The following is a 144,179-nucleotide window of genomic DNA, read 5'->3' as shown; positions in this document are numbered from 1 at the left end:
ACGACTGTGTTTTAGTGGATGTTTTCAATGATTAGGAAGTACTTTGCTTGCAATTCACATTCCTGGAATTCCTGAGCAAAACCAGGGACCCCATGTTACTGGCTTATGTAGGTACAGAGTACAGCACACAAAATGGCTGGGGTAAATTTACACTTGCCAGAGCAGTAATATGTAGAGTTTAGATGAAACCTGATCCCTGACAGCAAAGCTGTACAGTAAAATTATAAACATATAACAGAAAATCCCATTGACATCTAGTGTTTTGTGATGAGCAGTGTTGTAAAAGTGTTCTGACTGACGGCACAGGAAACAGTGAATTTTTAGAAGAAACAAGCAGATGGTCATATTCCCAGATAGTTGTTGAGTGTATTATTATTATTATTATTATTATTATTATTATTATTATTATTATTATTATTATTATTATTTGGTAGGCCTAATATTGAATCCAACATCCAGGTTGTAGTAGTGACGTATCACTAATGCTGGTCATTAAGAGACAGTAAAGGTTTTTCCTCGGGATATAAATTAAGCTATAGAATTGCTGGTAATCCGATTGAGAAAATATATAATTTGAATGAACCATTATATAATTACTTACACAAACTAATGTTATGATTATCGATATATAGCTATATATATATATATATATATATACTATATATATATATATTATATATATTGTGTTTATAATTTATCACACATGTTGTGTGTGTTGCACACACAATGTATTGGCACCCTACACTTAATATAAGATAATTCAAGAAAACATGTTAAATGCAAGCATTTAATGAACATTGGCCACCAATTAATAGTAAAAAGACCAAATTACCCAATTTCTAGTAGTTTAATAAACAGCCTTTATTAAAAAAAAAAGCACTTTTGTTCATGACAAAAGTATTGACATCTTTACATTAAAAGTATGTAAAAATGTAATAGAACTAATTAAAAAAACATATTCATTGATTGAGAACCAGTTCACAGTAACTAAGCTGCATTATAAAGTCAATAGCCAGAAAAAGGAGGTAATTATTTCCAACATCTGTTGAAGAAGAAAATGTTGGAAACAGAGTAGATGAGGGTCAGGAGAAAGCTATTGGATTTCCGTTTGAGAAATGCACTCATAGCAAACTACAACAAAGGAAGTGGCTGCAGAACAGTATCAAAGAAAATGGAATACCAAAATCAACTGAAACACTTGAAAGAAGTGGACATCCAAAGAAAATTACAGGTGCAGCAGGCAGGGTAATTGTCCCTGAAAAACCCAAGATTAATAGCCATGGACTTAATAGCCATGGACTTAGAAGCATCATGCATAATAGTGCATGAAAGAGCTGTACAAAGGCACCTGAGCTCAGAAGAGTTCTGTACACGTGGACCTCACCGCAAACGACTTTTAACGAAAATGCGTAAAACAAAATAAATAGGAACAGGAATCTGAAGCATTCTTCAAAAAAATTATCTGGTCCAATGAGGTTAGTATAACTTTTCACTAAAAATGGATCACAGTATGTTTAGAAAAAAAAATAAAGGGAAATCCTTCAATGAAGAAAACCTTGTATCTACAGTTAAACATGGAGGTGGTTTGATCATGATATGGGGGTGTTTCAGCATTTCAGGGACTGAAAACATTCATGTGATTGAAAATTGAATGAATGCAGCCATGTATCAAAACATCTACAAAATACAATGATACTATCTGCAGGTAGGCTGCCTGGCACCATTACTCTTCATATAGCTCTAAACTCTGGAATTATTCAAGAAAACAAACATAGAAGTTCTGGATTGACTTTTGCAATCACCAGATCTCAATCCAATAGAAATGCTTTGGACTGGTCTGAAAAATGCTGTAGGCAAGCACTGTGTATCCACTCTGTTTGAGACAGCCATGCAAGACAAAATGGGCCCACCAACAAGATGTAACATACTGGTTATGAATTATCATCAACCTCTGAAAGCTGTAATAAAAGCAAAGGGAGAACACATTAATTACTAAAGCAGGGGTGACAATACTTTTGTCATGAAGAATACTTTAAATAAGTTATTCATTAAATAAATGGGTTGCTTTTTTGATGAATATTATTTGTTAAATTATTAGAAATTGTATTACTACAAAATGCTTGTCTTTAATGTGTTACATTAAATTATCATATAATATGCATAGGGTGCAAATACTCTTGTCTGCAACTATATATATATATATATATATATATATATATATATATATATATATATATATATATATATATATATAGTCTTTTTCTTTCCTGGAACCCTGCTATTCAAGGTGCTACCATTATGCTTGCATCCAGCAATCCTCTTGACCTACTGAAATACCACATTAATAGCTGGTAGGTGAGTTTATATTTATGGGGAAAAGAAAGCTTGCTATTAACATAGAAACCGGTGAAGTTTGCATTTTTAAAATAGTTAAGGAATGAGAGAAAATGTTTCCCTATATTTGAGGATGCACATTTTAAGAAAACAACATCATCATTTGTATGGTTCCTTTTTAATGAAAATGTGTTGTGAATACACTGTAGAATTGAGATGAGCATTTACATATGCAAATCCAGATAAACAAAGTAGACATGTTTGCAATCCCCTCTTAAGTTCGTAATTGAACTCACCCCGTGAAAATTAAATGTTAAGCATATTCTTATGATATTTTAGAGCCATTACCTCAATGGTTGTAAACATATTTTGGTAACAAAACAAAACCAATGATAAAAGTAACCAGTTACTTTTGTGTATAAATCTGAAAGTGAATGCATCAGCAAATGGCCCTCTGTACCTTTAGCCTTTCTCGTATGTTATGAATTTCATAAATCAGCTTACTGTATTCACGTGTGTGCACATTTTCGGGGTGAGAGAAAATCTAGCCTAGTCCTTCTAAATTTGATCTAGTTTAATTGGGATGATAATTTTATGGGGTAGGTTTTTTTCATTGATTCATTTTAACTCTTTATTAATCTCACTCACTTAAAGGTTTAATAAGCAATTTGTCAGCATGCCAGGCTTCAGAAACAGCTTTTAACACCTTGCATCATTTCCTCAAAACAACAAAAGCAAATTGCTCGCAATAAGCGTACTCCCTGACTGCATCTGTGCCGTATTACAGGAAGAAATTGATACAAATGGCAGTTACATCTCTAATTTTAGTTGTCTTTAAAAACTTTGGAGGAACGATACCAATTGTGTGTTAGAATATGAGTATTGTATAAGAATACTATGTAAAGAATTCCTGTTGTGGAATCAGTGTTTTTTTTTTGTTTGTTTGTTTTTTCTCAGCCTTACTGTGCTGAAACAAGAAAATAAAACCTTATTTGCACAGAAAATAATATACTGTTTAGCTTGAATAGAAAAAAAAAAATAATAATTGTGGCCTACTTGAAAAGATTTGTAAACATATCAAATACCTAATGCTGTTAAAGCTGAAAAAATAAAGAATATCTGTATACTGCGTGTTTGGTTGTGGATCGTATAAGAAACCAGTGGAGATCAGAAGGGATAAGAATTCTGCTTATTAAAAATAAGTTGCTAGTACTAGTTCTCTGTGGAGAGACACATTTTTCCTTTGTTAACCACATGAAGGAAGAATCTGTGATGTATGGAGGCAGTGGGGTAGTGGGGGAAGGGAGGTTTGTCTCTACTTGACCTGCAGGGCACGTAACAATCTTTCCTGTTTTCATGAGGCCTGGCTTCGCTGTGCAAGGCAGATTTGCTTAACCATTTCTGCATCACAACCCTAATCATTTCCATTTAAAACTGAATGATTGTAAACAAGTATCTGGATCCTTTTATTATGTGAATACATCTCTTTGTTTCTCAAGAGAGTTATGAGGTAGACCAGATTTCTTTATGCTAACAGAAACAAAGCATGTCGGTTTAAAACAGCATTTTATACTGAAGAAGGTCGTGGGGAGAGGAATATTTTTTTATTAAAGACGTTTAAAGATTTAAAAGTCCCACAGGCCCTAGCAAGTTTTGGCTTTCAAATTTGAATGTGTTTTTCATTTATTTTAGATGGTTACATGAGTAACACTCCAAATACATTGTTATTATGTAGCATCCTTCAACTACTTGAAAATATTTTTCCCGTGGTAAATCTTTAATCTAGAAAAAATAATACTGCTCCCTCATTCCTTAAAAATAAAACTAACAGTAGTCTGTTACTCGATATTGGATTTCATTATTCTGTTCATCCAATGTGTCAGTACAGTATAGGTTATAGTTTTGGAACAGGTATATTTTGACCAGTAGTATGTTTGCTGTGTCCTGATTCTGAGTTGTAAAAAATGGTTATTTATACTTGTTTCAGGAACACAGTCAATTAGATTGAATAATACATGTTTCATTAACATTGTAATTATTCAGGATCACAAGTTTTTTGCAGTTAGCATTACTGGATTATACTGATAAGCAACTTTTTGTGCTTTATTAGTTGTTTCGTGATACATATCATATCACAGCCCATGTATCAAGATACGTATCATAACAAAGGTACACACCCCTAGTACCGTCTCTTAAAATGTTTGATTTGTGACATTTTCATCCATCACTGGTGTTAAAAGAAGGCTTCATTACCCAGTTCACAGTAGGGAACAAAGGAGTAGTCAAGCAGATGACATTCAGTCTGTATGTTGTTACTAATAGCTAGCTATTTCTCTGCTCAAACCTAAATTAATAAATCAATAACAAAACCCAATTTGCTCTGGTATGGCTTCATCTGCCACTTGTGTGTTTAATTAACTAACATACGTTTACCTGTCTGAATTAAGAAGAATGCAGCCATACCAATGTTGTTTATGTACACACCCAGTCTCCTAATGCAGATGGAATTATTTTCAGATTGATCTGTATTTATGTTTGTTGAGATAATTTTGTCAGCCTATACAATACAGTATTGTTGTATCTTTTATTTTATTGTGTGAAGAAACCTAAGAAAAAAGATAACTGCATTATGTTAATTGCAAACTTTGCACTTTTGTGTATGTATGCCTGATGTTCTTCACACTCTACAGCTAAAAATAGATTTACAGAATGTAAATATGCAAATTGTTAATAATAATAATAATAATAATAATAATAATAATAATAATAATAATAATAATAATGCATCATGTACGTCCAACTGTGCATAATAAGGTGTAATTCTATTGAGAGTTCTTGATGATGTATAAATCACATTACAGTCTTATTTTACACCGGTCTCTCACCACTACTCATCATCATCATCATCATCATCATCATCATCATCATCATCATCAAACCAAATAAATAAAGGGCAACTGTATATGTGAATAATCTGCTGAATCAATTGGATTATTTTTTGTTCTTTTTTTATTATTTGCCAGCACTGTCACTTGGCACAATGTAAAGCCTACCTGTGACAAAATAGGCATTAAATGAACATAATAAATAATTATATCGATAAAACATAAAAACAGCAGTGGACATATTTTAAGTATTAAAAGTACTTTTTTGGATGCCGTTCCCATTGAAAGGCGTTTTTTTACAGACTGAGCTTCAGCATTTAAAGGAGTTTGCAGAGAAACTTAAAGGTGTTTTAGTTTTGTGAAGATATGCCACTCCATTTTCAATTCAAGCTTTCTTTCTTGTCGCCACCACGATGCTCCTCTTGTTGATAAACAACCTGAATGCTGCTGGGAATCAGGACAAAAGAATGCCCAGTATGCGAATACAATTTTAATACCACCTGCAGATTTACAGGTGTTTCACGTTTGGTATTGAATCAGTGTTGGATCGTGTATTCCACCCTGCGATTCCACAGCGATTCAGAATTGAGCTCCTGGTTTCTGAATTGCTGATTGCATGCCTGCTATTGGAATTCAGATAGGTATCGGCATGCAAATAAATGTACTCATAGAGCTGCTGGCGGATTCCACGTAACTCACAGTAAAATAATTTATTATTTTACTCGTATGATGTTATTTCTGTTTTTGTTTGTTTTAGAACAGAAAGTTCAGGTTCATAGTATTCACAAGTGCCAAATAGTTTTTAGTATGTCATGTGTTGGGGTCAATTTGTGTCTTTTTATAAAAAGACAGAATATAGACAAAAATATTTAAGGAAACAAATTGTACTTGGGAGCCATGCAAGTTTTTTTCATTATAATAATAATGTGTGGTTGTCCAAAAAGATTGCTTTTTTTATTTTTTTATTTTTAAAAGGGTTGTTGCTTAGCCGTATTCGAAATAAGGATTTTAGGTTTGTTGCACATCAATTCCTATAAATATTATAGCAAAAGAAGGAATGATAGCTTTTTCTGCTGTGAACTAAATAATAAAAAATTGGTCTTTTGGGTGACTCAAAGTTTTTTACAGTCCAATCTTCTAGTGTCAAACAGTGTCAAGTTGTTATTTGAGGGACCTGGTATATGACTATATAGCACTCTATTCCCTTTAACAGATAGAAAGTGGCATATAATTTTACATTAAACATGCTGAGATTGGCTTTGGGCAAGATTCATTCAGATATGCCGAACACAGCATGCATGATACATGCATTTAAAATAAAATGAGCACTATTAGTGCTGTGTGTGCTATTTATTTATTTGTCTGTTTGTTTGTTTGTTTGTTTGTTATCAGCATTTATTTATTTAAATTTTTTCTAAACCAGACACCTTGTTATTTCAGATAACTTGTCTGGTTCCCGAGATGTCCTGTTTAGGGAGGGACTACTGTAATAGTAAGAAAACAGCATGAGTATGAGTTGCATATCTTCAACAATGTGCTGTGGTTTAAATAAACATTTCAATATCTGAAAGAAGAATGTTATCAATAAATACATTGATTAAATGATCATGGCCCAGTAACCAAAGATTCTTATTTGAACCAGTTCAGCCCCCTCGTAAGTGCAGAGGAATTTGATGATGATGATGATGATGATGATGATGGTGGTGGTGGTGGTAAGCAGGCCTTATTACCAAGCTCACTCACTCACAGGACTTGCTACTAAACAAGAACAAGACAGACCAAAACGTTAGGAGCGGACAGCTTCGCCAAGCCAATGCAGAAGAACAAACATGACAAAGTCAAAAGAGAAAACAGCAGCTTGGTCAATTTAAGCATGTATGGTTAATGGAAGGCAAGGAAGGAAGAAGAGAAGCTCAGAGAGAGAGAGAGTGCTCGAGCCACAGGATGTGAAGGGAAGTGTAGAAAAACGGGTAAATGTGGCTTGCGCTTCACAAGTTAAAACCAAGTCATCAGCAAAGCCATCCTCCTGCATCGCTGCTCTTAGTGCAAAGAAAAACAATTACACTACATCTGCATCTGTTATACTGTACGGGATTTTATGATTTTTTATTTTTTATTGCCATTTATTTATCAGATGGTTATTTTAAATGTTCAAATGGTTATTTTGACCCCAGAATATTTGAGAATAATAACACAACATCTTCATTTTAATTATTGGGTTCACTGTATGCAAAAACATGCTTACCAACTCTACGCAAAACAAGGTTTGACTTAGGTAGGAGCACGATAGGTAGGCTATTCACACACTCAACTGCTTTTAAATCTAGGTAAGATAGATTTCTCTAGAATTCTGAAGGCTTTTAAATTTAAAAAAATAAATTGAACAAAATATTATTTTCTGTTTTAAATTTTCTGCATCAGGTTATCATTTGAAAAAAAGGTTTGTATAAAAAGATAGTGAGCATCTCTTTTTCCAATGGCATTATTTTTATTTAATTAATTTATTTCACAGACGGTTTTATCTAAGACGACTTACAGCTTTACAGGGCAGTACAGAGTTACAATGGAAGATTAATATTTAAATACAGTATCATTTACAGTAAGTTCATAATACTAGTAAAATACAATGTGAACTAGGATTACAACAAGTTATATCTACAATTACATATTAGTGTGCAATAGTGCAAGGATAGCGCATTAGCTGGGGATCCAGTAATGTAGTGCTTAAGTCAGGCAAGTCCAGTGCCTAGTATGAGGGGTAGATCAAGAGATCTACAAGTGCAGTGCTAGACAGGCGAGTCTTGAGGAGGTGGGGGAAGGCAGTGAGAGAGGGAGCAGTCCTGACGTTCTCTTGTAGTTGGTTTCACCACAGAGGGGCTAGAGAAGAGAAGGAATGTGCATGGGAAGATGAAGAGTGGAGGTGTGGCAGGGTTCTCCCTGCCTCTGTTCGGATTTTATGATTTGTGTTATATTGTATGGTTTGGGTTATGTAGCACGGGTGATTTAAAATGTATATATGTATTTGGGTACTGTGGTTTTAGGTTAGCAGTGAACAATTAATTGTCTTCCCTGCCAGAAGTAGTTCATGTGCAGACTGTGCCGGGTCCAGATTGAATGATTACACTGTGTAACAATTATTATTTTTTTTTTTGGTTCCTGGGTAGTAAGTGTTATTTCCTAATTGCTTATGCCTCAAAAGAATACAACAAACTTTGCTTTTGTGACCAGGACAGTGATATTTTGAAATGTACCTATTTTCCAGAACATTCCAGATAGATTCAGTGCTGAGTAAACTTGGAGTAACTTCTAGAACTTTCTAGAACTTTCCAGTAATATAAATAGTAGTATAAATACCGGGGCCTTAAGCCCGCCAGTTCAGTTTAGTTCCAGCTGCCTAAGTGGATACATATCTGCATTTTTCTGAGATGGCATCAAGAGGCTGCAAGCATCCGGCAGATGCATTTTGCTATGTCTGCAGCCAATTTATCAAGACAAGAGCGAAAAAGTACTCCGTGGAAGCATCTGCTAAGATATGTGAGGCCTACAAGGCATATTTCGGCATGCCTGTCGGGGATCAAGACAAACCCTGGGCACCTCATTTCACCTGCGAGCACTGCAAAAAAACTCTGGAAGGTAAGATGGACAATTGTTGCTCGGAATTTTATGTTGTAAAATTTGTTAAAATTTTTAAAATTGTAAAAGTTTTTAATTTTAAAATGTTTTACAATTTTCAGTGTTATTGAAAAAATATATCATATATGAAAAATGTTGCGAGACATTACACATTAGTCATGGGTGAAATAAATGTATTTTTGTAGGATGGTACAGAGAGGAAAAGAGCCATGAAGTTTGCTAACCCAAGAATTTGGCGGGAACCCACTGACCACTCAAGCAACTGCTACTTCTGTATGGTGGACCCTTCCAAACGTTGGACTGGCAAGAATGCGCCTGCTATCATGTATCCGGACCTTCCTTCATCCATCGCCCCGGTGCCACACTGCCATGAGCTCCCCGTACCTACTCCTCCGGAGAGAGAGCAGCCGTCTTTAGAAGAGAGCAGCAAGTCAGAGAGCGAGGAAGATGTTGTAGATCCAGATGACAATTTCAGAGGTGGAGCTGAGGAGAGAAACCCATATTACCCCAACCAAAAAGACCTCAACGACTTGATTAGAGATCTTGGTCTCACCAAGTTCAGTGTCGCGCTTTTGACGTCTAGGCTCAAGCATTGGAACTTGTTGGATGAAAGTGTGCAAGTCGCGGATCAGAGGAAGCATCACCAACCTTTTTCCAGCTTCTTCACCCGTCAAGATGGGCTCTGCTTCTGCCACAATGTGACCAGTCTGTTCGAGGCAATCAGAATCGCCTGTAACCAGAATGAGTGGCGCCTCTTCATTGACAGCTCATCCAGGAGCCTCAAAGCCGTGCTGCTCCATAATGGTAACAAGTACCCGTCTCTTCCCCTGGCTCACTCGGTGCACCTCAAAGAGGATTACAGCAGCATCAGGACCTTGCTGGACGCCTTGAAGTATGATGAGTATGGCTGGAAGGTCATAGGAGGCTTCAGAATGGTGGCATTCCTGATGGGTCTCCAAGGCAGTTTTACCAAGTTTCCCTGCTATCTTTGCCTTTGGGACAGCAGGGACACCAAGGCACACTGCGACAGGCGGGACTGGCCACAGCGGACCGAATTCTCTGTGGGGAGGAACAACATCAAGTGGGAGCCACTGGTGGACCCCCGGAAGGTGCTGATGCCACCACTGCACATCAAATTGGGCCTTATGAAACAATTTGTCAGAGCTCTAGATAAGGAGTCGGCAGCCTTCAAGTACCTTCAAGACTTCTTCCCTAAGCTGTTTGAGGCAAAGGCGAAAGCCGGTGTCTTCGTCGGACCACAGATAAAGAAGATCCTGGAGTGCAATGAATTCCCCATGAAGCTCAGTAGTAAGGAGAAAGTGGCTTGGAACAGTTTTGTCGCAGTGGTTCAGGGCTTCTTGGGCAATCACAAGGCCAAAAACTATGTGGAGCTGGTTGAGACTCTGGTGAAGAACTACGGCACAATGGGCTGTAGGATGTCCCTTAAAGTCCATATCCTTGATGCTCATCTTGATAAATTCAAGGAGAACATGGGAGCATACTCGGAGGAGCAAGGCGAGCGCTTCCACCAGGATATACTGGACTTTGAACGCCGCTGTCAAGGACAGTATAACGAGAACATGACGGGAGACTACATTTGGGGGCTGATTCGTGAAAGTGATTTACAGTAGTCATTTATGTATTACTTTAGTATAAATACATGTTAATTTGGATTCATATGTTGTTTTTTTCTGACTTCATGTGAACGAAAAGACACAAATTCACCTGTTTTCTCATTGGAAATAGGTACATTTCAAAATATCACTGTCCTGGTCACAAAAGCAAAGTTTGTGGGGAATAATAGCCATTTTCTATACTTTTGAGGCATAAGCAATTAGGAAATAACACTTACTACCCAGGAACAACAATTGTGTTACATAGTGTTAGCAATCGAGTCCCGGCACAGCTGCATAAGAGAGTCACGGATCTCGCACTCAAGGCTTGGTTTTCAGAGGAGAGAAGGACCAACACGATACTTCTTTTGGGGTGTAGGGAGACACGAGGGATTGGAGCTAGGAGGGGTAGTGTGGTGAAGAGAGCAGTAGGCAAGAACAAGGGTCTTGAATTGAATGCAAGCAGAGATGGGTAGCCAGTAGAGGGTGCAAAGCAGAGGGGTTGCTTGAGAGTAGCGAGGTTGGGAGATGAGCAGCAGGATTTTGAATGAGCTGAAGGGGTCGGATAGCCAAAGCAGAGAGACCAGCAAAGGGAGTTACAGTAGTACAAGAGCTTGCTTCAGGAGTTGGGTGTAATAGTGAGAAAAGGATGGATTTGATAGATGTTGCTAGGAAAGAAGTGTCAAGTGCATGTTAGGGAAAAGATGTATTGAGAGAAGGAGAGGGAGGGGTCAAGAGTAATATATAGGTTTTTTGCAGGAGATCAAGGTTATACGGAGGTGGACAGGTCCAAGGAGGGAGAGGAAGCAGAAGCAGAGGTCAGAGGTCAGATAGAGAGTTTGAGTTTGAGGTGGTGAGAGTGCGTCCAAGTTGAGATAGCCAACAGGCTTTCTGAGTTGGATGCAGGAGGAGATGTGAGAGTCAAACTAGGGAAAGAAGATCTGGCCATTGTCAGTGTAAATATGGTAGCCGATGGGAGCAGGTGTAGAGTGAGAAGAAGCGTCGTCCCAGGACACATTCTTGAGATACACCTGTAGAGAGGGGCTGAGCAGAAGAGAGAGAGCCACGCCAGGAAACCTGGAAGGAACGACTATAGAGATAGGAGGAAAACCAGGCAAGAGCAGTGGCTACAATCCCCAGGTCAGAGAGAGGAGAGCAGAATAGAATGATTAACAGTCAAAGGCAGAGGATAGATTGGAGGACAGGGAGACAGCCTGAGCAGAGAGGAGAGTGCCAGTTACAGACAAAAATGTGGTTCTGTGGAGTGTGCAGGACGGAACCTAGAATGAAGAGGCCCAAGCAGAGAGTGCTCAGTGAGGAAGGATGCCAGCTGGTGGTGGACAGCTCGCTCGAGAGTTATAAAGTGGAACAGGAGGAGAGTGACAGCGATAGTTCTGGGTGGAAGAAGGGTCAAGAGAAGGTTTGTTAAGAATGGGGTTGATCTGAGCAGTTTTGAAGGCTGAGGGAAAGGAGCCAGAGAGCAGAGAGGTGTTAATGAGAGAGGAGATAAAAGGAAGAAGACCTGGGCCAGTGGATTGGATAGAAAGGGAATCCAGGGCACAAGTAGTTGGCCTAAAGTCCAAGAGTAAGGAGCAAATGTCTGTGTCAGGTAGAAGTGTGAAAGTTAGGCAGAATGTGTTGTCTTGAGAATAGCTTCTGAATGTCCTCTAATTTGGAACAGAAGAAGGAGGCAAAGCCATCGGGTGTAAAGGAGAAGGATTGGGGAGGGGGTTGGGATTTGAGGAGAGAGAAAAAGTCAGCGGGAGTGTTGGTGAGGGACAGGATGATCAATTACCCATCTTATATCAGGATCACTAGATGTTTTGGGGTTTGCAATGTCCGAGAAAGGTCTTTTCAATTTTCACACTGCCTGTTCTTCTAAATACCTGACTAATAATACCTGGTGGAAACTGAAACTCCTTCTAGTTTCTAGTTTAACTTGTCCATCAGCTTGATGCAACATGTGGCATTAAGATGACACTTTAGATGGCTTCCAGGCAGAATTAGGCATAGTGAATGTCATTGTCCCAAAAGATTACATATGTTACAATTACAAGTTTACCACTAGTAACAGAAACACTTCAGACAAAAATTTAATTACAATGTGTAGAATAAAGATTATGGTTTAATATAATATAAATTTAACCGAAAATGTATGACATTTGAAAATATGGATAAGAAGTCAGATAACCTGCATGTTTGCCAAAAGGAATGCATTTACAATATCCAGCATTACAGTGGATACTGTGGATATTTGTGTTTTACTATTTTTCTCAGGGGAAAGCTGAGAGAAAGGAGAGAGAATTTTCCATTGATGTCAAACGATGGTTAATTCCAGCACACTACGTCAAAATGCTACATACCAAATCAGTTGTGTTATTGTGTTGCAAATTGAACTTTTTCATTGACATAGAAATACAAACTATACGTTTCTAAGCTTATAAAAATCACATGCTCTAGAGATTGGATATTTGTAGAAACTGCCCCAGCAAGCACGTTTTCCTCTATACTGCTTTGACAATCAGAAGAGGACTTTTGTAACATATTGATCAAGTGGAATTTCCAATTAATGTTGCACAGTATTTTTCAGTTTTCAGTCTTCAGTTTTATACAAGGAGTAAAATAATAATAAAAAAAAGTTTGAGGGTTTATTTCTCCATCAATGAGGATTCTTAGTAGATTTAGTGTAAACACTGCTTTAGGAATGACACTGAATAAAACCATTTAAATTATATTGGTGAATAAGACCATTATATAATCGTATAAAAACCTTTTATTTTATATATAGAGTAGCCTCTAAGCAGTGTCAACATTACTTTGAAATGTGTCAGTGTTGAGGATTGAGGTTTTATCAAGCATGTGACACCTGAAGTTTTATGTTATTTTAATATCTATACAGAATTATGTATATACAATTTGTAATCAAAGTGTTGTGCACAAAAAAGGAGGGATTTTTAAGCTAATTGCACTTTTGATTTCCTTCCCTCTCCCCTCTGTCATACAGATTTGTGCTATACTACGATTAGGATCATGGGGGATATGAAGACCCCAGACTTCGATGACCTGCTTGCAGCCTTTGATATCCCAGACATGGTTGATCCTAAAGCGGCTATTGAGTCTGGGCATGATGACCATGAAGGGCAAATCAAACACAGTGTCCATGTGGAGGAGGATTCCCATGCCCCACCTGTGCCTGATGTTGGAGTCAGTGTCATTGTCAAAAACATCAGAAATATCGATGTGACTGAGCCAGTGGGCACAGAAAAGGAAAATCACTCCACGGGGAATGGACTTAATAATGGTTTCCTGGCCATGTCTTCCATTGATCGCTACACTAAAGATACAGGGAAGTCCCTAAAGGGGGAGGGTCATGGCGTAGTAACCAAAGAGTCTTCTTTCAACCAGTTCAGCCCCATCTCAAGCGCAGAGGAATTTGATGATGATGATGATGATGATGATGATGATGATGATGATAAGATCGAAGTCGATGATCCACCAGACAAGCAGGTAAGAAGGCCTTGTTACCGGGCCAACCCGCTCACAGGATTTGCGAGTAAGCAAGAGCAAGACAGACCAAAAGGGTTAGGAGGGGACAGCTTGGCCAAACCAGTGCAGAACAATGAACACGACAAGGCAAAAACTATGAAAAGGGAAAACAGCAAAAACTTGGACAATTTAAGCATGTACGAACAACCGAAGGCAAGCAAGACTGAAGAGAAACTCAAAGAGAGTGCTCAAAAGCCACAGGATGTGAAAGGAAGTGTAGAAAAAACTGGAGTAAATGTGGCTTACACATCACAGGCTAAAGCCAAATCATCAGCAAAGCTTTCCTCCTGCATCGCTGCTATTGCTGCTCTTAGTGCAAAGAAAGCCACCCTGGATACTGTCCCTCAGCCTCAGCCTAACCCTAGTGATTCACCCAAGGAAATAAAAGAGAGCCTGAAGGTCATCAACAAGACCATGAACCCTCAAAGCCCCATTGAGACATCAAAAAAACAGTTTACCAAGCAGCCTGACAGCCCCAGCAGTGTTTCAAGCGAAGGCAGTAGTAAGGGTTCTCCATCCTCCCTGGCTGGCTCCACACCTGCTATCCCTAAAGTCCGCATTAAAACAATAAAAACTTCCTCGGGACAGATCAAGAGGACAGTCACAAGTGTATTGCCAGACTTGAACCGTGAAGGCTCTAAAAAGGGCCTTAATCAAGCATCCTCCATGGTAGCCTCTTCCATTTTGTCATCGGCAACATCCACAGCTGTCTTTTCATCTCCACCTGGAACTGTGCAGACCACAGTGGTGGCCACCACTGCCAGTTCAATCACCGAAATGACTTCCAAGCAGGTGACCATTAAACCGGTAGCCACCGCTTTCCTTCCTGTCTCGGCAGTTAAGACGGCTGGCTCCCAGGTGATTAATCTGAAACTGTCCAACAATACTATGGTGAAAGCCACAGTGATTCCAGCCACTTCTGTTCAGAGTGCCAGCAGCGCCATCTTGAAAGCTGCCAATGCGATCCAGCAGCAAACGGTGGTTGTACCTGCCTCCAGCCTCGCCAATGCCAAACTTGTGCCAAAGACTGTCCATCTTGCAAATCTCAACCTCCTGCCTCAGACATCTACAACCACCTCAGAACTCCGTCAAGTGCTCTCCAAACCACAGCAGCCAATAAAGCAAGCCATGATTTCTACACCGACAGCTAAGAAAGTGTCCAGGGTCCAGGTGCTGGCAAGCTCCCAGAGCTCAGTGGTGGAGGCATTCAACAAAGTTCTAAGCAGCATTAACCCAGTCCCTGTTTATGTTCCAAACCTAAGCCCTCCCTCTGCTGCTGGTATTGCCATACCCTTCCGCGGTTATAAATGCTTAGAATGTGGTGACTCTTTTGCCTTGGAGAAAAGCCTGACGCAGCACTATGACAGGAGGAGCGTCCGCATAGAAGTGACATGCAACCACTGTGCTAAGAACCTTGTTTTCTACAACAAGTGCAGCCTTCTTTCTCATGCCCGTGGACACAAAGACAAAGGTGTGGTTATGCAGTGCTCCCACTTGATCTTGAAGCCCATACCAGCCGACCAGATGATCGCCTCCCCTTTCCCCACTTCAGTCGTTGCCACAACAGCTATACATAGTCCCACAACAACTGTAAACGCAGTGGCAAAAACTGTAGCCACTGCCCTTAGCACTGTTATATCAGCTCCCTGCAGTGCCCCTGTTGTCCCAGCCATGCCACTCGATGAGGATCCATCCAAACTGTGCAGACATAGCCTTAAGTGTTTAGAATGCAGCGAGGTGTTCCAAGACGAAGCCTCGCTCGCAATGCATTACCAGCAAGCTGTAGAATCAAGTGGACAGGTATGTGTAGCTTGCAGAGATTGTCCAGTGTTTATTCTGATGGTAACTCTTTGCAAATCTTGACAAAGTTAAAGAGCAATTCATTTCATTTTTTTCCCCTTAACTTCTTGATGTTTGCAATCCATTCTGAGTGTTTTATTTTTGTGTGTTTTTTTATTACAAATACTCAAATACTTTGTGTTTATTTTTTGTCCTTGTCATTGTTGAGGTGCTTTTTCTTGTCTTCTCTTCTTGTTGCATGCAGTGTAACTCAGGCTAGATCACCCAAAGTGTCTTTATTGAAGCAAGAGCCAGCGCCATATACTGTAGTCATCTGCTACTTTGGCTCAAGTCTCCCTGATGTTTTTCTGCCATTTATTTATTTTTTTTGCTACAGTGCTGATACTGATGTTTTAAGACTTTTGTCTGATCTCACATTACATATGTCTGTTGCAGACAATATAACTGAAGAGCAGCTCCTGATCTCATAGTGAAAGAACCTTAGCATTGTATCTGAGTAAGGCAATAAGAACTACTCAGAATGATGCACCATCATAAAAATGTAAGGAGATAGAAAAGCTAAAAAAAAAATTGAAGCACAGCTACTTACTCTTTATAGTTTGGTTAAACATAAAACAATCAGAATTTCCTGCTCAGTTTGCTTTTGCATTTAAAGCTAGCGCTTTTGTTTACTATCCTTAAGCTCTTATATACACTGTTGTTTCTTAGTAGTGCAATTCTGTCTAGTTGATTCACAGTTCAGTTATTTCTGAATGGAGCTAAATCACAGTTTTATAACAGTAAATTGGACATGCAATATACTTTACTGTATAAGAGCTGTTCATTACCACACTGTTTTCAGTATTTGACTTTTTTATGTGTCAGTCATGAGTAGAGATGGAGCACAGTGGTAATTGACTCTGTTATTGTTTTAAGAACTTGTGTCCCCAATGCATCCCACCTTATTAAATTTGTAAAATCCAATAGGTTATTTAAACATTTTAGGTTATCGTTGATCAATAGTATATATATATTATATATATTATATATATAAATCTATATATTATATATATATATATATAATCTATATATATATACATACAAATATTTCCATTACAAAGGTCCTGATTTTACTTACAGTTGGCTTTATTGTGTTAGAATTCTTGTTTATTGTTGTTTTATTTTTTAAGCCAGATATATGCTAACATGAATCTAACAATCATACAAAACAAGTCCAAACTGGGGGGAAATTACTATTTGATTTAAATAAGAGATACCCACAGGTGGCCAAATATAGATAACATTTGTAAGGATTCTAAATCTGTAAAAGGTAGTAGATAGACTGATACATCTGACTGATACACAAGCACTGTTAGAGATTTCACTTTGTTGCTGAACAGCATATTGCATTTACATTTTATAGCAGGCATTACATGCAGTACACAGTTTACAAATGTGTTCCTTAACAATAGCATGATACAAAAAGCATGTCAAGTAGGGTTATATATCTTTGGAGAATCACCTGTGTGAGACATGCACACCTCCAGATCTTGCTTTGTCAGGGTTTTTTTTTTATTTTTTATTATTAATTATAGGAAGCTTCAGTATTTGGCTCTAAATATATTGTTTGTGTAAGGTTTAACCGACTATGTTTATTAATTACATCTGACCCCAGCAATATGTGTTCTCCTAAACATAATAATTATTAATAAAGTATAATCATGGTTAAATTTACTTATGATTGGCATACACTTTATTAAAGAGAATTTAGACAAAATATTTAACAGAGTTCCGACAGAATTCATTGGTTCCAAATAATACAGATTAACATACACTTTTCAGACTAATTCTTGGTGAATGAAAGTAGTTAACTAGCTTTTATAAATTGCTAGATAAGTATATTCACCTCTCCATTGGAGGTTAGGTTAGCAGCACTGGAGGTTATGAATGACTATCTGCAGTGTGGGATGTCCCATATTTATGCACAAGATTTCACCTACACCCATTTCACTACCATCCCCTTGGCTCTCAGTTGCTTCAGATTATTACCATTTACCATTTGCTGCTTCCTTAATCAAGATAGTCACACCTTTGATCTAAGTTAAGCTGGTTATTAATTTTCTCCTCACGTGCATGGATTACTCAAAATGTCATATGGGGTGTATGATTCTTCAAGTAAAATGAACCTACATAATCATTTTGAAAATGAAAACAAAGAGGTTCCTGTATAGAGTTGTAGTGGCCAAGGTAAATCAGGTAGACTTTGGCCATACAAAATAGATTACTGCAACTCTAAATTGACTGTCAAGCAGAACATGCAATTACTTAAAATAGGCTTACACCACATGGAAGCTTAATATGTTTTAAAATACCCAATAACAACACAGAATAAAATAGATAAGAAAGACTCACACAGTAAATGTGGAAAATGTAATTTTCTGTTCCGTGTGTGTAGTTTGGTCCCGTATTTTATTTTCTATTACTTAAAACTGCATCATTTTAAAAAATGAGCTTAGAGTAAGTAGTGTGGTTCCGAAAAATATAGCGTTATACATCCCCATGTGTTGCTACAACTGTCTAAATAACGTACCTGTCATTTTTCTTTTTGTTGTTAACATCCTGATAACTTTTTACATTTATAACTTTAAACTGTGTTTCAAAGCACTTTTCAAAATGGTTGCTCTAGTGCACTGAGGTTTGAGAGCTGTTCTCTAAATCACTGCAGGAAGAGAAATTACAGGTATGTTATTTAAACAGTTGTAGCAACACACAAGATGTATAACACTATATTTTTCAGAACCTCGCTATTTACTCTAAGCATAGTGGAGCTCAGTACAGCAATGGCCGCTCATTCATTTTGAGAATGGTGTATGTTTGTGGGTACACTCAGCCTCACACAAAGCGAATTAGTTAGTAATTGCAAATTGCCACATCTCTATATAATTTACAAACGGAATTACTGGAATTCACTTTATGCCAACCTTTAATGCAACTGCTTTTCAAAGCAGCTTTCTTGTTTGGAAAACAGCAACAGTTTTTCATTCCTGACTTACACATGTTTAAGTAACTGATAGCTCCGTCTTCTTAATCCCAGGGAAATTAGTAGAAATTGCATAATATCTAGTTGCTAGTTTCTGGTCCATGACTTGCCTTCTACGTTGTATTCCCCAGGCCCTGTACCTTTTGACATTGAGTTTAGATGTTTTTAGTTTCTTTTATGCAATAATAATGATATTCTGGGGGTCTACATTCGTTCTTGTCCTCTGCACAAAGCATCATCTAATGTGATATGTTGCTGAAAAGAGCGCCCTTGAGTAATTGAAGTCGGAATGGAAACACTAGTTTTGTTCAGTAACTAGGTTAATTTTGGCAGTGTAAACACTTTTCTCCAAAGCCAGAAGAGTGCACAGGTCAAAGATGTAAAACCCCACCTTATTGTAAGTCCAAACTTGCAGATGACCTTCATAGCAGCATGTTGCTTTAGGTGTTAACAGGAGCTTTCCTGTATAGTCCATAGAATTGCAAGGTGGAAAGCAGGCTTCAAAGACTGGGTGATTGTATGTCTCCCTGGTTGTTTTGTTTAACTGATTTTATAATGTATTTTCTCCACAGAAAACTTGTAATATCTGTCAGATGCTGCTTCCAAATCAGTGCAGCTTCGCTTCACACCAGAGAATTCATCAGCACAAATCTCCCTATACTTGTCCTGAGTGTGGAGCAATCTGCAGGTCTGTTCACTTCCAGACTCATGTTACCAAGAGCTGTCTGCACTACACCCGCAGAGTGGGATACCGGTGAGTGTGGTAGTCCTTTTAGAACCACGTGTAACCCCTGAGGAAGGTCACAAATAGAGGTCACTGCCTGGAATCCTGTGTTGTACCATCTTCATGCCATGCATGATGAGGAGTGAGCCAATTACTTGTGTGCAGTGTTTCACTGACCAGGTATTATGTTGAAATGAGGATTATTGTTCTGAAATTAGCACAGTTAACACTGCTATCTGACAGATAGGAAGGGATGACAATGGTGCAGTTGGAGTTGGCCCATACAATGTGCAGTGGTTGTAAGTAGAGGTTGTTCCCTTGGTGTGATCTAAGATTTGCAAAAGGGAGAGTAGGAATGCATTAATAAAACATTAAATTACTTGTGGGTTCTGCTGATCAGGGGAGCTTTGCTTACACCACAAACATGGCTGACTATTTTATTGTTTTCCACGGAGGGATGCCAGTGGTCGGTTACACAAGATAAGGCATAAACTGGACGTTGCCAAATTATATGGGCATTTTATATCAGTGTTAACAGTGTATTCCTGTTGTTTACATACACTTTAAAGTATTTTTGTTTCTGTTTCGGTCATCACATGCTCATTCTGTTACCCATACAGAGCTTAAGTACCATCAGCTCTGTCAGCTCGTGCAGCAGCTGTAGATGGTGTGGTCATTGCAGCCTAACTGTACTGCCACTGTCACGATCCTCAACATAAAATGCCAATAAACCCTCCTTATGTTTTAAGGATGTTATCTTCAAGTATTGCTCATCCTTGTTAGACAGCTTTTTGGGTCTTCCAGTCCTGGGCTTGTCAATTACAGATGATGTTTCTCTGTACTTGTTGTGAATCGAGTGATGCAAGCTATTTCACTCAATGTTTTTCCTTCTTTATGCAAGTCAAGGTTGTTATAATAGTAGAAGCACTAGTCAAGGCTTTGAATAAATTATTGATGCTCATAATGCATCAGAGTAGAAAAATGCAACATGTTCAAGACTTTTACACAGCAGTGTATATTAGAAAATGATCCTCCCAGAAGCATGAGAAGACAATGCAGATTTGAGCTGCAATGATGTGATTCGTAGCAGATATCAATTTAACAGGAGAACAAGTATTCATTTTTGTGGAGAACTAACATGTACTGAAGAGTCAAACTACTATTAATGAAAGTTACAAACTCAGTTTAGGATTCTGATGTTAGCGAGTTTTGCAGGAAAAAAATACTAATTATTTTTTGTTCCTACACTATTGTAGCGATCTCTACTAAGTGTTATGTGTTTGTGGCGAACCGCGGTTCCTGCAGGAAGGGGCTTCTCGCAGGTGGAGGTGGGACGCAAACCCGGGACCTCCCGCTCTGAAGCATAGCGCCTATACTGCTGTACAGAAGAGCAGATTTCCCTTGCAGGAGCTGGTATTGGGCTTATGACTTCATATTTGATTGCGTCACCTACCAGCCCTGACCCCCTACCCCTGTGCATGTTACACTCTCCCTTGGTAACATCAAATCCGGCCTCGGACTTGCTCACCAGGCTACAGGCTTCCGAGTGCATGCCGGAGTGTCCCGCAGTGAGTGCAGCCTTACTAATGGTAAGGTCGTTTGCTGCTGACCCCCGGGGATTTGCTGTGGTGTCTGGTGGTGTATGCCACACTGCTGTCAGCCTTTCTTCTGCCAGCGTTGCCATTGGCAGCATGTCTGCTGCCACAACTGCCTGTGCTGGAGGAGCCAGCCTTGCTGCTGTTCGCATTGCCACTGCTAGGATTGCCCCTGCTGGAGGAGCCAGACTGAGCACTGTCAGCACATCTGCTGACAGCATAACTGCTGACAGCATTTCCGCTGCCGGCTTTGCCACTGCCGACATTGCCCTTAGCAGCATTTCCGCTGCCGGAGTGTGCCACCCCACTGTCAGCCTTTCTGCTGCAAGCGGGGCCACTGGAGGAAGATTTCCACTGACAGCATTGACACTGACAACATTGCCACTAGTGGGTCCAGTGATGCTTCCGTTCTTGACCTAGGACCCTGACCAAAACTTTGGTTTTTTTAAAGGGGAGATAGCCTTTGAGACCATGTGTGATGTGCACAAAGGAGGAAAAGTGTTACTGGCTACATGCCACCCCTGTGTGTATTATATTATTTGTTGTATTATTATTTAAAATGTATTGTTTGTGTTGAAAAACACACAATTTTGTTATTATTGTTTATAGCCTGGGTGGGGTTAAAATGCCCCATCCAGATAAAATCGTGACAATACGTGGTCAACAACGAGTGATTATTGACAAACTGGCTGTTGACCACGCATATGAGAAACCCTGTGCCGAGTGTGGCAAAGAGGTAAACTAAGTAATTAATAGCCATTTAATCCGTCGGCCACAATATAAAAACAACCAGCTTTGGCTGAACGGAGTGGATTGTCCATAGGCGGAAAGAGACAAGTAAGAACGATTAAGAACAATTGCTACTCTGAAAGTAAACAATTGCTGCTCATGCTGGCTTTAAACCACTTGTTTGAGTTAGTGTTTCCTTTGTTTTTTATTTTGTCTGTTTGGTTTGGCTGGCAAGCTGTTTTGTTTTGTAAAGTGTTTCTGTTTTGTTCAATCTTTTTATTTATAATTAAAATGTGCCCCATGCACTTTCATACCCAGCAGTATTGTCTCTGTGTGTGCTGTTCTCTTCCTGGCCTGACATCACCATGAACGCAGCCTGTTCGCAGTGGTGTATCATTTTATGTTGCTGTTCCGTGTTTTTTTCTTTGTCCTTTTCTAGATCTTGCTGCGTTCGCCTGGCTCCTGATTTTCACTGAATATTACAGTATATTCATCACTGCCATGAGCAGAAAGCTAATACTTAAATTTACATACTTAGCATTCCATCTACCGATAGAGTCAGCCCAAGTTATTTTAAAGTAAATTATATTATGTTATGTCCTCCAACACATATGTGTGTAACATTTACAGTTCTGGTCAAAAGTTTTGCATCACCGTGTTAAATTAATAAAGTCAAATGAAACCTGATGAATAATGTTTCGTTAATGTATTGAATTACACACCGCTTTGTAGTTTTCCATATAGTTAATGAAAAACTGACAAAAATTTAAAAACGTGAGATTTTGATCTAACCTGAAACGCTTAACTACTATTATGGCTTTATTATGACTATTGCAATACCATTTTGTGGTATCAGTTTGTCTAAATGATGTTCATATAATTATTTTTTTTTTTTTATTGTCAAATGGGATTGTTCATTTGTTCAAGAAATTGTATTTAGTAACTACAAATACATTGCAAGAAATATGTAACGTTTTCTAATCCAATTTCGCTATGAATCCGAGTAGGATTGTGTGACAGGCAGGATTTTCCAATCTCGATGTATTTGTTTATTTATTTTAGTTTAAAAGAAACTTTTTGTATGATGTACCGATGTACTGTATGGAAACAGATTTGGGATGTATTATTATTGTATGTGTTGTATTCAAATTAATTGCGCAAGTATTTCCAAACTGAAGGAATACAGTAACAAATAAAATCATAAGCTATTTTTCTGCCATTTAACAATTCATTGTATTTTAATGTAACTGTGTGGTGCTGTCTTTCTGCCAGTGTATTCCATTGACCTCTTAAGTAGGGGACACAGCGCAATTGTATACCTCTGACAACTGCTTACATAAAACATCTCGCTAACAATCCGTTACAAGAAATTTCATCTAAACAGTAGTTTTATAAATCTATGTTAAATACTGCCCAGTTTTTTTTTTTTTTTTTTTTTTTTTTTTTTTAATGACCGGAAACTACTGCCATATTTAATGCATATGACCCCATTCATTAACTCCACCAAAAACAACACTGGCAAAGTTGATGTTAAACTAATATTAACTATTTTTAGTAAGAAAAATGGAATACAATAGAAAAATATGGAGTCTCTTTCATATTCAGTATTTCTCAATATTTGCCAACCATCCACCTCATCAGTAACTGAAAACTAGCAATATAGCACAACCTTAAGCATTTTTTATGTGCATTAATACACTATATCTATGTATAACAAGGTTGTTTTAACTTTGCAGTCTCTGTCTGTCACCTAGGTTTTATCAAATAAGCAAACTTATTTTTTATAAATTGCTCAATAAATAAACACTGCATGACAAAAATAATTTTATAATCCTGAAAGCTAGTGATTTTTATTTATTTATTTATTTATTTTAACAAACATTAAATATGGCTCATCAGCCTGTATATTATCTGTTTAACTGTTTAATAAAAACTATAGCTTCACTTTTACAGTATATATTGTACCTGTTTCTGTAGTGCTTTACCTAAGGGGTGGTGCTGTAGATTGTGTTCCTTGACTGATGATGAAAAAGCACTTAAACTTTTTCTATGTTTTTTTCTCTTGTAGCTGTGTACACTGCAGTGTCATCTATTCTGACGTGTCTGTCCTCAAGTCTCACATCCAGGGGTCTCACTGTGAAATATTCTATAAATGTCCTATCTGTCCAATGGCATTTAAGTCAGCACCAGGCACCCACTCACATGCCTACACACAACACCCTGGAATCAAAATAGGAGAACCCAAGTAAGTAATACCGCTGCAAACTCTGAGTTTAATTTGGTGAAACAAAATATAAACTTCTTCCCAGTTCATCGTGAGGTTGCCCAGACAACTTTATGCCATGAATGCAATTCAAGCCAAGGTATAACTTTGGATCAGGAAAAAAAAAAATAAATAAATAAATCTTACCACGTGTACAGATTGTAGAAAAAATCAATCCTCATCAAGAATAGTTTGTTTTGATAGTGACTGCACAGCCTGGAGAAGTTCTTTATATTAAATTTCTTCCCTGGCTGTTTCTGCAGAACTGGGACATATACCATTTTTAAATGAAATCATGTAACAGATCTCAAACTATGGAATTACAAACATGCAATAGGTTTTAAAACAGGCAATGTCTTCTGTAGTACCTAATTTTGTAGATGCAGTCAACTCTCATTAATATGAATTTGAAGGGACCAGCAACTGTAATTATCAGGAGTGTAAGGCAAGTGCATGCTCTCAGTTTTTTAGTAACACTGTAATCAGATTTAAATCACAGTACATTTAAAAGTATTATGCATTTTATTGAAAATACAGTTGTAAATCAATTTTTAAAGTATACATTGCAAATGATCTGCACTTGAAACCTGCTTGTCCTGTTCTGATCACGGGATTGTTAATCCAAAAAGCAAGGAGTCCTCAACATCAGGGTATTGAGCAAATTGGACTCACTGATTACTTGTTCATAGGCCTGTATTATTGTATCCTGGTTTTTCAGAGTGGTTGACAAAGGGTCTGTGTGAATGTTGAAATATGTAGCAACATCTGTCTTTTCCTTGTACAGGGGTGCATTATCCACCACTTTTAACACCTCCACCTTTGTCTACAAGGGTTATGCACGTTTTTTTTTCACTACTTCTTGGAAGTGGCATTAATGCACAAGCACAATGGCAAAATGCATCATAGGATCAGTAGCCCCTAAACAGCCCTAAAATACAGTACAGAGGTGATAATCTGGATGCTAGTTAATACATTTTCCAATATCTTTTACACTCTGCTGTTCAGATTTGGGTTATTCAGATGTTTCTTCCCTGGTGGGGCTCCGCAATAATTTGCACAAACAGGAGATTTGTGTTAAGTGGATTATAAGAAGTAATTTACAGTAAGTGACTGCTAAATTTATCCGGGACAATGAATAAAATTCGTAGTATCAGCACATTTGTTTAATCCAAGTTTGTTTTAATAAGAATTGATTGTATTTTAATTTGGTAAACTGAAATTAAACTACTGTAAAATGAGAAACAAAGTGAGTGACTTGTATTTTTTCAAATACAGGTCAGATTTGACTATTTGGTCTGTTTTAAATTAAAGTAACTGGATAACCATTGAAAACTAATTCTACAGTGCAGTTTCCATTGACATTTTGGCTGTTAGGGTCTTAATTGTATTATCTGTGGTAGGTTTTAAACTGAATGTCATTTCCTTTCTGTGAATGAACCTTTTATCCTCTTTGTTTTGTCATATATTATCTTGTGACTAAGAAACATTTTACATCATTAACATTTTAGCATCTGTTACAGAACTAGCAAGAAACCACTGTGTTGAACACAGGAGCTCCACAAACCATAGTAAAGACTGCTGTAATTAATTGATGCAGAATATGCTATGAGGCATTTGCCATTTGTTTCTGGTTTAGTTCATAAAGCTTTTGTTTTCTACATAGCTGTATAGAGCAGTCTTCTTATTCATTTGTTCCTTATTTTCCATCATTTATAACCCCTGTGTGTTTGTCTGTTCTGCCTACAGGTTAATATACAAGTGCTCAATGTGTGACACCGTGTTTACTCAGCAGACTTTGTTGTATTCCCACTTTGACCAACACATAACTAATCAGAAGGTGTCTGTCTTCAAGTGCCCTGACTGTTCAATGCGATATGCACAGAAGCAGCTTATGCTGGATCATATAAAGGTGTTGTACTTTATTTTGTAATGTTAGTTAAACATCTCAAAAGAATCAACAACTGCCTTCTGGGTCTAATTAAGGAGGAAACAAGAATAATGAGAATCTGCACACTTTAATACAGAATAAAATTAACAAAGACAGGTTGAAGTGCTGGGATAGTATTCACTAAATTGTTGTAATTTACATATATTACAGAAGTGCTTGTTCAATTGTGAAGAAACCTAGTTTGGACATTCCTTAGGGCAAGTGTCTACCCGCCTATCTGCCTATATGTTAAACTTACATTTTCACCTACAGTGGTTCAATGTTATGGTGATGTCTATAATTAAAAATTTGTCCCAAAGCTGCTGACACACCTACTACTGCTAAAATCACACAAACTATTTAAGCTGGCAACTTAGCTTTGGAAACTGAAAAATCTAGATATAGTGGCTTGACTTTGACCTGCAATCTAAGATGGCTGCCATATGACATTTTGGTTTCTGGACAATAAACATAATGCTTTGATATATTAGCTTTATACTCGATAGACACGTGTATTGTGCAATTCTCTCGGTCAGGCTCAGTCGTGGTTGTTTCTTTCTGACAGGGTTTTTAAAAAATGTTTTCTGCAAAGTTGCTGCCACCAAAGAGTCAAAGCCTTGTATCTCAGAACAATTTGAGGTAGTGACTTCAGATTTGCAGGGTTATATTAATGCTTCATGCCAAACGAGTTACTGACGTTGACATTGAAAAAATGTATGTGACTTAGTAGCAACCAAGTAATTTAATGACTTTTAATTACTAAGTGCACAACTAGTGAGCATTAACCAGAAGCACATTTCTAAGTGTACATATCTAGGCAAAATGAATGCCTGTTGTAATTTTCTTTTGAAACTTTTATTAGTATTATTTAAATATTAACCATTGTAAAAATGCACTAATATAAAAATACCTTAATACCTATAATAAATACAATATTTTCAATTCATGTCTTTATCTTTTAAACACAGTCTATGCACGGCACTCTAAAATCAATTGAGGGTCCTCCAAACTTGGGTATAAATTTGCCCCTAACCATCAAGCCAACAAATCCAATTTCCACCAGCCAGATCAACAAGGATGTGAGTCCAGTCAATGGGACTGAAAAGACTGACAAGAAGCCTTCAGCAACTCTAAAGAAAACTGCAACTATACCTACTTCTCCAAAGAAAGCAAATAACCCTGGGTGGATGTGCCGGGAGTGTGACAGATTATTCACGCAGCGAGAAGTCTACATATCTCACATGAGGAGAGAGCATGGAAAGGTGAGGGCATTTTTACAGCACAACACTCAAGATACCTATATTGTATTTTATTATATGCATTAACCTTTTATAGCCACCAACTTCATGCATTTTAGTCAGCTTGACATGGCATATATACTATTATATTAATTTACTACCAGTGCAGAATGACTGGATGGGAAACTCATTGGCATACCAGTAAGCAAGGGAACAGAGTTGGGTAACATGTCCTGTAAATGCCTACACTGTAATTCAGCTTCTTTTATTATTATTATTTTCCAGTGTACTCATTAAAATGTTTTGCACATATTTGAAGAGACCAAGATATTTAGTATCAAGTGGTCTCGGTGGGACAACAAACTGTCCGCATCCTGTCATTCTGCATGTATGCATTGATTACATGATGTGGGTTGTTTGAGTTATAGTTATATATATATATATATATATATATATAATATATATATATATATATATATATATATATATATATATTGTATTTATTATAGATCCCTGTATATTCGTTACAATAGCTGATAAAACTGTATCAACCATGATTATGCATTGATGGATCAAATGGTTTAAACATTTCAAAGTACTTTCAACTGTCTAGAAGCAGTTATTCATGAATGGTCTTGCAGTAATGCATTTCAGTGCTGACTTATATGTTTCAGTACTCAGTATAGTGCTTTCTCTTATAACTCAGCAAATGAAGAAGCACCCCTGCCGTCAGTGTGACAAGTCCTTCAGTTCCTCACACAGCCTCTGTCGACATAATCGCATTAAACACAAAGGCATCCGCAAGGTCTACACATGTCCGTAAGTACACATTGTTGTTTTGATTTCATACACAAGCTTTAGCTTTATATACAATCTTATTTTATATTAGTTTTATACATTCAAGTTATATTCATTTTCAAATGTTAAACAGAATAAATTCATATAAAGCAAAAACATTTCATACAAGTTATCATCGATACAGACTTAAGCTCCCCAGCAAAATGAGCACCACAAATCATTAACCAAGGATTATTAATAAAAAGCATGCGCTGTGTAACTATTCCTATGAAATGAAAATCCTTATATGTTGCAATAAAGCTGGAAACTATAAAAGACGTTTGAAAAAAGAGTAACGCAGGGATTTCTCTGTCATTAATACCGGTTGTCAAAAGGGACTGTTTTTTAGCTTGTTCAGCAACCGTGCCGCAAAGCAAAATTGATTGAAGATAAAACACAAAACTTGAGGATCTGCTGAACTTTTCATGTCTGTTGATTTGTAATAAAAGGTCAATTTTGGATTATTGCATGTTGGATTAAGATTTGGTGGACTTTGAAATGATTCATGTCAGATTGAAACAAACAGGTTCTTGTAATTCCAGTTTTATTCACAATCTCATCTCATTAATTTACTTCCAACAGTTTATCATTCAGTTGGATGTTTCGAGGAAATGTGAAATCTAAAGAGTGCATATAATTTCATTGAGATATCTGCTTAATGCAAATGTCAAGAGCCTGTAAATTTAGGTTTTGATTATACTTTGAGCTCTCTGTTCTAATACCCAGACAGAATAACACTACAAAGTCTCTGAACTTTAATGTGCCTTCGGTAATGATGTTTTGTCAGAATTATAATGTGGGACTTAAGAGACCACTTAATTTAACTCACTGGTGCCGGCTGGCTTAAGATATCAAATCCATCCATCATTGTGTAATATTTCCGCAACACTAGTGTTTTATGAAAACTGAGATTAAATCCCCAGTATAGTCATATTTCTGGTAAACAGCATTCTTTCTTTCCACATATCAAAGAACATGGTACCTGATTTTGAAAATGAAATAACAATTTAGTCTTTATTGCTAGTTTATTAACATTTAACTGTTGTATTCCTTTTAGATACATATCATTTCACAATTTGGCCCAAAAGAAGAAGAAAACAATGTTGTTATTATTGTCATTCTCTTTCCCAAAACCCAATTTACCCCTTTAATTCTTCTTTTTGCATTGTTTTATTATTATTTTATATACATGCTTTGTCTTTGTATTGTTACCATATTCTTGTATTTACATTATCATCTAGGAATTTATTAAGTATTTTAATGGAGTTATATACTGTATAAGCACACTATGTTATGCACAAATATATCTACTATGCAAAACAAAAATAAAAGAGCAACGTTTCAAACTTGAATTTTTCCAGAACACAATGAAAAAGAACAGTCAAATTGGAGTATTTCAAGGGAGCTAGATTTCCTGCCATTTCTTTCCTGGTCCGTAAATAACAATATTTTCTTTAATAAGTCAATTGCATATACTGAACTTGTACTGCTAAATGGCATATAATTTAGTTTTAAGTTCTTCTTATTCCGTCTCATCATCACTGGAACTCCAGTCCGTAATTTTATGGCTAGTTTGGCTGTATTGGTAGGGGCATGATTTACTTTGGAAACCGCCGCTGCGTACCCTGTTGTGTGTCCACCAATATTGCGGTATCGCCCTTCACTGCTCCCTGCTTTTAACAGTGGTGCCGTGCCTCTCATGTGTGTCCCAGGCTTTACTCTACCTCCAACTTGAACGCTGTCATTCCCACTCTCCAGACTCACCTCAGGATCCTCCCAACCACTTAGCCTATCTCTCTGTCTCTCATGGTCTCTCAGCATCTCTTCAGGTTCAAGTCTTGGCGCAGTCTCACGCTGCAGAGGCTTATTCCCCCTGTATATAGACTCGGTGGGGACCAGTCAGATCCATTCCCCGCAACCCTCCGGCTCCGGCCAGTTATGGATAGCAGTGAAGAATGATCTGGCCGATGCATCCCTCGGCAGCAGGCGAGAGTCCCCCCAGCCCCCAACCACAGACACAGACACACACACACACACACACACACTTCCCCTTCCCTACTCTAATGGCATGACCCTTTCCCTCACAATGCATGTAACAGATAGGAAAAGACAGGACAAGACAAACAAACCACAGACAAAGAGTTCTGGGTCGTTACAATATAATAATAGCTGTCTTAATTTTTTTAGACACTGTCCAGATTCAAATCACACTTTCAGCAAACGGTTAATGTTGGAGAAGCATATTCAGCTAATGCATGGCATTAAGGATGCAGATGTGAAGAAAATAACAGGATCCACCAGCACTGAGGAGGTTCCAGAAAAAGAAGATCACAAGGTAACATAGAATTTGTAATGAATCTTCCTACTAGGTTTTTCACTGTTTTGACAGGCATAAATAAACTAAAGTGACTGAAATGCACTATTGGATCTTTGATTTTCAGTGTTCAAATCAATTGAATAAACCCTGTAAACTTTTACATAGGCTGATTCACTTTATAAGTTGTTGATTCATAATGACCAAAAAAAAAATAATAATAATATTGAGTTCCCTATCAAGTATGAAATGTAACCATAACAAGTCGCCCCTTCCTCAGGATCGAATAACCTTAAGTCGGCTACTTGTGTTCTCTCTCAGGCTGCTAGCTTTGTTGAAGTTGAAAATAAAAATGTTTTTTTTTATTACGAAAATTATATGTAATTAACAGTAATCAAAGTGTTTTCTCAGTCTGTATTATTCTGTTTCTTTTCACAGAAATACCAGTGCACCTGTTGAGCCGGGACACTTACCTAAATGCCTCGTTGCCACATTAATTCTGATTGCAGAATTATTGTGAACACTGTTAGGGCTCTAATAGTAGGTTTCCTTAGTTTTCGGACTGTTAGATTAACCAAAAGCGTTGTAGGCGGGCATCCCTATAGATTGCTCCCATGGTAACTGTGGGTCCAGATTTGCTTCAGTTCCCACTGGCACAATGTATATCGAACAAGGTTACCATTCCGATCCACTAACAGTTGCAGGGCTCAGCTCTGCTTCGGGTCTGAGTGCTTGCAATCCTTGCCGCAGTCCGTCATGCCGCCTTGGTCTCTGCTTGCAGTACCATTGTAAATGCTGTCATGGCTCTGACAGCGGGCTTTCCCCAGTCTTAGGGCTGTGTTGGTTTGCCTGAAGCAATATTATTGGGCACCCCTATGTATTGCTTCTACAATAACTGTAGGTTACAGACCTGCTCCATTCCCAACCCGGTATACGTACCGAACAGCGAACAAGGTTACTGCACTGGGGTACCTGAAATGTACCATAACAAGTGTCTGTCTCAGGTCCACCATTCTCCATCGAGTTTCCCGCAAGCTGTTGCTCTGGGCTTATGATCACCTCCTCTCCCTGCAGGGGGAGTTCCTCTCAAGGGGAGTTCCCAGTGCCTCAGAACGGAGGCTTCACTAAGAGGTGGTGAGCTTCATTTGGAAACGGTTCGAGTGAGCAGAGATAGACCTCGTCTCTCAGGAATCGACCCATTGTCCCCACAGGTTCTCCATAACAGGAGCCGGGGACCCACTGGCAATAGATGCCTTGGTACACCAGTGGCCTTCCCACCGCACACCATTCTCCCTCTTTATCTGGAGAAAATCAGACAGGACTGGGTTGTGGGTGCTATTAGTAGCTCCTTACAGGCCCAGGAGACCGTGGTTTCCAGTATTGATGCAGCTTCTAAGCGGTTAGCCTCGAAACCTACCCGAACATTGCGACCTGCTCAGTCAGGTGCGGGGGATATTGTGGCATCCCAGCCCATCAAGACTGTAGCTCTGGGTCTAGCCCCTGAACGGCAACATTTGAGCCGTCCAGGGGCTTTCTGGCAGGGTTATTGGCACCCTGAAGAATGCCAGAGCAGCGTCCACACCTGTCTTCTATGGGTACAATTGGGGCATTTTTAGCCGTGGTGCTTGCATAAGGGCTTTGACCCCATGACCTGTCCCATGGCAGTTATACTGCAGTTTTTGCAAGACCTGTTGATAAGGGGAATCCCCCTCTACTTTAAAGGCCTATTTGGCAGTTATATCAGCTTGCCATATCAAAATGGATTCAGTCTCCCCAAGAACTAAAAGGAACTTGTCGGCTTCTGCCACCTAGAAGGACATTGTCCCTCGTTGAAGGCTTAACGTGGTGCTTGAAGCACTTACAAAGCCTCCCTTTGAGCCCTTACATTCAGCTGAGCTGAAAAATTTATTTTTGAAAGCGGCTTTCTTGCTTGCAATCACATCCGCTAAGCAGGTGGGTGAGAAAGCCTGCTTAATTTTTGCAGAAGCCAGGACAAGGGTTACACTTCATACCAATTCTGTTTTTTTGCCGAAAACTCGACATTCCATATTAACCAAACTGTGGAATTGGAGGCTTTTCATCCGCCTCCTTTCCAGTCTAAAAGGGAGTGGCAGCTCCATACACTTTGTCCGGTGCAGGCAATCGCATATTATGTGGACAGAACACAGAGTTGGAGGCAGTCTGAACAATAACAATTTTTTGTCTGGTATGGGGCTAAGTCCCATCGTAAAGCCCTGTCTAAGCAGAGGCTATCCAAATGGATCACAGACACAGTCAAGACTGAATATGAACACGCCAACTTGCCCCCTCCAAAGAATCTCACTGCCCATTCCACCAGGGGCATGGCAACTTTGTGGGCTTTGTTCCAGGGCGCATTTGTCAAAGAAATATGCAATACAGCAGTGTGTGCCACTCCCCATACCTTTACGAGGTTTTATCGGCCAAATGTCATGGATCACAAAACCCTGGTTTTGGAACAAGAGTGTTGAGGGCGGCTTCCGGGTCGACCCTTCAAACAAAAACATAGAGATGAGTTCTCCCACAATTACTCTATTTTAACCATGCTTACCCCCCCAAGAGTTTATTTATTGCCCCCTTATTAGTGTCTCTCAATTTAATACAAATATGGTGTGGAGATGTTTAGGGCAACTGGTACAAAGATGTGCTGCCACTATTTTGAATATACCAATCATCTAAACAGGTACTTATTTTTTTATACTTTTGGCATAAAAATTATTCTCTTTAATTTTTTTCAGGCCCCTAGCTCCAAGCGCAAACTGGAAGACACTGTTTTGGAATTCCGTCCGAGAGGAGCAATAACGCAGCCCCTGAAAAAGCTTAAAATAAACGTTTTTAAGGTCCACAAGTGTGCTGTGTGCAGTTTTACGACAGAGGACATTGTCAAGTTCCACGAGCACATCCCCCAACACAAATCTGATGGCTCCTCCTTCCAGTGCAGAGAGTGTGGCCTTTGCTATACCTCCCACAACTCCCTCTCCAGGCACCTCTTCATAGTTCATAAATTAAAAGAACCGCAGCCAGTATCCAAACAGAATGGGTCTGGGGAGGACAGCCAGCAGGAGAATAAACTAAACCAAGGGAGCATGGTCTCTGACAGTACCTCGGATAAAAAGTGCAAGGTTTGTGCCAAGACTTTTGAAACAGAAGCTGTCTTGAGCACCCACATGAGAACACATGGCATGGCTTTCATTAAGTCAAAAAGACTGAACTCAGCAGAGAAGTAAGAAATGTTTCATGAAAAGAAGAATACTATCCAAATACTGTTTTCAAGCACTCACAGCAAAGAGTGAAATGTTCACACTTACAGTGTTACCTCGTTATAAGGGTGCCCGTTGTACCTTTGAAACCAGTTATAAGGCGGTACGGTCATGGCTCCAGTTTGCCCTATAATGTCATTTCACAATGTGGAACTTACTTTTTACTAGGGCTTTTTAAGACCGCTTTATAAAGGGCAGCACTGTAGTACATTCTCAGCTGCTACACACTACACTTTAGACCTCTTTTCTCTGATACACCCTTACAGAATTACCCTTAAAACCTTTTCTGTATTTAAAATACAGTTTGTGAATATTTAAATAAAATCTCAAAAAACATTTTGTACACTTTAGTGTGTCTATAGGTGTTGAATGTTTTTATAGGATTTTTTCTTTTAAGGTGTTTTCTGTGTCAGAAATCTTCAAATTCGTGTAACTGTTTGGAATTGTTTGATACTGTGAATAAGTTATAGCTTGAGATTTACTATATAACCTCACAAACTGCAGTATTCCATTTTTCTATTGTTGCCGAATGTCCAAAGACAAATACTTAGAACAAAAAACTACAACTCTAGACATTATTTAATCCATCTAGTTCAACTTTAGGTAATCATGAGTTCCACATTTTATCAAGCTAAATATAAAAAGGAACAGATGGACAATAGATGTTATACATGGGAGGTCAAAATGTTCATGACATCGAGTAGAAATATGCCAGACCCTATTTTAATGACCTAAACCACTGTTGAACCTCCATTTACACAATGCAGTTTGGGGTAATTGTGTATCAAAGTTTTGAACCTCCTTATCCAATATTGTTGACTTTGAAATATTTCCTGCAAGGAAGGAGCTACAGAAACATATCAGTCTCAGGGTAAGCTACACATTAGTAAATCAAATATCTAGATAATGAGGGCCTTACCAATTCCATTGGGAACAGGAGAGCTGGCAAAAATGGACTGATAAAAAGCATACTTGATGAAAGTATATCCAGTGGCACGAATATTTTGACAATTCCTTGTACTTCAGAATAATGCATTACCGCTAATACAGAACGATACATAACATTGGATTTAATACATTTGCATATGCTTTTCTGACATACCGTTTTAAACAATCTGACAATATTGTGTGGGGAAAATGTATCTATTTGGTTAAATTTGCTATAAAAAATAATTCTCTGTGAGAGTTTTTATTTTATTTTATTTTTTGTATTTTTGTTTAGTTTTTGCTTTTATACATTAATGTATTTCTTTATATGACGTTTTGTATTTTTGTTTTTTAAAATAAGTCATTTTAGTGTAGATAGCAAACTGCATGAGAAGCTGTAACAGTTTTGGTCTTAGATTGTGTCTTGCTGCTGTTAGATAGGTGTCAGATGTCAATGTATGAAATGTTTATGTCAATAAAATGTGGAAGATGCCCACTACAACAGAATCTATTATATCTCTAAAAGGTATACTTTTTAATGATCAAGTGTTTAGGTTATGCATGTCCAGTGAGAAACTATCATCACATATGGTTGCTAAGGAACTATTTTTAAACATGTATACTGGTGCCTGAATTTAATTGTGTTGGTGCTATTTGAGGTACATTGGCACTAGAATCTAGCACTAAATGTGCACCTCTGTTAAAGAATGCGCTACAATAGTAAATCTCAAGTATGTGTATTTGTATTAGTGTAATTTCATTAAATAGCCCCGGGTTGCACCAGCTGGTAAATCAGCCCCATAGCTTTTTTTAAATTATTTATTTTGTGATGTGCTGTTGTGCACATGTGTTATTACAGTATTCTTGTCTGATGTGCATGTGTCAATGTATTGTGTGTGTGTGTGTGTGTTTTATTATTTTTTTTGACAAGCCCTGTGTTTTGTATGTGTGACAGTGGTGAGACACTTTCCTTGGTGCCTGCTGAAGTACGTCACTCGCACAATTTGCTTCTCTTTTTGGAGCGGTTCATTTCCAAATGAACTGGAATGTGCTTGGTTTCACATTGAAAAGTTGGAAAAGAGCAAAGTGACAAACTCACTGAGTCCATTTCCAAGCGACCCGAGAAGGCCTTTTCAAGTGATCTCGGTTCACTTGGTTTGATGTCTTTCCTGGTGTGATTTACGTGGTTCTTGGAGGTTTCACAAATAACTTCAATCCGCATCAAAGGGTCAAACTGACTACGTGTGAAAGTGCCCTTGGTATCAACCAGAAGCGCTGGAAAGTTATCGGAGGACCAATACATCATTTACTGATGCTTTGATACCCAGAATTCATCATGGCACAATTTGTACTGTAAAGCTATTGTTTACAACCCTGCTGGATTCAAAAAGATAAAATGTCGGTCTTTACCATGAGAGTAAGGGGAACAAAGATCCCCCAGAAGCAAACAAGTTTTTTTTTGGAGCTTGTGTTCATGCTGTACAATTAACCCTGACTCCAAAGTCAAGAAGCAAATTCAAAGTAACGCTTAAAATATGCCACACTTCTGGCATAAAAGATTTTCTTGACACTTCAATAAATCTGAACTACTCATTTGGAAACTGTGCCTGACTATTACCATATGTAAATACAAACTACCATTGAAGGAGGCCATATTCTCTCCTATTTTAGCTAAAGTGCTGATAAGCCCCAATATACCATTTTAAATTTAGCAACAAGACACAACGGAGTGAGTTGTTTAACAATTGCATGTCTTTCTCATCTGTAGTGAAAATCATGAACCTGTAAGAATAGGTTTTGGAAATAGCAAGGACTGCAGGGGGAGGTAGTGATGTGTCCATTCATCTGTTATACTAAAAGAAAACTACCTTAGACTTCGTTAAAAACAATGACTTATGTTCAAATTAATTAGTGCTGGGACAAATATTTGAATATGTAAACTAAATCATTGTAATGTATTCAGAGACAAATATAACCATGATCTTTCCAAGTATTTCTGAATAATTTTATCAAAAACCTCATGAAATGGCTTCCGAGTGGCGCATCCTGTAAAGGTGCTCCACATGGAGTGCAGGATGCGCACTATAGCCCAGAGATCGCAGGTTTGAATTACTGACCGTGACTGAGGGTTCCCAGGGGGTGGCGCACAATTGGCTGCGCACTGCCCTGTTTGGGAGGGCTTAGGTTGGCAGGGCAATCCGCAGTTCACAGCACACCAATGACCCCTGTGGCTGACAGGGCCATTCAGATCTGTGTTGTTCTCCGGCACTATAGGTCTGGTGGCTTCGCTGTGGATCCGCAGTGTGAAAAATGACGGATTGACAGGAGCACGTTTTGGAGGACGCGTGCTCCAGCCTCCGTTTCCCGAGTCGCTGGTGGGTTGCAGCGGTGAACCAGGATAAAAATAGTAATTGGGCATTCCAAATTGGGGAGAAAACTGGGGTAAAAACCATTGGCAATGACTAAAAATAAAAAAAGAAATAAAAAAAAGAACATGAAAACGAAACCAATGCATAAAAAACATCTGAAATAATAATAAAAAATATATTTTTTTTAATTTGGTTTTATTGGGTTTATTTTGCTTCCAAGAGATTTCAGATAGTATGCTTTTGATTTCCAGCTGATTTAAAACGAAGGATTTTTAAAATAATAGTTAAAATGTTGAAAGAATATTTGGATGTTTATCCCATCAATACAAATAATTATTTATAATCAACATATAGAAACAGGAAGGACATCTTGCTCAAAAAATGGACAGGAGGCAGTCCTATCCCCCAATAAATAACTTTGTTCCGGCTGACTCATGCATGCTAATCTGGATGGCTGGGCTAATGGAAAGTATTAGCCAAAACAAACACAACATAGCAAAATCTAGTCACAACCTTTCACACACAATAAATTGTAATTTCTCCAATTTTCATTGGTATTAGGCTAGAGAGCAGGGGTGAAATTAATTTAGCATACTTCAAACTACATGTGCCCTTCAATCAGTATTTAAACCACAATGATAAGATTGAGACCAGGGACCCAAAATGACTTGGTTTACATGCTTTATCGTTATTCTCTCTGTTGTAAGTTGTATGGCATTTAAAGAAAAAGTGTCAAGAAAATGTATGCAAGACACCAAGAGATTTATTCAGGACCTTAATGAGGACATCCCAAAAGAGTATGCTGCTTTGAGTAAGTACTACAATAATTGATACGTTTTGTGGATGAGTGTCGGTGGTTCATTTGAAACTTTAGTATATAAAATAATTGAAAGCAGTTACAAAGATTTCGATATTTTTAAAGACAGAGAACCCCCACAAGACGCCTGGCTTTAAATGTGTTTATGGTGATTTGAAATTATTAGAATAGTTCTGTCTATTCTTTTGTGTAACAAAAATTGGTTTCTCTGAAATTATAATAACAAAGATGAGGAGAAGGCATGTTGTTTCACTGCACTCGCTCTTGGGCTGCAGACTGAGATATCCCTTGAGATAGTATGAGAATAAAAGCTAGATATATTTATATGAACATTATTGTAGCAGGCATTATTGCAGGTATCTGTATGAGGCATCAGTAAAGGAGTTTAAAGTGAGAGCAATGGTTATAACAGTTGTGCTGTATAACACCTACTGCCCACAGTGAAAACAAAATGTAAGTGGTGTGTTTAACAATTCATATTGAAATAAACATAGTTCAAGTAAAATCCACCTAAAACTTGTGTAACCTAATTTAAAATGTAAAAAAATAAAACAAAAACTATGTTTTTTAACAAAATATCTATACAATATGGTTTACTGCATAAAATTCATAATAAATATCTGTGGGTTGTTGAGCGCAAACCACCCCTGTGTGTCATTATCTTCCAATTAAGAGGGCTGTAATTATTTTGTTGTTGTTGGCAGTGTATGATGCTTTTGGAAAAATGGGCAGCGATTTTGTGGGTGGAAACATGAACAGACCAGGATCGTTCAGCGAATGCATTTTAGCCAATGCAGGTGGTTTCAGTGGGCAATACTGCCAAGTCATGTTAATACAGGTAAATATTCTAAATAAATAAATAAATAAATAAATGATAGTCAGGTATAATTTACTACATGATATAATTAAACACTTTGAGACGCAAACGTACAAATAATGCAGTAAGGGCTGCACACAATTGCATTTTCTTCAACCCCATCCATCTCTCGCTTCATAACGTGTCATAAAAATAAATACAGATTTTTTACAGATTTAATGCACACCATTTCTGGTGTGGCTGACACATTTTTTGGTGTTTATTCAAGCCAAAATTGCCCTGAAGTACCCTCTCAAGGTGTATCTAACCATATATTAAGTCCAATATGAGTACAAAAATATATGTATGCAATTTCTAATCATTTGTTTTGCGAATAGGAACAAACTGGGTACTTAGTGGGCCTGTGTGTTCCAGATTCTTGTGAAGAGGCTGAAATTGAAATATTAGTGGCAAATGGTAAGTACTGTATTGTTACCATATTATGTTTAGAAAACCTGTACTCTTTGTAGAATAATTCCAGTGCAGCATTAACTGTCAGCACTCTGACGGCCATTCTTTAGTGTAATGTGTATCCCTATTAAAGATATTCTGTAAAAGAAGATTCAAATAAACTATGCACGCACCATATTTGAAAACAATTACGAGCGGGCTACATAAATACCTGAACAATACAGTTTCAAATGCTTTGAAACACAATATTATACAATCGTTAAATATTTAAAGAAATCGGAAAAGTATAAAACAAGATAATACCCATTTATTCCATTTACATGCTTGTACCATACAGTTTTTCTTTTGTTTTACATTACAACCTTTTTTTTTTTTTTTTTTTTTTGGCAGATGTATTTAAGTATAAGGATACATCATTAGTGCCTCCCATTCCATCTGTGCTTCTTCACAACTCTACACAACAGATACCAGTATCCACAACAAAATGTCTGAAAAAAAATGGTGCTCCAGATGCATCTGCTATAGTTTGCCTGTAAGTGTTTACATATACCTGGAACTACAAGTATGCATTTTGGGAAATGAATAAACACCATAAGGTTTAATGTGGATCATTAAGCAGTGCTGAAAGGACCTGGTGTTCATATAACAAATCTCACTCAGTAAATTGATATTCTAATTCCTAATACTAATCTCGAAAGTGGATGGTACAGTCTGTGGGTGGCAGATTAAATATCACATTGCTTGTGAACTGGCAGGTCCCACATTATATTTAGGGTACTGTGTAGTATCATCGCTGTGTTTGTCCAACATCAATATGTGAAATCAACTGTGTGTGAAATTAAGATCATGAAAAAAAACGTAATTACTCATACTGTCCTTATTGAGAGACCAAATATCATTATTTTTTTTCTTTCGGAGTTACACAAATCCATTACACTACAGTTTGAAAACAATCAAGCTATAACAAATTCCCGTGACAGGATTTTTTAAAAATATATATTTGATCTGATTCTATTGAAAATCATTAAATAAATTCCTTTAAATTCTGTTTACCTCCTTTATAACCCCTTGCAGGTTTGTTTGCAGTTTCATTGTGGCACTACCCCTAGGTGGAACTATTTATGTAGCCTTAATAAAATGGAAAAAACAAAAATGGACTCTATCCACTGTTGGTTCCAAATTTAAGTCAGACCCAAATATTTATGGTACCTTTCTTCAACATGATGTGCACCAGAAACATGCCAATATCTTCAGTGCAGATGTAGCATCACCAACAGAACACACATTGGCAAAAGAAGTGGAAGAAAACAACAAAAGTCGTGAGTATCCAATTAATCCAATCATAACACAAGAGCTTCCACAATGCTCAGTTATAATAAAGCTTTGTTTGTTGCAGCCAGTCAAATGTGTTGTCAATGGACAGCGTGTGAATCTCTGATTTGCTTAACCTTGTGCAATACCACGTAAATGAGGAATGTGTGCACTGCCATTGCATTTCTTCAAAATTAGGCCTTTAATTGTGTCTTTGGCGGGGAAGGAGAAAAGGAACGAGATTGCTTTAAGGATTTCTTTTTTGCTAATGACTGTTTTGTAAGCCCATTTAAAATGAATTAAAATCAAGTTTGCTGTTCAAAAACCAGTTTTCAAAAACATTTATAACCAAACTTTGTATAAAAATTCTCAAGGATTGCTATCTGGGTGGAGGGGGTTTTGAAGGCCAGTTTTCATTGTAATGCAAACATGATTAAGACTTTTTCGGACCAACATTTTATACATACATCCTTTAAAACCAAAAAAGCATCTAATAACTACACTGTCTTATCAGATGAATGTTTCTTTTCAGGTTTGGTTTACTTTTTGGATAATTTTTTGAAAACATTCTCGTTGCAAAATAATTTTTCATCTCTGTGGGCTACGAAGGACAAAGGACATTATTCTGCACTGAATGGAATTCGAATTTTGAGTCTCCTGTGGATCATTTGTGGACACAATATCCAGTTAAGCGCTTGGGAAAACTTAGGTACTACTTAGGAAATGTTTGAAATTACAGCAGACCAGAAGGAAATGTGTTGAAAAGATTATATTGCCGTGTATTTGTTCTTGTCATAAATAAAAGACTTTCTTCATTTCATCTACAAGGTCAGTTTTTATTGAATGCACAAAAAGGATAAAAACTTTTTTTTAATGGTTAGATTGAAGTTCATTCCCATTGAATATTCAATGGAGCAGAAGTAGGTCACCACCTATAGTATACTGCTTCAGGAGCACTTCCTTAGTTTCTGTTTATAATCAATTACCTATTTTTACAGGAGACTACACTAAAGTGTAATTAAAAGTGGCCTAAATATGTATTGAATTGACTGTCTGAGAGAATTATATTTATATTCATTCTTCACTGTTTTTACCTTGTATTTAACACCTTTGGCATGCTGTTGGTGTACCACAGACCTATAGTCTGCACTACAGCCTAGTGAGTCAGAATTAGTGCTTTAGAGATTGTTGTCCGAGTGGTCAGATGTTTATAAAGCATGTTTGTTGACAGTTGTGTTTGTTTTTACAGACAATGCTAAAAGATGGAAAGACAGTGTAGCAAACAATCCTGCTTACATTGTTGCATTAAGTGGACCCTCCTATTTAGCTGTGGATACCTTCTTGCTTATTGGGTAAGCATCACAGACTTCAGTTTATCCATCATTCCAATAGACAATGTCTACCACTGAAGCCCGCCTTTTTTGATGTTCAGAATATCAGAAATTTTCTTTTTCTTTTGCACACATATAATAAAGTCATTTGTAGAATATTCACACCTGCTGTGCTTTTTCTAGCAGACAAAGAGTACCTGAAATTGGGTATTGGTATATGACAAACCTGCTGCTGGAATGGAACATTTTCATTTTACTGTCTGTTTTGTATTTCTTAGTTACTTAAATGTGTAATATGTGCACATGGGCTTTAACAGCTTCCTCTATCCCTCCATGGCAAATCATTTTTATGCCGGCCCTGTTTATATTGTAGCTTGAACGCATAAATACAAATATAGAGCAGGGATTCGATCCATTGCTTATGTGTGGCTTTTTGTTATACAGTGGTCTCCTGAGTGTAAAATCACTTTTCAGCTTGATTGATGGAGCAGATGATAAGATGACCGTACAGCTTGTGGGGACATTTTTGCTTAACAGAATAAAGAGGTACAATATGCTTGCCTTATTTTATTGAAATCATTTAAGAAAATAGAAATGTATTCAGAGCCACAATATAATTTTCAATTGGGTAATTGTTTTATTGTTTTAGTGAGCCAGGATCAGAATCACTCGACTCTAATTTAATTAAATGGTGGTTGGTGGTGGGGGAGGAGATGGGGTGGTGGGAGAGGGGGTGGTGGTAGGGAGTGGGGAGGGGGGGACCCTTATGAAAAAGTACAATTTAAGACTTGTAAAAGTATCTATGTTTTGGAAACTTGTAAACCGCTTACCTGTCCGGTGATAGTTAGTTTAAAACTGTCAAAGTTTAGTTAATGCTCCTTGCTGGAGTTAGGCTTTTGTTTCATTTGATTTATTTTGTAAACAAATAAATATGCAGGCATTTATATATACAGAATTTAATTTCTGTGGTTCTATTTTTACACAAAAAAGAGTGAAAACGACCCTGCAAACGGCAAACTTACACCAGGTCGTCATAAATATATGCAAATTATTTTCTGCATATCCAGTTGTGTTGCACTAAATGGATTTGTGTTATTGTGTGTTGCAGGATCCAGCCTCTCCACATTTTCATGGTTTGCCTATCGATTGGATTACTTTCCGTTGTCCCTAAGGGTTCCTTCTGGAGTTTTGCAGAAATGCAGATAGATATTTGTAAAAAATATTGGTGGGCAAACATGCTGCTTATAAATAATCTGTTTTTTTACCCTAACTCGGTATGTTTAATTTCACTCTTTTTTCCTTTTACTAGTTGTAGTCATAGCCTTGTAGTATTTGTTTTACATGTAAGCAAATTCTCTATAAACAAATTCAACAGCTCACACTACACATTTCTGTCAAAATATCATAATGAAAAATGTGCTCTCAAAAGTCAGTCATATTATAAAAGAGAAATGCCAATAATACGGGTTATAGGGCAGTGGAATTGTATACAGTAGGCAGCAACAGCAAGTGATAATAATATTGTGAAGTGACATGCATACCTGTCAACCCTTTTGGAGCCCAGTTTGTATACCAGAGTTTTCAAACCCTTAAGGAATGCTTCCAAACCTTACGAAATTCAGTTCTGACTCAAAAATCATAGTATAAAAAAAAGAAAGAAAAAATACAGAAGTTCTCCCAGTTTAGTAATTGAAAAAAAGCTTTTTCATCATTTGCTTTGTTCATTATAACAAAATGTAATATACTTTAACATTATTAACATTTTTAACATTATAACCATCATCCATAATGAACATAAGGTTTTGATTTGCCCGTAAGATTTTCAACTTGCGGCCGTAAGACTTAAAAAGAAAAAAGAAAAACGGGAAACCCGTAAGAGTTGATAGGTATGTACATGGGTTCTGTATTATCGCTTTAATTATCAAGAGTGCAAAGTGCATTTTAATTATGATATCTGTATGGCAGTGGAGCCCCTAGTGCTAATCATTGTGCACTGTGCTGACACTTACATTGAGGAGATCACATTTCATTTCAAGTGAAACAGACAGACTATTGGAAACCTTCCAACATTTTGGTAAATATTTAATACAGTCTTAATACTTTGTAATGATGGGAGGAACATGGGGTTCTCATTGAATATTCCTTGATTTTTAATTAGCTGGACAACAAAAGTATAATTTTTACCGTATTACAGTAAAGACATCTCACCAAAGTAAGAAAACCTACCAAAGAAAGGCAATAAACGCTCTGATCTACAGTAGATAGCGTCATTTCTGTTTAAGATGCCTTTTATGCACTGGTGTCCTTTGCATGATATCGTTTTGATAGTCATGTAAACACTATGATATTGTGTTTAATAAACTCATGTTATATGAATGAACATTGACCATTTTTTACATTACAAGCAGTGTTTGTTTGAATATTCTAATATTTGTCCCAGCATTAATATACTGGGTTGGATTTAGATTCATAAACTTTCATAATATGTTTACTCCCATTACTTTTTCTAATGTAAATGACAAATGATTATTTAATGAGGACATCATTATGTTTTAAGTCATTTTCTTCTTTTTTTTTTTTATTAACAAAACGTCTGTCTGTTAATGAACAGATGTCTGTGGGTCTAACATATGCCAATACAATATCATGGATCTGAGAGGGGTAAAATGTACAATACATTTCTGATAGAAGGAGCGTGGATCATCTGAGTAATAATATTCCATAAAATATCCCAAGTAACATAAAAGAGGAGCATTTTTTAGCTGAATGTATGCAAATATACAAAAAATTCAACCCAAAACAGCTAAGTCATGCACATTATACATATGGCCATTTTATTAGACTTAGAACTCTCAACTAGACTTTTAAATATTAACAGTTCATATTGTAGCTACATTTTGTTAACTGTTGTTTTCCAATATAAATATGTGTTTTCTTATTTTTAGTGCATTCCATGGTCATGGTATCTGGCTATTGACGTCCAGTTCTATTTTACAACACCTTTGCTGGTTTTTCTGCTCCGAAGGCAAGTGCAGGAGTGCTTGTACTGGAAGATAAATGCAATTAAGCTTTAAATTGTGTTGTTGTGTTTTGAATGCTTTAAGAAACATCTGTGTTTGCGAGTTTTCCCATACTTTAGTAAACCTTTAACAGAAAATTCAGTATTAAAAGCCCATGTAGGGTGGGGAATTTGTGAATAATACAGTTCATACCCCTTGGTCGAGTCCTGCAAAGTAGAATTTACTCAAAATCTGAGCACCACTCTTAACATTGGACTGCATCACAATGTGACTAAATAAGGCAGTGCTACTCCTTCACAGGAAGTGTCTCTCAACTTCACATTGTACATTGCATATAATTTAACACAAAAAACATTGTTTTCTATCTTTACAGAAATACATGCACACTGATTGCTGTAGCAACCATCTTCCTTTTAATTCCCTGCATTATCAGTGCCTTGCTAACAGCATATTTCCAATTACCACTGTATCTACCAAGTGAATGGTATGTATTTGTTTTGTATTTTTGTATTTCATAAAACATCATGACGAGCCCTATTATAAAGCAGAGAAAAAGGCAAAGGCAAATAAATGAACGGTTTAATACAAGCAAGAAACAACAAGGTTGTAGATGGGGACGTGACACAGAGGAGCCACGAATTCAAGCCCATATCTTTTAAAATGTATAGATTTATAAAGTGTATAACTTGTTATGAAAAAGGTGCATTAGCCCCTCAAGGCTCTATATGTACATGTTTGCATTTCTAATTGTAATTTACATTATTCAATACATATTTTCAATTATCATACCCAGTATCTGCCAAGGTTTCATCTTCTTAATAACGCAATATAACAGTTATTTCACCTAACGAAGCATTTAAAACATTAACACAGTGTTACCATTGCATATTACTATATACAGTATCAGGAATTATTTGTCTACCAATGACCTTTTTTTCAGGATTTACAAGGCATACTTTGAATATTATTATAATAAGCCATATTCCAGATATGGTCCATATTTGATTGGAATCCTTCTGGGCATGTTCATGAATGCCAAGAAAGATCGTCTTTTAAAGAAACAGGTAATTTAATTTAATAGTTCTCATTTCCATTTATTTCACTGGTGTTGTTTTTTATGCCTATGGTAGACTTGTTTCCAGTGCTCATTATCTAAAATTTGTTTAGTATTTAATCCAGTAAATGCTAATTATTTATATAAATCTAACCATAATACAGGGCAAAGATTAAGTTGCATGACAAGAAAATACTGAATACTGGTAATAGTGGGTTCCATATTAATTAGAGTAACCTATGAAATCATTTTTTTTTTTAAAAGCCTTGGTTCTCTTTCAGTGGCAGGCTGCAGTTGGCTGGATTTCCTCGTTGACCTCCATGGCTTTGTTGGTAGCCCTAGCGTATGTTTTACATGAGGTTCCCAATTATCCGTCTGCACCTCACGCTATATACCAGGGGCTGCACAGGACTCTCTGGGCTGTTGCTGTTGCCTGGATAATATTTGCTTGTGACGAAGGTTTCGGAGGTACTTGGTTAATTTACAGTGTTACTGTTATTGTCAGTGCTGAATATCAATAAGCTGTATCTTTGCTGTTACTGCAGTTCAACAGAATTGCTTTGTAACCCAGTTTGTAGTGAGAAGAGCATTTGAACTTTTTTTTTTTTTTATCTTACTAGATTCATTTAGTGTAGACGATTAATTTAACTTGCAGTGTGGAAACATGACTGTTTTTTTTTTTTTTAATCTTAGCCACCTATTTAACAAACTTTAAATCGCTTGAACCAGCAAGACCAGCAGAAAAACAGCATATTACTAGCTCTGGACATACCAGTTCTGGTCATTGCTTGAATTTCTAACAGGGCAACACAGATTTATTGAAAATACTACTTCAGCTGAAGGAAAATGTTACATATTAATTCTTGGCCCTTTAGCCATCAGAACTGTTAAATTCTCAAGCCTTTTTTTAGCTTACGTAGATAGAGTAGGAATCAACATTTTAGACACACTATTAAATTGTAAATAGCTTTAAATTACATTTCTTACTGTCTTGTGTGTATTTTTATAGTAAATAAAAGCAGATCCATCTATTGAACACATACCCTGTATTGCTAGCAATACAAAAGTAAACTAAATCCACAGCAGCTGTCCATTAGATGGCACTGACACTTATTAATTGACACAAAATAGACACTTTGGCCGACAAATGTCTATCTGGTAATTAGAATTTAAGAGTGGCTTTTGAGCTCAAACCAAAGCACCTTAGACTACAGTATATCAAAAAAGAATCAAATGATTTGTTTCAAACACTGTAAAAAGGTAAAGTAGAAATTATCATTAAAAGCACATATCCTAATTACTCAATCTTACAAACGTGGGAGGGTGGTGCACTCTAGTTAGAAGGGATTCAGTTAACAATCTTTTTTATATGATTTTTTAAAAAATATATGTCACCTTTAATACATACTGGTAGTTAAACATCAGTTTGAACTTAAATTACAATTCTGTTGCTGTTATTACTATATTGAATTCTACTGCATTTGTAACACTTTTTTTTTTCTTTTTTTAAGGATATATAAATACATTTCTTTCCCTAAATGTGTGGATCCCATTTTCAAGCATCAGTTTTGCATGCTTCATGATACACCCTCTTCTTATTATTATATTCAATGGAGTTCAGGAAACGTTATTCCATTATACAGACATTAACTTTGTGAGTATCAAAACCGTTACAATACATTTAATTCCATTTAAGTATACATATCATGTTCCCAATAAAGGTGTAATTGCTAACTTTTGATTCAAATGTGAATCAGTCACTGATAAAAATAAACAAAAAGATTCTAGTGTGGTTTTAGTGTTTTTATGTTTAGTTTACAAAAGTGGAAGTGATAATACCTATGGCTACATATTATGTTTTCTCTCATAGAATTTGTAACACACTAAGCACAAAAAGATGTAGACTAAAATGGATTACTAAAATAAAATCTATCAAAGCAATAACACAGAAGAAACCAAGTGCCAAATGTTTTATTTATTTATGTATTTATTTTTTGCAGTTCTACCTTTACATGGGGCACATTGTTCTGACAGTCGCTTTGGGATATGTACTAACTGTGCTGGTTGAAAAACCATACTTATTTCTAAAGCGCCACATTAAATAATTATGGACTATGCAAGCTGTGGAAGGCACTCAAGTTTTATACTTGCAATAAAAAAGGCACATGAATTTTAAACAAAAGAGAATGTTTTGTGGATTTTAAGAACCAGTCGCAAATTGATGCCATTAATTGATTTTTTACTATAAAAATACATCAAAGTGATAAATCAAAATTGTATATTTATAATGTTTCATTTTATGTTATTTTGTTCCACAATTGAGTCATAAAAACTGTTAATTTGTCAGCATCTTGAAGTCTCTGATTTTATATTTGCTTGTTTTACACAAACCTTTGTTAAACTAACACTGTGTTGTTCAGTTGGCTAGTAAACATCTAAGATATGTTCTTACAAAGAGCCTGGTTCACTTCCCTGATTCAAGCTGTCCTAGTATCCTCACACTTTTTACCTGTAAATACATAGAATGAACTGCAAGCTCCATTCTCGTGTGTCCTTCATTCCATTCACAAAAATGAGCACTGTTGGCAGATGACTAGACAAATAGATAAATTTGGGTGGAGGGTTCATTTTGAAGGATGACAGTGCCAAGATGTGAAGATCAGGCCCTATTATATATTGAAGATAATATTTATGTATTTTTCATTTTTTGGATGTTGACAATCATCCTGAGTGATTCCATGCCTGTACAATTCTAGTTGATTCCAATGAAATATCTTCTAGTGACCTTTCAACAGATGGATTCTGATACAAGGCAAAATGTGTAGTACTGGAGCAACAGATGTCAGAGCCACTCGGAACGGTTGTAAACATTGTGAAGGGTCAATGGAAAGAAAGGAAATTAAACGATACTTGAAGCTTTTGAACCTTGAATGATATGTTGGCAGTATTTCTCTAGCGTCACTTTTCAAATTTTAATTTTCAAATGCAAAGTTTAATATAGAATATACCTAATAAAACTATGAGTTAGTTGTATTGTAATGTAGTTAAATGTATGGCTGAAAAGAGACACACAGCTAAAAATACCATCTATGACAAGCAACTTGAGAGTTCATTGCTTCATGTGATAAAAATAAACCACAATTTAAAACTGCATTTTAATCAATATACCTTTAGTGCTACTTTTAATTATATTTGTTGGTGGGTAGATATGGTCTGCAGTTAACAAATGTATTTCAAAAAGGTTCATTTCAGACCCACAGATATTCGATGCCATATTTACAATAATTCCTCTATAAATGTGCTCTCATTGTAACTTTTCTAAATGATTTTAATAAATTTGATGCACACTACCAGCCCCTTTTTAATGAAAGCACTGTATAAACTGTAAATACACACACACACACACACATTCAAACATTACACAAATAATCCACAGAAGCACTCTGTTACTGTATGTGTATGCATTTGCTTCATGTCACATCGAATAACTTGCGTGTCAGGCTGTGATCAAGGTCAATAGCACAGCCATCAATTGGCCACATCAGTAGCATATTGTAAATGATATTGATGGCACTGTCTGCATCTTTATATACTATGTTGATTTGCAGTTTACTGTATTGAAGTAAATTGCCCTTTTATGCAATACATCTTAGAAATGCATTATTGCCTACAGAGACATGTTGTGAGTGACTGATTAGGAGAAGTAAAATGTTTTCTTTGCTATATCCTATTTATATGTTACTGATTTTCCTGTTGAAACCAACGTCAGTCTGGTTGGATAAACAATAAAATACTAAATCAAAACTGACTTTATACAAAACAGTCAGGTAATAGTTATAGTGTGAACATTTTCAAACAGCTGGTGGAGGGACTGCCGCCATGAATCTGAACCTGATGATGAGTGTTTTGTAATTCACACCTCTTTTTATCTCCAAGATAATGACATACAATGTGCTCTAAACAGATAATAACGTGCAGAATAGGGCAGTGTTTTATGTAAGTAATGACTGTTTGATATTAAAACACCAGATTCTGTCACCAGTAAGAGTCCCCTCGGATCACCACCTAGTGAGTGGTGAAAAACATTGTTTATGTCACTGATCACCTATTAATGTCAGGCTAACTAAACTCAGAGAGCTTGGAGTGTGTGGGAGAATTGAATTCAACTCTTTTAGCCTTTCTAAATCTGACCCCCATTGAAGGGTAAATGAAGACAATACAAGTTAAGAGCTGTTTAAATAGCTGATTGTTTTATAATTATAGGGTAATTCCATGGTAAAAATCACCACCTACAATAAATCTCTCTTATCCTCTTTTGCAAGAAACTCCATATGCTGACAACACATTAGAAAGGCAGGCAGATGGCTTCTTTGTTTATATTAGACATGCTACATCTCCTGTAACTAAAATAACCTGAAAAAGACGTGTGAGTGACGTCTGTGACATTGTTATAGGCTCATCTGCCCAAATAGATGGGTGCTAAATTGATGTACACAGATCTACTTAATCCCCTTGTTTATAAGCTCTGGAGCCTGTATCTCTGACCAATGACAAAAGGATAATATAAATGCAATATTATTATATTTTATTTTTCTTAAACTTTAGACCATGATACCACAAAACCAGGATCTAAAAACCAAGTAGCTTCAAATGTATTTTTATATATATATATTTGGTTCATTTCCCTACTATTTTATTATACTTTAATATCGATGTATTATATATTTCTCAAAATCTACCTTGATTGAAGCTTACATTGAGTACGGCTTTAGATACTATGGACCTCATTCACTAAACCACGTTAATGTGTTTTACATGCAGTATACCTGTCCATATTAGGATGTCAAGCAAAAAATAGTCATTATGTGCTCCCTCCTCTGAATCTCCCTCCTCCCTGCTGTGAAACTCCCTCCTACCTCCTCTGAAACTTCCTCCTTCTTCCTCTGAATCTCCCTCCTTCCTCCTCTGAAACTCCTTCCTTCCTCCTCTGAATCTCCCTCCTCCCTCCTCTGAAACTCCCTCCTCCCTCCGTCATGCTCCATTCTCCCTCCTACCTCCCACGTCATTTTTGCTGGTCTGAAGAGATCAGCCAATAAAGAACTGTTTCCAACTTTTATGCATTTTCATTGGTTAGATTAAATGCCAGTCATATTATCCGGGAGATCAGCTATGTAATTGAATGGGGTGTAGCTAACTAAATATATTCAATGTTTGAGAGCTGAAAAAAGTAATAATAATAATAATTATTATAATAATAATAATACATCTCAAGCCGAATAATTATGATTTTTGTGAGGTAATGATTGGAATCGTACATTTCAATGCAAGCAAAGCAAGTCCAAAAAAGCATGTTAAAAAAACACAAACTCGTTTAAAAAATATGTTCCTTAAAAGTACACATTCTTGTAAGATTACTTTGCACAAAAGCATATACAGTGCCTTGCAAAAGTACTCAGACCCCTGACCAATCCTCTCATATTACTGAATTACAAATGGTACATTGAAATTTCATTCTGTTCGATATTTTATTTTAAAACACTTAAACTCAAAATCAGTTATTGTAAGGTGACATTGGTTTTATGTTGGGAAATATTTTTAAGAAAAATAAAAAACTGAAATATCTTGCTTGCATAAGTATTCAACCCAAACAAATTAATATTTGGTAGAGCAACCTTTCGCTGCAATAACAGCTTTAAGTCTTTTGGGGTAAGTATGTACCAGCTTTGCACACAGTGTCGGAGTGATTTTGGCCCATTCTTCTTGGCAGATTTTCTCCAGGTTGTTCAGATTGGTTGGATGACGCTTGTGGACCGCAATTTTCAAATAGTGCCACAGATTCTCAATGGGATTGAGATCTTTGACTGGGCCACTGTAGGACGTAAACCCAACATAAAACCATTGTCACCTTACAATAATTGATTCTGAGTTTCAGTGTTTAAAAATAAAATATCAAACAGAACGAAATTTCAATGTACCATTTGTAATTTGGTAATATGAGAGAATTGGTCAGGGGTCTGAATACTTTTGCAAGGCACTGTATATATATATATATATATACACTGATTCTTTTACTTACTTTAAAGTCAAGACTAGCAGTTCCTTCTACCATTGACAGATTTTATAGAAATTGTGAGGCTAATGATATTTGAGTTAAATATGTTGTGGTTGCATACTTAGTTACTGATTCCTACAGAAATGTTTCAAGGCATGAGTGGCATCTACCTTTAAATCATTAGAATCATCTGAAAAAAAGAAAACAGTGGTATATGTTCATGATAGCATTTGTGAGAAGGTCCCGGGTCCTTAGCAATGCCATTCCAATGTCACCTCTTCCAAGATAACAGACATGGCAATCTTGAACCAAGCTAAATGGGAATTGCCAGGACATGCAGTCTGTGAAATGACCACACACTTGTTGATTGGTGTTTGTGTATTGTTGGTGAGGGAATATTGTTATTGCATTTTTGCTGTGCCTGGGTTGTATTGTCTGTTCTAGAAAACTAACTTTTATTGTATCCTTATATTTATAATTATATCAAAAGTTATAATATTAATGTATCAAATGTTATATACCAGCCATCATGAGAATATAAAAATGGTCAAATAAAATAAAAAAAAATCATGCATTTACATTAGAGATGTGAATTATACCCCTGAGAAACACAGCATTTACTTTTCACGGTTTAATTAATGAAGATTAACTTCAAAGGTTGGATTCTTTTTTAACATACAGACAATAGTAAGTAACAGGTGTTAGTGATTGGGCATGGGTGCTGGGAAACCAATCAACATTTGTTAAAGGAACAAACACAAATCAATTTGCTGTAGCTTCAATACAAGTGCGTCATAAACAGTACTTCTTTCCAAGGTCACTGCTGTCAGAAATATGTGTAATACTGTTAGCTGTAATGATTCATATACTTGCCATTTATCAAGAGCAACATGTTCTTGAAGGAAGGTGTTTTACTGTAAGTATGCATTATATACATTATATTATCTACAGTAAAGGTCACAAATGAAGAGTTAACTTTAAGAAATTGTAATAATACATAGAAGTATTCACAACCGTCTTTAGTAGAGTAATTCTACTGTATTTCTTGTGTTTGTTTGTATGTTTGTTTTAATCAGTCATTTAGTTAGTCTTACATTTTTGCTGGTTTTGATAAGTTACATTTCTTTTGCTCTATAGTGCAGGAGAATAAACAGGGGTGTGCACAAATACAGAACCAAGTCATACCGAATTTAGAAAGAATGCAGGTATAACTGCAAAATTATTATTTTCAAAATACTTTGACCCAGTGCAGCCATTTTAAATCTCTATAGGTGGCAGCATTGATGTGAGGGGGGGGGGCATTTTTTGTACATTGTTTAGCTTGTTTGTGTCCAGTGGAGACAAGTATATTGCTTGTCCTTAAACCAACATTTTCTTTCACTTGCTTGCTGGTGGAAACCTGTCTTAGTTGTTTAAGGTTGATTGCTGGTAAATTGGAGTTCATGCATTTCTGTCTCCTAGCAAAACAAGTTGGAATTCTGAAAAATAAGAGTGTGTCTGTAGGCTTGTGGGCAAATTATCTATATATCATTGAGCTCTTTCAGTATTTGAGAAACATTTCTCCAACAAATAAAATCAACAGATTTCATATTTATTCGACAGATTCACATTCAATTATGAATCTGTAAATTAATTCTTCCTTTGCACTAAATGTAACCTCCAATCTGTCATCTTCCTTGCAATGTGTTTAGAAATTTATACTGACCTGAAACTAAATAATAGCCCCATACTGATCCTGCACCACTGTTGACCTTCTCAGTGCCAAGTTGGATCAAGTTAACTAGACAATAATAGCAACTCACATTCACAGATGCTGAGTTGCCATAAATACTGCAAGATAATTCTAGTATGGTTGCCAGATTGTGTTTAGTAGTTTAGATGACACAGATGTTGAGCTAAAAGATATGTCTGTTTGAGATGTATTGCAATTCTCAAAGACTACGAGCAACCATTTCACTCAGCCTGTCTCTTTTTGCTGCTTAATATCAGGGATATCTCAGGGGATATTAAGCATCAATGAAAAGAGAAACACAAGTTTAGATTTAAACACAACAAATACCTGCTAATGAATAAAAAAAACTTTGGATCAACATAGAGGTACACTGTACACTGTAGCAAGCAGCTGTAAAGCATGTTGATAATGTACTCCATCCTCAATCGCAGAATAATGCATGTTGAAAAATATTAGTAAATAGTGCCTACAGTGTAACTACCTGTAGTTAATGGGCCTGTGTTTTAAAATGTATCCAAAAAGAAATGTACTACAACTTTTTCAATATAGTTTTCAGTAGAATTTTACATAAGGTAAATTGGTGTCCCTCAGCCCCTTTATATATAAAAATAAAACAGAAACTGAAGAATCTATTAGTTGGTTTATGATAATGATTCCATGAAGTATTTCACCACCAATAGGAAGCAATGGGATACAATTATGCTCTGAAGAAAACAACTGACAGAATCACTTATAATTGTGTAAGAGTATAATTTAATAGTTTTCATTATAAAAAGTTTTATTTCTGTTATTTGAAACATTTTTGCCCCCACTCCCATCATATCTGTATATTTTGGTCTAAGTCAGTAAGATTTTGTTATTAGAAACACTATGGGGGTGGTGTAAGTATAGGCGCAGTGCAAATAATTGTGAATACAAAATTCAAATTGCATCGCAGTCAGGCAATTATTTTGCACTGCACCCTATGTAAGCTTAAGAGCAATGCAAATTACTCAACACAAACAAATAATGATCCGCAATTATGATAATGAGGGTGTCAATGAGACCCTCAATGAGCAGAGCTAGGAGTACAGACAGCAGTAGTGGCTGTGTGACATTTGTGGAGCACGAAAATACAAACCAAAAAAAAAACGTTAGACTAGGGGCAGCAAAGTCCTCTTGGAGCATGGAACAGAAAATAAACGTTTTCTGAAAGGAACTGAGAGTCCTTACGGCTGAGGTCACTCAGCATGAGTTGTTCGAAAAAGTCTCAGCCAACATCAGGTATGCTAGTATCCTTAGAAAATGATATGTTTTGGCCTCCCCTTTTCAGCATGACATCCAGAAATTTGCCTAGCTCTCTGGAAAAGGTGGATTGGGCTATCCCTCCAGACATTCCAACTGTAATCTGAAAGGATCCAGAGGCTAAGTTGTGCAGAGAACACAGCACTTTCACATGTGCAGGGATGGCGGTCCCTAGATTGATGATGGGGTCTAGCTCATCCCTCAATTCAGCTATTAGGTCTAGGATGACCTGCGGAGTGAGACGATAACCCTTTAGCACCGCATCCTCCAGCATCCTAAACAAAGTGACCCTGGGATTGAATACGCAGGGTCTTCTTTGTCTTGCCCTTCTCTTCCGAACATGTCGCTGCATCAGGAAGTGAACCACAGCAGCCATCCTGAAGCCAGTGACAGGTGCAGGTGTGTGCTTTTATACAGCTCTTAGTTACTCGCTTCTACAATGGTTTGCACCTTGTAAGAAGAAGTGTAAAGTTTTTGGAGGGTCGGCAATTGCCAGGCAAAATCCTTACATAACATTATAATGTTTGAACCGGCTTGGTATCCAGAGCCCAATTCCATGCTCTTTTCTTCATTTGAATACATTTCAACATAATTTTAATGGATTAATGATGGCAAAGTGAAAATTTGATAGCGGGTGCAGAACGCCAGGTGAACACCATTCTTTACATGTGCCACATTTTTAGCAGCTGGTAAAATCAGACCTTACGGCTGCTAAAAACGATTTATGGCAGCATTAGGGAGGTTTTGCACCCACAAATCACTTTGTGCATATCCTTACATCACACTGTTTATCAAGGTCATCAAAGTTAAAAACAAATATTTAAGTTATGTTATGTATTCATTGCTTCAAGGATTGTGTTGTATTAAACAAAATCTGTTATATCAAACATAAACTTTCTCTGCAATGTTATTGCAATATCTTGTTTAATATAAGACTACCGTTGACATCCAGGTGGATTTACTGAAATATTGAACAAAAGCATATTCTTTTCTGTAAAATATAGACCACAGAAAGGTGGCAGTGACAGTATAAAGAAACTGATGAAGTGAATCAGCAGTGTGAAGCGCTGCCAAGTGAGGGTTTGTGCTGGAGGAACAATATCCTTAGTGACACATTTATGAAAAAGCTTGACATTTGAAACAAATTACTGCTCTTCTCCCTCTTAAGTTGTAGAGTAAACCACTGATGAATATATATATATATATATTATATATATATATATATATAATATATATATATATATATATATATATTATATATATATATGTGTGTGTGTGTGTGTGTGTGTGTGTGTGTGTGTGTGTGTGTGTGTGTGTGTGTGTGTGTGTATTAGGGTATCCGAAAACCTGGATACCCATTGGGTTTTAAATTGCTTGCCACTACCCGGGTTTTGATTTATTAATTTGAGAATTTAAAGAAAATGTAGAAAATATGACAATACAGTTGTAAGCGCAGGTCTCTGGCCATGTAATAAAGACGATGTTACAACAAGCTTTGCATTAAGCCTTTTCTTACTTGACAGGATATCAGTGTTTTACAGAAAACAGTAACACACAGCGAGCGGCATGTACACCTCAATAATAATAATAACTGCAGCGATTATTCTTGTCAGGAGCTAATTCGGAAAGAAAGCAACATAATATCCTGCTGGGTTTCAGTGATAACTCTGTGATCCATTAATAATAACCATGTGGCTTCCAATACGGAATGGATTATCTACAGTTATTGCACAGATACAGTTTCTTACCAAAGACATCAAATAAGTAGATTTTATTTCAAAATAAATAAGCAAATAAATAAAATAAAAATAAAATAATGTTTCACACTGTGGCAGGCTGGCGATTGGACAGAGGCCCAGAGACAGACTGCAGTTCAAAAAAATAACTAATTTTATTATAAACACAAAAATAAAGTGCACAAGGGCAAAACAAAGATATTTAAACACAAATAGAAAGACAACAAAACAAAACTTACAAAAAAATAAGGTTTCCAGGCTGGGCAATGCCTTCACTGGATTTACAAATCACAAAAACCCAACAACCACCAACCACCAACCTGCTTCCTCAGCTCCCTCCTCTTAATGGGAAGCAGAGGCCTCCTTTTATGTCAGGAGGCTGGGCGCTGATTGATCATTAATTAAGTTAATCATTTAATCAACTAATCAACCCCAGCCACCTAAACATAATAAACCCAGGGAGGTAGGGGAAATTAACCCCATCCCTGCCAATTTCTAAACGGTAGAGCTTTGCTCTGCCACACACACATTAAGTAAGTGCTTCCTCCTTTGAATGAAATATTTCCTTGGCAGAGTTTGCAAATTCCATTTTCTCCTGCTTGGTAAAGAAATTCCATCAAATGCTTTGCTTGGGTGCCATTGTTGTGTATTCACAAGACAGAATCTAGTGATCAGGAACAGCACTTTATTGTTATAACCAAACAGACACAGGTGTGTCTTTTGCGACTACCGTCAAAACCCAGCTGGCTCAATTTATGGTTGCTATTGCAACAGTCCATAACGTGATAGCGGTGCTGTACTACTGCATTAGTTATAAAACTGAACATAACAGCCATGTTAACAACAACAACAACAGCGGAATATGGCCAATATATAGGAAATGGACATGGAGAGGACCCAACAGAGTGAACAATTAAATTGACTCCATACTCACCAACAAGAAGCGCACCGTACAAGATGTCTCAGTACTAAACTATTTTAACACAGGAAGTGACCACAAACTTATAATATGCAAACATACACCTAAACACAGCACTGAACAGAGCAAAACTCATGATGACGAAATCCAACACAATCAACATAGAAATGCTCCTGAAGCAAAGTCTGGTGTTTCAACTGGAACTGAAGAACTGATTCAGCACTCTTGAAGATCTGCAAAAAGATGATGCAATCGAGTTAAACTAAATCTATGAGGAAGTGATACAAGTAATTGCAGAAACAGCAAAAAACATTGCTGGAACACAGAGTACTTAGACCAGAAGATCATGCAAGAGACAAAAGACCTCATGGAGAAAATGGAAATCAAACAAACAGCAGCTCTGAAGTCAAAGATTGAATGCATTGAGCTCTGCAAGGATATGTGGTCATTTAACTGTAGGTTGGTAGAGAAAACTATTGAAAACAACCAAAGCATGAAGATCGTCAGGAAAAAACTGACTTTAGCAATCAAATAAGAGGGCAGGACTGTCATCAAGAACCGTGAATTGATTTTGAAGATAGTCAAAGAATTTTACAGAAAATTATATCAAGATGAAAACAGCAACGTAGCAGATGACGAAGACAAGATGGAAAAAATGCAACCCTACAAAGAAATTCCAGATGTCCGGAAGAAATGAAACATGCAAACTATGAAGACAGGAAAGGTACCTGGAGAAGATGGCATAATGACTGACCTCGTGAAAGAAGGAGGTGACGAACTGACAAATATACTGTCGTGTATTTTTACAGATTGTATTAAGCAAAAGAAAGTGTCAGACGATTGTAACGCATCAGTGATACTTTACATAAGAGAGGAGATAAAGAAGACCTCAAGAACTACACACCTATTACCTTCCTATAATCTACAACATGTTTACCAAGATACTCACCAACAGACTTCAAGATCAATTTGTCTCGGCACAATCAACTGAGCAAGCAGGATTCAGGAGTGGATTTAGCACAATGCATCATCTTTAAATTGTACGGCAAGTGATTCGAACTACCACTTTGCTTGGGATTCATCGACTATGAAAAAGCCTTTGATTCTGTCTCCACAAGACCTGCATTAAGCTCTCTGAAAAAATAAAGAATTGAGAAATGTAGAGACTTGATCGGCACTATATACAAGAATGCAGCATCAACAGTAAGACTCCATAAAAACAGTGACAAAATCAAAGAGTTAAAAAAGGAGTTTGTCAAGGAGACAGAATGGGATTTTCCCAAAGCTGTTCATGGCCACCCTAGAAGACATTTTCTAAACACTGGATTGGGAAAATAAAGGGCTGAAGATCAATGGAGCCTACTTGAATCACCTACAATTTGTTGATGACATCCTCATATTTACAACCTGCCCAGAAGAATTACAAACAAGAACAAGAACTACATGAGGCTAACATCAAAGCTGGTTTGAAAATGAACTTGAACAGGACTCAAGTGATGTTCAATAAATATACCACTCCACAGGCAATTGATGTCAAGGGAACAAGCTTAAAGAAGTCAATAACTGCATATACTTAGGACAGTTAGTTTCAGAACCAAAAGTGTGCAAAATCAACAGAAGAGCAAAAATGGGCTGGAGTGCCTTTGGAAGATTAAGCATGGTTCTGAAATGGAAATTACCCTTATGTCTCAAGAGGAAAGTCTTCGACCAATGGGTGCTGACAGTGCTAATTTATGGATGCGAAACCTGGACCCTCAATGCAAAAGTGACTCAAAAATGACAAACCACTCAACGGAGTATGGAATGATGCATGCTGGGAACAACAAGAAAATAAACAAAATGATAAGAGCACAAACAAAAGTATGCAATGTTATTATAAAAAAAGTGAAATGGCAATGGGTAGCATGAAGAACAGACCATCACTGGACCAAAGAGATACTAGATTGGATCCCAAGAGATACAAAGAGACCAAGAAGAAGACCTCCAGGAAGATGGCAAGATGAAATTAGAAAACACATGGATGAGGGATGCAGCAGACAGGCTTTTGTGGAAGAATCTTGGGGAGGCCTGAAGATGAGGATGATGATGATGATGGTGTATATATATATATATATATATATATTTGAGGTTGGGTGGTTGTGTTTTAGGGGGGGAGGTGGCCTTGGAACGGCCGATCAGTTTTGCGCACTTAAGGGGGAGATGTGTAACATGGCAGGGAGGGGGTTAATACCCTCCCTGCCAAAAACATGTGCAAATGCATGTTTTGTTTAGGTATTTAATTTATTTGATTTTTAATTTTCCCCTGCACCAGGGAGTAAGTATAAATAAGAAACAGGTGGAGGGTATAAAAGAGGTGCAGTTAGTCTGCACTGGGCTGCTGCTGTGAGACGGAGCCCAATTGAAGGTGTGCTCAATTGTTATAAAAAAAAGGTACTGTGTGAAAGCCTTTTTTGTGTTCAACTTTTAAAAACCTGTGTTTTTCTTTTTATGCCAGGTAAAAGGCTTAGCCATCCTGCGAGCTAGTCAGGGACCTGCATAAATGTTTAGTAAGAGCTCCCAAGGAGCTAGGTGTTTGTTTTGTTTTTGTTTATTTTTTTATAATTAAAAGTGCACGTCAGCACTGTTTCTTTAAAATCCTGTGTGTTGGGTCATGATTTTAGAAGGGAAAAGAACCTGAGCGAGCCTGTGTGATAAGCGGTCTTTTAAAATATATCACACCACTTGTTGAAAGAGTAAAAAAAGAACACATCCATAAGAGAATATGAAACAAAACAACACTTAAACAAAGGAATGTATGCTAAAAATGATATGAAAAAGAATTAATGTAACTCACAATCGTACCTTTATATTAAGGAAAATGTAGCTGCATCCCTATGCGTGATAGCACTGTTAAGGTCTTTGATGAACAATGCCTCCTGATGCAGTGCCTTCTGTGGGGTATTATGGCGTAGTACAGATCAAAGGGGTTCATTCCTGTAATTCACATATTATGGAATTTGAATGAGACTTCCAAGAGATACATGGTCCAATTATAGAGAGATCATCTGGTTCAACCAAAGGAACAGAGGGGCTCGGGTTCAAAAGCTGAAAACTGTGCCTCGTGCAGGTATCTTTTTACATGTCTTAATTCTGCTGAAAAAAGGGCACATGCTGCTTGGCTTCCCCTGTGAAAACGTGTATCTGCTCTGTCACCTTCTGGGAATCTGAAAGAGCTTATGAAGAAAGTAATCTTTTCAGCAACATGCACCCTACAACAAAGACAGAAAAGATAACTTTTTAATAACTTTTGGTAAAATGTAGTTGAGGGTTTTAATGAGATATATCAACAAATTCTAGTCCGACTTTACCTTATAAATGCTACAGTATTGCATTCCCTTTCTGTTTTTCTTCAGTTGCAATATGTCTTTGTTAGACATGGTGCAATAATTATAGCTGGGTTTGGTGTGTTCAAACGGTGGCAACCCTAAGCTGGTACTGCCCACAGTTGCATGTATGACTTTCTAGATGGCCCTCTGTGGCAGTGTGGCAGGATTAAAGCCCTGCCGGTGAACATGTGTGTGAGGAATATTGGGTGGCAGCGAAGGGTTTAAATTCCTCCCTGCAAAAACATGTGGGAATGTAGTTTAAAATAGTAATGGTGAAGGTACAGCGTTGTGCTGTGCTGTGCTTGTTTGATTAAAATGCACATGAGCACTTAAAACTACAGCTTTCTGGTCTTTGAGTCTAACTGCTAACGCTACCCGATCGCACCCACCTATGATGTTTCTCATTCCTTTGGGCTGATGGGAAGAACAATGATTTTGAGCTACACTCTTGCCAGTATTTTACCCTGAACCAAGTGCCTCACAAAGAAGTAGGACCAAATGGCAAATTAAGTCAAGTCTCTATGTATCTTGTACTATATCCTATTTTACTGTAGTCTGTTAAAAAAAATTCCATTGTCACAAAATTGCCCTGACTAATGACCAGAAAAGAACAGAAAGGCCTCCAGCAATCTGACATATAGTTTGTGACAATCCCCCTTGTGCTGTTATTTTTCCTGTACAATTCAGTGATGGCCATGAAAAAAAACAATATGTTTTGTAAATTCCTTTTTATTGAATGCACTGGCAGCAGGTATCCCTGTGATTCATAAGTGGTCAAACTTCAAAATGAGAAACTGTCAGTTTCATACACCATCTGCCTACTGTACATTAGGAACTGTGTTGGGGTATAGGAAAACCTTCTCATATCTGTATGTTTAGAATTCTGCTATGCTTCAATGCAGTCTTAGTAACACCCATCATGCACATCTAGTAAGATGAGTAACGTGTTGTTTTAAAGTATACTTCACAATAGACTGTTTAAAGTGGATATAATGGCATTGTATGACACAGAATCCTAATTAAAAACGTCATTCTTTAGAATTCTGTGTTTTCTAATGAAATGTTGTTTTACTGCAGAGCAAAAATTGTAAAAATGATACTAAAAAGGCTTTAAAAGTCTGATTTAAAAACTGACACCTGTGGTAAATAAAAAGAACAACTTAAATTGACACAAAAAAAAGCCTGCCATCCTGGCACAGACAGGTATAAACTTTATTTATTTTTTTTCTCATTAACGATAAGACACTCTAGCAACTTGATGACATACAGTATTACCTTACTGGAAGTATAGATTGTGTTTGAGTACACACAGTGTAATGTCTATAAAATGCTTTAAAAATATGCAATAAAAATGTTTTGTATATTTATTTTGGTTTTCATATTGTGGCAATACTTCTTTTGCAAATGTCCCTGGACTTATCTAAATTTGACATTTAATCGTAGGTCATTACCTGCTGACAATGTGTAGGGGCTTTTTTTTTTTTATTTATAGACAACATTTTTGCAGCAATCTGTCTATATTTTGTGGTTTTTCAGAAAAGTATTAAATGTACCTTAAAGTCCTTTATAAATAATTTAATTTTTTTCTGTATACACCAATTTTCAAGGACGTGTTCAAGACAACACAGTTTTAAAATAGTAAATAATTGCTGCTGTGGATTTTTAGTTTCATCTACCGTGTATCTATCTTACAAAGAAAAGTATTAACTACAACACCAGGCTTAAATATGTTCGCCACTGCATTTCCAGTGTTACCTGCCCCCTTGTGGAATGTCTGGGAGGTCACATCTAAAGACTTCTTTGCTTTGCTTCCAGCAAAAACAAATAGAACAACGTTTCAGCAGTTTGCTGTTTGCTGCATCAATTTGATTAATTTTTTCAATAATGGTGCAGAAATGGACAACAACATTTTTAGTTCTGCATTGCTTCTAATGATGGGAGAAAAAGATAGCTTTTCAGTGGTGTAAAAGGAGTATAGGACCATTTTGGTTATTTCCTCCTGTGTAAAGCTAGCAATAAAAAAAATAATCGAAAGTGCTTTTAAATGGTTACTTGCTAGTTAGCATTACCTGGCGTAAAACACCACTGTATTTTTTTTTCTTATTGAAATACCCAATCTAAAGCATCGCAGTGTTCTAAAATTCTAAAAACTGCTACCAAAATTAACTAAATATTTAATGGATTTGTTTATGAAATATGAATTTGTTGAATCAATAACAAATAAAACAGTTTACAAAGCAGTACTATGAAAAAAGAAAAAAAAGTCAACAGTTGAATGGCAGTTGTTTGACCAATGAAAAACAAGCAGACAAACTTTGTTTCCACTTACAGGAGACACATTTGAAGAAACAATAAACAACGTTGCTCAGCAGACTCATGAAAGCTGACCTTTAGCCAGCACGAAATCAAAACCCATGACAAAGTACTTGTCACTGTGTCTATCTACAGGTATTTGAATTAGGATTGATTTGTACAGATACTTATTGCTGTTTAATATAGCTGTACACAGGATACTACTAAAGATCAATCTTCCTTTCCGTAGTTACAAAAGGAAGTTATCTAAAGTCATATTTCAACCTTTAGCAGACACTTAACCCTCAGTGGTATACTGTACTAGCTGAAGAACCCGGTGTTGCCTTGGGAAATTCAATATTTCAATATTTCATGGATGACAAATTGGGGAATGGTAGCCTTATGGTTTCCTATAAGCTACCAAGCTTGGGTGTCGCACATTGCTCTTTGACCCTTCTCTTTTTTTTTAGCTTTTTTTTTTTTGCCTTTTTTTTAAATTAGGGTTTTTTTTTTAATTTTTTTTTTTATTGGCTTTGTGGGTTTCTTTAATTTGAGATACATGGTTAGTGTAGTGATCCAGCAATGGGGCTACTAAATAAAGTACCCCGGGGGTCAAAATTTTGGATCCAAATGCAGCCCTCAACCTTCCTCTGGATGAAAGAGGAAGCCATGCAAAGTTTGGTTGCTCTGGCTCCTGCGGGGTCCGAATGCATAAAGGAACAGACAGACAGACAAACTTTCTTCTTTATACATTAAGATTACTGTCAGAAACTATTATTTCAAAATACTTGTCTTCAAGTTAGGTGCCAGGCAACCAGCACTATTTGCTACTGAAGTTCTGTCTTAGTGTGATAGATGTTTAAACACATTTGACTGGGTTCACAGTGGACATAACGACAGTACCTGTAAGATAACTGACATAATGTGGTCTATTTTAATGGACTATATTAATACAGCTGCCCTGAAAGATTTTGTATTTTTATTACAGATTCAAATGTTAGAGAGTGGATAAATCACCAGCAGGGTTTTCCACTGGAAATAAAAATAGACCCCAATGTCTGTTGCTTTGAATATCAGTTCTTAAAGAGTAATTCACTTCAAAATTATTATTATTTAGTTATCATTCTGGGTGGTTCAAATTGTAATTACTTAATCATCCATCCATTATCCTTTACAGGGTTGTGGTGAGCCAGACCCTAACCTGGCATACACAGGGAACAAGGCAGAACTACACCCTGCACAGGTCAATTTAGAGTGATGTCTTTGGACTGTGGGAGGAAACTGGAGCACCTGGAGAAAACCAACACAAACATGGGTAGAACATGCAAACTTCACGCACACACAGACTCCCTAGCTCAGATTTGACTCTGGTTGTGGAAAGCAGCAGCGCTAACCACTACACCACCATGCTTTCCTATTACTTAATCCACTCAACTGTAAATCTGTGTTAAGGTGCTTTCGCCAGTGTTCAAGAAATCCTCTAGTTCGTTGCTGTGTTTAGAAAAAATCAATGCATACAATTTATTACAGTGTTTTTCTGTCAACTGGAGCAAACCAATGCACAAACGTTAAATTGTGTTGGCAAAAATGTTTTTTTTAAAAATGTGACTGAAGAAAATTTAACATCCCACTTACAACCCAATGATTACAAATCATACATACATAACTCCCAATTTGCTAGTACTTTACTATAATTGCCATCTGAACAACCATTGTTTATACTTCCCTTTCAGTTGATACAAGTAAAAGGAAATTAGCCAAAAGTTCCTGAAAAAAATACTCCCTTCTATTACCTATCATAAATAATTAAGGAACAAGCAAATGCAAAACAAGACATTAGTCAGTAACATATGGGATGTACAGTGCATTGCACTGCATGCTTTAACCATGCTCTCAGTTGTGGAACGTTTATTAGTATCTGTTATTAATTTCAAGGCTGTCAATAAAGCTAGTCTGCAGCTCGTTTATGTCAGCAGTAGTCTCGATGGGAATGTTAACTCTGCTAGCAGAAACTGCGTGAGGCTCTCCCTCTTGGTTGTAAGAAGACAAATTGGAATACATGCAGCATTCGTTATCCACAGGCATGGCACCACCCATGGTCATGAGAGGGTGGTTGTGGTGGTAGACCCCCAGGTAGGAATTCTGATAGTGCTGGGGATAGTGCTGGTGACAGTGGCTCTCCACCCCCGGGCTGTGGGAGGGGCTGTGGGCGGGGCTATGGGAAGGGCTATGTGGTATGTGACAGGTTTGAAGGCAGCTGTTTCTTCTGACCATGCGGTGAATGTCTAACTTGGCAATGAGGGGCTTCCCAATGTTGACCTCTGTTCTCCACTCCACCAGATCATCCATGGAGTTGAACTTGCCCTGTAGGCACACCGTAAAGGAAAGCTGCCCCTTAAAAAAAAAAAAAGAGTCCGTGTGAGTGCTTTCCTAATGTGCTTTACAACACAAAACCAATACGGTAAAACCATGGAAAAACACAGATGCATAGTAAAATCATGGAAAATCATGGTGTACTTACAAGCCTTGAAAACACATTTCTATGACATTTCTGGTTTTTCCACACTTGTGCCACTAACCCCTTCAGCTCACTCTGAGCATCTGTATAGGACCATGATCTACTATGTGTTAACTGTCTAGGCTACTAAGTAGGCCAAGTTAAAAATAATAATAATTAAAAAAAAAAAAAAAAAAAAGAAGACGGAACAGAATGCATTGTACAGATGACATTCACATTTAACAAAAACAATGTTATTTTGATTCTTGCACCCTTGCATGTATAGACGTTATGCTACGGGCACCCTGCAGCAAACCACAATTCAATTCCCGCTATTTATTTGAATAATGTCGCACGACTCTTGCAATGCTAGAGATGTCGCTACGAAGATGCAACAAATATTTAAATTAGTATATTGCTGCTCTTTTCACTAGCATATTTTCTCTTAGTACATACAACAAAATGTATACTTTGTGAACTGTCACAATGAAAATGCAAATTGCGGTATGTTTGCACAGTGACTGACCCATCTTAGTACATCTACCCCTAAGTGCTATAGAAACCTCAAATAAAGACCCTGTGCTACAGAAAATGAGGTTGGAAAACATGCTGAAAATGTAAGTGCACAGTGTACAAACAAAAATGTATGTATTGACATACACCCATCCATCCATACATACATACATACATGTACATCTACAACATTACTATATTATCTGCAACTTGTGTTAGAGAATGTCCTTTGCAAGCTTCATCACAATTATATTGTTCTGTTCCAGTAAAATGCACAAGTGTTTATTGTTTCATCAGCTGTTTGTTCCTTTCTGTTATGCAACCCTTGCTTATGTGCCCCTTTAAATGTTAAAGAAACTTTCTGTAAACATTGTGTGATTTTCCTGTGTTTAATATAAGCTCAGAATCAATCCAGGATTAACAAACTCTTAAATTACGCTGTACATACAGTGCCGTGAAAAAGTATTTTACACACAAGCAAGTCTACATCAGAATGGTTGAAGAACAAGAAATTTTAAGTTTTGGAATGGCCTAGTGAAAGTCCAGACCTAAAACCCATTGAGATGTTGTGGTAGGATCTGAAACGAGCAGTTTATGCATGAAAGCCCACAAATGTCACTGAGTTGAAGCAGTTCTGCATGAAGGAGTGGGCCAAAATTTCTCCACGGCATTATGAGAGATCAATAACTACAGGAAGCTTCTGGTTGCAGTTATTGCTGCTAAAGGTGTTGTAACCAGTTATTGAGTCTAAGGGGGCAATTACTTTTTCACACGGGGGAATTTGGTGTTGCATAACTTTTTTAAATAAATAAATAAGTCTCAAAAGGTGTTGTGTTATTTGTTCACTCAGGGTCCCTTTTATCTAATATTAGATTTTGGTTGAAGATCTGACAACATTCAGTGTCAAAAATATGCAAAAATTTAGAAAATCAGACAGGGGGCAAATACTTTTTTCACAGCACTGTAGCTGGTGTACATCAGCAGTTTGCAAACACCAGCCTTGTCATTCAACCTTGCGATGCGTGGGTATAGCACTTTGCCGCCTGTGAAAATTGAACAAAAGTTGTTCTTAAGTGTAAGTTCTTGTTATCTGGGTTTCTGCTGACCTTGGTGAAATGAAGAAGAACTGCAGATGTTACTGTGCTTTGTCTCACACCATGCACGTACTCTTGGGAAATAAGACCAAATCTGGTCAAGGAAATTACGTAAGCTAGCTGTACATCTGTGCTGTACAAAGTCAATTCTTAGCTCAGAATAGAAATATCTACACTGATACCAGCTCAGACATACGATCTCTGTACCAGGGCGGCTCAGGATACCATCAGATGAGAGCTGTGATCACTGCTGTATTATCTTTGATTTGCTTTCTTCCTGAATAAACTCTTTTGATTGAAAATACCTGAAGAAGACTGGCTTATTATTTTTAAGAATAAATCGAACCTTTACATGAGCTTCCTGCTCAGCCCATACACAGTGTGACAGGTTTGAACTCACTGCCGTCTTTTTTCGTTACCGGTGAGATTTAGATAAGATTTTACCAGAGCCAAGTCAAATTTGGATTTCTCTTGGATATATTTACATGTTCTTATTGACCAATAAAAGTTTTTCGAACACCGGAGTTGGCTGGGTGTTAAAAACGGGACAACGTGTTGAGTTTGAGACAAACGGCTTTTGCTCGAGCTAATCTTGATTGACTGTGCAATATTACTTTTTGTCATCACAAAAGTGCAATACGACTTTTTTGTTAGCATAGGCCAAAAGTTAAATATAGCTACTATCCATATATATATATATATAATATATATATATATATATATATATATATATATATATATATATATATATATATATATATGTGTGTGTGTGCCAACTAATAATCTGTACTGTATATTAACTTGTATTTGTAAACCTCTGGTGTCACGAAAAATACATTGTTGATAGTTTGGAAAAGGTTAAGACAAACTTTATATTTGAACATTTCGACCCCTACTAAGTCTGCCCTTGACAAACATGTGTTTGACATGGTTGGCGAGCCAAGTGACATGCCATGTCTTTTTATATCTTCCATAATGAATTTCATTTTCATTCATTAAAGGGGCAGTCAAATTGAAATACATACAGGTATCTGTTTAAAGAAAAGATCCCTTACTGGCAGGCAGGAACAGCCCACAGCCTTGCTAAATAAAACTACAAATAAATCAAACTATGACAAGCAGATGATTTGTTCAGCTGATGTCTTCATCTGTGACTGACGATGATTGTGTATTTAACTATATGGATAAATTACTTTTCTGTATCATGTTCTGTATCAAAATGATCTAGACAAAATTCAGAATTTGGCAGACACATGGCAAATGACATTTAATAGAGAAAAGTGTAAGGTACTGCACGCAGGAAATAAAAATGTGCATTATAAATATCATATGGGAGATACTGAAATTGAAGAAGGAATCTATGAAAAAGACCTATGAGTTTTTGTTGACTCAGAAATGTCTTCATCTAGACAAAGTGGGGAAGCTATAAAAAAAGGCCAACAAGATACTTGGATATATTGTGAAAAGAATTTAAATTAAGGGAAGTAATGTTAAAACTGTACAATGCATTAGTAAGACTTCATCTTGAATATTGTGTTCAGTTCTGGTCAGCTCGCTACAAAAAGGATATTGCTGCTCTAGAAAGAATGTAAAGAACAGCGACCAGAATTATTCCGGGTTTAAAAGGCATATCATATGCAGGCAGTCTAAAATAACTGAATCTATTCAGTCTTGAACAAAGAAGACTATGTGGCGACCTGATTCAAGCATTCAAAATTCTAAAAGGTAATGATAATGTCAACCCAAGGGACTTTTTCGACCTGAAAAAAGAAACAAGGACCAAGGGTCACAAATGGAGATTAGACAAAGGGGCATTCAAAACAGAAAATAGGAGGCGCTTTTTTTACACAGAGAATTGTGAGGGTCTGGAACCTACTCCCTGATAATGTTGTTGAAGCTGACACCCTAGGATCCTTCAAGAAGCTGCATGAGATTATGGTATCAATAAGCTACTAACAACCAAACAAGCAAGATAGGTCAAATGGCCTCCTCTCGTTTGTAAAGTTTCTTATGTTCTTATGTTCTTATGTGTAATTTAAGTTATTTATAAATGGTCTCAGTTTTAAAAGGACGTACGGGCTACGGGTTTCTTTTTTTCAGTATTACACTCAAAATGTAATTAGTCCCAATACGTGGACATGTACCATTTGGAAATTAAAATGTTTGTGGACTTTTCTTTGGGTGCTACTCAACTGATCCAATCATTGGAGGATGTTAATACTATCACGCTTTAACACACTAATTAGGACCCTCTCCGGCATTGTGCATTATTTTGCCCTACATGCAGTTAAATATTGGATTTTCATAACCATGGTTCTCAAATTATAAATAACTTACAGGCGGTACTTGGATCAATTGAATAGCCCCCTATATCTCAAATGGTTTCTGAGATGTATGTTGTTGCAGCAGTCAAATTACTAAAATATAAAATGTTTTTGCATAGAACATAGAACACAGAACATCAGTACCACATTTAACAAAGCCCAACGATGCCGTACACATACTTTGAGTTTCTGCAGAGAGCTCAACCTGGTGTACAGACAGTGTTCTGGGAGGCTCTTGGACAACAAATAGCTGCCTGTTTCTTCTGGGGTTACTTTGTTAGTCTCCTTAGGGTCCACATCCAGGTCCTGTAAATATAAAAAGGCAGCTCTTAAGAACAAGCAGAATCAATAGCTATATATATATATATATAGTATATATATCTATATATATATTATATATATAATATATATATATTATATATAATATATATTAACATTTGCTGCAGCTTTACATTGAGCAATTAATATTTTCTCACCACTTCAATGAATAAAACTAAAGTTTTATAACAGCTCAAGTTTAGCATATCTAGTGAAAGAGAAAAGCTCCTGTGCATTAATTACTCACATCTAGTGGCTTAATAAAATGTGGATCGGAAATAAGAAAGTGGGTGACTTATGATATATTAAAGGCAACATTTTTACATTTTCTGCAATTTTACATTGACCCCAATTACAATGTACACCACCCCTTACCAATAACCAGATTCTTGAGTTCACTGCTTTGCTTTGCAGAAGCAGTCATATCAGTTTCATTTTTGCATAATTCAATTTTACATTTCTTTGAATTGTATAAATCGAGTTGTAGTTCTTAGACACTGACAGACATCTGAAACCACTGAAAAACTCTTACCGGTGTGAAATTTGTAACGTACGCCTCACAGGATGTCATGTCGTCTGGCTTTTTCACAAGGCTAGTGTAGATCACCATGACGTTAGAAAACTCTGCAGCAAATCCCAGTTTAATCTGGACTCCGCAGTCAAACTCCAGGCACATACTTTCGGGAAGTTCTGCAAGAGTAAAATTGAAGAGTCACTAATAATGTTGGGGTTTAAATTTGAACCATGCTGCTGCAGTTTTTAATTATGCATTATCTGCGATAAAGAGATATTTTAGCATAATATAATTGAAATCCTTGCTATTTGGTACAAAATGTAATCCAAGCTAAATATTGAGAGTCTCGCTCTGACACGGGCTTGGTTTTCACAGGGATTTGTGGGATTTTTTTTTTTTTTTAATACTTCGCAGTCCAAAGCCATTTTCATTAATCTTGAATTATAGACAATATTATTGGTTCATCTCCCCAAACAATTTAAAAATAGAAAAAAAATATATCTAGAAGGTCTATTTCACTCTAAATAAATCTAACAATGAAAAAGTTAGATCTATACATTCTTACTGGTGTAAAGTTTGTTATAAACTCCTATCTTGGTTAATAAGAAGGGTCATGTTTTGTTGAAAGGCACGATTGACAAGCATGTCATATTTTTATGCGATTATTGTATAGGTTGCACTGTTTTTTCTTTTTTTTTTTTTTTTTATTCATTTCAAGCAGACATCAAAAATGTAGTCCTGAATGATTCCAGAACCCAACCTTATAAGATTGTCTAGAATATTTGATTATTTTAGTTTGTTCTTTTTCGCAAAACAAATGGGCAAAGAAGGAATATGTACATCAAAAAGTTATGCCATCCCCAGTATCATTTAAATTCAAGTTGCTTGCACCCGTGCTTCATGATATGGTACTAGTGAAATAAGAAGTAATATACAAGGATAATGTGATCATTGTTCTCTAATAAGTTTTAAAAGCTGTTGACATAGGCACAATGAGCTCCCAGGATCCTTACCCATACATTGTTGTCTATTAGATGCATGGCTGTGAGGTGGGATCTCAATTTGAAAGGAGTAAGACGATCATTTGTGTCATGTTTTAATAGTAGATTATAAAACATTCTTCCCTAAATGTAAAGGCACATTTTTAGAGAGTAATAAATACAACAATGGTATACAAATAAGAACTACCATACAGTATAATTAAAGAATACTTTAACTGCTACTTCCTGCAAAGTTGTTTTTCTGTTACTTATCACTACAACAAACAGCTGGGGTGGTCAGAGAAATCAGTTGTGTTTTTTTTTAAAGTCTTAACAGGCGTCTCTCAGATTAACTAGTCACTCATTTTAAAAAGTATCCTCCCACATGTGGGTGTTAGCAGGGTCTAAGGTATGGTTTATAATGTTGTTTTGACATCTCCTGCCATGTAATGGAAATGAGCTGATGATCATTTCCAGACATTACAGTTTCACAATCTTGAATCCAGGTTTCATTTATATCCATACCATGTTTTGTCAGAATATTGAACCACACTACAAAAGTATTATCTGGCCTGAGATGTAAATAAAATTGCTTGATTTAATTGAAACTGGTTGATGGTGTACATGTGCAAGGAGTATGTATGTGTAAACTGCTTCGCAAATTTATTATTCTTTTTTTACTAGCTACTTTGTTTTTACAAAACTGAACCATGGCTTTCAAACTAACTGAACTTCAGTATACAGACCTGGCTCACTTGAAGGACGTCCAAGAGTAGAGGGAAACGTAATCCTACAGAATTAACCACTGAGTTTGACAGTTCCCTGTCAGCTACTAACAATATGGCGACCGCGGATGATGAATCGGCTCTGGCTTCGATCAGAGAGCTCCTTACCAGTATTCGAGCCGAGGTTTCGGTGCTTCGGACTCAGTTCCTCACGGAGCTTCAGTGTCTGCACTACAAACCACAGTTTCAACTCAGGGGCATAAGCTTAAGGATAGGGAGCACTTGTTAACGGGTGTTGATGATCGGTTCACATCTGTTGAGTCATTATGCTTTTCCTTGTCTGCTGAAAATACAAAAATTAAGCTGAAACTGAATGATCTGGAAAATTGCTCACGCAGGCAGAATGTCAGGGTGATTGGAATCCTGGATGTGGCTGAGGGTTTAGGCTAACTACCTTTATAGCACCTTTCTTCACAGAGGTACTTAGTGAGGAGAGCTTTGATAAGCCACTGGTGACTGACCGAACACACCACTCGTCGGCCCTAAAGCCACGGCAGGGTGATCCGCCAAGACCCATGTTCATACGACTGCATCATTATCAAACCAAAGAGCCGATCATCCGTCTCTCTCCTGTGAATGAGGCCAGCTTTATTTTCAGTGGTCCGAGGTTTTTCTGTTCCCCAATCTAGTGCTGTGCTGGCACGGGCATAGGGCAACCTTCAATGAAGTCAAATCACAGTTGTGTGCTGCTGGAATCAAGTATGGCATGTTGCATCCTGCCCATCTTCGCATTACATTCAATGGAGCTAGCCGAGTGTTTGAATCGCTGCAAGACGCTGCTACTTTATACAAGGACCAGATTTCTCCCTCTTTGGATGCATGTACCAACCACTGAACGAGCCACCATCGACTCCACTGAGGTGCTCTGTGACAGAGATATAATGAGTTATGGCTGGAAATCTTGCTCCCGACCTGTGAGGGCACGATATAGCGAAAAGGAAAGTCTTTGGATGGGCTACCTGACAGTTCATTTCCAGGGTTGGGAAGTTGGTCAGGCTGGATGAAAGCGAGACTCCATTGCAGGAACGTATTGGCCTGGAAGGTAAACGAGGTAGCAGCTGCAAGCAATAAAAGCAGCTGCAATCGTTTACCAAGGGGTCATGTGTGATAGCATAAAGGGGCTGGGGAATCATTAATCTTTTCCTTTCCTGTCCTGGACCTGTCCTGCATCCAACCACTAGATGGAGTTGTTTTAACATATTTTTGTTTGGTTTATTACTTTAATTGACTTGCTCCTTATCTGTTATTATATGTGCTCAATGGTTGAGTATGTTCTCTACATTCCTTCTATTATGATGGCACACTCAAGCAGTAGGGCCTGCAGAGCAGGTTGTAATGTTAACTTTGTAAGCTGGAATGTCAGGGGACTTGATCATCCAGTGAATCGCAAAAAAAGTCCTATCCCATCTCCAACAACTTAAGTTGAACACTGCGCTTCTCCAAGAGACCAATCTTTGCACATCCAATCATTTCTGCATAAGTAAGGCATGGGTGGGGCAGTTGTTTAATTCTGGCCAGGGGTACTGCTATTCTTATCCATAAGGACACTCCTTTTGTTGCCTCTAAGGTGACCACAGACCCAAATGGTCGCTATGTCATTGTATCAGGTAAACTTTTCAATATCCCACTGATATTTATCAATGTGTATTCTCCCAACTGGGATCAATTTATAACTAACTTCCTAGCCAGGGCCAGTGGCAGGTTTTTGTGGGCCTCGGGCAATGGAACTCAATGGGTCCCCCCACATTCACCCTCAAATCAAAAATATTTTTCTATCAAAAAGGTTTTCATAATCAGTGGTCCTTCGCTAAACCGGACATATCTGGAGGGAGACATGAATTGCCTGATTTGAAAATGAATAAACAAATCATTTGTAATAAATACAGCACTAAAATCTAATTAATACCTGTAGCGCACTTTTCTTTTTATCTTAGCCTACCAGTAACACAAAACAAGTCAGAAATTCACACATTACTGTACAGTGTGAAATAGTGTAATGAAGACGCTAGCCAGGAATGCAGTTTAACACACAAACACCGATAGAACCCAAAACCAGGACACCTCGCTGCCTAAATAAAGTCTGATGGGCCTGGTTGGAGACAAGCCTACATAAAAAATAATAAACATTTTGACACATATATTTAAATAAGGCACTGAAGATAACCAATAAAAACACAAACAGAAAACAACCAATAAACAATGCAGCTCAGAGAGTTCTATTTTAGCGCATTTTCTTTTTTTACTGTAGCCCACTTGGTACACAGAAAACTGAACACACACTTTACAGAAATAATAATTTTTTAATTTACATAGAAAATTTGACTGTGTGCTACTGCAGGTTTTTTTTTTAGATTTTTTGTTGTAGTCTTTTCCTTCTGTTTTTGACATCTAGATTTGTGTTTCTTTTTATTTGGCGGTTCCAGAAGTTAGGCAGGTTTCATTTTTTATGGTGTAAAATTGTAAAATTATAATAGGAGTTATGATAATAATAGACGTTATGATAACAAAACGCTTGTCAAATGAAAGCACATTTGTATAATTTTATGTCGAGATCAGCCAATAGCTTCCAGCTTTACAAAGAACTGGGGAGGAATGAAGCCAATAGGGTGTGAGAAGAGGCGGGACTAAGGGAACAGGATGCAAGCAGGAAAAGAAAAAAGGGGAGATCTGAAAAGTTTCACTGCATTGCATGCACACAGTTTAGTTTAGTTAAGTGAAAACTTAAAGTTTCTAGCCTTAAAGGCTGCTTGAGTAGGATAGCTGGCACAGAAATAGTCCATTTACTGATATTTGCAATTTAATTTCTGTATTTGTGTGGGCCCCTCTGGCGTAGGGGCCCTGGGTGGGGGTGTTAATTGTATATTAAGCCCAACCTTAGACCGCTCTTCTTCAAAACCTCTCACCTTCAAGACCTCTCAAGCTATTCACTTTTTCCTTGAGCAGTATGGGATCTCTGACACTTCAAGACAGTACTCTTTCTTTTCTCCTGTCCATCATACTTTCTGCCATATTGATATTTTTAGTGCATAACAAATTACTCCTTTCTATTTGTTCATGTGCTTATAGCAGCATTGTCATATATGACCACGCCCCCTTCGTTTTGGAAATTGCCTTTTCCTGATAGGAATTTCCCATGGAACAATTGGCGCTTCAACCCCCTGTTACTTTCTGATCAGAGTTTTATCCAGTTTATTTCCTCACAAATATCTTTCTTTTTGGATACTAACTCAACTCCTGAGATTTTTTCCTCTACTCTGATGGAGACTTTGAAGGCCTACAAGGCAAATAATCTATTATACTGCCCAATCCAATAAACAGCATACAGGGAGACTTTCTGAGATACCTGATCTCATCTCAAAGTTTGATCAGAAATATACCAACTCTCCTACCCCTGAACTCTCTAAGGAAAGACTGGCCTTGCAAACGTTCGATTTTTTTGTCAAATACAGGCCGAGCAATTACTATAAAATCACGTCATGCTATTTTTGAACATGGCGACAAGGCCAGTAAACTCGTAGTCTGGCATGATTCGGTTGATCAACAAGACATCAACAACTAATTCAAATTATTTTATTCCACTCTCTATTCATTTTTTCAGGACCTTGTTATTCCTACCATCGACCCCCACTCTAAAGCTCACCTGGAAGAGCCCTTTGCCATTGAGGAAATTAATCAGGCCATTAAATCGATGCAGAGAAGCAAGTCATCTGGTCATGATGGGTTTCCCACAGATTGTTTAAATTAATTCTCCCCTCAACTCTCCCCTCTGCTATCTTCTGTATTTTCTGAATCTTTTCTTTCTCAGTCCTTGCTACCAAGCTGCAATATCATTGTTATTAAAAAAGAAGGACCCCCTTGATTGCAACTCATACAGCCTGATCTCCCTCCTTATTACTGATATTAAGATTTTAGCAAAAGTGCTGGCCCATCGTCTTGAGTCAGTTTAACCTTCCATAATCTCCTTAGACCAGATGGGCTTTATACAAAACAGGCACTCTTTTTTAATCTTCGGTGCCTGCTCAATATTATTTACTGCCCGTCAACTTCACCCACCCCAGAAGTTCTTGTCTCACTTGATACTGAGAAGGCCTTTGATCTATTTTCTACCCTCTACAGGTTTGGTTTTGGCCGTAACTTTATCTCCTGGATGTAGTTACTTTACATCTCTGACCTCTGTCTGTACTAACAACACTTCCTCTAAATATTTTCCCCTCCACTGCAACACAAAACAGGGCTGTCCTCTTTCAACCTTTCTCTTTACTATTACCATTGAAACTCTCTCTATCTTTCTGCATGGCAGATGGGATGTGCATCGTGTGGTCGGGGGGGTGGTTGTGGGCCCAAGCAGAACTCAGCTACTATAAATTATTCTCGCTCCACCTTTCCTTTCAAAATTACTTCCAACATATTCCAGTGTTCATCCCCAAATCCTATTTCAACTCACTTGATCAAAGTATTTCCAAGAACTAAATTGTTGTGGGAAGCAGATTTACGTTTCAATTTCTCAGATGAGCATTGAGAGCGGATCATGTCTCGGGTTCAATCGTCTAGACATGGACTCATACAATTTAGACTAAATTGGCTAAGATCTTCCCAGGTTTGTATTCAACCTGTGACAGATGTAAACAGATGCCCACCTCCCTTAAACATATGTTTTGGTTATGTCTCGGGTTGGTTCCTTTCTGAACCTTCATTTTTTAAAATTTTTCTCGAATTACTGAAATAAACATTGACCCCTCTCCACTTACCGCCCTTTCTAGTGTAGTGCCCAATGACATCCCTCTGACCAAGTTGGGGTCAGATACCCTAGCCTTTGTGACCTTGCTTGCCAGATGCCTAATTCTATTTAACTGGAAGAAACCTGCCCCACCCACTCACATTCACTGGATAAGGGATGTCATGCAATTCCTTATTCTTGAAAAAGTTTAATTCACACTTAAAAAGAGAAAAATTCTACATAGCATGGCAGCCACTATTAACATGCTTTGAACAACTCCAGCTTCCCCTCGCTCCTTTAACCAGTTGAAGACCTGCTAAAAACTTTCTTCCACCCACTGTTCTTTGCACCCACTGAATGCGACTCTCAGTTTTCAGTTAAACGTTTTTCTTTTTTCTCCTTTCCCAATTTTTTCTCTTTCGTTTCTCTATTTCCTCTTTATTTTCCATTAATTGCAGTGTGCATTTAAGCTTCTTTTATTGTGTAATTTTTTTCCCCCCACTGCAGATTGCTTTCTGTAAATTTACTTCTGTTGATAACAAAGTTATAAAATAACCTAAAAAAAAAAACTGAAAAGATGTCAAGTAGACAAACATTTCAGCAAGCGCCCTCTTCAGTGTACAGTTTTGGCTAGTCACGGCTGATTTTATAAACATTTTTTTTTTTTTAAATAAATACAGTTTAGCATTTTTTTTTTCCGTTTCTTTAGTCAGAACGATTTATTAAAATCTAAATATTTGCTTTTCCTTCTGGAATTTTTCTTCTTTGAAACAAGATTTGTGTATGCATCAAGATAATATTATTTAGTTCTTCACAATAATTAAAAAACTAGGTTTTCTTAAGATTACTTTTTTTAAAGAAAGTTATTTTGTGGCAATACTGTTTGAACATTACTTACTGTTGTTATAGAAGTCTAGAACAGAATATTGGACATGACTATAAAAAAATTGAATCTTTCTTATGCTCATTGTGTGAATTAAGTTTATCAGGCATTGTTACCATGCCCTCTGATAGATCCATTTCATTTGTATTGGATTCCTAAAAGTGTGGTGAAACCAGATAATTCCACAGGAACAGCAAACCTTGCCAAGTGTTTGAATGAACATTGTGAACCATACCATGAGCCTTTTCCCATTGCAGATTGCGTGCCATGGTCTCCTCCGAGCAGCCTGAAGACTGTATGGGGTCAGTTAAAGCCCTCTTCTCTGACAAGCTGCTGCGGATCTCCAAAGCCTGCTTCCCTTTGGTTGGATCAAACGTGCCCATATCTACAAAAAAAACAAACATCTGTTTCTTGCATTACAGTAGAACCTGTCATACACAATACCCTTTATTAACTGACAGACCTCTGGTGGCATGCATCATTTACACATGCTGCTACCAATGGAATGATACTGATGGAAACTGATCAATGCACATATTATTATGGATCTAAAATTCTACTCTTAGGTGGACAGAATTAATTCAGTTGCAGATAAGGGAATTTGTTTAGGAATTCAGTTTCGTTTTTTACATACTGTCACGTAGAAGTAAACAAGAAAGCAGGGGATTAAAATAATTGTTAATTTACAATGCTCCGATGTTAATAAAGCCTCCACAATGTAATATAGTGACTCCCTCTGAGATACGATATGTTTACTTATCTGATGACCCTTGGAGCCAATTCAATTGTATTTGTAGCCAATTCTATCGTATTCAGGTTCTACTGTATTCATTTTCTGAAGCACATGTTGAACTATATCACAAATTATATACAACATCTGGTATGTATGGATTTCTGTGCTTAAAAATGTAAAATATTTAAACAGGATGCAGAGCCTACACATACACGGGTGTTTAAGTGACCATTTTAGAATTCAGTTTCTCAGATTTACTGTTTGAGAAGGGGGTCACCCAAGCATTCATTAAAAACGCTTTTCCACCACTCCACTTACAGAAGTCCAATTAAAAAGGGGTGTGCACATAATGGAATGTCTTTTCTTCTGAGTTTAGGTTTCTGGCTTCCCATATGTACCATTCACAATTTCTGTGATCATTTATATTTTACAGTTAGTCTGGTTAAAAGTAAAATGGTTTGACTTCAGCAAACCCTGGGGCCTCACATACCTTCAGCGACTTTGTCCAGAAGAACAGTAATCTTTTCATCTTCCAGCAAGCGTTTTTTGAGGAATTTGATAAAAACACCATTTGTGAATCCTGTTGAATTGAGCTCAAAAGCTTCAGCATCTTGACACCTTTTAAAGTAAAACAGTGGTGCGCTTTCATAAATATACTGAAATAGAACTGACTCTATAATTTGAACAGGCCCATTCATTTCTAAAAGACAAATGGTATTTTCCATGTTAAAAATGTATGGTTTGTTTATTTTACAAAACACATATGATGTAGCATGTAGATACCATGTACAACATTTGCGCTACAGACAGTGAGTGGTAAAATAATACTTAAAAGGGTGGGTAATTACAGTTCTTAAATAGCATGGCAAATAGGAGAGGCCTTTTTATTTAAACCCTTGCATGTAAACCAAGCCAGTGTTTAGCCTGAGTATACTGTTACTCTTTCTAGATATAGTGACTATTTGGTAACAGCTCATTGGTATTATTCCCAAGGCATAGATTTAACGCTACAATATGACCCCCCCCCCCCCAAAAAAAAAAAAAAAACACAAAAAAACAAAAACAAAACAGTTTACATTGGCATGGACAACCCTCTACAGAGCATGAGTACCAATAATGTATGCGGTAACTGGAAGGGTAACTGCACCATTTATAAAAAAAAAATAATATGCACAAATGGGAACTTACGTTGCATATCCAAAGACAATATTGGCGGTCACCCTTAAGGCCTCTACATTTGGTATAATGTCATCATAAACATTCCTGCAAAAAAAAGAAGAATAAGATCGTAGGATTTGGTTCCTTTAGGCACACTGTCATTCAAGATGGAACTCTGGCTAAACTAACTGTCATAAATTTTGGGGCCTTTAGAGAACAGGCTTATGACTGATGTCCTGTAAAGTACAGGTTTGTGGATTTAATATTTAGGTAATTAGGTGGAATTAAGGGCAGATGCTTTACCTTTTCCTGCACATATCCAACAAGAAGACATTTAGGCCAGTCTCCTTCTCCTGCATCAGTTTCAAAATACTCTGGACACACAGACAGTTTGCAGATCTGTAGGGGTTGGGGGCATCAACAGGAACCATGAAACTGTTACCATAGTTCTCATACCCATGACCAGCATAATACAGGAGACCTGAGGAAAACAACGACAAAATAAGAAGGCTGGGTTATCCATCTCCGTTTATTAAGCCGCGTTAAACATTCCTCTTTGTTTAGCTACAAGGGGAATTTTTGCAGTACACGGAATGATTATACAGTATGTGTCATCAGTAAAAGGAGATTCTAGTATTGTAGTATCTATTTTTGACTCTAAATGAAATAAAAGTTTAAGCATGTATGGCAAAGTACCAAAATCAATGTTGGCTTCACAAATACAATGGCTCTCTTTCTTCTATGTTTATAGGTAGGCTTGCTACTTTTCAATATTAACCGGTAAAGCTCGTTAAATGTCGAATTGCCTAAAAAGTTTGACTGAAATAAATTTATATACGATAAACGTCGGTAAAACCACTCGTTATTTATTTATTTATTTTTTTACCAAAAATAATCATTTAGAAATCCTCTCTAGTTTGTGTAGTTTTTATACTTGCTGTCTGTCCCGTCTCCATTCCGCTCTGAATGGCTGGGAGTCGCCGTCAGTCATCTCAGTGGTCCGTTAGTAATGTAGTTTCACCCTGTTCTGACAGATCTCATTGACTGAAGCAGTGCTAGAATGCTCATTTGCCAGCTACAACGCCTGTCACTCAAAGCGCCTACTTTGAAATTAGCAGGTTAAGGTGTACATAAACGGTGACAGTTTAATTTGAAAATGGGGCGCAAGAGAAAATTACTTAATGACAAAATGACACTTAATACACTTTTATATGCTGCGTTTACTACGGTTTATTTGAGACAATTTTAAAATGATGTTGCTTAACATGCCATTCACAGATGAGAGAACATGGGGTATCTTGTCTTCAATTAAATCAATTGAAATTGTCTAGATTGGGGTTTAAATTAATGTTATGTTTTGTTTCTGTCACTAGATAAACCAGACACTCAAATCAAGCAAGTACATGTATAAGGTGTAAAACCAACTTGGTTGTGTAATATTTTTGTAGTGAATGCAATGCAGCTTTCAAATTGTGCAGCTTTGAGGCAGGAAGCAATGCTGTTGAGAAGACAAACAAAATAGAGCTACATGTGTAAAACCATCTGAAAATGTTCACAGCCACATAATAAACTATCTTTCTCTATTGAGATCAAGCACTTAATGATAAAAAGCTACAGGTGCAATTTTGTATTTTGTGGATATCTACATCTTCAGATATATCCCAGTATATTGTGGAATATCAATTAAAAATGGTCAGCTCTAAGTTTCTTGTTGGAAATATGCAGTGTCTCATTTGTTTCTGCAATAGTGGTTTTAGGATAACCATTTGAGACATATGCAGTAGCATATTTAAATGAGATTAAAAAAAGATTCTCAAGCATTTCTCAGAGAAGTGAAACAGACATAGATGAGATACACAGTTTCTCTCTGGGGAACCCTGCTACATTCTGCACTACTTGTCATGATACCTGTTCTTTTGAATGGGGTAAATGGGGACTTGTGGTGTGTATCTTTCTGTTTCTCTCTTACAATATACTAGTTATCCTCTATAGTGGACTAGCCTTAACAGAACAAATAAAAATGTCCCTTAGATGATTTGCAACACAGGAAAAACAGTCTAAAGCCCCTTACACACCAGCATGCTCTACCCGGGATGGATCCTACCCAGGTCAGGACCTGGTGTCACGCGGGTCGGCTTCGCGAATTCACACTGCTTTTAATAAAGCAGGGTTGACCTGGGTGCCAGATGCAAATACACATACACAATGCACGTATCAATCCCACAGAAGCAGCTTGTTACGGTCACTTCCATTCAAGCTTCTCTGGATTGAACCGTCGGTCCAAATGTTGATTAGAGCAAATGTTTCTTCATCTCTGCTGCAATCTGGCTCATAGTGTGTCTCAATCAACATGAATATGGATTAATAGAATAAAGAGAAACATTCATTGCAGAAGTGAAACCTTCACACAGGTGTGGCTGTTTGTTATTTCATTGTCTTATGAATGGCCATCATGCATTTGTCTCGCTCAACCCATGTCAAAAAGTATCAACCCACTTCCTGAGATGGGTCACTAGGTAGGAGCGCCAGTGTGAAATGGGTTTAATTGGATTTTATACAACAAATATCAGAGGTTTTCAAATTAGGGTGTGTGAAAAGGTTATCAGGATGGCACAGGTAAATATTTGTTTCTGACATCTTGGCGATTGTAAAACAAGGTACATCGTACCAAAGCTGCATTGAACAATATTCCGACATATGTCATCGGCCCTTGAAGCATTGTATGCTGTCTCCTACCAAACAACAAGTGGAAAACCTCATATGACTGATGAAGATCAAATAGAACGTTTTATTTTGTTACTACTTCTGAGAAGCTGTTCAAAACTTTAGACAGATACATGACAGATAAAAACATCAAGTGGAATTGTTGTGTTGAGATTTGTACGAATGGGGCAAAAGCCATCAGTGGACGCAAAAGTGGACTTGCAGCTCACATAAAGGCTGTCTCACCATGCTGTGCATGGCATCATTGTTGCATGCGAAACTGATGCTAAAAGAGCTGTCAGATGTATTAACCGCTGCAGTAAAAATAGTTTCAATTTCATAAAAGCTCAACCACTTCACTCATGACTTCTCAGTGCTATGTGAAGAGATGGGATGTTTGCACAAGCAACTTCTGCTTCATACAGAAGTTCAACAGCTATAGGTAAAGTTTTGGCAAGTCTGCAAACTCAGGGAGGAGTGTTGTATGCTTTTGATGAAATCTCACTCCTCAATTCACCAACACTTACTCGACCAGCGCTTTTACGTTTTACTGGGCTACTTGGTTGACATATTTAGCTCAATTAACTTAACCTTTCTTTGCAAGGTAAGCACTGTAACATTTTCATCGCACAGGAAAAAGTACAGAGCATTTCCCAAAAACTTTTGCTTTGGAGTAGCTGTGTGGTGCAAGATGATGTAACTATGTCCCGGACACTGTCTTCTGTCATTATGGATATTGGAATGTTGCTCCTGGAAGTTAAAGATGTGATAGTGGAGCATTTGTCTCAGCTTTGCACGCAATTCAGAGTATATTTTCCTGAAGGTGAGGCAAATGAATTGCAGAATTTTATCTGGGTTCAAAATCCATTTTCAGAGAACTTTGTAGCAAAAACCAAGATTGTTAAAAGTCTAAAAGAGAATCTGATTGACATTGCTGGTGACTCTGTTTTGGGAGATAATTTCAAACTTATGCCTATTTATCAGTTGCGGCTCTCAATTCCACTGAATTGTCACAAACAGATGTTGAAATACTTGTTCACTTTGCCTCAACATATCTGTATGAAACAGGGTTTTCTTCACTTATTTATATCTAGAACAAGTACAGAAACTGCTTGACTGTAGAGACAGATCTAAGGTTGAAACTCTCCGAAATCAAGCCAAGATACCACAAACTGTGCTAGCAGGCAGGCTCATCCTACTCACTGAGATAAATATGACTCATAAGTTGTTCTTTTATATTGTTCTTCAGAACAATTAGTTATTATATGTTGATTATCATCTTTTTCTAAATACAGAATAAACAAATACTGCTGTTTAAATGTCACCTTTAATGTCAAGATAATATTGAACCCAACTGAACTGGAATGTCCAACTCAAAGATTTCTGTACATCACCTTCCTCCATATGTGACTCAAAGAAATTGACTCCCCCTATGACTATTTCAGCAATTTGCACTGAAGTGATGTGATACTTTTCTTGGCTGCTTACTCAATCAACCAGCCACACTCTACATTGGAACACAGTCACAGCCATTAAGGACTGTAAGGACATACCTTACCCATGTTCTTTATATAAAAAGGTTAGAATTAAAAGTTAAGCCTAATTAGTGAGATCACGTCACTCCTTTATGTCATTACTCTACTGTAAATAACAGCAAACTCACATTTCTTAAATTGTATCCAAACCTTTCAATATTTATTCTAATTGACAGATCTAAGGGACAGAATACAAACAACCTGCCTCAATACTTGCTGAAGTGCGTTAACAAATGATGTAGCTTTTTCTCCCTTTAGTAAAAAGTTAAAGGGATACATTTAGTGAAGTGAAAGAAAAACAGCTTTAATATTTAATAATTGTAAAATGATGATTACAACTCCACAAATCCTAATAACAGAATGGGATTCTTTATAAATATAATCTAATTGGTCTTAATAAAGGATTAATCTTAGATATATAAATCATTGTCTTCTTATTTAACCAGTGTTGGATTGGGTGTGACTAGTTGGTCACCATCTTATCTTATTTTAATTGCTTTTATAAGACTCCCTGTTCAACAAAACAAGTTCCAAATTCTGTCTGCATTTTCCTGTGCTAGCTGATCAGATGGAGTTCATGTTTTACTACCCTGTCTACAAAGATATAAAGAGGCTGACTTGCATCATTCATGGGGTTTCCATGCAAGTTTTTTTTTTTTTTGAGACATTTACACAAGAATAATGTCTTGTGTAAAATGCTTTTTGGGTTTTCTTTCGCTCAGTTTATTTTACTCAAGTAAACCAGGCTTTTCACCAGACGTCATGCAATGAAAGGGAAAGGTGGGGGTTGATATGTAAATTAGCTATGCATAAAGTACTCGTGCTGTTTTTGTAGATTACCAGTGAACTTTTGTGAAAATGTGGTTTCCATGTGCAGAGAACTGCTACACAAGTAAATCTAAGCTCCTGTAATTTGTTTTACTACTCTTGCCTCAAATGTAATTAATAGTGAATACTGTTTCAACTAATGCATCTTATGACTCATTAATTAAAAATAAACTCAGAGGTATACAATGAAACTGACCCACAGGTATTGCAGATCACCATGGCTGACGTCTCTGCATGTATATTATATAACGTCTCCGCAGGTTTTCCGCCACGGTGATCTGCAATACCTGTTGTGTGTGTGTGTGTGTGTGTGTGTATATATATCCCTTTCATTCAGGCAATACAACATATAGGGGATCAGGTGATGCTGGTAATACTATGCTGGCTTAGAAACCCTACCTGTCCAGGCGGCTGACAGCTGCTGATAAAGCATTCAACACCACGCTTGTGCACATACAGGTAGTGGGCACTTAAAGGGAGGTGGCAGATACTGATGAAACAGACTGAAGTGCAACATTAGTTCATTCCTAAAATAGGCACTGCTAGCTGCGAGACAGACAGAGAAGGTTACCAGTGTTGCCAAATCTCACGAGAAAAAAAAAAAGCGACACTGCCTTTCAAAACAAGCTCAAAAGAAGCAAACCCATGTTAGAGTGGGTGTTTATGTAAGTTCCAACCAGCGACTCTCAAAAACAATCCCAATTCTGCTTATTATAAGCGGACTTGGCAACTATGAAGGGTACCTCAGCCGCCAGTTTCAATTGGACAGAAGAGATCTGAGGAGTCTCGTGCTGACATAGATTGTCGCCTTTCTTTTAAGTTGTGTTGGATTTAATGCTGTGTCAAATATTAATGATGCAAACAAATAAAACACAATCAATACATTCATTTGCAACTTTATTTCTGAGAAAGCATCAACAACTTGTTGGATATTGTTGTGTTGTTTTGGGCGATCGAGCTGGCTAATGACACCCAGTTCACCAACTATATTTACTAACATGGAGGGCAGACATGCTTTATGTTTGAACATAGCTGGGATCAAAAAGAAGGACGGGAATTAATTCAGTTAGACATCTATGCAGCAAATGTATTCTCAAAAAGCTGCATTAATACTAAACCTGCTCACTTGCAATATTTATAGTTAAGAATAAACACGCTCTTTAACATTTACACGTGAAATGCGGGTTTCCATGCAAAACTGGGCGTGGATTCCCGTGTGTTTCGTCATTTACACGAGTAAATGAGATCTACCCTATCCCTCTCTTTGGCCGTTTTTTTGGCCACAAACCTGATTTACCTGAGTAATTTTCCCAAACGTGAACGCGCGTCACCATTTCATGTGTAAATTGACCCGCATGGAAACCCCATGATTGAAGGGGAGTTCTACAATTGAAGAGTCCAATTCACTAACAATATTTAGAACGTCAAATTTACTTTACTAAACAACAATATGCATTTCGATATAATACTTTAGATTCAGTCAGTCCACGATGGCAGGAGATTTGTTTGCAGGGAAACTGAAAATAAGAAATGGGGGATGTTGATTAGACTGTTATGTCTGAAACTCTGAAACTTGTATTATTTTAATTTATGTGAACAGCAAATTTATGTGAATTAATTAAAAGGTCAATCTTAATATATGGAATTTACTTCAAACTCCAACAAACCTAACCTGATTTTGGTCTATACATTATATATACGTTTACCAAAGTAAACTTTTACCCATCCTTACTATGGTTAATAATGTTTTTTTGTTTGTTTGTTTTTACCACTGTTTTGCCATGCTTAACTGTGGTTTAACTTTCTTACCTGTGGTTTCCAAAGCTTTTATTATGCTTTACTACAATTTGTCATGGTAAACCACAATAAGAATTATGATCTGTAAACATAAGTCACATGACCACTGCCAAATAGTACATTTTTAAGAAAATACCAAATAAACCAGGAGAGCTATGTAAGCTTGGTAAAAATCTAATTGAATCTTCACATATTTTACAGAAGACCTGTTTCTGAAGTGATGTTTTTAGTAACCGATAAGTGTGGGGTTTGTAACTTTTGAGGCTCTACTTTAAGGTAAAACGCAGTTTTTTCATGACATCTTTGATATGTAACCAAAATTAGAGAAGCTTGGGTCCCCGAATGGCTCACCTGGTAAAAGCATTGCCGCTCGGCATGCAGGGTGAGTCATACAACCAGAGATCGAAAGTTCGAATCGTGGTTGTGCGAAGCAGTCGGTCTTCGCTGGGAACTCCAGTGGGGCGCCACATCGACTTTGGAGCTCCGAGGTTTGGGGAGGTGAGATCTGGTTTAGACTGTTTCTCCTCATCGCTTTGCACCGACCCCCTACAGGCCAGGCGCTGAGTGAACTTGGGGGCAGAGATTTACTGGGCTGGTCTTTGTTCTCCATAGGCCAGTAGCTTGCAGACATCCACCCTCAAGTTCCTGGGCTTAAAAATACGCCAAATTGACTCGTGGGATCGGAGGAAACCCACTGAGCCTTGGGTCTCTGAGCTGTGTGGGTAAATACCGCAATGAAGGAGAAAATTAATAGTAATAATTGGGCATTCCAAATTGGGAGAAAATCGGGTGTAAAAGTAACTGGAGATTTTAAATTTATTAAAAAAAAAAACAAAAAAAAACATATGTACAGTTCAAGTTCAATATATTTCCCTTGATTCTGAAATGCTTTGGTATGCATACAACTGAAATGTGTAATAAGTACATCTGTTCAATCGAAGAGCGGTAAGCCCCTTGACCCTGAAAAGTCAATAATAGATGTGTCTTCTTACATAAAACTACTCCCTAAATATAACTTATCTTGAAAGTCGATGCCTCAGTTAGATCCACCATGAGTAACTGTTTGCATATTCCAGCACATGCACTGGAAATGCATTATTAAAACAAACAAGTTATTACTGTGAGACTACTCAACTGGTGAGGTCTTTATTTTAACGTGGCTTTTTTGCTGAGACTATTAAAGGAAAGATGTGCTCATCTGTGACATTGTATGTACTGAATTTATTTCAAGCTACAGCAAACGTAATAAAGGTTTTTTGTTGCGTTCATTGTTTTTGGTCAATACTTTATATACGTTTACCAAAGACATGGCCACTGCCAAATAGTACATCTTTATTGGAGAATACTCATAATCAAACCTAAAGTAAATGTTTGGTCTGCATCATTCACAAAACAAGACACCCCAATGAAAGCAGTTCATTTGAATAGATAGCAGGAAACAACGGTATATTTTGGATCTGTAGTGTTGTACTTCAAATAAATAAATAAATAAATAAATAAATAAATAAAATAGAGTATATTTATGTCCCAGGTCACCTGCACTATGTGAATAACATAAAAGCACAAAAAATACACCTCTCCACCTCTGTTGTCTCAAGGACTTGTAAAATGCTGTTGACTCCAGTCAATATATCGCTGAGCAGTAAGGTTTCCCTCAATCTGCAACAAAGGTGTTCTTGTGTTAAAGGAGATTCCTACTCCCACATCATCACACTTCCACCACCCCACCGATTAGCCTGAACAATGCAACAGTCAGCATAACAGTCCTGGGCCGGTGTGGTGACCCTCTGCCTTCCAGGATGTGACCTGTCTCTCACATAGCCGGTTTCTTGGTTTCTCTGGACTAGTCTGCTGATTGTTGAAGCAGAACATCTCATTCTCCGGGCAACTTCTCGCACAGACATGCCTCCTTTAATCATGCCGAGAGCAAACAGGCAATCTTCGTTACTCAAGCTGGGCGTGGTCGTATCTTTCACTGTTCTTGTGTTAATTAAAACCTTTTCGAATGGCTATTTACATAGATTTTTTATCATCTCATTTTGGCAATTTTAACTCAACTCAAATACCAAACACTGAGCACTTCACATTTTTATGAAATCACATGACTTGAGCTCAGTATTTTGTTATCCCAAGGAACAATACTACTCAAACAATCAGCAAATCTATCTGCTCACTATTTAAAATGTAAATTGCGTTTTCATTGTGCATCCGTATATATGTAAGCAATAACACCCGACACAGAGGGCATTGCCAGGCATTATACGACCATTTGGTTGTAATAGTGCCTCGACTTCGTCTTGGGCCCCATTACCCAAACGGCTGTATAATGTCTGGTAATGCCCGATGTGGAGGGTCTTATTGCTTATATACTTCAATGTTATAGCACAATTAACTATAATTTGTATTGATTTTAACTGATTTTTTAGGTTTTCCTTTTTTTCCACGTATCCTGCCACAAAGGACTCTAAAATGAACGTTCTATAAATATAGTCCTCCATAACAACGATCTTCTCTATAAAATGAGTACCAAACAGTGTTTTTTAAAACTGTATACTTTTATTTGAAAACAGAGAACAAAATATTGTGAAAAAAAAAAGATTTATTATTTTTTTTTTTAGTGCGGTTATTAAAAATGCTTCCGTGAAAATAAACTGAGGACAAAGATCGGGAAAAAAATTGTGCAACTGTAAATAATAATAATAATAATAATAATATAATAATAATAATAATAATAATAATAGTCTTTTCCTTGGTAATTGATTTGAATATTTCCAGATATCAAGCAGTTATTAAAAATGCCTAGTACTTGGACAGCAGAAGCAGTGTGACCTTCAGAAGAGCTTGATGAAGAAACAGGTTCAGTTTATCCGACAGTACTTCTTTCTGTACTACTTACAGTGACTGTAGACATCTCAGAGGTGCTTATGTTTTCCGGGACATTTTGATTTAGCCATTCTTCAATTGACATCTTATTAAAAAGTTTGAAATTTACTTTAAAATGACATTTTGTTAATAGCTGATGGAGTGATTTGAGAAAGGAGAGGAAGACTCATGAAATTAATTGCAGATTTAAATTGATGCGAAGCAATTACCCTCCGCAATACGAATTAAAAACGTGTGCTGCTTTTTATAAAAAAAATGAGAAAAAGCGGGTTCCATAGAGGATTTATACTGGACCCTGATGCCCCTGATAAAACGAGGGAGCGGTTTGTTAGCCTATTTGTTTTTCTACGGGTCTCTCGTATATCGATACCCTCGATATATAGCAGATTTATATCGGACCCTAACACCCAAGATATATTCAGTGGGTGGTGGTGGTGGTGGTGGTGGTGATGTGTGTGTGTGTGTGTGTGTGTGTGTGTGTGTGTGTGTGTGTGTGTGTGTGTGTGTGGTTGTAAATTCTGGCCTGTGATTGATTGGTTAAAACCTCATCATAGGAGGAAAAATAGATTGAACTATTGCCTTAACAGCTACAGGTAACAGTCTCTATCTATCATTTCATTGGTTCATATCATTGTCAGTCCTGCCCCTTTTCAAAGGAGTTCCCTCCACCTCCACTCAAACAAGAAGATGAAACGGTTGTATGAAAAAACTGCTGAACGGATTGACTTAAAAGAAATGAATTACAAAACACACTACAAAAGAAAGAAAAAAGCCTGCGGTATGAACTTCAAAAACATTTTTTGTTATTTATTTATGTTGTTTAGTTATTTACTTGTGTTGTATCAGATATATTTAAACAAAATACTGTAAAGCCATAAATATTTGTAGCCAAAATATTTGGCGGATCAACCCATAAAACCTATTTTGCTCCAAAAATGTTGGCGACCTGCCGCTCTGGAAGTAGTATATTACTTCACTATACATTGAGTGTACAAAACATTAGGAAGACCTTCCTAATATTGAGTTGCACCCCCTTTTGTCCTCAGAACAGCCTCAATTCGTCAGGGCATGGACTCTACAAGGTGTCGAAAGCGTTCCACAGGGATGCTGGCCCATGTTGACTCCAATGCTTCCCACAGTTGTGTCAAGTTGGCTGGTAGTGGATCTCTACTCCAAATAGCTTGTTCCATCTCATCCCATAGATGCTCAACTGGATTAAGATCTGGTGACTGGGCAAGCCACTGCAGTAAGCTGAATTCACTGTCATGTTCATGGAGCCATTCCTGGACAATCCTAGCCTTGTGGCATGGGGCATTATCCTGCTGAAAAAATCCATTAGCAGATGGATACACTGCTACCATGAAGGGATGCACCTGATTGGCAATGATGTTCAGACATCCTGTGGCATTCAAATGTTGCTCCACTTTTATCAAGGGGCCCAATGTCTGCCATGAAAACACTCCCCACACCATCACACCACCACCACCAGGCTGCAATTTTGACACGTGGCATGATGGATGCATGTACTCGTGGTTTTCTCCATACCCTAGTCCTCCCATCAGCGTGAAACAGCAGGAACCGGGATTCATCAGACCAGGCAATGTTTTTCCAATCCTCCAGTGTCCAGTGTTTTTGTTCCTTAGCCCATTGCAACCGCAGTTTCTTGTGTTTTGCTGAAAGAAGTGGAACTCTGTTAGGTCATCGGCTGCCATACCCCATTCGTGTCAAGGTACAACGAGTTGTGCATTCTTTTATGGGTCTTTCGGCACCAATGTTGTACTGGACTGTCAGTTGACTAACTGTAGCCCGTCTGTTACTGTGCACAATTCGTGTCAGCCTCCTTTGGCCTCTTTCATCAGTGAGCCGTTTTTGACCACTGGCCTGCTGTTGGCTGGATGTCCTTTGGGTGGTGGACAATTCTTGATACACACGGGAAACTGTTGAGCGTCAAAAACCCAGCAGCATTGCAGTTCTTGACACACTCAAACCGGTGCGCCTGGCACCTACTACCATACCCTGTTCAAGGCACTTAAATCTTTTGTCTTGCCCATTTACCCTCTGAATGGCACACATACACAATCCGTGTCTCTATTGTGCCAAGGCTTAAAAATCCTTCTTTAACCTGTCTCCCCTTCATCTACACTGATTGAAGTGGATTTAAAGGGTTACATCAATAAGGGATCATAGCTTTCACCTGGATTCACCTCGTCAGTCTATTTCATGGAAAGAGCAGGTGTTCCTAATGTTTTGTACACTTGGTGTATGTACAGCACTAAGATATTCATGCCAAAAAATGTTTACGTTTTTTGCATATGCAAAAAACACATAATATTTATGGCTTTACAGTATATAAAGTCATATTTACTATCCAAACTTGCCTCTCATTATTTTGACTGACACATATTAAATATGTACTGCAGGCTCAGCTCACAGTGGAAAATTAAATGCCCCTCGGGAAGACTATTGTTACCTCCAGGGTGCAATGGGACTTGGCATTATAGCACCCTGTTGGTAACAATAGTCTTCCCTCAGGTCAATAGTTTTCCACTATAGCCCTCTTCTCCTATATATATATATATATATATATATATATATATATATATATATATATATATATATATATATATATATATATATATATATATATATTTGAAAAAGGAAAACTGATGTGTACCAAAAGGAGCAAAATCAAAGGTAATGTAGGAATACAAAAATATGAATAATTGATCAAAGTTTTTATGTAAGGATGTTTTGGACTACGTCCTTCTTCAGCTGGATGGAAAAAATTCATTATGAATGTGTCTGCAACATGCAGCCTATATTATATTCTCCCTCACTTAGAACCACGTGGACTGCTGGAGCCAAAAAAAGACTTCTGGTTTGTGTGCAGTTATTTGCAAACCTACTCATCTTTAAAAACTATAAAAATAAGGTAGAACTATCCTTTTACTGCTATTGTTGTTTGTTCAGAACTTGCAGTAAAGTTAGCAGATGTTATGAGGATTAGATCTGATACAGGAAGAGCCACAGGAAGCGTTGGCGTGTATCATAAACCTCAGGCCCACGCAGTGTAGAGGCTGCATGCATTACGACTCAATAAAAAGTATAAGCCAGTGACAAAGCCACTGCCACCCAACATTTTTGTGGTCTGAGTAAAATGTGATAGCCTAAACACTGCAGTCCATCTCTAGCTGTATATGTATCCATAACTATGTAGCACAGTTCAGTACTAAGCATACTGCTTGTATTAAACTCTCACTTTTACTCGTCTGGTGGCTCCAGCAATGACTTGTTCGCTACAGTTTTGAGGAGGTCTTTCCTTCATTTGTGACTGATAATACATAAATCACATGTGATGGAGAAAGAGCGAATGCAAAAGCAGAGCTGTGTAACTCATGCGCCAGATGATGAAAATGTTTCCCATTTTAATTTTAAAAATTCACATTTTGATAACCTTTGACCCTTGCAACATAAAATCAGTAGCTGGCACAACACATGTATACAAGGGGCTGTGTAACCTCCACTCGTCCATAATCTTGACTACCCTCAATGTTTTAGGGGTTTTTATGTATGCTTACCATAGACTCCTTTATCCAGGAGTAGTAGAAACTCATCCACAGCATTGCGCATCTCAGACTCAGTCAGATCGAGGAGAGACACCACTTTAAAATTGAGCTGCCGAAGCAAGTTTGTCAGGTCATACACATCAACCATTGGGGCCTTCAGCTTGGGGTGGTTCCTATACGACATGTTACCAATCAGCAGGGCCACTTTATCTGTAGCTGTAGGAAAAATACAATTGCAAACAGCACTTACAGCATTTTAAGTGTTTACAAACAGTTTACAGTACTCACACATTTTTCCTTATGTGTCTCAGGTACTTAGCTTTAATGTAGCAGTGGTTCAAGTTTAGGCAGGGTAAAAAAGCACCTTGGTAGCTCCACCCATTGCCTTGAACCTAATTTGACTGTTCCTGGGTAATTTAGGACTTTAGTTAGTTTTCACTGAAGACAGGAATCAATTATGAAAGTTGTCCAGCAGGAGCACTTTGTTTTATTTGCAATGAGGGAAGAGCTCAGAAAAACAAAATCAAATATCCATCCAAATATCCATTAGGGGAAAAAAGGTCTCAATATTTACATTTGTATTCCATTTGTTCTCGATTCCTACATTCTACTGTAGTATTCAGATTTACATTGTCCGAATGACACGTGAACGTGAATGCTTCAGAATGTGGTAACAAAGATTTAAACATTTATCATTTTATATGAATTCTTACAGACTTTTTAACTACCAGTACCTCACTGTATTATTACACAGACAGAAAGGAATATCGCTGTGTTACTCATCAAACGTTTAGAAAAACAGCAAACACAAACATAAAACTACATTAAAATAGGGTTCAAACCTTTACAAGAACCTCAAAAAGGTGTCTTTGCATTTGTGTAAAGAAATAAAGAAGTAATGGGCTTTATTTACCATCAATTCTTTCGGGACATCCAGATTTCACACCGTCAAAATCACCTAAAAACATATTTAAAGTTATAAAGCAAAACTACAAAAAAATGTAATACAATCCTTTGACAAACATTTGGAATATAAGTCTCTCAGTGTCTATTCAGAACCTTACTAAAGCATAGTAAATGCTGAATCCCTTTCATTGAGGCAGTTGCTATAGTTAGAATACAATAGAAGGATAACTTTTCAGTAAAATAACATTGATGTTGCCTAGCCCTTCGTTGCTGGTTCCATTTTAAAAATAGTGCCTTTTGAAAAGATGCCTGAATCTCAGGATTCATGCCAGTAATATTAACCAGTCAAATCCATGTTAACATTTCTTTGCTTTATCACAATCTTTTACGCTACAACTTAGGCAAATGTTTTTTTTTTTTATAATGTTGAACAGCTAAGCCTGGTCCAGCTTTAACAAATGAACATGTTTTCTAATACTAGAATATATTAATTAATTCAATAGTATATGTCACATTGAGTTTTCTATGAAGAGGCATAAATGGTAGACACAAGACTGTTTGTGTCAAGGTATCAAACACTTCCACCATGCCTTTTACCATGCCTTTACCAGGTGAGCCAAAAAACATATTATCCTTATTTGAAAGTTGTAAACTAAAGTTAGTTGAAAAATGCAATCTAAACTCTCATTATTATTTGCAGTAATTTTACATGTAGTGAGATGAGACAATTCCTCTTTGATGTTGTGAAAAACATTAACCTAACTAATTGTTTAGAACTTTAAAAACATGCAACTTTTTGCCCTTATCGGACTACAGGTAAAGTAGCAAAAGTACAAGCTTAACCAAAGTGAATTCCCCTTCAGCAACTATATCTTTTGTGGCTTAACTTGTTAACCTTTTCAAGGCCAAAAGCTTTTTGCAGGGTTTAGATCTAAGACTGTAGCAGCCTTCTCACACTTTTACAATTTGAGTCTATAAATTAACAAATAAACAAAAACATATATATGGACTCGGAAGTTTGGCTGAAGTAAAAAACAACATGAATAAACTATTATTTCACCTGCTAAATGCATACTGCAGTTTGCATTAATGTTACTAAATATGCATAATACACAATACATAGTTGTACACTCTTTTTTTATGAATATTCTGGAGGAAACCAAAAGCTGGTGGGTCTTCTTGTCTTATTTAGAAAAGTCAAACTTACTACACAGGATTAAACATGCATGTAAATATAGATGTATAATATTGATTTAAAATACGGCAACTGACTTACCAGAACAGGGACATGTTGACAGAATGAGATTTAGGGTGTCACCTATCTGCTGCTGTCTATATTTCCCTCAAATAATAATAATTAATTGTCAGTTAATTTCAATTAAACAAAAATATGATGTTAGGGCCAATAAACGTATTGATTTAAATAAACCAATGCACATCACAGTCCAACGAGCAACGCAAAATCTTACTTCTGTATATACTATAAGCTTCAATTGTTTTCCGTTCAGTTCACGTCCGGTGTGTATTTGGCCCTTAATTGTCTTACTCAAAAAATTCTTAAGTTAATTGTTGTGCATTTGATTGAACGACCAACCAAATTCAATCATAATATATACATACCTGCCAAGTCTCCCGATAGAGAGGTGCATAGGTCTCCTGATGACACTCAAGAAACTACCGATATTGTAGGATTGCCAATTGCAATGCAATATTATGTTCAGACTTTTTTTTTTTAAACGCACCTCAACGATTATTTCGTTGGACTGTGTTTTAAAATAAGTAGGCTTCCTTTTAGATGTACTGTAGTTGGTTTTGTTGGTACAGTACTATATTTTCAAAGTATTTTAATTTACAACAATATGATTCTGAAAATATCACTTGCCAAAACAGAAGACTGTGGACACGTGGACTATAAGACAGTACATACCTTTAAATCCGTTATGTATTGTAGCAGTAGGTAAAATTTCCCATTAATGACCCAACAGTAAAATGAAATCAAAATGTTCTCGTTTGCTTTGTTTTTGCTGCATTTTCATCATGTCAAATTGGAGGAAGCTCTGTGTAACTGCACAATAAAGACACACTGATTTGGCATGCAAGAAAAAAATGAAATAAAAAAAAAAAACGGCTGTGACAGACTGCAACATTGAAGAGATGGGCTTTATATCAGAAAACCGGTGACTGAGTCAGAATCGCATGTGACAGGTAAGTGCATTCCTTTGTTACATATATACAATGGCGATTGATTTTATTCTTACCACAAGGGCAGTAAAACACAACTGACGTGTATCTGGGTAAAGGATATCCGAGTTCTGACTGCGTAACATAAACATGTTATTTTTTAAATTAATATTTATTGATAATAACATTCGTCATAATGCAGCCCTGTAACATTTCAACAACGGTTACTGGACTGACTGAAGACGAGGGGTAACTCACTCCTAGACTCCAGCCCCCCCCCCCACAAGCTTTTTTATGCATTTTAAAAAACCACTGTTTTAATGGTAAAATTAAGGGCACTGCCAGAATCTTGTTTTTGAGCTGCACACAATGTGGAAGTGGAGGAATAACAGATAGAATTGAAATCTATTTTAGTAACGCTGTGTCACAAAATAACTAACAGTTGCTTACATCTGTACATATGCAATCTTCACAAAATGTATAAAGCAGGGGAAATTTAATTCCCCTAGCAATCATTCTTCTGAGCTTAACCCTTTGCTGCACAGTGGCCAATATATTTGACATTGAGAAAATAGGCATTACATAGATATGGGAACATATCTAGGGCAGTAAAGGGCTAAACCCTCTAGCACCTGTTTTCAGTCATGAAACAGGAAAGCTGATACATGGACTTTTTTTACATACCATAGTTGACAAGGTTTATTGCATGTTTGATTGGCCATGGAAAAATACTTTTTAAATCTGTTATTTTGTTACAAATAAACACAAAACAAAATATATGTCGATAATACTTAATTTGTTTAATTGTGTATAAGAAAAAATCCTTTTTGACTTGTAATATAATATTTTAAGATGAATGGGGAGAGCATGTAGCATTAATTTGAATAAGGTTGGACAGTAGAGACTGGGCACTATATTGAGCATATACGGTAATACTTTCATTAAAACACATTTCATTAAAGTAATAAACAGTAGATTTCCACTTACTATCCCCGAAGATGTTAATATCGTCTGAAAAACATATAATGGGAAACAGATCATTACAAATCATTATCAACAGCACACAGTAATAGAACTACAGCCAATGCCTACAAACTTTGAAAGTATGATTTCACTAAGTTTTCTGTGGTTGTAGCACAGTTTATTGTTACTACCTGTACAAACTATAGAGCAGGAGTCCAATCACAATCCTGGAGGGTGAATGGTTTAATTGGTTCAATTATACAATTTAGAACAGAGTTGGAATAAAGACCATAATCTAAAGGTCCAGGCTTGGACAACCTGCTGTAGTTCTTCTGTTAACATATTCATTTTGTGAGAAAAAAAAATCACAAACACTATTCTTGATTTTATATTATAAATCATAGATAAGGGACCTGGAAACCATCTCTGCAAACCAGACAGATTTTATTAAAGGTATATATTTTTATTATTACACCAATATTTTATTAATCACATAAATAAATTATTGAAAACACTTGTAAGGTGCTTCCAAGAGTGACCCCAGAGACCCATGATTTCAGTACAAAGGAAACCGCTGAACAATATAAAAGTAATAATAAAACATGCAGAGCACACACAACTTCAAGCATTCATCCACATCCTCTGAGATAACATGACTCGATGAAAATGACACTCAAGTTCCACTTAATTTATAATTACAATGAATTTGATAACCTGGCATGCATTGAAACTGTTAAACCAAATGATTCCACGTGCATTAAATACACTTGGGGCTGTATTCCTAAAACTTATGTGCAATGTGTTTTTTTTTTTTTTTTTATCTCAATGAGTCCCTACAGTTTCTAACAATTGCATTGCAAAATTTGCTTAAGTGCATTGCTAAAACCCACAATAAGTTTTACGAAAGCAGCACCAAGTGTTTCCCACCAACCAATCACCAAGGAACGGATTTCTACTCATACTCTACCTTCAGAACATTCCATTGCTCCTGCAAACCCCCAACAGGGTCTTGGCCCTTCCAGTTAAAAATAACAAGTTTTTGTTTTTGGTAATCTGCATTTGCCTTGCATCACAACATCAACTAGAAATGGCAGTTTAGTGACAATAAATCACTGGGGGCATTATCAGAGGGTAATGTCATAGTGGACTGAATGATTTGTAAACATGAAGTACAATATATGGTTAATTTCTACTTGAGTGAGTACAGCAGTGTACCAACTATACAAATATAATGTAAAAATGTTTTACTTTACAACACTAGTAAGGAAAACAAAGAATACAGCTGTGTACCAAATATTAGGAAAACAAAGTGAACTGTCTCTTTATAGAATTACCTCAATGTGGAGGTCAATCATACAATAAGTTACAATCACAACCAATTCACGGAACAGGAGTAAGGGCTGCGAGGAATAAGCCCTGAGACTTGAAATAGGAACTATGTGCTTGAGACTTTAAATTTCCCCTTGGTTCATGGACAGTGGCCCTCACAGAGGTGAGACCGAACCGATCGGCCTCCAAGGCTGGGAAGCAAGCATTACTTCCTCAAAGGGGAAAATGAAGAGAAGGATAGAGGATACATCTGAGAAGACTAGAAGCCACCTCGACTAACAAGGAATGATTATGCTTCGGGAGATCGGCATGGTCGACCTCCAAGACAGAGCCATGCGGGGCGACAGGAATTCTGAAAGAGAAGGAAATAAACATGCAAAGGGGCCAGAGAGGAACACTAGCATAGATGAAAGTAAGTTGTTAGTAAAGAATACAGGGTTTCCTCCTGGCTCAGGGAGAGCTGCCCTCTCAGAGGAGAGACCCCTCTCAGAGGTGAGTGAACCGATCGGGTTCCAAGGCTGGACAGCATGTATGCTGACCCCAAGGGGAATAAGAAATAGAAAACGGAGATTTAAGAAAAGTGTAGGGTTTCCCCCTGGCTCAGGGAGAACAGCCCTCGCAGAGGTGAGACCGAACCAATCGGCCTCCAAGGCTGGGGAGCATGTATGCTGCCCCCAGGAGGAACTGGAATGATAGAAAGATATTAAGATTTGGTCAGGAGTCCTCTCTGGCCCTCAGAGAACCTTCCTCTCGGAGGTCGAGGCCAGCTTGGCTGGGCCTAAGATTGGGAAGCGACGTCACTTGCCGCCAGAGGGAGACCGTTGCAGAGGTGGCACTGCGTTTTTGGAGGAGGAGCGGAGGAAGGTGGAAAACGCAAAAACCATACAGATAATGAGTGTTCGACCCAGGGCTCAAATAGGGAGGGTAATTGATAGATTGGCTTGATTAACTAGAGAAGAGTCCCTGCACCTGCTCCCCAAACAACACCCAAAGGTTACAATACAAAATCCAGGCAAAGTGTTCATATCCGATATCAAATACATACTACAGTAACTAATACAGTATCTTCCTTACATTTGGAACCAATACAAGCTACAGATAACTTTGTAAAAAAAAAAAAAACTATCCCCATATTTACTCACTGGTTCCATGTATTCAGTGTCTGAACGGAAATATTAATCCAGAACATCTTTCCTCCCGGTTATCAAACCCAACCCCCTAAATTACAGTTTTGTTCAAAGATCAAAGACATGGGACTTGAAAGTAAGGAGGTTAATGTCTCCAAGTAGGGCTCTCTGAGAGTTGATCTCTCTTGATAATGGATAGGACAGCTGCTCTCTGTGGCAAGGAGCAACAGCCTTTGATATAATGCACAGTATTGCACTCAGGTTTAGGCTTCTGTCATGAGAGAGGGCAAAGACGGAAGGCAGCTGTTAGTTAACTCATATCGGCTCCAACCCAGACTCTTCAAGCAGGTGGCACCATTAGGTTTTTGGCTTGGTGTTTTTGGTCTAACGTGTTGTTAAAGGAGTTAAAAATGCAAGGCAGAGAAAACATATAATAACAAGCAGCACTCACAGATTTGCTCTTTGATGTTAAAAACCAAGAATATATTTACCAATGACAATTTCAACCTCCCGGCTCCATAGGTGCTCAAGATCATTGGATACTCGGCAGCAGTACTTTCCCTGATGACCCAAGGTGACATCAGGTATCTGTTTCCAATAAATAAATGAGAAGGAATTTGCATTATATAATACGTTCAACAGTTTCAGTCATCACTTTACTTACTGTATGCTGGGAAAAAACTGAAGTAAGATAGAATACACTATTTCTACAGCAGCCAAAACTGGCAACAAAATCTTAAACAGATTTTACAAAGGATTTTTTAATAAGTTTTATTTCTATGTAATATACAGTGTCTAGGTCAACATAAATGTAACATACCGTGTATCTCTTCTTGGTTGCATCTTTCAGTGGGGCCCTATTTTTATACCATTGGTATTTGGGAAGGGGCTTCCCCACTGCACCACACTCCAGGTCTAGAGTGTCTCCGATCATCAGCTTCTGAGTTTGAGGTTGGATAGCAATCTTTAGCCGGCCTTCAGTGGAAGTAAACATTGAGCCTAACAGAAAAAAAAGAAAACAAAGTGAAATCTGATATACAGCTATGGCCAAAGGTTTTGCATCACCCTATATAATTAACTAATTTTGCTTCATAAAGTCGAATGAAACCTGCTGAATAATGTTACTTTGAACATATTGAATTATATATTGCTTTGCAGCAAGTAAAAACAAATAACAACTGCATTATTTTATAAAATGTAATGAGTTACCACATTCTCTTACTTGTCTGAAAATGAAACCATTACAGTCAAAGGTTACTGAAAAATGTAGTCAGATTACAGTAATATGTGACTTTTTAATACTGTATGCAATAGTCACACTTAACAAATTGCTTATAGAAGTCCTTGATTAACCCTCAAAGGAACGTGATCGTGTACACATGATCATAGTGAAGTGTCTTTCCGAGCCTACTGGTCCACCATACTTTGCAGTAAAGGTTGGAAACACATAGCATTTGGATAGGGGAGGGATTAAAAAAACTATTATTTTATTTATAAATATTTATTTTGAGAAAATAATCAAGAGTAGTTTCCATTATTGTCTATAAAGATTGAGAAAATAAACATTTATTATGGCACTGTAATTTTACTGTGTGTTCTTATAATAACGAGCATGTTGTAGCTCATTTAGCAATATTTATTCTGTTGTTCTTGCTGTTTGTAAAATACTGCTTTGATAACATAATATTCTACATATATGATTACTGTTTATGTACAGAAATAAATACGCACACAAGAATATCAATTTCCCTTTCAATTCGAATGACAACCATTACCGAATGGGAAGAGCCTCTCTGACCGTCAATCACTGAACATGTATACAAAAGCTGTCCTGTCAGGGCCCTGCTGTGAGAGGGAAGTCCCTCCCACTGCCTGTTGAAAAGGGATGTCCTCACAGTAGCACATCGCCATTTTCTCTCTCATCTCACTGAGACAGATTCGGCACCGGGGAATAGCTTCGAGGCCGTCTACAGCCCGGCACCGACCGCTCTACACGTCGGCATCGACCTCCGCACCGACCTCTTGGCACCGACCGTGCACGTCGCGACGCCGAACTCAGCACCGACAGCGCTCGCCTCGACGCTGATCCCGGCACCGACTGTTTCGGCACCGCTGAATCGTTTTTGAAAGCGTCTGCAGGCTGCTCATCGAGCGCAGCAGCTTAAAACACCTGCAAAGTATGTCGGTCCAGTCGACTGGGTCGTTCGCTAGTTTTCACCAGTCTGACCTGTGTGCGGCAAAACTGCCCAGGCAGGATGAGCACCGATCCTGCGAAAGGTGCCTACGGCCAGAGCACGCGGCCAAAGCACTGGTAGGTGAGCTGGACTAATCTCCATGTCGGAAGTTCTCGAGGAGAACTAAGTGACGAAGAGCAACCCTATCCCCAGCAGAGTCTTTCTCCTCAAGCCATGGGAGAATGAGATCGGCGGCCCAAGAGCCTCCGCAGACGTCATCCAGGATCCCCCCTGCTACAGTGGCCAGGCAACTCTTCCGCACAACTGGGTCACCCTCCCCTTCCCCACCACCGGTACAAAGGCACAGATGCTTCTCAGGGGAGGCAAGATGGTACCATCGGACAGCCCCAGCCCCCACAATCTCGTTCCCCATCCCCTCTGCCTAGACCCCCTAGCCCAGGCAAGCTGTCCTTCATAACGTCTCAGACCCAGCCAGCTCTGTCGGGCAGGCAACACTGGGGAACACCCTGCCGCCCTTGCTACAAGTGTCACAGAGGGAGGAGTTCTGGGCGCTAATGCAGCGTGCAGCTGCAGCCACGGACGTCCCCTTATGCCAGGACTTCCTGGATTTGGTGCGCTCCTCCTGGGGCAACCCAGTGTCTGCACCCTCAATCTCCAGAACAGCAGAGTCTCTGCTTTTGACGGCAGGAGCCCAAGAAGCGGGCCTAGGCGCATTCCCCACTATCGGGGACACGGTCACGGTGTTGGTGCAAGATTCCACTTTCACCAAGGGCGATAAGGACCCAACCTGCCCATCAAAGCCTTGCAGGACAACGGACACGATGCTGAAGAAGGCATATACATCGACAGCGCTGTCTGTGCGAGCAGCGAACGCCATGGCCATACTGGTACTTTACCAAAACCAGTTGGCGGAGAGGCTGCAGGACAGAGCCACAGAGGCAGACACAGGGGAGCTCCAGGCGGTGGCTAAGGCGATGATTGACCTAATAGGGGAGTTAGGTCAGGCATCAGGAAGATCGCTGGCAGCAATAGTGGCCGCTCTCCGGAATTTGTGCGTGACGCTAGCCAAGGTGGCATACGCAACCTGCTGGGGTAAAAGGGTCTGAACACCGCCCTCCACCCCAGAGTAGGCAAGCAGGCAGAGGCAGAGGCAGGGGACCACCACAGGCTAGGGGTAACCGGTTCTCCGGATGGAGACCGAGGCCGGAGCCTAAGAAAGACCCGTCCCTTCCCAAACCCAAGGGAGACCATCTCTGAGGGGTCCCGGCTGCCACCAAACCCCCCCAACCGGATTGACCAATGGCAACGACCGATGGCAAGGCTACACCCAAGACTCCTGGGTGCTATCGACTATGAGACACAGATACACTCTAAAATTCCGCATAGGTCCGCCTTTCTTCAAGGGTGTGCTCCTCACCACCGTTGAACCAGCAAGGGCGATACTCCTTCAACAGGAGATCACCAATCTTCGAAGGAAGAACACTGTACGCTTGGTAAGTCCAAGCAATGCCCTCAGCGGCTTTTACTCCAGGTAATTCCTGGTGCCCAAAAGGGACGGCGGTTTCAGACCAATTATGGACCGCCTCAACTTGTTCCTCAAACAGAGGAAGTTCAACATGTTGACAGCACAGTTATCCTACAGTCCATCCAACCGGGTGACTGGTTCACATCGATCGACCTGCAAGACGCCTATTTTCAAAATATCTGCGCTTCGCCTTTCAAGGCAACGTGTACAAATTCTGCGTGCTGCCATTTGGCCTCTCGCTGGTGCCCCGCACATTTTCAAAGTGCATGGATGCAGCACTGGCTCCACTCAGGCTGCGGAGTATTCGGATCTAAACTATCTGGACAATTGGCTAGTTTGTGTGCAGTCAAAAGCATGCGCAGAGGCGCACATAAAACAGGTCATAGATCATGTGGCGGAGTTAGGGTTCGCAATACATCAACAGAAGAGCAACTTCGTACCGTCTCAGTCCGCAGTGTTCCTGGGGATCAAACTGAACTCTGTGAGCATACTTGCCTCACTGTCAGAAGACAAGATTCAGTCATTGGAGACCACACTCTCCCTATTCAGAGAGGACGCTCTCCTACAGGTCACAGTATATCAAAGGTTGTTGTGGCTGATGGCAGCCGCCTCGAGAATCCTTTCACTAGGGCTGCTGAGAATGCGCCCACTTCAAGCCTGGGTGAATACGCTCAAGGTGCACCCAGTCCAAGATTGGTATCGGCTGGTGCGAGTGTCCAGACAATGCCGGAAGACAATGGACTACTAATGCTACGTCCGGGCAATCTGCGCCTCAGATCTTCCCTCGGATCCCCTCACAGAAGGGAAGTGATCACTACAGACGCCTCCAGCCTGGAAGGGACATTGGCAGCAAGCGTACATAAATGCACAAGAGCTGCAAGCAGTGAGCCTGGCATTATCCCATTTTCTCCAGCAATTAGCGCACAAACATGTGCTGGTCCGGACAGACAATACCACAGTGGTAGCCTACATAAATCACCAAGGCAGCCTGCGCTCACCGGGCCTTCACCACGCAGCGCACAGACTCCTGACCTGGATGCACAGAAACTTGCGTTCCATCAGAGCAGTTCACACCCTCGGTGTGGACAACAAGGTAGCAAACCTCCTGTCCAGAAGAGCTCCAGACAGATCGGAGTGGAGGCTGCATTTTCAAGAGGTGAAACAGATTTGGGAGAGATTTCGACCTGTACGAGTCGACCTCTTTGCCCCTGGCCACAGGGACTATTGTATATGTTCCCTCCGCTAACATTATTACCCCTGACACTAGAGGATCAGGGTGGAGAGAGTACAGGTTTTCTGGTTGCACCAGATGGCCAAGGAGCCCCTGGTTTGCTCTGCTCTCCAACATATTGTCAGAGCAGCCGTGGCAGCTCCCTCTGCACAAAAACCTCCTGAGCCAAGCGGAGGGGATATTATGGCACCCGAACCCAGCCATCTGGGTCTGGCCGTTGAACAGAGCCTTCTATTTAGATGAGGTTTGCCAGATAAGTAGAGACAGTAGTAGTAGAGACACTGCAGTCTGCTAGGGAGCCGAGCACTAGAGCCCAGTACTCATATAAATGGAAAGTTTTCCAAGACTGGTGCCTTGCCGAAGGTGACGATCCTGTGACTTGCACGATTGAGACGATATTAACCTTCTTACATCACTTGTTTGATGCAGGAAAATCAGCGTCCACTTTGAAGGTATACCTGGCAGCAATATCAGTGTGCCATGACAAAACTAACTCTGTGTCCCCTGAGGCACATTTCCTGGCAATGCAATTTCTTAAAGGGGCTCGGAGGCTTCATCCTCCCATGAAAAGTAAGGTCACCAATTGGCTGCCAGACGAGTAAGTGAGTTCATGCACTGTCCATCGATGACACATGTATGGCTTTCACTGGAAGTGACTCGCAGGTAACATTAAGAACAAATCCATCCTTTTTGCCAAAAGTGGTATCCTCATTCCATATTAACCAATCAATGGTTTTGGAAACTTTCAGACATCCCCCGCACGAGTCAGAGGACTGGAGACAACACACGCTATGCCTAGGTCGGGCTCTGTGCTATTATTTGGATAGGATAGTGTCCTGGAGACAGTCCAACCAGCTGTTTGTCTGCTACAGGTCCTGCTCTACAGGTCAGGCCCTATCGAAGCAACGTCTAGCGCACTGGGTGACAGATGCGATACGCTTGGCGAATGAACAGACGGACTTCCCGTTACCGGGGGACATTACGGCCCATTCTACCAGAGGCAACTTTGTGGGCTTTCCTTCATGGCGCCTCCTTAGATGAGTTATGCAATGCTGTTTCATGGACAGGTAGTCAGACATTTGTTTTTACCATAGGTTATTACCATAACCCTGGTTCCCTGAAAAGAGAATGACAACCATTACCCTTTGAGGTCGTGTCCCCAGCTGACCTCTGTTTTTGAAAGAAAATGGTGATATGCTACTGTGAGGACCTCCCTCTTCAACAGGAGGTGGGAGGGACTTCCCCCTCACAGCAGGGCCCTGATAGGGCAGCTTTGGTATATATGCTCAGTGACTGACGGTCAGAGAGGCTCTTCCCATTCGGTAATGGTTGTCATTCTCTTATCAGGGAACCAGGGTTATGGTAATAACCTAACAGTTTCCACTCTAGGGAATTTAATCTGAAGATGGCAAGACGATTAGATGAATCATTGTTGGCAAAAATCAGAATTTGCTGACAGTGATTTAGTTGTTTTAATATAGGTGTTCTCAGTATTATTTATTTTTAAAATAAATGTTCAGTTCTAAATCATGCATTGTGTTTGTTTTTGAACAAAAGGCTCTACATTAATACAATTACTCAGGTGAAAGACTGCCTTGTATTTTGTCCATATTTCAAAATACATGTAAAAAAACTTTCAGGGAGTGTTGCAGGGTCCTTCGGGTAACAGAAATCCATGTTTTGTGTCTTTAGAAGAAGTTTTTATGGCTTCCGAAGTACTTTATAATGTTCCACATGGTGTTCAGAAAAAAGGACACCAATTCCTACTACTGTAGAAAATTGATTTTTTGGTGATGTTTTTTTATTTTTTATAGGAAGAGTCAAATATTTCTCCACACAGTACATTAAAGGTCCACATTTAATGGAGCGTGTCACTCACCATAACCTGCAGTTACATCACATACTTCCAGCTGCGCCCACTGGCTGAATTGAAAGGATCCTCCAGAGTTTACTCTGCAGATATAGAAGCCTGAATCATTTCCATGGACAGGGTTGAAAACCAGCTCTGGGGAATTCCCATGTGGAACCTACAGGACATGGAAGAAACAAAGACAAAACGTATAATTATAGACTCAGCACAGCTGAGATTTCTTAAACACGATTCTGGTTTCAAAACCAGATGCTGGAAATTACACAAAGGTAAAGATAAGAAGCAAACAAGGAAGAACATGCCTCATAGTTGTCATAGACTACTGTTTACTGTTTTTATAGTCTCCATTACCAACTTATTTTTTGTTTTGTGGTATAAAAATAATTGGCCCTGAATTGGTTTCTGGGTTTTCCTTGAAAGGTGAGAAATGTGAATGTGAAGAGGCTGTTCTGTTCATTGAGATGTGTTCATTTGTACCACACAATGAAACCCAGGGCAGCTTTTTATGACCCTGGTGTTTTAGTGGTAGCAATGTTACCCAGTAAGCTATTCCATACATTTTCTTTGATCATAAAAAGCGTGTCCTCTTGTACTACTTTTTGTGATGACTTACTGTTGTAATATTTAGAATTTTATAAAATCCTCCTGTAATGGTATATAGGTGTGTGACAGGGTATACCTCTCCCCTGTGTGTATTTTGTATTTGTTGTATTATGATTTAAATGTATTGTTTAATGTTTAAAACACGATGTGTGTTATTATTTCTTTACAGCATGAATGGGGTTAAAATCCCACATCCAGCTAAATCTTGTGTGTAATGTGGCCATCTCCCATAAATCAAGTAATTACCAATTGGGAGATGGCCACATACATAAAAGCGAAACAGCTGCTCCTGTTGGGTTGATGAGAGCTGGAGCTGGAGAAAGGAGACGGAGTGACAGTAAGATCTTTAAAGTAACAATTGCTACTCGTGCTGGCTTTAAACCAGCACGATACTTGTTTTGTTTGTTTGTTGCTTTATTATAGTTTTATTTTTGTATAGTGTTTTTGTTTCTGTTTTGTTAAAACCTTTTATTTATAATAAAAACGAGCGCATTTGCGACTCATCCTGTGTATTTCCTGGTCTGACATCACCCTTAAGAACATCCGTGTGACAAGAAGGCCTGGTGGTCCAGTGGTTAAAAGGGACTTATTACCAGGAAGTTTTACGTTCAAGCCCAGCTCAGCCACTGACTCATTGTGTTCGACCCTGAGTAAATCACTTAACCTCCTTGTGCTCTGTCCTTCGGATGAGATGTAAAACTGAGGTCCTATTGTAAGTGACTCTGCAGCAGCAGTTGTAAGTCACTTTGGATAAAAGAGCCTGCTAAATAATAATAAATAATAAGTAGACCATTGTAAAATATAAGTTTAAGGGTGTATCCTAGAGATAGTTCTGGCAGCTGAAACTGAAAAAAAACTTTCATTAAAAAAAAAAAAATGCACCAAAGTTCCCTGTGATGTTGTTGTATCGGTTATTTGTGATGTAAGATTACCAATTTTGCTATATTTCAGAGTTTAAGGTTTATTGGAATTTCGGAGAAATCGCAGAAGTTGGCTGATGATTATTTATTTTCATTTTCTCCGTTGTTATGACCTTTCCTAGTGGCACTCAAACATACTGAAACTTGAACTGTTACCAAGGACAGCAAACAAAATATTAACTACTAATACACCCACCAGTTTGGATTTATGTAGTCTGGCTGTTTTTAAGACCTAGTTTTACTGGAGTTAATTACACTTGAAAATTAATGGAAATCAAGCAGTTAGGAACTGAGACAGTAATTTCAGCATGCATGACACCCATGGACGTCCACATAATTAATTATGGGGGGTGAGGGCAAGGTGTTTAAATGTAGTCAGGTAACATGGTTTTGTATTGCATAATAATTCTTCTAAGCCTCATTTACATTAACAACTTAGACTTAAGTCCGGGGTGGGGGGCAGGGTTCTATTCGTAATTTTATTTAACTATAGATGCTCAGAAATGTAATGTTGGTATTTTTTTATATATGTCGTAATGATGCTCCACTGTGACAGGCAATGGCTGAGCGGTGGCGTCAGGCCAGAATGAGGAAGAACACACAGGTAACTGCAGTTGCAAAAAGACGCGCTGCGCACCATTTATTAAACAACAAAAAATAAATATTTAAACAAAAATAAACGCTTACAGAGCCCAGAAAATAAAAGGTTGAAACAAAACAAATTGCGAACACAAAACAGACCTTATTTTTTTACTCTCCTCTCCCGCTCTCGTTCAATCCTCTGAACACCCCCCCCCCCCCACACTTAATTAATTCAGAAGATGGCCACCTTCTGCACGGGGTTTTCAATCATTCCTGGCAGAGGACGCGCTACTAACTCGCCTCTGCCAGAACACATACAAAACAAAAACAATAACAAACCAAACCACACGGCTACACCGTCATATATAAATACATAAATAAATATAAAAACAATAAATAAGTCATAATAAACAAACACAAAACAGACTCCACAGGGCCAGAGGGGGAAACCCTGTTCTAAAAATAAACACTGGACAGGGCTGCTTGCCCTGTTACAGCCTCATATACTGCAACACTGGAAAACTGCTTAATATTATAGAATATCAACCATAGGCGATTTTCAATCAAAGGTTCAATGAAAGTTTTGTTCACTCAGAACTGGACCCACAAAAGGCTTTTTTTTTTTTTTTGGTGTATGGCAATAGTACAGGTGCATAGCCTTCTAAAAGAAAATAAGTAGGAAAATATGTTTCAAAACCGGTGATAATTTGCTGGAACTGCAGATGAGGGGGGCGTCAGTTTTTGCTGAAGTACACTATCACTTTCTTTCTTAATAACAACATTCTATACTAGTAACGTTCCTCACTCCTGCGTGAAAGTGTATTCCAGTACAGTGCTCACCTCTTCTTTGCTTTTAAACCACTGGTACTGAATGTTGGGATGTCCTGCAGCATGGCAGCCTAGTCTCACAATCTGACCAGCTAGCACTGCCTGAGACTGCGGCTGAATGAGGATTTTTATTCCTGTAAAAAAACAAAGCAACCAAATATCAATTGTAATTGTTTCCACAGTGTTTAAGTCCTCTAGCACAGACTACATTGGTAGCCATGATTACTGCTTTCACAATAATATATTATTTCCATCATGGAGGATATCAAACCCTGTATATCCTCAATGAGACGACAGTGTCAGGAAGTGATCAAGGCAAAGAGGGGACCCACCAAGACAAATTGCTGTCTATCTTCATCATACTGTAAGTAAGGCCTTTTTTCAGTTTTTACCTGTTTATCAACAATCAGAGTAAGTAATAGTAAGAAAGTAATACATGTTAACTAAATGTGTTTTTTTATGTAATGTTATAGAGAAAACAAAAAAAAAAAAAAACAAATAAGCCAGCTGTTACTGCTTTATACATATTTGAGCTCTTAGAGTTTCTAACATAAAAGCAGAAATTAAATTACAGTAATCTGTCACGTATCCGAGTGCGGTGGAACCAGAGTAAGGGTGGATATGTAAAAAGTTGATTCAATTAATCCCGTTTTAAATACCATTATACACAGCTGTAACAATGACTATATTCACACAATTATTGTTTTGAAATTCAGCTCCCCTAAATCCCTTGCTTAGAAAGATACAGGGTATTAATGCTTGCAACAGGGTAGCCATCTGCCGTGTGGATGCGTGCAATCACTGCTGAGGTGAAACGCAGAAATTCTCAACAGAGGTTGAAGTTGATACGCCCCGCAAGTAAATATGATTTATTTACTTATCAGCACAGTGAACAGCTCAAGTGATACCACCAGCAATGGTAGCACACGGAGTACATACAACAGAGTGTACGCAAACTTTGGTGGGATGTGCAATGTCTGTTCAATAATACATTAACTCCAGCTACTCGCCCGGCTGTCGGTGGTTTCAACTTGCTTACTCACTCTTTGGTATGCAAACCAAGAGAGAGCAGGTAGGGGAGAGTAGTTCTCGAGAGGCAGAGGAGGAGAGAGAGTATGAGAGTAGAGGCTCTCTCTCTCTCTCTCTCTCTCTCTCTCTCTCTCTCTCTCTCTCTCTCTCTCTCTCTCTCTCTCTCTCTCTCTCTCTCTCTCTCTCTCTCTCTCTCTCTCTCTCTCTCTCTAACACACAATAGCGAATTTCAGCTTCTTTAGCCCAGTTGGCTTTGGTTTTGCAACAGCCCTGAGGTGAATAAATTAAACATTTTTATACCTGATCCCTGGTTGGAACACACCTACCTGCATATCTGGTAAGCACATACAGCAGGCAGGCTCTCCCAGGAACGTCACGTTTTGTTAATCAATTATAACAAATATGCACCTTTTACAATATAATTTACATAACAGCAAAATGCGTAGGTGTATACAGGAGGGATAAAGTTAAGAAGGTAACTGGTACTGGCAACAAAAGTTAAGAAGGTAACTGGTACTGGTACAGTACTGACCTGGGGGCTTTAAACACTGGATAGCTTCTACGTGGCCCATTGCCTCAAGGAACACCAGGAGATATTTGACAGTACATCCTTGGTCACCCAGCAGCCACAGCAAACTTCGAGATGGGCTGCCCTCCAGCTCAAGCACTTTGAGGGAACAGTTTTCCATGTCATTGCCACTGTAAATGAGTAATAATTATAAGCTTTGAATTAAAAGTTTATTAAACTCTCAGATAAGGCTTGCATATAGCTAGTTGTAATCAACATAAATTCAGCACTTGCCCTGGAATGCATCACAGGTCATATAATTGGGTTGTGACACTCAAAGTGTAAACTGGATAGTGAGGAGACATGGGGGAACAGAGTGAAACCTGTTTGTTTAACCTGAAGCAACTAATACTCTAGGGGATGGGCGTGAAAAGGGTGTAGGAGAAATCTTGTGACAGTGTCTGTATAGATATGGGACATCCCAAGCTGCATTGAGAGTCATCATAACCTCCAGTGCTGCTAACCTAACCTCCAATGGAGAGGTGAATATACTTATCTAACCATTGTTTAAAAGCCAGTTAACTACTTTCATTCACCTAAAATAACCTCCATTGCCGCTGGGCAGAACCTGCAGACTCCACTCAACATGGCTGCCAATGTAGAGGTGAATATGCTGATCTAACCACTGCTTAAAAAACACATTCCTGACAACAATATAGAACATTTTGTACGTCACATGTAGACATCACCTCACTCTGAAGCGTCTGTCATTCCCAGCTATTTCCCCAAGTTTACGCCATCCTTTTTTGCTGTTGGCCTTGTCCAGCAATTCACTTAGTTTCTTCAAGATAGGCTCATTCAGAGCATTTATGTTTAAGGAATTAAACTGGTAGGAATCTGACATCTCAACAAAAATAAGCACCCTTGAGTCCAAACCAGGGGTTTCAATCCGTGTAAACAGGGGTCAGGAATCGTTCTGTAATAAAAAAAATACATAAATAAATAAATAAAAATTGTCTTATCAGATCTAATGGTTTGTATCATTCCATGGAAAAATAAAAAGAAGTCTCACCTTTTTTCTCACTCTATTTTTTTGCCAGAGAAATTCTCCTTCCAAATGCAAATAACTTAATTAATATTAAAATATGGGAGGGTATATTTAAATATTTGTGTCTCAGTTCCAATTTGGCCTTGCGCAAACACTGATATCGTACAGCTTTCTGAAACTGGGTTTCCATGACGTTTTTAGGTTCTGTTAGAACACTGAAAGTGCAGCTTGCCTCGTTTGGCCACCAACAAAATGAAAAAAATCCATGGGACAAAATACTAGAAAAATCTACTTGCCCCCTCCCCATCACACACAAAAGCAGTAAAATATAACTTGGACTTGGTTTTATTTAACAGAGAATCAAACAATTAGTGATTAACAGAGGGAGATCTAGCCGTGTAGCTTGATGGGTTCACTAAATTGTTAGTGAAAAGATACACAAATGGTTCCCTGGGACCCCGCTTCACCTCAACAAATTTATAACTTATTTAAGGAAATGTTCCTTAAAGTGCAGTTTGGAAAACATTTGCTGGTAAATATAAGAAACATACTAAGAGTACAGCTATAATAAGCAATACTTGCGAGTTGTTCAAATATAAAAATAGCTTCTGCCTGTTTTTTTCCCTACGCCTTCTCTATGAGTCCAACTCCCGATGTACAGGTGTTTTAGTTTGTTACATCACAGATATGAAATCATTGCCAACTATTACTGCTGCTTTGTGAAATTCTGATTTTTCTTGATGTTCTTTCAGTTTTGTAACTGCTGAACCCCAGATTGTTAAAGGACTGGTGTATAACCTGTCAAGTTTCTCTGCATTTTGTATTTTGTTTTTCTACCAAAATACACGCAGTATTTACAGTAGGCTCCACCAAATTCAGCAAAAACAAAACGTTTTTTTCTTTTGTCTATTTTTATTATATACTTATTCAAACAGTGTACAACATTTTACAACTGTTTTTCCTCATCTAACATCTTGCCCCAGTGGCTAACTGGAACACTGCTGGAGCAGGGTGATCCTGGTTTCATACCCTGGTTTATTTAATTTTTGGGGGGAGGGCAACATTCTTTCCCTGCACTACTCTTAATGAAACATAAATACATACATGAATTAATACATAAACACATATTTAGCAAATATGTGCGCAGCCGCTATTGCTATGGCAAAAATTACAGCGTTAACGAACCGCTGCGAAAGTGCACAAAAACATGATTTAGAAATCAGGTCTCATGCGTGGGCTAACACACATCAAATAGCGAATCATGTGACCTGCCAATCAAAGCGCAGTGGGGGGAGTAAGGTTACAACCAATAAGGATTCAACATTCCATTTGAAGAGCACCTGTGAGTCTGCAATAGCGAACAGAAGGTATTTTGAAACCAAAAAAATAAGACAAAAGTGCAATTTTATTTTGTCCAACAGCCCAAGTGAAGAGGATGACCAAACCCCTCAAGCAAGGCTACAATTTTTAGCAGCCTAGAGGAGAGTGAATATGAAATTTTAAAAAAGTGATCTATAAGCAGAATTAAGTTACATAATTTTTGTTTTGTTTCACTTGCTGAGCGAGCGAGGTCAAAACATTTACTGTCGCTGCCTTTATTATAAATGCCTTACTTTTAAAAAAAAACATACTGACGGTATGCATTTGAGTCTTAACAAGAACTAAGTCCGCTTTTTTTTATTTATTTTTTTTTTTTTTTATTGGTCCGCATGCGTACCTGCGTACAAGTTATGTGAACCCCTGTCTAAAAGGCTTTGTCTGACCTGCTTGGCACTTGCAGCATCTACAGTCCAAACACTGGGGCTTCATCATCCATTACGATGAGCTAAGTTGTTTAAAACACAACAAGCCAGGATGATATTGCTAACCTTCTGAGGAGTGTACTGTAGTGTTCCCTCAGAGACATCCAAACATCTGAATCACACTTTGAGGATTTCAAATGTTCGCTCAGCTACAGTAAGGTTTTTCCCTATCAACCAGCCTCTCAGACTGTCATCCCACTGAAATGCAGCTGCCACCTGCAAATTAGTGAGGATTAACAAGTCAGGAGCGGAGCAACGATAGTTTGCATAGATATTTGTGATGTAGTTGCTGGCATCACAGATCACACACTACTTGCACGTTGGTGCACGTAAATTAGAGCTATAATAAAACGGCATGCTCTCCGAATGTCTCCTTCCAGGTCAGCCTGAAGCATTTGACAGATGTCGGTGATTGTTTGCCTGTTGAGGCAAAATTTGTGCATATATTGTGTGTCAGACAGGCTCCTCTGACTCATTTGTCTGGCCATATAGAAATTACTACTAGTATTATTTATTTCTTAGCAGACGCCCTTATCCAGGGCGACTTACAATTGTTTACAAAATCACAGTACAAAGTATGACATTATAAAATATAAAATATCACATTAATCCACTGTGCCCATGTCGAATGCTAACGCAGACTTGCCAAGACGCAGACTTTAATACTGTATCATATTTTAATACTGTATCATATTTTGCCTATTGCCTATACCTATTGCCTGTAATAGTTTGTTTAATTTCTGTAAGTCGCTTTGGATAAAAGTGTCTGCTAAATAATTAAATAATAATGTCTGAAATTAAAAAAGATGTTATCCCAAAAGTGATTGGCTACTCTTAATTAAGTAACTTAATTAACTCGTAATTACGCTGCATGACTGTAAAATGACCAGCCTGTATGTAGAAAATGTGCAGTTTATTTACATATGTTAAGAACACATAGTATTTTATGTCATCTTGTTTGTCCAAATCAATACGTGTATTTAATGTTTAAAATGCGTACTAAATAACACGTTTTTGACCCGGGCGGCCTTCCATACATAGATCACCCCTAGTTTGTCGCTTTGGATAAGAACGTATGCTAAATGACTAACAATAATAATAATAATAATAATAATAATAATAATAATAATAATAATGTGGCACTGAAACGTAAATATTCACCCGTAATGGAATTCTACTGAGAGAATCACACAATACAACCGGCTTTAATCTCCCTTTGCCAAAGCATGTGGTCTTTATCAGTGACTATGTCAACAACAACTTTTGGCACCAAGAGTGGAATGTTTTTGTTTTTGTTTTTTTACTAGATTTCTGAAGTTATGTACCAACCTCATACTGTACTGCTCTAGGTTTTGGTGATCCATGTTCTAAGTGTGGAAAGAATGGAGGGGATAGGCCAGTGCCAGCGTGGCTCAATTAAAATTTTACCATTTGTCAAAATTTATGAAATTCCATGGACAAAAGTTTATCATCTTACTGAGTCGCTTCTGTGGTCAAGTAACTTTTGCTACGAAATTGTAATTTTAATTTAACCGTTTTTAATTTAAAGTAAATTAGTTCCTTTGTAATTGTTTTTTTGTTTTTTTAAATCTTTACTCTCTATACATTTGCTACTGTGTGCTCTACTTGATCAGAAAGGAGAAAGAAGACCTTGCTTGTTTAGTCACAGTTTACTCTCCTGGGATACAAGTTCTGGTTTATGATTCAATAATACTTTAACCTTGAATGTCACAAGTATTTTTATATTGCCTAATGGTATTCTGATATGCGAATTTAAACATTAAAAGCATACATTCATACATATTTTTCCCAAAGGCAAACAGAATGGTCAAGGACAAAACGCAAGTTTGGAAAGCCAAAAGAGGCCTTTTTTTAATTTCTGTAAACAAAACTTGAACATATACCATTTTACTTCAACCGTTGTCCTTTCAGTGTTTTATTATACCTTGTCAATTACAAGTACAACAATTACTGTACAATGTAGCTACGCTCAAATACTAAATCGCCTGCTTGCATTCATTGTATTAACTTTAGATAGCCCCTTTAGCGGTTGTTCCAGCCATGGCTGACTGTCCTTTTTTATAAAGATATTTATACTGCTGGCTCTGAAGCTTTGCACGAGATGCCCACTTTCATAGAAAACACACAACGCGCCAAAATAACTATTCAAATTGTTTACAAGTAGGACCCTTAGATACATTCATACCTATATTTTAATGTACACGATGAGCTGATATGTGGAAGGCGTTTTCGGCCCCAGACTACAGAAACCCATAGCTCATCACGCTTCCTTTAGATAACATCAAGCATCGCCTAAATTCTTTCTTATTGTGCAATAATAATACTGATGGGTCAATTTACTTTGACATTTCCTGCAGTCAGAATGTTAAATAAATCTAACTACCGGTATATAATCTGGTGTCAGAGACATGGGAGTTGCAGTCAACGGCTAAATAATAATAATAATAATAATAATAATAATAATAATAATAATAATAATAATACTGTTACGTTGATATTGTGTTGCCGCAACGATCTAAAGTAATACATTCTACCCACTTGTATCTTTACACTCCATAATCAACACACAAGCATCACTGTTATTTTCGTTCCTAAATCTATAATACAACGAGGACAAATTATATCACAATTCACCAAGTATTAAATAGTATTTATAATGGGCACAACATTCTTTATCCACTATGCACTCCTTCACAGTGGCTTACTTTATCTTTTAGGTCATACATATTTAATAATCAAAACTAACTTAAAAGACAGAAGGTAAACGTGAAAAAAAAAATACTAAAACATAAAAAAGTAAAAACAAACAAACATATCACTTACAGTACCTTACAAATCGACATTATAGGTAAGACAACTATTGGAATCCGTCGTTAATCTGTGCTGTAGGTCCTTTATTGTGATTGAGTATTTTCAAAAAGGAGAATGTAGGGGGAGTTACTTCCTGGTAGTGTATACATGCATACTGTTTTACGTAAAAGCACACGACCTTTTGCAGATGCGGCGCTGGAGTGCCAGGTGCCTTTGCACGCTACTGTTAGGTGAACACAACGAGCTACGCAATATGCTATTAACTTCTCTACCGTATAACTTAATTCCCCAATCACATATTCATTAATATTCGTCACTACAAGGAAGGAAAACTGATAGAACACAATTTTTTTTTGTTGTTTTTTGTTTTTTCACTCAAACACACACACACACACACACACACACACACACACACACACACACACACACACATACACACATATATATATATATATATATATATATATATATATATATATACACACACACACACACACACACACACACACACATACACACACACAAACGTGTGTGTTTGTGAGTTTTCAAAAAGTCAACCCCTTTGTTAATTAATGGATACTAAAAAAAATACCAGAAACCACTGTTTTTGATGAGATCAAATTGGCGTTGTATACCAAGTTGTAGAAACAGTTGAGTGAGTGATAGTGTTACCCTTAATTCGCTATATATTAAATATCACATCCTTATATTAGTCTATTATCCCTTTATGCTAATTTGCTGTATTAATTTAACTGTTTTTGTGCACTAAGCAACTAAGCCATAGTCACGTCTTCGTTTTTATTATACTTTATCCAAACATGTCTTAAGTGACTAATTCGGATGTTCTTCAAATACATTGAGTTTCATGCAGATCTAATTTACTATCAGGAAGAAACAAGGAGGAATGACTCGAACATTGTTTCACTTCTTGGCTACTTGTTTGCCCTAATCTATCAACAGATAGCTCTGCCCAGACACATACTATGAACAGAATGGAATGCAATCAATTGTCTTAGTTGTGGCAATATCCTGTAGTAGTTTTCTCACATCATTTACTTTTGTTTATTAACTGATTACAGTAAAGATGGTTAAGAATGATTTCAGTTTTGAAAAGCATGTAAAAACAATACAATACAATTTGTGTGATGAATCTAAATTTATAGTAAAGCAACATAAAATGTGAAAAATTACTACAGTACATCTATAACTACAGTATTTTACCACCAGGTGGCAAAATTGACTTCAGGAAAAAAATTAATAAACCAAAGCAATAAACCTTCTTAAGGGGAAGTGATGTTACAGTTTAATCCCAAAGTGAAATCTTTGCGATTCAAAATAGGAAACGAAAAATCTTTCAGTATTTATAATGATTTTTATTTTTTTAAATTGACCACACATAATTCTAAGATAAAATGGACCACGGTTTTATCGAGTTTACTCCAGTCTTTAATAAACATCTGTTTTTTTTTTTTTAAAAAAGAGTAAAACACCTTTTTAATGTACAAAACTGAAATCAAACGCCTAAGTCATGTGACTGAAATTCCCTTATGCAACTTAGCAAATTGTTTGTTTCTTAGTTTTGTACATTACTAAGCTTTTGAAATGAAGGCCCAATATGTTTATAAGTGATCGTACAGTGCTGTTTACCCCAGTTGAAAATGTAGGTACCCTAATATAGACTTGGGGTGTTAAGTGTCCTGCAATAACACATGTTGACAATATCATCTAACAGGTAACTTGGGGAAAAGTTCAAAATAGATTCAGGCACCCATGTTGACACCAATGTATCTGCGTTCTGTATATGATCACTCAGTGTTTCATGTGCTGTGTGGATGAAAAACAGGGATGTAAGTACAATATATTCTCTTACTTGTGAATCATTATGTTTGTATGTCAGTGAACAGGATGTTTGTTGTGATTTGTAAACGCATAGTCTGTATTAAAAAAATAAATAAAATTAAAAAATGATATTGCAAAAGTCTACCAGAAGCCATAATCGTAGTACAGTATTTCAAGTTGGATTTTGACATGTGAATTTTTTCAATTTGGTCAGTTTTTTGTTAAGTATATGGAAAACTACAAAGCGGTGTGTAATTGAATATATTAACAAAACATTATTTAGCAGGTTTCTTTCCACTTTATGAAGCAAAATCTGTTCATTCTATAGGGTGATATATAGGGTATATATAGGACAGCTGGCTCTTTCAGCTAATATATGTACATATAATCAGTGGACTTTGATTGTGCAATTAGTTTGTTACTTGTTAATGATACATCATTTTATATTTCCTTGTTATCTATATTGTTCTCAAATGTTATGAGTTTTATTTTAATACACAGCAAATGGTACAACTTTTTTTCTTTTTTTCTCACTTTTGAACTTTTATATTTCTAAGCATGTATTAGAATGCTTTTGTCCTTTGCTTACTTACATCACAACTGGGCTTTCTTGTCCTGGTATTGAGGAGTCACAGTTTGTGGGGATCCATGTTGAGTGTACAAGGTTTACAATGGTGTTCCCTTTTGAGATTATTAGAATTAATGTTTTAGTCTGGGAGGCTTCATCAATCTGATCTTCAGAAAATCAGTTTTGACTAAAACATGACTGTAGAGGTTAACATATAGTCCTCAGGACTCAGACCAAACTGGAAAAGAGGCATGTAGAAATATGGTATCTTGCAGATCCTGCTTGTTGAACATGTATTAGCTGGGTGGTAACACTTTACATGAAGTGTATTTACATAGCAGTGACTTAGTAAATACATATGTAATTACACAATTACAATGTTATTATGCATAGTAAATGTACTTATTGTGATGTAGTTTTTTTTTTTTTTTTTAAAGTAGTGAGTAGTTGGTTCTTGATAAAATAAGTGCACAGTCCTTTTCTTCAGATATAAGTTTGGTTTATTCAATATATACAGGTTTAACAAAAACAAAAAGAACACTCAAAGCAAAACAGTACAGATCAAACTTTCATATGCAAACTGCACGGTACAAAACTTAAGTTCAAAGTAAAACATAACAGAACAAAATAATACAATGCAATACTGTAGGCAATGCAATCCTCCAGGACTTTCTTGATCGACAAGTCTCCAGTACTAGTCTTAATGAAAGAGAGAAGTAAGCTGAGCTGAGTGTACCTTGATTAAGTAGCCACTGACCTCAGCCCCACCCTCCTTTCTTTGTGGGTTCAATCACCCTGGGCAACCCCCTGTGGAGAGTCTCCTGTACATGTCTTAAAGAAAACTGGTTCTGGCTCACACTGCCTAAGATGGTGTTATCTTGGTGTGGCCCTTTGTTCTTTTATGCTTAACCTATGTTATCTCTTGAGCGCATCAATTCCTCCAGCAATGTGCGATTGTTTTTATTCCAGCAGTCAGACGGTCATTGGCAGTGCAATCTTCTAATCTAGCATTTACCAGTTACTATACCTCCTCTGATAATCTCCTTTGAAAACTAACAGTGTACAAACCTGCAAACACATGTATCTTATATTGCATTCAAACTTCTTTCCATGTTATCCAACAATGTGTAAATTAGCAGTTCGGTCTAAAATAATATACTAGTGGCCTATTTTAGTAATCAAAAATGTATTAACCTGATTTTTCATTTAACTCATTGTGTTGTGTTTTTTTTCTGTAATAATGTTAATAAGAGGGTCAAAAATCACTCCTAGCTGTATTAATAAAGAGTTAAAGAGTCCGCTGCTGCTTAGGTTATTAAAATGGACCTTTAGCTGCTCTGTTCTATGTGCCTAAAATACTTTAGAGTTTGCTTTTTACATCCAGCTATAGGGACTGAGCTTAATGCAGCCAAAGTACAACAGAGAACCCGTACTCATGATTCTCCACCATCATCCTGATTTGCATATTGTTCCTGTAGTACAATCTCTAACTGTCCTCCCTGCAAGAAAGGAGGTGCCCCCAGGCGGACTGCTGCGATACTATTGTGTTTTACCACGTTTTCATCAGTGTGCTGTAACTATTGTATCCCACTGTTCAGGGCAATGACTCTTTTATTTAGTTTCAATTGGCCATCATTTTGAAAAGAAATTAATGTATACAGTAAGTCTGTGACTATTCTTCATCACACTTTGAGACACACCATAAGCTAGCATCAATTCACATTAAAAAATTGGCCCATTTCTAGGAAGTATTAATTTAGTTACATAAATCATCTGGAATGGAGCCCATGCTAATACAGTAGCATTTTGAAAAGACGTTAACTGTAAAGAAAAAAAAAAATTAACAGACATTGACACAAACTGGACATTTCATTTAGGATTTTAAGAGCTTGAGCTGGTATAAAACATAAATGAAGAAAAGAACCGCTCTTTTCATATAACACCTTTTTTATTATCAATTCTTTCACAGTCTACTTTATGAATGTTTAAGATTCAATGGAACATTAAATAAACATTACACATTTGTTTACTATCGGATTTGGTCCTTCTCCATAAACAAGGCAGCATTTTTAGAAAAAGAAACATTTCTTCTTTGTTGCCACTAGTTTTTACCACATACAATTAGCAAATGTAATTCTTAAAAAAAAAAAAAAAAAAAAAAAAAGCATATGTTTTAATATGTTCCCTTATTATTAAACCAGTACTGTCAAGAATATGTTACAGGCAGCTGTTCATGCGAAGCAATGTCATCGGGTCCTCTTGAAGAGTCCTCCTCACCACACTTCATCCTCACCCTGAGATCACAGGCAGTCGCAGAGAATGAGGATGTTCGTTTTTTCTGCACAGTAGCTGGTAATAAACAAACAAAAAAAAAACAGATAAATAAATAGTGATGCCATACATGGTTTTTGTATGATTCCAAAATTTTAAAATACAAATTGCATAGAGCACATAACACACAAAAAGGCAGTTGACACAATTATATACATTTTCACCTGTTTGGGAAGTTATTAACCCCCTCCTTGCCTCCTAACGGTATAATGATATATATATATATTATATAGATATATATTAATATAGATACTATATATATATATATATATATATTATATATATATCATAGATATACAGTAGAGCTAGAGTGCTGGCAGGAAGCGAGTTTTTTGAGTAAAATAAAGTTTGCCACTCACTATAGGACAGACACTGATTCAAATGTGTTTCCATAAAATTGTATGATATGGTCGGTTGGAGAATCGCTCCACGTTGAAGCTGAAATGCTGATTTAGATCTTTTTCTTTAATAGGGACTCCAGAACCAACAGTGACCTGGTACATAAATGGTCAAATAGTCATCAATACAAATGAACCAACTGAACAAGAAACATTAATGGGAAACTACATTCACACTCTTCACTTACCAAAGTAAATATTTCCTGAAATGTGTTTTCACTTCCTTTTTTGTATTTATTTTACATAACGTTAATTAACTAAGTAACTGCAGAAAGACACTGTATTGTAATTTGAAACCCAGTGTTGTAAAGATAACAGCTTTTGTTAACTGCTTAGTACGTACTGGGTCTTCTTCTGAAAAGCTTCATGTCTGAAGTGGGGTGGTTTGAAAAATGACCATTGGGGGTGTGCAGCTGTAATTTATTTCCCCTCTGTAACTGTGATTTTGTATAGAGATTTATATTTACTAACTCACGGTTGCACTCCCCTAGTGGTCATTACTGAAACCTCACTACAGAAGCCAAGCTTTTAATATATCACTAACATTCTACCAGAATACCTCTTGAGCCACATGGAACCTGTGATCTATTTTTTGGCTTCTAGGTGCACCGAAGACGATGCTGCAGTGTATCAAGTGTCTGCCAGAAACAACAAAGGGATGAGCAGCTGCTCTGCAGTTCTGGAAGTTGGATCTTTTACACGAATGAGGGTTTTTGAAAGAATGCTCAGGAAAACAAAGGGAACTGAGCCTAACACACAACATGAGGATAAGGCTGTTCAGCAAGGTTTCAGGGTAGAGGGAAGCAGAACAGTGGCCTCAGATGAACAGTGTCCTGCATTGGTACAGTCTGGGTCAGTATATGAGGAACAGCCAACTAAAGAAAAGAACAGCTATTTAGATATAAATACCTTGAAAAATGCACATACTAGTAAAAATATTACAAACAAGACTAGAAAGTGCAAGGTTAATACACACAGGCTAAAAGCAGCAGATGGGTTACCTAGTTACAACAGTCTTCCAGTTATCAGGAATGATAAGGATGTGGCTGGAGGAGATATAGACAAGCACCATTTAGGATGTGAATACAGTGGCTTGACAGAGCCCATGACCAAACTTGTAGCACCTGTTAGGGCTGACGTACACGCAGTGAGCCAAGCAGAGAACTGCACAGAGATTAAGTCTAAAAATGGTTGGAGTTTTCATAACAGACCCTCTGTGGACACATGTCTCATCACAGCTGAGGAGTTTAATCTAGATGACCTGGATGATTCTGAATGTTCTGATGTCATGACGGAATATACCAATGCAATCTGGCAAGCAAGAGTGCAAGGAATCAAGCTGCTGCTTTTAAAAGAAGGTGACCACAGTGATGATGACCTATGTCTAGAGAAGGATCATATTGTCAGCAGTCCAGAAAAAGTAAAAAACCTCATGGAATCCAGTGACAGTAAAGCTGTGGATGCAATCTCTGGTGGTCAGTCAAGAGTTAAAAAGCCAGCTGTCTATAGAAGCCCATCTGAAAACAACCCGTCAAGCAAACACAGAGAAATGGTTCACACAGCCACTCAGTGCCAAGGTGAGTGGCTTGCAATAAAACCACATGTGCAGACTACCATGGCAATTAAGAATAAAGGCCTTGAAAAAGCAGATGACAATTGCGTGAATATTATTTTGCCAGAACATATATACAAGAAAGTTACTAAAGAAAACATTGAAGTGACAAAGGAGAGAAATGTCACGGATTTGAACTCTCTTTCAGGGATATGTGAAGGAGAACTAGCTCTCAAAGTTAAAGGAGAACATTTGTCAGAGACAGATAAGGAGGAACTAAAAGGCAAGATAAAGGACATTGCTCAATCTCGTGAAGAAAATTCCACTGGAATAATTAACTCTGAGAAGGAGAGTGCTTTAAAACAGTCTGGCTCACTAGATTCTGAGAAACTTTGCAAGTGGGACTTGTCTAACATTGTTCCTAAGTGTGAAAACGTTATACCCATGGAAACTAAAGCCATTTTAAGTGACAGTAGTACAATAAGGGACAATTGCACTGAAGAAAGTTTGTTTACAGAGAAAACACATAAGATTTACCCCTGTGAAAGGACTTCCCATAAGAAACAGTTTGGATTAATGTGTGAAGAACTCAATATACAGATGGTAAGTCTAAGAGATTAATAAAAATAAATAAATAATAAGATTTTCCAGAAAAACAAAGATGGTGAGTATTTATTTATTTATTTTATCTGCTATGTTACTTTAAATACAGTGTACTGCATAACCTCTGCTGGAGTGTTGTTACCCCTTACTTTTGGCTTGATCTTAATGTTGAATAAATAAAACCAAAATCGTCACTTGATTTTTTTTTTTTTTTTTTTTTTAATCAAATAAATAACATTTGATTAAAAATATCAGTTATCTTTCGAAAATGTGTATATCTTCAATACCTTCCTTATTTTGTTAAAATAATAATAATAATAATAATAATAATAATAATAATAATAATAATAATAATGCTATCCTAGTTATTTATATAGGATTAAACTTCTGGCATAAACCCTTAAGGGTAGGTCTTATATATTCCTTTGATTATAAGCAGAGACAAATTGTAAAGAGTGACAGCTACTGCAGCTGCTGCTGCAAAGCAAATGTGAGGTTCTGAAAAAGCCATAGATAAACAAAAATGCCCCCTAATAATAGCAACATTTCCAGGGAGAAGGCAATCATAGCTGAATTCAGTTACAGGATCTACTCTACTGTACATAGCTTAACCCCAACCATTGCTTCCCTTCCTGATCTTGTAGTTAATGTAATCCTTCTACAAGCTTAATATCTCCCACCTACCTGAAGAACTCCTGTTGTTGTGTATATATAATGCAGACGGAGGCCAGTAAAATAAGAAATGCTAAATGCATTTGTAATGGAATGTTATAATTGACATATGTGGTATTCATTTAATTTTATTGTAATTTATTGCAGAATCAAATGAGTACAGTAAATCTTATGGGTTATATTACTATGCTGGGCTAACACGGACATGTAGGTATAAACTTAAAAGTCTTGGGAGTCTGGTTACTTAAAAGTGGGCAGGCCTGTAAAAATCCTCAAAAGATTGTAACTACTTTGTTGTCAAATTGCTTCAGATAAAAAGTAATGCAGGATGTCTCTTGGGATACTCAGACTGCTGCCTTTGTGTCTGCGTCTCACCATTAGTTAAGTTAATTAGTTTAATCAGGATTGCTGAGTAATGCATGTTTTCGTTTTGCAGACTGAGACCAGACACTACCCTTCATACCTTGACTGTAAGGAATCTGGACAATTCAATTCCTCTTTGGAAATTTTGCATTGCATAAAAGCTGAGGCTGCAGAGAATTTCAATGAGCCTTTAGATTCACTTCGTCTCAAAAATTGTTGCTGGAGTGAAGACCTTAATGTGGAGATGGATCAACACAATAATGATGGGAAAACTCTTTCTCAGACCCAGTACAGCAGCACAGCAACAAATACCCTAGACAAACCTTTACAATTAGAACATAGCCCATCTTCCGATGGCTGTGAATTTGCAAAGTGCTCTATGAGGAATCAAAAAGTAAACCTGTGTAATAATACCCCGAGGAAAGATAGTGATCTAAAGGATATTTTACCCACATCATTCACTGGTGCTGAGGGGTCTCAAGAAAGGAATGTGCAGTGCAAAGCTAGAGACGATTTCCAACACACCAAAGAAAGTGTTTCTCTTAGAAGTGGAGCATTAAAAGAAAACCTACAATATACAGACTCATCATTAAACACAAAGCAGTGTAATGTCATTGATAATGAACCACACATTCATGAGGAAAGCCAGTCATCAAAGCTGCCACATGATGAAGGACCATTCAAAAACAATTCCTGTCCATCTACATCAGCCATATCCCCTTCAAATGAAGTAAACCGTATGACAAATCAAATAAATAACCTTGGTAATGATGTGTCAGGCACAAACAGATTACCTACTGCCATTAAGAAAAAGCCTCCCTTGAATGATACATCTACGTCTGCCATTTCACCGCTTAATCAAAAAGATGACATGCAAAAAGATAAAACCCCAAACTCAGACACAAAGTCACCGCACCCAACTAATAGAGATGAAGCTCAAGCCATTTCACCACCTGTTAAAACAAATACAAGCATCAACTTGTTAAAAGGGTCTGAATTTGAGATAACAAATGCGAAACATATTTCCACAGCAGATGGCAGGAATGCAGCTGAGCCTAACTTCAAATGTATACCTAGGGATTTAATCTTACAAGAAATCATTACAACTGATCAAGAAAGTGTTGTACAGCAGCCAAAAGAAACCCTGGAATCTTCTGCAACTTTGAAGCCAGTGCCCAAACAAAATGGAGATAATATGATGGAAATTTCAGATGAAAAGGTCAGCCATCAGATAAAGTCTGCTCACCTATCGTTCATAGAGATTGATACTGCTGTCCCACAAACTGCCATACCAGAGACAGTGGATTTGTCAGTGGTGTGCACGTCAGTGCCAGAGCATGCGGAAGCTAATTTGGTGACAGTAGGCTTAGAAAAGTTTAATGTTGTGCCTCCAGTCTTGCAAAAGGCCGAGAAAACCAGTGAGTCACCTGTAATTCTTAAGTCCCATAGTAAAGCCTTCAGTGGGAAATCTGTAACACAAAATACAGATAGAATTAAAACTGGAACTTCAAAACAGCAGGGGAAAGAGCTAAACACCAGTAAGTCTTGTGGTGGACAAATAAAAAATGTGCAGCAAGTAAAAGGTGTAGAATCCCTGAAAAAAGCTCCTAAAGATAAAAAATCTCCCTTTATGGATAGATACAGTAATAACAATACAGGGGGTTCAAAGGTGAAAGACGAAGCTTTCGGTGCAAAACAATTACTGTTGAGCAAGAAAAACCTTGAAAATCCTACACCAGCTGCTTCACCCATCCCTAGAAAGGGGTACCCGGTTAAAGATAATGAACACAAACGTTCAACTGCCAAAGAGCTCCCACTTAGTGCTAGAAGGAAAGTTACTTCCCCAGACAAGTCTGGCAGGCACTCTGCACCAGAGGAAACACAATCAGCTACTGAAGTGCACCAGCAGAGGGAAGAGATAACCAAACGCATGCGTTTGTCAGGTGAAAGAACCAAGGGTGCACCTGTGGAAGCAAAGCAACAGAAGCAGCATTTAGGAGAAAACGAACATCTCGGACTAAAGAAGAAGGAAGGCCAAAGAGCTACCGTGCAGGAGACTCCAAAAAAGAATCATAATGAGCTGCACAAAAAGAAACATCCCCTAAAAGAGGAAAGCAAAGGTAGGTAATATATATATATATATATATATATATATATATATATATATATATATATATATATATATATATATATATATATAACATTTTTGGATGACTTATAATCAAGGCGTCAGAGAGTTCTTAACTATCAGACACTGAATTTCAAGTTTTATATAGGACTACTGATAGTTTGGGGCTATTTCTTAGTGTATTAACCTACTATTGAAGACACTAGAATTTAAATGAATAAAAGCTTGTAAATCTTATATTGTGCTATTCATTACACTTATTGGGTAAAATAAATGTTACAGTAAGTAACATGAAAGTCATTAAAATCAATAATTCAACTTTATATAATTTCCTTGTTATTTAAATCATGGGAGATACAGTAACAAGACTGGAGGTAAAGAACAGTATAAGAGTCAACATCAACTATGGTCTTCATATCCAATTACTCAATAGCCAAAGGGATTGTTGTCATATTTCTGGAGTAAATGTTTTACCGACTAATGTACTATTACAGAATCAATAAAGTGACAAAGATGCAAAATTAATTTTAGTTTTTTTGACTGTGTGGAAATCCAGAAATTCCCATAACTGGTTTTGAAGTGCAAAGTAAAAGGCGATTTAAGCAACATCCCTATTGTTTAGCATTTGTAGTTGACTGTAAGCTGGCCCTGTTTTATCACTCGTTGAAGTGATGAAAACTTGTTTTCTTGTAGTGCCCAAAGTTCTTCGGCACATCCATGCAGAAACCTTTCCTGATATTTCTGGAAACATCAAACTCTGGTGCCAGTTTGGTGACATCTATGCAGACTCAACCATCACGTGGTCTAAAGATGGGGTGGTGTTGGCCAAAGTACAGAGAAGGTAATCAGTAGATGTTAATTTAGATCTTGATTCTGATTTAAAACCTGCCACTGATTTATAACCGTGGGAGCCTTTAACTTCACTTTTTGTGAAGCTGTACAAGAAGCAAGAGATTGAAAGCTAACTGGGAGTATATTAATTGTACTGTTAATGTCACTGCTACTATTTCAGGAGATCTGTTTTATAGGCTGTTTTTCAAATGCCCACTGTTTCATAAATCCTATTGTCCACTATACATAATCCAGTTTTTTTGTGTGTGTTCACAGTATAGGAAACATAAACACATTGCAGCCACACAGGGGAGTATGTGTCTTTTGCATTGATACTGGTACAGACTGACAAAAATATCTTCTGATTCAATATAAAACACGAGTAAATCAATAGTCAAGTGTGCTTTAGGCATTCCACTACTACAGTAGGTTCATAAGGCAAAACAATGGTTTGTCTCATGAGATTCCTGTTTATTTGTTTGCAGTGCAGGTGATGACAGCCCAGATTCCCTGGCCATTGTTCAAGCTACAATTAAAGATCAAGGGATGTATCAGTGCAAGTTGAAGAATCCCAATGGGAAAATGTCATCTGAATTCAGACTGACCTCAGAAGGTGAAAAACTAAGCAATATTATTTTTCTCTTCATGCAAATTGTATTACATTACAATTTACACCTGATTTGCCTTTTCATTCCTTTCTAGCACTGAATGAACTAATTAGTAAGCAAGACCTCGAAGGTAAGCAAGTTCATATTATGTAGCATGCATGGGTTTTCTTTAAAAGCAAACATTTGCTTAAAGAGTAAGTAGCGAGGTTCTGTGGCTACAACTGTTTAAATAATGCATGTCATTTTTCTTTTCATTGTTAACATCATGACAACTTTTTACACATCAACTACCAAGGTGTTTTTGAAATGGCCGCTCTAGTGCACTGATAGTGTAAGAATCATTGACTACATTGTTAAACAGATAACAATAACAATCCATGATGTGGTACGAAACTGAAAAGCCAAAGTACTTTGTGAGGCGAGAGTGTATTAAATGGAATGTCCAGACAGTACTTTATGTGTACAGAAATAAAATAATTTATTTTTATCTTCTATACACAACAACAAAAAAATTAAATAACAAAAAGAAAACAAAACGGCGTGAGGGAGGGAGTGCAAGGGTAAAAATCCAAAACAGATTGTGAGAACTCTTCCTTGATCGTCTTCGTGGCGTACCGGACTGTGGCAGAGCAAAGCTCTGCTCTTTAGAAATTGGCAGGGATGGGGTTAACTTCCCCTACCTGCCTGGGTTTATTATGTTCAGGTGGCTGGGGTTGATTAGTTGATTAGGTTGATTAACGATCAATCAGCGCCCAGCCACCTGATATAAAAGGAGGCCTCTGCTTCTCATTTGAGAGAGGGAGCTGAGGAAGCAGGTTGGTGTTTGTTTTGTGGTTTTTGAATTTTCTAAATCCAGTGAAGGCATTGCCCAGCCTGGAAACTTTATTTTTGTGAGTTTTATTTTTGCTTTATTTGTGTTTGAGTATCTGTTATTTTGCCCTTGTGCACTTTATTTTTGTTTATTTATAATAAAATAGTTATTTTTTTGAACTGCAGTCTGTCTCTGGGCCTCTATCCACTCGCCAGCCTGCCACATTTGGTGTCAGAAGTGGGATAGCGCCACCTAGAGGCTCAGAGCAGTATTTATTTTTTTTTTGAGAAAAAAAAAATGGGAAAGAAGAGCAGACAGTGGAAAAGGCAGGACAAGCAGCAGCTGAAGAAATGTAAGCTGCTGCAGCCACCGCTGGAGGACCCGGCCAGCCTCTTCCCCTGGTGTTCCTGGTGTGGGAAGGAGGACCATCGTTGGCGGTCCTGCCCAGACGTGCCACCGGCAAACTGGTGTGGCCGGTGTGAGGAGGACGGCCACAACTGGGCAGGATGCCCCTACAACCAGGCCCAGGAAGAGGTGCAGTGTTCACCCCGGGCATCAGGGGCCACCCCACTACCTCCAGCACCACCACCTTCACCACCGTCCCAGGAGATCTGGGACTGGTTGATGCACCCTGAGGCAGACCTCGTCCACGATCTCCCCATAGTTATCAACACGCTGTGGCGTCGAGATGGGGAGAGGTGGGAACAGTGGGAGGAACAACACCACCCGGCCTCCTTCCCAGAGGTTGCCCTCATGGTGGTTAATTACCTGGCGGTAGACATGGGAGATCCACCGGTCACTCCAATAAAGAGAGGTGAGCCGCCTTCCCGAGAGCCAGAGAGGGGTGAGCCGCCTTCCCCAGAGCCAGAGAGGGGTGAGGAGCTGCCGTCGCTCCCAGAGCCAGAGAGGGGTGAGGAGCTGCCGTCGCTCCCAGAGCCAGAGAGGGGTGAGGAGCTGCCGTCGCTCCCAGAGCCAGAGAGGGGTGAGGAGCTGCCGTCGCTCCCAGAGCCAGAGAGGGAGGAGGATCTGCCGTCGCTCCCAGAGCCAGAGAGGGAGGAGGATCTGCCGTCGCTCCCAGAGCCAGAGAGGGAGGAGGATCTGCCGTCGCTCCCAGAGCCAGAGAGGGAGGAGGATCTGCCGTCGCTCCCAGAGCCAGAGAGGGAGGAGGATCTGCCGTCGCTCCCAGAGCCAGAGAGGGAGGAGGATCTGCTGTCGCTCCCAGAGCCAGAGAGGGAGGAGGATCTGCCGTCGCTCCCAGAGCCAGAGAGGGAGGAGGATCTGCCGTCGCTCCCAGAGCCAGAGAGGGAGGAGGATCTGCCGTCGCTCCCAGAGCCAGAGAGGGAGGAGGATCTGCCGTCGCTCCCAGAGCCAGAGAGGGAGGAGGATCTGCCGTCGCTCCCAGAGCCAGAGAGGGAGGAGGATCTGCCGTCGCTCCCAGAGCCAGAGAGGGAGGAGGATCTGCCGTCGCTCCCAGAGCCAGAGAGGGAGGAGGATCTGCCGTCGCTCCCAGAGCCAGAGAGGGAGGAGGATCTGCCGTCGCTCCCAGAGCCAGAGAGGGAGGAGGATCTGCCGTCGCTCCCAGAGCCAGAGAGGGAGGAGGATCTGCCGTCGCTCCCAGAGCCAGAGAGGGGTGAGGAGCTGCCGTCGCTCCCAGAGCCAGAGAGGGGTGAGGAGCCTGCCGTCGCTCCCAGAGCCAGAGAGGGGTGAGGAGCTGCCGTCGCTCCCAGAGCCAGAGAGGGGTGAGGAGCTGCCGTCGCTCCCAGAGCCAGAGAGGGGTGAGGATCTGCCGTCGCTCCCAGAGCCAGAGAGGGGTGAGGAGCTGCCGTCGCTCCCAGAGCCAGAGAGGGGTGAGGAGCTGCCGTCGCTCCCAGAGCCAGAGAGGGGTGAGGAGCTGCCGTCGCTCCCAGAGCCAGAGAGGGGTGAGGAGCTGCCGTCGCTCCCAGAGCCAGAGAGGGAGGAGGATCTGCCGTCGTCCCCAGAGCCAGAGAGGGGTGAGGAGGAGCCGCCGCCGCTCTCAGAGCCCGAGAGGGAGGAGCCGCCGCCGCTCTCAGAGCCCGAGAGGGAGGAGCCACCGTCGCCGCTCTCAGAGCCCGAGAGGGAGGAGCCGCCGCGCCGCTCTCAGAGCCCGAGAGGGAGGAGCCGCCGCCGCTCTCAGAGCCCGAGAGGGAGGGGCCGCCTCCGCCACCAGAGGGAGCCGGGCCGCCGTCGCCGCCTCCGCCACGAGAGGGAGCCGGGCCGCAGTCGCCGCCTCCGCCACCAGAGGGAGCCGGGCCGCCGCCCGCCTCCGCCACCAGAGGGAGCCGGGCCGCAGTCGCCGCCTCCGCCACCAGAGGGAGCCGGGCCGCAGTCGCCGCCTCCGCCACCAGAGGGAGCCGGGCCGCAGTCGCCGCCTCCGCCACCAGAGGGAGCCGGGCCGCCGCCTCCGCCACCAGAGGGAGCCGGGCCGCCGCCTCCGCCACCAGAGGGAGCCGGGCCGCCGCCTCCGCCACCAGAGGGAGCCGGGCCGCCGCCTCCGCCACCAGAGGGAGCCGGGCCGCCGCCTCCGCCACCAGAGGGAGCCGGGCCGCCGCCTCCGCCACCAGAGGGAGCCGGCCGCCGCCGCCGCCTCCGCCACCAGAGGGAGCCGGGCCGCCGCCGCCTCCGCCACCAGAGGGAGCCGGGCCGCCGCCTCCGCCACCAGAGGGAGCCGGGCCGCCGTCGCCGCCTCTCCCACCAGAGGGAGCCGGGCCGCCGTCGCCGTGCTACCTTGGAGATTCGGGGCCCCCTCAACCAAAGAAGGCTTGGGGGCTCCGACATCAACCCCGCCCACCACCACCCACCATAACAGCCCACCCAAGGGACATAATTGGACTCTTGGGGGGAGGGGGGTGGGGAGGGTGGGGGGAAGGGGGGAGTTGGCCGATTGCGGCCGGTGTACGTTGTACATGGGGGGAGGTGTGTGGCAGAGCAAAGCTCTGCTCTTTAGAAATTGGCAGGGATGGGGTTAACTTCCCCTACCTGCCTGGGTTTATTATGTTCAGGTGGCTGGGGTTGATTAGTTGATTAGGTTGATTAACGATCAATCAGCGCCCAGCCACCTGATATAAAAGGAGGCCTCTGCTTCTCATTTGAGAGGAGGGAGCTGAGGAAGCAGGTTGGTGTTTGTTTTGTGGTTTTTTGAATTTTTCTAAATCCAGTGAAGGCATTGCCCAGCCTGGAAACTTTATTTTTGTGAGTTTTATTTTTGCTTTATTTGTGTTTGAGTATCTGTTATTTTGCCCTTGTGCACTTTATTTTTGTTTATTTATAATAAAATAGTTATTTTTTTGAACTGCAGTCTGTCTCTGGGCCTCTATCCACTCGCCAGCCTGCCACACGGACATAAACAAAACAAAGACAAAATAAATATTAGTTCAGATTTTCAAAAATCCCGCTGCTCCAAACTAGTCTCTCCCTCCACCCGTTACTCCGCCTATTTTACCTTCGGACCAACCCCGAACACAGTAGTACATTCCCTTTAGTATGTAATGTCCCGCTTCTGTAGTCAGTGGAACACCAATCCCCAACCGACAAGTGTCCTTATCCTTCACTTGACTCCAGTGGCTGGAATTTACATACTCATACTTCCGCCCCTCACCAAGGTGCCGCCCCTCAAAAAGATGACTTTTGCCATAGGAGCCGAAGGAACACTCGGAAACCTCTAACCTTTCCTTTTTCCCTCCCTCCCTCCCGAGAAAAAAAATCAGCATTTTGATAACCCGCACGATACCTTATTTGAAAGGCGAAGAGTTGGAGCGCCAGGTACCACCGCATAATCCTAGCATTTGAATCCTTCATCGTGTCTAACCACTTTAAAGAAGCGTGATCTGTGATGAGTACAAAGGGTCATCCCAGAAGATAGTATTTTAAAGATTCCACTGCCCATTTCACTGCCAGGCATTCTTTCTCCACTACCGAATACCTCTGTTCTCTGGGCAGTAACTTCCGACTGATGTATCGTATCGGGTGTTCTATACCATGTCTCTCCTGGGACAGAACCGCCCCCAGACCAGTCTGCGATGCATCTATCTGCAGGACGAACTCTCGGCTGAAATCCGGGCTTATTAATGCTGGGGCCTGACTCAAATTAGTTTTAATAGATTCAAAGACCGTCTGACACTCTGCACTCCACTTAATTTTATTTGGAGCGTTCTTTTTAGTGAGATCAGTGAGAGGGGTCGCTATAGTGGAAAAGTGTGGAATAAAGCGGCGGTATTAACCAGCCAACCCTAACAGTGATCTCACCTGGGTTTTCGTGGTAGGTACCGGTGAATCCAACAAAGCCTGGACTTTTGAAACCAACGGTTTCACTCTACCCTTACCCATTATGAAACCTAAATATTTAGTTTCTTCTTTTCCAATAGCGCACTTTGCCATGTTCGCTGTGAGCCCCGCCCTCCTCAGAGACTGTAAGACGGCTTCTAATCTAGTCAAATGTTCTCTCCAGGAAGAACTATAAATGACTACATCATCGATATACGCAGCTGCATACTCTCGATGAGGTTGTAAAACCCTGTCCATTAGTCTCTGAAAAGTAGCAGGCGCTCCATGAAGTCCGAACGGCATAGTACAAAATTGAAAAAGACCCTCTGGGGTTGAAAATGCAGTTTTCTCATGAGAGGCTTTCGTTAATGGAATTTGCCAATATCCTTTCGTCAGATCCAGAGTTGAAATAAACCGAGCTCGCCCCAGCTTGTCTAAGAGTTCATCTACTCGAGGCATGGGATATGCATCAAACTTGGAGATAGCATTCACCCTCCTAAAATCGATACATAATCGCAGTGACCCATCTGGCTTGTCTATTGGTACTATTGGGCTACACCACTCACTTCGGGAAGGTTCAATTACCCCAAGTTTCAACATACACTCCACCTCCCTCCGAACAGAATCTCTCCGACTCTTTGGAATGCGATACGGTCTCTGTCTAACTCTTAGACCTGGCGGAGTGATAATAGCATGTTTAATCAAATGTGTTCTTCCAGGCACGTTAGAAAACACATCACCGAACATATTAAATAGATTGCTTACCTCTTCACACTGATCAGGAGTTAATTGTTCCCCCATCGGGACCTCAATTGCTGACTCTGACTCAATTGAGGGTCCAAAATCCTCTCCCTCCTGTACAGGAGATATAAAATGGACTTCCCATTCTTTCCACGGTTTCAGGAGATTAACATGATAAATTTGACTTTCTTTCCGACGCCCAGGCTGTCGGATCTCATAATTGACTTTACCAATTGCTCGAATAACCTGAAAGGGACCCTGCCATTTAGCAAACAACTTAGATTCCGATGAGGGCAACAATAACAACACTTTATCTCCGGGTCAAAAATTCCTAATTCTTGCATTTTTATTGTAGCTTTGTTGCTGCTTCTGCTGTGCCGCTTTGAGATTGTCAAGTGCCAATCGACCGACTAATTCTAAGCGATCGCGTAACTGCAACACATATTTTACTACATTTTTAGACTCCTTTGACTGTTCTTCCCAGCCTTCTCTTATGAGATCCAAGATACCCCGCGGCTGCTAACCATGCAAGAGCTCAAATGGGGAAAACCCTGTTGAGGATTGTGGTACCTCGCGAACTGCAAAGAGCAAGTAGGGAAGCAGTTTAGCCCAATTGTGTTTTTCTTGATCTACAAAGCGGCGCAACATATTTTTCAAAGTCTGATTAAATCGTTCAACAAGCCCATCTGTTTGAGGATGAAAAACTGAGGTTCTAATTGAACGGATTTTCAATAATTTATATAGTTGCTGAATACAGCCCGACATAAAATTAGTGCCCTGATCAGTGAGAATTTCTTTCGGGATTCCCACCCTAGAGAATATTTTTACCAATTAATTCGCTACAGCTACTGCATTCATAGAGCGTAAGGGAACAGCTTCTGGATATCTCGTTGTGTAGTCCACTACTACTAAAATATACCGATATCCTGACTCTGTTCCCTCCAGAGGGCCTACTAAATCTACACCAATCCTTTCAAACGGTACCCCAATAATTGGAAGTGGAACCAGAGGTGAGGGGCGAACTGACTTAGGGGCAGCTAATTGACATTCAGGACACTCCAATACATACTTCCGCACAAGACCATAAATCCCAGGCCAAAAAAAACGGGCCAGAATTCGTTCCTGAGTCTTTTCAGTTCCCAAATGACCTGAAAATGAAATGTTTTACGAGCTGTCCCATCCCGGGAGCCCGGGTTATTCTATATAATAAGTGCCCAGATACAGAAAAATGTGGAAATACCACCGGTTGTCCTTCCTGCATATCCTTCCCCTCGATATAGCTAACCTGTTTCCAAGCATACCGTAACGTGGGATCATTTTGTTATTCATATCCCAAGTCAATATCTCGGTCCCAATGGTTAGGTACACAGAGAGGAGTGTCTTTTATTACATGACCTTCCACCTCAGTAACCTTGCAGCCCTGGTTACACTGAATAGCTACTCCCTTTCCTTGCCGTTTAAACGATTGGTTTACTTTTGTGTCAGACCCCTCCCCTTGTCGTCTCTGAGTTCCCTCATATTTTTCCACCTGACGCTCTCTTCTTGTTTTTCTTGGGCGGATTTTAGGGTTAAACAGGTCGGATTGCAATGGAAAAATCTCGCCAATTGTTTTCTCCTGTTGCTTTGATTGTCCCCTCGTAGAAACTAAGACCATTTCCTGACCTAAAATACGATAAAAAAACAGCCAGTCTCTTCCCAGGAGAACAGGGTATGGTAAACATTGCGCTACAGCCACTTTAACGCAAGCTGAATAATCACCTATAGTAATTCTAACTTTAGGGGTGGGATAAACCCGAGTTTCTCCATGAATACAGGAGATAGCCACTTTACCCTGTGGCTCCCAGGCTACCCCATCCAAGAGAGCTTGCCAAATCAATGTTTGTGCACACCCAGAGTCCGCAAATGCGTAAGTACTCTTCCCCCCAACCTGTACTCTTAACTGATAAGGGCCCTCCCGACATTCCCCAGTGTTCTTACCTGCTACTGCTGACCAGGATCTTGTCGCCAGGTCCACCTCCATTACTGGACAATTCCTGGCAATGTGTCCAGGCTCATTACATCGGTAGCACACTTGATTAGGAGGCATCAACGGAGTTGATTTGTGGGCTAACCTCGACCTCCATGGTCTGAAGGTCTGGTTACCCCCTCTGGACTTCATTGGTTGGTTGGTCCAAGTTAGTTTAGGGGCAGGAGTTGGGTCTGAGCCGGCGCCTTCGTTCGCGTCTTCATAGGCTTCCGCCAGGAGGATGGCATCCTCGAGAGCGGTAGGTCGGTTCCTCTTAATCCACTCTCGATTCCCTGGCGGTAGTATAGACGCGAACTGTTCTATAACTATTTTCTGCACCAGTTCTTGGGGTGTATGTTCTTCTGGCCGCAGCCACCGGGTGCACTGTTCTAAAAGATATTGTCCCGCAACCCGGGGCTGCATCCCCTTGGACAGCTGGTATTCCCGAAAACGGTGCCGGTATGTTTCCTCCTTGATCCCGAGGCGTGAGAAAATGGCTTCTTTAACCTTATCATAATTCCCTGCATCCGTGGCCGTCAGGTCTCAATAAGCTGCCTGAGCTTCCCCTGTCAGGCAGGATGCCAATTTCGTGGCCCAGTGTTCCTTAGGCCACTCTGCAGTCTCTGCCACTCTCTCAAAAGTGATCAAGAAAGCCTCGGGATCATCTTCCGAGGTTATCGTCTGAAGCTTTGGCTGAGCTGCAAACATCCGGGCGACCGCTCTCTCTGATGTTGATGTTGATAGTTTTTCCACCAGCTGTCCAAAGAACTGGGTGAGCTGTTCCTGGCACCGTGTCTCTCTCTCCTCTCGCTTCTCCTCCTGCTCCCTAAACATTGCCAAAACTGTAGCTGGATCCATTTTCACTTCTGACACCACGTGTGAGGCGAGAGTGTATTAATTGGAATGTCCAGACAGTAATTTATGTGTACAGAAATAAAATAGTTTATTTTTATCTTCTATACACAACAACAAAAAAATTAAATAACAAAAAGAAAACAAAACGGCATGTGGGAGGGAGTGCAGGGGTAAAAATCCAAAACAGATCGTGAGAACTCTTCCTTAATCGTCTTCGTGGTGTACCGGACATAAACAAAACAAAGACAAAATAAATATTAGTTCAGATTTTCAAAAATCCCGCTGCTCCAAACTAGTCTCTCCCTCCACCCGTTACTCCGCCTATTTTACCTTCGGACCAACCCCGAACACAGTAGTACATTCTCTTTAGTATGTAATGTCCCGCCTCTGTAGTCAGTGGAACACCAATCCCCAACCGATAAGTGTCCTTATCCTTCACTTGACTCCAGTGACTGGAATTTACATACTCGTACTTCCGCCCTTCACCAAGGTGCCGCCCCTCAAAAAGATGACTTTTGCCATGGTCACGAGATCTTGGTAAGGGAAGTCCCGAGTTGGTTTGACGCCATCTACTGTCTGGAGGCTGAATCACAGTTCGAAACCCCTTTGACTCATCACACACTTGTTCTTTTCTTTTTTTAAATTGTTCTTCCTGCAGTAATTCAGAGAACAGATCTTAAACCCCAGTGCACTAGAGCAGCCACTTTGAAAAAAGCTTTGAAACAGACTTTAAAGTTGTAAGTGTAAAACGTTGTCAGGATGTTAACAATGAAAAGAAAAATTACTGATTACAAGGCGCTCCATCTCCAAATTCCTGCAGATGCTGCTTTGTATGTGTCGATACTGTCTGCTCTCATAAGTTCATGTCGCAAGTTCAAGTCCCATCATATGCTACAGGGAGCAAACTGCAGCTGTAGGTAAAGGCATCCTTTCTAGACAGCTGAACTTGAGGAACTGGGCTTGTGATTGAGCAAAGCATCTGATATAAAAAGCATATGAATTTAAGTACATTGCTCTGCATGGCAAATTCTCATCCTGCAAACAATTTAATATTCTGACAAGAAAACAGTGCATACACTGGAGCAGTATGAACGGCCTGAGGTAAAGTAATGCAGGTAATGAAACACGTTGGTGACTCTTTCAATTCTGTTTTATAATTTAAAACAGGTGGGGAAGAAATTAAATGTGCACAGTTGATGTTCAGAGAAGATTTTCTGAGGGACCAATATTTCGGAGATGATCTGCTTGCCAGCATTGTTACAGAAGAGCAGCACTTTGGGGAAGGATTACACCGCAAAGCTTTCCGAACAAAGGTCATCAGTGGCTTGATGCCAGTGTTTAACTCAGGGCACGCTTGTGTCCTCAAAGTCCATAACGCAATTGCCTATGGGACCAAAAATAATGATGAGCTCATTCAGAAGAACTACAACTTAGCAGTACAGGTAATTACAACTTGCTTTTCAGTTCCCTTAACTCAAAATAGTAATTGTCATGAAAATATATGATGTACTAAAATATTTAGGGCTAGCTATTTACTCCAAATCATCATCAGCACATTTTTTTTTCAAAATAGAAAAAGAACCAATTAAATGTGTAAAATGACTAAGAAACAACTTAATACTTCATTCAAGCCCCTGAATTAAAAGTTTGAGTTGTTTGTTCTGGTTTTGTAACTTTACTGGGTGTGTTTTTCCTTTTTCAAAATATTTGTGAGGATGACAAATTGAAGTACATAGCTTTGAGAATGTAATGTTTAATATTTCTGTTATATCGATATATTTACAATATTTATTTATTTCTCATTGACTGAAGATGAACTACAGGCAATTATTCTGTCCCTTGTCAATATAAATACTTAAAATATATTTTTGGTCCCTTTTTATATTTTGAATACAGTAAGACTTGTTATTTACAGTCACATGAATGAACCAGCCAGTATGTATCAGGTTTTCAATGTAAATATATTAGTACTTCATAATGTTTTTTTTTTTTTTTTTTTTTTTTTAACAACAGTCTAGAAACATTTGGTGGATATCAAACTTTATATTATAGAAAATAATAGTGAATTTTATAAATATTTCAACTTGTGTAATAAGTGAAATAGCTCGCTCGCATTACTATATTTTCAAGGTGTGGTATCCAAAGCATAATCAACAAATACAGAGAAACATCATCTGTAATTGACAAACCCAGGACTGGAAGACCCAAAAAGCTGTCTAACAAGGAAAATAATATCCTTAAGGAATAGAAAGAAGACAATCATTGAATTGACAACAGAACTGGCAGAAGGCACAGGTGTCGTTGTCCATCTATCAACAGTCCAAATCACCTTTGACCATTGTTCCATATTCCAATTTCTATGTTCTTGTGCATATTTTAGCCTTTTAGTCTTGTTCCCCTTTATTAATAAAGGTATTCTTACTGCAGCACATCCTTTAAGTCCTGATTTCAAGAGTGACCTTCATACTGTTGATATGATGGACAACACCACCTGTGCCTTCTTCCATTTCTGTTGTCAATTCAATGCTTGTCTTCTCTCTATTCCATAAGGAAATTATCTTCAAGTATTGCTTATCAGTACAGATCTTTGGGTCTTCCAGTCCTGGGTTTGTCAGTTACAGATGATGTTTCTCTGTACTTGCTGGTTATGCTTCACATACCACACCTTGAAAACCAAGTGATGTGAGTTATTTCACTCAATGTTTTTCCTTCTTTATGCAAGTTAAGGTTGTTATAATAGTAGAAAACACTAGTGGAGGCTTTGAGTAAATTGGTGATGCATTTCAGTAGAAAAATGTAACATGTCTAAGACTTTTGCACAGCAGTGTGTGTGTGTGTGTGTGTGTGTGTGTATATATATATATATATATATATATATATATATATATATATATATATATATATATATATATATAATGTTTATCAAAACTACAAATAGTTTCAACTGCACCTTAACAAAATAACCAGAGTATTGGTCTCAGGACCTAGTTTTCCAAATTATTTCGGCCAGGGGACCAGAAGTTATGAATAAGTTTCGGTTTAAACATATTTGTATTATTTATTTATTTATTTTTGTAGGAGTGCCATGTACAAAACACAGCAAGAGAGTACATTAAAGAATATAGAGCTGAAATAAAATGTACCGAAGCTTTTGGAGAAGTGCCAGAGTAAGTCAAATTTTACATGTAGCTTTTCTATTTAAGTTCACTTTAAAGGTAAGTTTCATGAGAGTGTTGTAATATACCGTAATTGTGGTTTACATTTGAATTATCATCAACCAGTGTTACTAGTCCCCCATCATTTAGCCGCCCTTATCCTTAATCCCTATAAGAATCATTTTAAAACTGACAGATTACATTCTCTCAACGGTGTTCAAAAAAGGAAAACAGTTTAAATATCTGCACACATTTTTCAAATCTGTATTTTATTCAATGACATTAAAAAAATAACTGCACTACGATAAAACAGTAACATATTTCATAGTTTGTGGAGAAACAAATTAGGTTAATTAAATACTGATTACAAGTTAATTTTCTAAATGTGTCCTTTATAAGAAGGCACTATGTACACTAAATCAGGAATGGCATTAACAGTGGAAGGCAAAAAGGTGAAGGCAGTGCATGCAGATTGCTACAGACCTCTAGAAACCGGAGTCATACTTTTACTAGATACAGCAACTGTTCATATTGATTTGAGTATGACAGGTACAAACAACTGTGTATAGCTATTTGTTCCAAAAATATCCAACCAGTTCAGCTGTTTCCAGTATTCACTCAAACTTCCAATAACAAGTGACACCTTCTTGGATGAATTCCCACCCAATTGTAATTTGTCAGCAATTCCCATAGGCTTGGTTTACATGCATGTGAAAATCGACTCTACAGTCATGACTATGTAACGTTGTCACTAGAATACATTGTGAAGCAGCAAAAGATGTCCTTTTGACAGTGCGACTTTAAGGGCAGGGTCAATCACTTTCTCACGATAAAAATTGCTGTAAAACCCGTGTAAACTGGAGCAGGAATCGTGCTTGTGGCTCACAAGATTTCAGCAGTCAAAATCTGACTTAATCTCATGTAATCTCCATCAGAAAGGCTGTAAAAAACATACCCCCCCCCAAAAAAAAAAAAAAAAAAAAAAAAAAACACACACACACACACATAATATACATTTATGGACTACTTCAACGCAAGAACATCTGCGCTTATACTCATACCTACAACCTCCAATGCCAGTGATTTATCACGGTACATTTTAAACATCGTCAATATTAAAATGAAAGACAAACTATCAGATACAACTCAAAAATTATATTTAAGCACATCATATCAAACATCTGCAGTCGATTTTTTTCCTCAATCAGAACTGCATAGCAACGCATTTCCTGAAAAGTACGTCAAACACGTTGTGAGGAAAACTGTCATGACGTGTGCATGTAAACGCCACCGTACAGTGTGTTGGCATGACTTGGCATATACAGCACTGTAAAACTAGTGCTGCTTGAAGTGACATTAATGCAACTCATTAAAATACCATTGTTCTGGGGACTAGCCTGACAATAATCACCTTGGATGGTTGTTTCATACATTCAATATGGTATATAACCCTTTACTGCATAATATATTCTGTCAGAAAATGATTATAGATATAAAAAATGATTTTAACAGGAGAAGCAGGCAGTGTTGCCATGGTAACAGACAGACGCATATTTGAAAGGCATTGGTATGGTACCTTTATCAAAATAGGAATGCAGTATTAAATGGGATATAGAAACAGCAGAGGAAAATCATCCTATTGGATGCATTAATGGCTTAATTCATCAAAAAGACCTAAAGCTTTGTGTATAGTACCCTCTGTTGTATGTAGTTTTTAAACGTATTAAAATATATACTGATTTTATTTCAGAATAATTCCTGTCTACCTTATCCATCGTCCTGCCAACAATATCCCATATGCAACCCTGGAAGAGGAACTGGTTGGAGACTTTGTGAAATATTCTGTGAAGGATGGCAAGGAGATGAATATGACGAGAAGAGACTCCGATGCTGGGCAGAAATGCTGTACCTTCCAGCACTGGGTCTACAAGAAGACAGACGGGAACCTCTTAGTCACTGATATGCAAGGTATTGCCTGTTCACATGGTGTAGCGAAGAAGAATGTCTGCTCCACTGTAAACTCATCACAGTGACTGTTCTGTTTCTTTTACAGGTGTGGGCATGAAGTTAACTGATGTTGGAATAGCAACTTGTGGCAAAGGGTGAGTTCAGGATGAGAGATGCGAATGGTTAGGTTTATTTGGCACTGTTTGGGTTACAAATAAGACACAGCTTGGTATGTACTTTACCTTCATGGTCATAATGAATGTTTCTCACATTTACAGTACTCCTTAGAAGCAGGGGATACAAGTTTTGTCTAATCTTATTAAAAGTTTTACCTCAGAAATGATTGAGTGTTGGAATTTAGTGATGTATTTACTATATTGCTGAAAATTAGTGCTGCAAAAACACTTATTATTTCCAAAGCACAGAAAAATTATTTATATTTATTTATTTATTTGTTTGTTTGTTTATTTGACCACTGTTACATGAATTTCTTTAAACAATAAATTGCTATACAATAAATAAAACAATACCTTATTCAAAAATATACCTACTACGTTTATACTTAATAAAGCTAAATTAATTTCTGAAGATAAAACTTAAAAATGCTTCCCCCCCGAGATACTGATACTTTTCCATTGTAATTTTCAGATACAAGGGGTTCAGAGGGAACTGTGCAACTTCCTTCATTGATCAGTTTAACGCTCTCCACCACTGCAATAAATTCTGTGAAATGTTGGGCTTGAAGTCATTGCAAAGCAGCCAACCAAAGCCCAGAAAGACGAGGGGACAGCCAAGCTCAAAGAAAATGGCATTTTTGCCTCACACCAAGAGCAAAACATAAACTGGTAGTGCTGGCATACTATAAAAGTATAAGAGGATAACATATTAGGATTGATGACTGTTACATATACCAACATTCAGAAAACAACTTTGAACAGGACTGGAATTCCACAACTTGAGTGATTCACTTACTATGAATATAATACAGCAGATACAGTACAACAATTATCTAGGCAGGCATAAGCACTGCAAAGCCATGCAGTCTGTGAATACTTCATAATCGTTGAATTTGAATTATGCATGTGATGAAACAAGAATGTTTCAATAATATATTACCACAATGTGGGCTTGCTACCAGATTGGTATTTTTTCTGATGGTTTGTTTGCCTTTAAAAATGTAAATAAATATCTGCAAGCAGGGATTGTTTTTTAGGTACTAGTAAAAGAAGGAAATGATGAATGGATGTCTGTGCATTGTACAGATTATCATTATTATTATTTTTATTATTATTTTCCATACAAAATATCCAGATGTTTAGTTTATAAAGCTAAGTGCTGTAATTGTAACTGGGATATATCATTCAAATGAAGGGACATTTCAACACAACTTAATAAGGGTAAACAAGGCACAGCTTTCATTGGGTGCCATTCAAAAAATATTAAGACTGTTTTAAATAGTTTTAATAAGAGAATACAATCCAATGGTTAAAAAAAAAACACCTCTTCTAGTGTTTCCTCTGTGCAGAGTCTTAAAATAATAAGTCTTATTTTGAGGTTTTAGAGCAAAGTTGACAGCAACAACCTAGACTGGAATTATTTATTTACAAAAAACAAAGAAAAAGAATATAGTGTTTTACTGGACTTACAGTATTCACACGTATTGTTATTTATTTAATTATTTAAAATTCAGTGCTGCTAAAATGTATCGTTCTGTGTCTAAATAGCATATCAGTATCACTTTATATGAATATATCCTTTATAAATAGTTTATTAAATATAATTAATATATATATATATATATTATAATATATATATATATATATATATATATATATATATATATATATATATTAGTTATTATAGGACAAGTGATAAATGGTAGTAATGACATTTACAAATGAAATAAATGAAAATATGAAATAGTTAATATGTATTTCTACTTAATGGATGATGTCACGTAAATCTTAATAAAG

The 144,179-nt window shown here is 38.3% G+C and overlaps 4 protein-coding genes across 8 annotated transcripts in view; 3 read left to right on the top strand and 1 right to left on the bottom strand.

Moving 5' to 3' along the window:
• The window catches only part of LOC121318135 (zinc finger protein 532-like), a 51,266-nt gene extending 16,093 nt beyond the window's left edge, over nt 1-35,173 (top strand). For all 3 annotated transcript variants that reach the window (XM_041254495.1, XM_041254484.1, XM_041254502.1), the window contains 8 exons: nt 13,470-15,811; nt 19,403-19,584; nt 23,947-24,123; nt 25,888-26,050; nt 27,037-27,330; nt 28,013-28,125; nt 30,331-30,478; nt 33,214-35,173. In XM_041254495.1, the coding sequence (XP_041110429.1) occupies nt 13,496-15,811; nt 19,403-19,584; nt 23,947-24,123; nt 25,888-26,050; nt 27,037-27,330; nt 28,013-28,125; nt 30,331-30,478; nt 33,214-33,702 (3,882 nt within the window). In that variant the 5' untranslated portion in view covers nt 13,470-13,495 and the 3' untranslated portion in view covers nt 33,703-35,173. The remainder of the gene's footprint in view (nt 1-13,469; nt 15,812-19,402; nt 19,585-23,946; nt 24,124-25,887; nt 26,051-27,036; nt 27,331-28,012; nt 28,126-30,330; nt 30,479-33,213) is intronic.
• A 2,013-nt stretch (nt 35,174-37,186) lies between these two features.
• On the top strand, nt 37,187-48,049 carry oacyl (O-acyltransferase like). The gene is made up of 15 exons (XM_041256558.1): nt 37,187-37,842; nt 38,553-38,686; nt 39,043-39,121; nt 39,506-39,647; nt 40,190-40,434; nt 40,959-41,135; nt 41,676-41,778; nt 42,202-42,303; nt 42,866-43,031; nt 44,703-44,782; nt 45,151-45,261; nt 45,718-45,841; nt 46,113-46,299; nt 47,343-47,485; nt 47,832-48,049. Exons 1-15 carry the CDS (start codon nt 37,695-37,697, stop codon nt 47,934-47,936), a joined length of 2,046 nt encoding a protein of 681 aa, XP_041112492.1. The 5' UTR covers nt 37,187-37,694; the 3' UTR covers nt 47,937-48,049.
• Nucleotides 48,050-64,707: 16,658 nt separating this feature from the next.
• malt1 (MALT paracaspase 1) lies at nt 64,708-116,645 on the bottom strand. Of its 3 annotated transcripts, none has more exons than XM_041254458.1 (18): nt 116,531-116,645; nt 111,586-111,812; nt 110,861-111,027; nt 109,312-109,433; nt 106,376-106,523; nt 100,366-100,544; nt 100,037-100,133; nt 98,057-98,104; nt 97,114-97,137; nt 93,953-93,997; nt 93,052-93,255; nt 80,031-80,208; nt 79,758-79,832; nt 79,060-79,187; nt 78,072-78,221; nt 70,490-70,647; nt 69,820-69,945; nt 64,708-65,605 (listed from the first exon to the last, which is right to left on the bottom strand). In XM_041254458.1, exons 2-18 carry the CDS (start codon nt 111,738-111,740, stop codon nt 65,123-65,125), a joined length of 2,487 nt encoding a protein of 828 aa, XP_041110392.1. In that variant the 5' UTR covers nt 111,741-111,812; nt 116,531-116,645; the 3' UTR covers nt 64,708-65,122. The 3 variants fall into 3 exon arrangements, with proteins under 3 accessions (XP_041110392.1, XP_041110382.1, XP_041110402.1); XM_041254448.1 differs by having other exon boundaries at nt 116,536-116,645; XM_041254468.1 differs by lacking the exon at nt 98,057-98,104 and having other exon boundaries at nt 116,536-116,645.
• A 5,623-nt stretch (nt 116,646-122,268) lies between these two features.
• LOC121318120 lies at nt 122,269-143,974 on the top strand. Its single transcript, XM_041254436.1, has 10 exons — nt 122,269-123,809; nt 124,918-126,964; nt 127,666-127,813; nt 128,289-128,416; nt 128,506-128,541; nt 138,272-138,546; nt 140,183-140,271; nt 142,010-142,227; nt 142,313-142,361; nt 142,855-143,974. Exons 1-10 carry the CDS (start codon nt 122,313-122,315, stop codon nt 143,045-143,047), a joined length of 4,680 nt encoding a protein of 1,559 aa, XP_041110370.1. The 5' UTR covers nt 122,269-122,312; the 3' UTR covers nt 143,048-143,974.
• The last annotated feature ends 205 nt before the right edge of the window (nt 143,975-144,179 follow it).

Source organism: Polyodon spathula, chromosome 1 (genome assembly GCF_017654505.1).
Source record: "Polyodon spathula isolate WHYD16114869_AA chromosome 1, ASM1765450v1, whole genome shotgun sequence".
In the NCBI taxonomy this organism is placed as follows: domain Eukaryota; kingdom Metazoa; phylum Chordata; class Actinopteri; order Acipenseriformes; family Polyodontidae; genus Polyodon; species Polyodon spathula.
This window is presented reverse-complemented; position numbering and strand designations above follow the sequence as displayed.

Bases quoted from the DNA above. Each gene is read 5' to 3' on its own strand.
- oacyl (XM_041256558.1), top strand. From the start codon at position 37,695: ATGACTTGGTTTACATGCTTTATCGTTATTCTCTCTGTTGTAAGTTGT. The intron at 41,779-42,201 runs GTAAGCATCACA...TTTGTTATACAG, and splicing joins GATACCTTCTTGCTTATTGG to TGGTCTCCTGAGTGTAAAAT. The intron at 43,032-44,702 runs GTATGTTTAATT...TCTTATTTTTAG, and splicing joins TGTTTTTTTACCCTAACTCG to TGCATTCCATGGTCATGGTA.
- malt1 (XM_041254458.1), bottom strand. From the start codon at position 111,740: ATGTCAGATTCCTACCAGTTTAATTCCTTAAACATAAATGCTCTGAAT. The intron at 100,134-100,365 runs GTATGTTACATT...TATTGGAAACAG, and splicing joins CAACCAAGAAGAGATACACG to ATACCTGATGTCACCTTGGG. The intron at 97,138-98,056 runs GTAGAGTATGAG...TATGTTTTTCAG, and splicing joins AGCAATGGAATGTTCTGAAG to ACGATATTAACATCTTCGGG.
- LOC121318120 (XM_041254436.1), top strand. From the start codon at position 122,313: ATGAGCAGCTGCTCTGCAGTTCTGGAAGTTGGATCTTTTACACGAATG. The intron at 128,417-128,505 runs GTGAAAAACTAA...ATTCCTTTCTAG, and splicing joins ATTCAGACTGACCTCAGAAG to CACTGAATGAACTAATTAGT. The intron at 142,228-142,312 runs GTATTGCCTGTT...TTTCTTTTACAG, and splicing joins CTTAGTCACTGATATGCAAG to GTGTGGGCATGAAGTTAACT.